The sequence below is a fragment of the Vigna unguiculata genome, chromosome 3, assembly GCF_037176805.1.
Source record: "Vigna unguiculata cultivar grain cowpea cultivar isolate G323 ecotype 2 chromosome 3, ASM3717680v1, whole genome shotgun sequence".
Lineage (NCBI taxonomy): Eukaryota > Viridiplantae > Streptophyta > Magnoliopsida > Fabales > Fabaceae > Vigna > Vigna unguiculata.
The window spans coordinates 42,386,849-42,531,027 of record NC_140794.1 but is presented as its reverse complement, the minus strand read 5'-3'; the positions used below and the strand labels follow the sequence as shown (position 1 = coordinate 42,531,027).

Sequence of the window (144,179 nt, the reverse complement as noted above, 5' to 3'; positions counted from 1 at the left end):
TAGACAAACACAATATTAATTGCTTCCTTTTAAGTAAAAAAGACACTTTCCAATCTCAATACACTCTATCTAATGAAACCAATATAGGAATTTTGTCGAAGATAATAAGAGTTGAAGAAATGTGATACAAATATTTTACATTTATCCTTTATAAGCACGGTATTTCCTATTCATTCCAGGGGTCATGCAGGAGAAGATTGATTGTTTTTGTTTCTTTGGTTTGACACCAAAGATAAATGACCTCAGAGGAACTGAGTTTGAATCTGGAGTTCTCTGGGCTTTCTTAGAACTTGAGAGTCCAAATTTCTCATTCATCTTTGCAAGAGCCTTCTCACCATCAAGTTGGAGAGTTGTTACTAGATCTAGACCTGCTTGAAGTTCATCAGCAACTTTGTTGTTCTCTTGTTTCATGTTCAAAACCTCACCTTGGAACTTGGCTGCTTGATAGCTGGTGAACTTGAAGTCGTCATCTTCAGCACTTGCTTTCAGTGCCGCGGTTATCTCTTCCTGGATTTCACACAGGGACGTGAATCTACATTGAAGTTCTTCCTTCAACAGTGCACTGTTTTCCAACCACACTGATAGTTCATTTAGAATCTCTGCAAGGTGTTTATAAAGCGGTTTTGCATCTGTTTTCAAAGAATATTTTGCACTACTACTTCCTTCTGATGATTTCCATTTGTCCTCAATTCTTGATACCTCGATCAGCAAATCTTTTATAGTGGTCTCAAATTTCTGAATCCCGGTAAAAGAAGTACTGAATTTTAACCAGAAGTCCAGGTTCTCCTCTAGAAGTTCGTCAATGCTCATCCGGAACTTCTCTTCAATGGCCGATATCGTAGTGTCAGGTTCTGCAGCTTTCAAATATTCCTCAATGTCATTTTTCTCTAGTACAGGCTGCACTGAAGTTAAATCTACCAAATCCTCCTTTCCATCCAGGCCTTTCTGCAGAACACCTAGTTTCTGACGTAGGAGTCTAATTTCTTCGTCTTTCAAGGCATTTGCAGTCTTCAGTTCTTTCAACTGCAAAGATGACTCAAATAGGGCATCTTGATTTTTCTTCTCTATTTCTGCTAGTTTCGTCTTCATCTCATCGTAATTTTGGAGAGCGTTAGAATATTCTGACAGCAAAGCTTGTTCCCTATCCCGCATTCCATTCAACATTTCCTGCCAATCAGGTTCATCTTCTTTTGATATTTTTTGCTCCTGGGAATGATGACCCTGGATGACCTGATTTTCAGCAGTAGTTTTCAAAGCATCTGTTGATTTTGCAATATCACTGTGGCTAGAATCTGGGGACTTCTCTCTTTCTTTCAACTCTCTTTGTGATTTGTCTTCCCCTGGTTTTTCCTCTTCCATTTCTACTGAATTGGTGACCTTAACATCATTTTCCTGTGAACTTGTGACCTTAGGCTTGTCATCTGGATCCTTGAACTCCTCGTCTGTATTTACAGTTTCACTGTCTTCTTCCCCTTCAGCATCCTTGAAATCCTCATCTGAATTTACAGTATGAATTACACTGTCTTTTACCCCTTCAGCAACCTTGAGCTCCTTGTCTGAATTTCCAGTATGAATTACACCGTCTTTTACCTCTTCAGCTTCAGCAACCTTGAGCTCTTTGTCTGAGTTTACAGTATGACTTACACTGTCTTCTAGTACTTCAGCACCTTCGAGCTCCTTATCTGAATTCACAGTATGAATTACATTGTCTTTTACCACTTCAGCAACCTTGAGCTCCTTATCTGAAGTTGCAGTATCATCTACCCCAGCAGTGGCCTGATTCGCCGTGTTGGACTTTTCATCATTCAACAACTCACTATCTTGATTCAATGCATCTTGTCCTTTAAGACCATGTTCAGATTCAGCTTCTGTTGATGAATTCCTTTCGGGTTGTGATATTTCACTGACCACATCTGGTTTCCCCTTTTGGACTTTCTCCGAGATTTGATCAAGATTACAATGTGCTTCAGTGAAATGGGTTCGGAGGTTGCTATTCTGGTCTGAAACAATTTGGTTTAGATCCTGTACCCCACGTAACTTATCATTCATTTCCCTTAGTTGCTCGTTCAATTTAGCTTTATCATTGATCAAACTTTCCTTATCACTTTCTAGAGTCCGAACTACGGAATTAAGTTCATCCGTTTCTACTTTTAACCTTTGTACGAGAGCTGTCTGGGAAGAAACTGCTGTTTCTAAACTGACAACTTTGTTAACAAGTGAATCAATCTTTTCTGCCATATCTTGCACGGTGAGAGTTGAATAAGATCCAGCCTCAAAATGCTCTTTTATTTTTTCCTGCAATACCTGCATCTCCTGTTTCTGCTGATTCAATTTTTCCACCTCTTCATCCAAGCCCATTGTTCCGACTATTTCTTTTACATCTCTTTTGGCCCTTGGCCCTTTGGAAGTGGTTTGATCGTAATTGCATTCGTTCATGATAGAACTTAACTTATCCCTCACTTCCTTTACCCTTTTAGACTCAACTTTGGCCTCATTAAGTGATATAGACTGTTTCACTTCCAAATTTGACAATGTGTCTTGGCAAGACTTAAGTGCTGCCGCAGCCATCAAACACCGGGCTTCCTCGTCGTCAATAGCAATACCTTCGCCAAGTTCATCTTGCAAACTGGACACTTTCTCTTGTAATGCCTTGATCTGGTTCTCAGTATCCCAGTACTTGGCAATGGCATTGTCATAAGTACTCTTCACAAACTCTTTCACAGTTTGTAACGCCAGAATCTCCTTCTGCAGCTTGTCCATCTCTTGAAGTGCCGCCTTTCTGCTCAATCCAGATTTTGGAACTTTCGAAACTTTTGGAGCTGCAGCTGCGGCGGCTGCCTTCTTTGTATTGAGTTTCTTCGTGGCTGTTGTTATGACAGTTTTAAAATCTCTAAGTGGAGGCTTTGGAACCTTTGGAACACTTGGGACATTTGGTTTGTACCCATCTCCCATTTTTCTCGGAGTTTTTGGTCTGGGTGAATCCTCATCGTCCTCATCCATATACGGGACTTGATCTGGGCACACAGAAGCAATGGTGTTGTTGGCATTTTGCAACTCTGTTGAAATGTGATCATACCTATCTGCTAAAGAACGGTATGCCCTGAATGATTCTTCCACAAAGCTTATCAGCTCTGGTCTCCTTTTGTAATACATTTCTGCTCTCTTTGCAAAGGAATCCCCTTCTTCCTCTAGGAGCTTCAACACAACGTGCACCTTTTCCTCCATATCTGCAGTTTTCTTGTAATTTTTATTTTCACAAGCAAATAGGATGTATAAATTTCTCTATAAGCCTTCTAAAAGAAAAAAAAAAAACAGAAGACATGCAATGGCATTTAAGCCCACGTGTTGCGAATTATGGAAAGAAAATCTAAATATAACTTTCTACAACACATCCATCATCAAGTTCTTAAATTGCAATGGCCGCTACATTGGTCACATTATAAATTGAATCTTCTGATATATATTTGCGCGTGAGCAAAACATAATTTGAATGTTGAAATCAATAATTAACTAACATCCAAATCTTACATGATCATTTGTTCATGACAAGTGAAAACAAAGCAGGCCATTTCAATCTCTCTCATATGAATTTGCCACAAAATTTCCATGCTCAAGGTATCAAACCATGTGGCACAAACTAGCAAATAATGTGGAATTAAGATCAAACCCAGCAATTAAATGATGTCATGAATTGAAAAGATTAAAAGCAATTCATTGTTGATCTGAATAGAAGGAAGATAATAAGAAAAATAATCTGACCGTGGAGGTTTTGCTCCATCCATTTTGATTGCTTTGTTCTGATGTGGCTAGCCCACCACCATGAATACGCGCTGCTTGCAGCTCTCTGCAACATGTTGATTGTTTCTTCTTTCTATTCCTATTATCCCTTCCCACTTATAGTTGTTGATGTTGGGATGAAAAAAATGAGAATAGAAAACATGCAAACTCTTTATGTCTATCCCTTTCTACTCTCTGTATGAGCCTAGAGAGGGAGAAGATATAAATTTCATGAGAAGACCAAGAGAAGAGAAAAAAAAAATGAAAAAAAAGTTTGATTCAGAAATGAGAAACAGATTTTATGTTGTGAGAGAAAAGAGAGAACGTGGAACTAATAAGTTCTAATTATGGGATCATGGATGGGAGAAAACTTCGGCCGAACTTAATGTCCCAACCCTCCTTTTTTTCAAAAAGCATGCCCAATGACCTGTGCCCACGTCTCACTCTCATGTTCATACAACGAAGCGATACCTACCATTTCTTTTGCTACCTTTTGTATAATCTTACTTTCTAAATTTTACTTTTCATTATTTTATCATACAAAATATTTTTTTTTATGAAAGATTAAAAAATATAAATCACATTAACTCACAATGCATGATTAATTTAGAAACAAAATATTTAAAAGAGGTAAGAATGATGCATGTCCCTTAGATTAGAATGACGTTCTAGAAAATCCATTTCAATTTTGATAAGAATTTTTTGTTCGATAGATATAAACATAAATAAGGATAATATTTAATTTTTTAAAAATTAAAAAATAAAGATGGATATGTAATTATTATCTCATACCTTTCTTTGTTCTAAATTACTAAAACACTAATAGTTTATTAAGTTAAGATTTTGTTCTCCTGATTAATTTTATTTTATTTAGAAAATCCTTTACCTCACAATTTTTCATTCTCTCTTAAATGTTAAATGTTATTTTTCTTGTTTAATATTCGTATAGTTCACTTAATTTCTTAAAGTTTTTTCTCTTTTATCACAACTTTGATTTTTCATTCCTTCGACTCATATATTATATTTTAAAAAAAAACACAATCCTCAATACTACTAAATAAAATAGTTTTAAGATACGTATTTAATTATTTTTACTCCTTTTAAATATCTTTATTTATTTATTATTTATTTTTGTTATGTAAAGATATTTTAATTTCAAGTGTTTAATTTTGTAAATTCATGGGTATATTTTTATGGACATCTTTTTGACATTAAATCATTGACAATATCATGATTTAGTTATTATGAGATGAGATAAGATAAAATTTTAAAATCTATTAAATATAGTAACAAATTTTTAATTTAAGGACGTAAATGAGATAAACTAATTTCTCACATAAATCAATAACTTTAATATATTTTAGATTTATAATGAATAGTTTTAAATGCCATAACATAAATGACTTGTTTTAATTATTGAGAGATTTATTTTAAAAATTACTAAAGTCCAATCATGTCTAAAGAAAAAATAAAGTAGATTGAATGAGACAAGCCCTTACAAGTATACGTGAAAATAGATTGGGTCATGCAAAAAGTTGTTTACATAGGTTTGATATTGTTCGATCAAAGATAGTGTTTAATCCTGAAGTTGATCCTTAATATATATTGCTTCTCAATTACAAGAAACAAATTATCTAATTTATTTGAAATTATGACTATAATTTCTTTATCTTATTTTTTAAAATAAAGTTTTGAATTACTTTGGAATTTAGAGTGATATAGATGTATTTTGTTTAGACCATAGTAACTCAATTTTAAAATTCTATTACTTTTATTTTAATTTTTATCTTTTATATTTAAAATCAAAATAAAATATTTCAAACGCATAACATAATTTAACACATGTTCTTTAAAATTATTTAAATAAATCAAATATAGAATAAAATTCTTATCTCTTCTTTTTTATTAAAAATGTAATGATACAGGATATTATTACGATATAACTTTCCATTCATAGAAAAGCATTATATCTAAATTATAACTTATTTTTTAAATCTTATTTTTGTATGACTAAGGATTATAACTTTCCCCTTATTTTGAAGATCTCACTCGTTACTTTCCAAATTAGAGTATTGGTTAGCATACTGGCCAACATATCCCAGTGCATCGGTATCCGGTAGAGATGACAAATAAACCCGTGCCCGTGGGTATCACCCGAACCCGTCCCCGTTTTGACGGGGAATCCCCGCTTTGACTGGGTATGGGTATGGGTATGGGTAATACCCGAAATTTTCAACTGGGGATGGGGATGGGGATGGGGATATATATATACCCGCCCAAATACCCGTCCCCGCTTAAATTACTAAACTATTTATAATTTATTAAATAATCTAAAAAATATATATAAATAAATAATATATTTACACATAAAATATAATATAATATAATATAATATAATATAATATAATATAGTATATATACATATAAATAAAATATACTTTTATATATATATATATATATATATATATATTTACACATATACATGTAATATAATATAATATAATATAATATAATATAATATACATATAATATATATACATAATAATATAATATAATATATATAATATATACGTATAAAACAAATTAATCATTTAACTAGTGAGATCTTTTATAAACAAATTTATAACATTACAAATTTATAAAAATTTAAAAGAAATATATATATATATATATATATATATATATATATATATATATATATATATATATATATATATATATATATATATATATATATAAAAGCATAAAATATCTACGTATATACATATAATATATATACATAATAATATAATATATATTATTATATTTATATTATTATATAATATAATATAATATATACTTAAAATAAATATATATCTATAAATATATATATATATATATATATATAAACATAAGATATCCACACATATAATATATATACATAGTAATAATAATATAATATATAATATAATATAATATATATAAATAATTATATATATATATATATATATATATATATATATAAACATAAGATATCCACACATATAATATATATATATACATAGTAATATAATATATAATATAATATAATATAATATAATATAATATATATATATATATATATATATATATATATATATATATATAACATATTTCTCATTCTCTTTGTTTTTTGTTATATAACATATTGGCAATTGCTTCAGTTTTAGATCCAAGGTACAAGATGGACATGTTAGAATATTATTTTTATAAATTGTATGGTAATGATTTTGATCTGAAACTTAGTAGGATTCGTCAAATGTGCTATGATTTGGTTTTGGAATATCAATCAAAAAAGAATGAAACTTCTTCTTATAAAGCTACATCATTGGAGTTGGGAAAGGATGTTGATAATGATGCGAATGAATTTTTAGAGTTTATGGCAAAAAAGAAAAAATCTAGAACTACAGTTATGAAAACAGAGTTGGATTATTACTTGGAAGAAGATAATTTGCCGGTTACACAAGAATTTGATATCCTATCATGGTGGAAAACAAATGGGTTAAAGTTTCCAACCCTTCAAGCAATTGCAAGGGATGTTTTAGCTATTCCAATAACAACTGTAGCTTCTGAATCTGCTTTTAGTACTGGTGGTCAGATATTAACTTCTCACCGTAGTGGACTTCATCATATTACTATAGAGGCTTTGATGTGTACAAGAAGTTGGATATGGAACTCAAACCATCTAGGTAAGTTACTCAAATTTATTAATATTTTTTGTTAGTATTTTTTGTGAATTCTCATCTAATATTCTACATTTGGTGTTTGTAGGTGTTAAAAAATTAAAAGGAAAAGATGTTTTCATGAGTGAAAATGAATCTGATGAAGAAGGTACATTATATTCTAGTAATTAAAATTTTCAATTTCAATTATTATATCATATCTAATTTTTCATTTTTTTTCTATGTGTAGGTGGATCGAATGCAAATGAAACCACTGATCATTTGTAAAATTAATAAATATTTTGGTTATTATAAAATTTTAGTAATGTGTAATTTTTTAGCTTTTATATAATTATTTGAATTTTATTTAGTTGTTATTTGATACTTTAATTTGAGATTTATACTATTATAATATTTTTCTTAATATTTGACATCATGAAAATCAAAAAGAGTATGTTATTTTAATATTGAATATTTTGATAGTATCATGATTCCGTTGTGTGATTTTTAAATTTTTTTTATAAAAAATATTTAATTGATATATGGAACAATAAAAAAATGGGTATGGGTATGGGTATAAGAAAATACCCGTTATCCGGTGGGGATGGGGATGGGTCAAAAGTTGTATACCCGTTGGGTTTGGGGATGGGGATGGGGATGAATTTTTATTATGGGGATGGGGATGGGATCATGATACCCGTACCCGTCCCGCCCCGTTGCCATCCCTAGTATCCGGTCATATTACTAGAAATTTTTATATTATATGAGATTTTTCTTAAAAACTTTTTAAAGAAATTTGTAAGAAAAGATTTTTTTTTTCTGTCATTTTTTTTAAGAATCTTAATTAGCATATAATTCCTTCATGGATAATTATTTTTTACAAAATTATAAAATTTGCAAGTATTTCCTACAAAATTTATTGCAAAAAGTATTTTATACAAAATACTGTTGCAAAAAAATTTGTAGCAATTTCTTGAAATTTTTTTTTGCAATTTTTTTTTACAACAAAATTTGTAAGTATTTCTTACAAAAAAAAATTCAAAACAAAATTGGCAAGAAATATGAGTTTTTTACTAGTGTCACAACATAGCAAATAATAAATATCATTATCTCTAGGAACTTGTGCAATACATTATTTACAATTCAATTAAATAAAAAAAAGTCACAAAAACACAAAGAAATTCTTGTATTTTTATCAAACTGTTGGTGTGCAACAGAAATTAACATAAAGTACTTACACATGTCAAGACTAGATTTCGTCCACTTCATTCTCATGCATTATCATCTCAATTCCAAGTTCATGTCAAATTCAACTCATAAGTTTACTCAAATCATATTCGTAGTAACTTTGAGCCTATGATAACTCATCAAAGTCTAATCCCTTGGATCATCAACAAGTAAAATCATGCATTAAGTTCAAGAGTCTAAGATTACTAATGAATCAAATTTAGTTATATCCTTATATACAAACTCCATTAGGTACTCAAATCCAGTTTTAGGTTCAAAAGACATTTTTCAATACCTCAAGAACCAACAATCAGACTATGAGTGATTAAGCCACAACAAACACTAAATACATAAATGAAATACTAATGTAGAAATGAAAAAACATATATATATAACATGAAAAAATAGATAATATACCAGTTTATTACATCTAATCTCAACAATAAGTTTAACTCTCTATGGTAGAGAACTTAGGGTTTACAAAATGAATCTATAGGAAAGAAATGGAAACCAAAGAGAAGATGCAAGTTCTCTCCTAAGGTTCTTAATGACTGGTTCACACTCCAATTGTACCTTTCATTCGCATCTCCATTCTCACTTCGTACCATCTTCCTTTTCAACCCACAAAGGGAAAAAATCACCATGGATTAGGGGGGCCCATGGAGTAGAAGGGAGAGCTTCCCAACACTCCTAGCAGCTTCCAAATGTATCTCCGAAGCACCATAACCCTCACAAGAAACATGAATAAATACCCTATTTTGACATGTCGGTGATGCCACCGCCCATCGCCATCTCAACCCTGCTAGGCACCATCAAGTCAAACGCAAAAAGGGACTTTTTGTCAAACCACCATTTAGCGCCAACTTAGCACTATCCAGCACCAGTCTGCAACACTAAGTGGCACCCAACAATGGCTCTCTAGTTTGTTATCTTCCACCATAATTGTTTCATATTCACTTATTTCAAACACTTAAAAGGAGATTAGAGGTAAAATAGCACAAAATAACTAAAACATAGCAAATTACAAAAAATCGAGACAAATGTGAGGATTAAACCAGATAAAAGTCAAGGAAGATAATTTTATTCACAAAACTTAACACAAATAAAATGTAAATATTAAGTTATGAGTCTTATAGTCTTATAACATATATTATAGTGCAAAATAACTAAAACATAGAAAATAATAATAAAACGATACAACCGTAAGAATTAAATAAGAAAAAAAGTTAAGGAAGAATTGATTTTATTCACAAAAACTTAATCCAAATAAAAGGTAAAAAATAAGTTATCAGTCTTATTGTCTTATAACTAGGGATGTCAACGAGACATGTAGGGTACTGGTAGTGGTTCCACCATACCCAACCCGCTAGATAAATATTTGTCATGTACCCATATTCATATCCGTGCGGGTATCCGTTATGTGGGTACCCGCATATTATTTTAATATCCATGGATGTCTACGGGTATCTACGGATATTTACAAAAGAAAAATTTAATATTTAACAACATCTTTTCACCATAAATTTAAATAAAAATACGCATAACATTCATAAATTTCAAACAAAGTGCAAATAACTCATTTAAATAGTCTTGAGTGACAGTTTACAAAAAAATGAAGATTTTTTTTGATAAAAATAACTCATTCAAAATCAATGTGATAATGTTTAATCATGTTTATTTTTGTAATTTTAGCGGATATGGGTATCTACGGGTATAGATACTACTGTACTCGTCCCATTAACATGTGAGTATTAAAAATGCACGTACACATTAGCCACGTGTATCCATTTATAATATCAATTTTCTACCCATTGCGAATTTTATTCACATATATCGGATATGAATTTTTTTCACATCCTTACTTATAATGTATATTATTCCTCTCACAAAAGAATTATATACTAAAATAAATTATACAATTCTATATTTAAAATATCTCAACTGAAAACAAATAAATTTATATTAATTTTATTCAGCTATTTTCTCTCTAAATTTCATATATAATCATATACTTTATAAACTATAAAACTGAAAATTATAACAAAACCAGAAAATTAAGTATAGCTAATAAAAAATCAAGAAATTACTATAAACATTTATGCCAATAAAGTTTTAGTTTGACAAAAATAATAATTTAATGTGACAAAAATTTTATTTCAGTAAAATAAAAAATCAACATTTATGACAATAATTTACATTAACAACCATATAGTAATTTACAGAAATAATAATATTTAATTTTATTAAAATATTAATAATAATTTACAGTAAAAAAACAATAACATTCAACCAGCATAAAAGTTAAATATAATAAATAAAATAAATTTTCTAATGTTAACAACACATTTTATTTTCTTAAAATACAACGTAACCAAATATACAATTCACTTAATTATTTTTTAAAATCAAATGCATTATAATCAACAAAACTGATTTATTTAAAAATTATGAAATTGATATATATATATATATATATATATATATATATATATATATATATATATATATATATATATATATATATATATATATATAAGACAAAATTTGTTATATGTTTGGATACAATAATAATAATAATTTATGACAAATTAATTGTTTCTTTTACATATTAAAATGTAAAACTCATTTCCTAACTTATTGGTAATATATGGAGTGATAGGTGTTCTAGTCTTTAAAAAAATGGAAAGGAAGAAAAAAAGGTGTGGGTTCAACTTTTATGATTAACAAAAACTAACAACAAAGTACATATTCCCTATATTTCCTTTTCTAACCCTAAGAATCTATTTAATTAAGGTGAATGGGACATTTTAACAGCTTTCAGAGGAGATGCATTCACGTCCTCCCATTCTTTGCTGTTCATTATATTTAATGTTGTATAAAATGTTGATTAGGTTGTCATTCACAAAACATGAAATTTCCATGGACAAGACTTCTCTTTTTTTTTTCTTTTTTTATTTGTCTAGTACCTCTCCATTCAGCTCATCCTTAAATAGATTCCAAGCACCACTGTAACATGAAGGCAAAAAAATTACTCAAACCCAATAAAAGGATGAGTGTGACACATTGTCTTCCTCATCACTCATTACAAAAATGATTAGCAAGAAAACCTAAAGCCAAAGATTGATGCTTAACATAATCCACATGATACATCACACGTAAATCCCTTTAAGAAAAAGTGTCTGTACTCATCACTAACATGTAATGAAGTGAATCAACCTATAAAATAAAAAAAAATAAATCATAATTATACTGTTGAAAGAGCATGTAAAAGGTCACCTGAAAAAAAAAATCTTTGTATATGTTCTTGAGGACACTTAAAAAAGGGTTTTCTTTGAGACCCCACCTCCTTGGAGCTAGCTGTATAATTAGGAATCAACACTGCAAAGCAAAGCCATTACCATTATCATTGCTCATAAAGTGAGAGCCAAGAGAGGCTCCAACCACCCGATGGACTAATCTAGATCATCATATTCTTAATCGCACCAATCAACACAATGATCATTATGAGATCACACCAACACAATATCATCATCACGCTCTTTGTGCACTCTCCTCACTTTAAACATTAAACAAAATCACACTCATAAATACAAAAATAAAAATACATCATACATTTTTAAAGTGATTCATACTTTAAGTTCTTTATTTACAAATTACAAATACTCAACAAAAATATTATCACATGTAACATCCCATTTTAGTAGTATAAAACTATTAAAATAAGATATTTTATATTATAATATAAATTAGAGCACGCGACTGATGTATATGAGAATCAACCTTCTACAGTTATCCAAAATATACCAAAGCAGTGGTACCATAGGTACAAAACAATGCCACAAGCAGAACTTAAACTTGAAATAGTTCTCCAAAAGGATTGCTCACAGAGTAAAGAATTACAAAATAAACAATTCCAAAAGGGGCTCAAAAGAGTGTTAACAAACATGTCTACACTAAACATCACCATCTCTGTCAGCCGCGCACGATCATCAGAAGTTTCCACATCTGCTCACACAAAGATTGGTGATCATTGCAAAAACAAAAGCCAAACAAGAAGCAAACATAGAGAGAAAGGGCAAGCTCGTTGCAAAAAAGAAAAAGAAATACACACACACACACACACACACACACACACACACATATATATATATATATATATATATATATATATATATATATATATATATATATATAACACTCAAAAGAATTGCAGAACAACGCACCAATTACACCAAACAAAGCAATATCAACTAACTCATCACACAAGATAACACTCTAGACTCAATTATTCGGATCTAGACATTGATGTATGATTCTTGGTGGTTTTTGCACTTGTGGTGACCTCTACTACCTGCAGAGTCATTGTCAATAGGTTTCACCCTACCACACAAGGTTAGTTCCTTTAACCGTCATAAGAACCCTTAGGTTGTTCTTAAAGACAGGACCTCCTGCCCCTCTCACCACATGACTCATTCCACTCTACATGAGTCTTGAATGAACATTAGAGTATCAGGATAAACCTCATGTATTGACTCCTTACATCAATGATCACACAACTAATTAAATCAAATAGGATTTCCCCCATGGAATCTCCTATATTCTCACACAAGCATTTGAAAACACATTAAAAACCATACAACATATGTCTCTCTTGGAAAATAACTAATTCTTATATTTTTTATCCAATCCAACTTAACAACACATTATGCAAACGATTTGAGATTTTAGAAATAAAATTGTAGCTTGTGTAAAGCTCCAAAATATTTTTATTTATATTCAAATTAAAGATGATTGAATCAAGAACCAAATGCAACAAGAACCAACTTAATTGAATAACTATAGAGAAAGTTATGCACCAAACAAGCAACAAAGGTCAATGTTGTCAACAACCAAACTACAAGGACCTTACGATAAAAACTTCTCTCACTACAGAGCTCCGATTCAAGATCCAACCAGTCAAAGTCAAGAACTATGTGTTAAGGATCAGCTGTTAAAATTTCAGTTTGATCCAACGGTTAACGAATTAGGAACCTTCATTTTACGAAAAATGTGCAGTGTAGGAAAACGAGTAGCGTCACACCCTATGCTTCTTTGTTGTGAGATTTTGACTTATTCCACTACACAATTTGGTATCTTGCACTTTTATCTTCTCAAACTCATTTCAAAGTGATTTATAGATGATACCAAACTGAACAACTGCAACAATCAATATCTCTCATTCCAATTGCATTCTAAACTACCTAAAATTCTCTAACCCATAGATACCCAAACATGAAATTCATCCCCATTCAATGCAATCATTAATCAAACATACTCAGCACATTCCAGAACAAAAATAAGTACACTCTATTTCAAAGAAAAAGAAGGAGTTCTAGTTTCCCTTACCTTGAAAGATGCTAACCCAACAACAGGCCCCAAAAGAAGAGCACCATGGCACAACTACAGCTTACGGAGGTGGAGGAAGAGCATTCAATAAGCTCGGAGGAGGAAAAAGCTTATGCCCTAGCAGAACTTTATGATTCAGAACTGTGAAGGAGAAGGGAACTGATTCTGGAGAGGAGACATAATGAGAGTGAGTGGCTGGGAGGGGGATTATGGGGGTAACAAGTGGACTGACCCTGGATTCTTTAATAAAACCAACCCAAACCTTTTTAAAACAAAAAGGGGGTCTTACATCACTCATTATGTAATTCTTTTTGGAAAAAATGACAACTATTTGTATCATTTTTGTACCAAAATATACAAATCTTCCATACAATTTTTATGGTGAAAATTGAAAATTGTCTTATATAATTTTTCTAACAAAAATTGCAAAATTCACTCAAGTCGTCTTTGACCAAATTCGCCCAAGTCAGCCACAACCGAATTTGCCTGAGTTGGCCACAACCGAATTTCAACCAATTCAAAATTTAGTCGAATAAAATTTAGTTGAATTCGGTTGAATTAGTCCCGACTGGGTCGATCTTGTGAAATTTCGGCGATTCGACCTAGATCGAATTTCGGCCAAGTCAGCCTCGACCAGATTCGGCTGGGGTGGTCTTGTCCGAAATTCGGCCGGACTTGGTCATATTTGGTAGAGTTGGCCCCTACCTAAATTCAGCTGATCGAATTAAGCCGACTCGAGCCCGACCACCGATCAAAATTTTGTTGAATTTAGCCAACCTCGACTAAAGGTTGCCTCAGGCCGACTTAGGTTGAAGTTTAAAATGAGTCGACCTTGGACAAAGGTCGAGATGAGTCAGTTTGGGTTGAAGGTCGACCCTGGTCGATTAGACTGAATGTCGAGACAAGCCTATTCAAACTAAAAGTCGAGAGAGATTGTTATAAACCAAAAGTCTAATAATATATTTTAAAAAATGCTTAAATACTAATTTAGTCTCTATTTTCGTTGAGCTTATTTAATTTGATCCTAATTATTTTTTTTGTTGAATTTAGTCCCAATTTTCGTCAATTTTGTTTAATTTGATCATTTTTTGCTAATGTCGTTTACATAAGTAACGGATAGTGAACAATGTCTATCACGTGTCAATTTGTGTTTTCAATTTTTTTTATTTTTTAAATTCAAAAAAAAATCCATGTGTTAAGCCAACACAATGTGAGGGTCAATGACACGTGTCAAAGTCAATATTTTATATTCAATTTGATCCTTGTATTCGTTATTTTCGTTAAATTTAGTACCATTTTTTTTAAATAGAGCAATTCTGTCATTGTCCAAATTGAGACAAAATTTAATTTTTATATAGGTATTATATACTTTTATTAAAATTAATATTTTTGTTAAATGTTTTAATTTAGGGATAGAATTGGTTTGAACTTCAAATGAAAATTTTTAAAGTGATAGTAAAATTATTGATTTAAAATTTTACGAGGTTAAAAATCACATAATTTTTAAAATTTAAGAGATGCAATAGTGGAGAGGTACGATGCACGGATACGATACTTGTATCGGACACAACACGTATCTGATACGTCGATACGTTTATTTTGAAGATAATAGAATATGATACGTGATAGATACGTGATATATGAATATTGAAAAATGTATGATAATTCTTAAAAACATAATTATATGATTATTATTGTGTGAATCAAAATTAAAACTATATGTACTAAAGTTGTCAACATAAAAAATATAAATTATTGTCATCATTAAAGTACCACTACAAGAAAACTCTTAAATAATGACCAATTTTATTAATCAAAAATAGGTTAGAGATCAATTTCCCAATTAGAAACCAATTTAGAGATAAATTATTTTGGTAGTCAAAATCTTGGTAGCTAATGTTATTGCCTAATTTAGAAACTAATTATTTTTGTAGTCGAAACCTTTGTAGCTAATGTTAATGACCAATTTAGAAACCAATTCATAATGAATACTATTTTAATTATCAATTTAGAGACCAATTATAATTTTGTGAAACTATTTTAGTTGCCAATAATATTTAGTTTTTAAATTGGTAATTAAATTGGTCACTATATAGTGACTAATTATATTTTTTTTCATAAAATTGGTCATTATTCAAATATTTTCTTGTAGTGTTTTATGACTTTACAAATTATATACTTCATTGATAAGTATTGATAAAGTATCCCAAAGTATCGAACACGGATACGTGTCGGACACGGATACGTGTTGGACACGAATACACGTTATCCAAGTTGAAGTATCGATGCATCATCATAGGTGGAGAGTATTAAAAAAGTTGGACTAAAATAAAAAAAAATGGAATTAAATTTAATATAAAATATTGATTCTAACATGTGTCACCTAATTCTAACACGTAACACAATATTGACTTAATATTTGAACACTTCTTAAAATCATCAAAATATTTACAAATTTTAAAATAATTAAAAGAAAAAACCAAAAAAATACACACTAATAATGAAAATAATTAAAAGAAAAAAAATCCAAAAATACACTAACGTGACAAAAAGTATTCATGTACATTCATTACTAGGGATGTCAAAAAAATTCGTACCCGCGAGTATCCGCAGATAAAACCCGCAACGGGTAGGAAACATATATTAAAAAATGGATACCTGCTACCTGCAGGTACGGGTATTTTTCATACCCGGATCTTAACGGGGCGGGTACGGCTATCATTATATCCATACCCGTGGATACTTGTACCCGCTAAACTTTAATTCACAAAAGTATCATCATATATATATATATATATATATATATATATATATATATATATATATATATATATATATATATATTAGTAAAAAATATTCTAGCCTAATTTTTTCTAAGTTGCACATCTTGTCTTTTGTCTTGATTCTTCAAACTCCAAGTATTGGTACGTTGTCTTCTTCCAAGTACACCCCTTGACATTCTTATCTTTCCTGTATTTGAAATTGGGCATATACATCAAATCTTATATAGACAATGACGTTTATCGTATGCTTGTTGTCAAGTGATGGAATCAAAATAAGAATACTTGGCACGTGACAATTGAGGTTTATTATTTGTTTATTTTGTTTATTTTTTAGGAATCAATTGGAAAAAGTGGACTTTTTGATAAAAAAATTACTTACAAAATTTTCATTGTGTTGAACGTCATTTTATATCTACTTTTATAATTATTTGGATTTTTATGAACTTGAGTTTATTTGAACTTTATTTAAAATTTATGACAGTGATATATTTTATTTTATTTAAATTTATGATTAAATATTTGTTTTTTAATTTGGTAAATATCCAAGGGTACCTGTGGATATCCGCGAATATGAAAAAATAAGCGGGTATCCACATAACGGATATCCGACGGATATGAGTATGAGTACGGGACGAATATTTATTCAGCGGGTAGGGTACGGGAGAGCTACTACCCGTATCCTACCCGCCCCGTTGACATCCCTATTCATTGTAACATCCCGTTTTCATAGTTTTTAAACTATTAAACAAAACATTTAAATTTTAATAGTTCAGAAGCAGATGATGACATAGACCAGTATAACATATAATACAGTCATCCTCAAAAATAACCATACATACGCTGATCAACATATACAGCCCATACACTACTAAAGGGTTACAAAACACCTTAAGCATCTACTAAATAAACATGTAACTACTACTGCTGGAAAACGTCTTGGAAACCCCTTCAACGCCTGTCTAGGAAGGGTGTACCTTCGCCTGCACTTTTATCTGCTCACGCCATTCAATAAGGACGATTATTGCAAAAGTAGAAGACACACAAAACACAATAGAAACTAGAAGGGTAAGCTAACTTGAACAAAGAGTAAATCATGAAATTTTCATACTAAGACAGAAAACAGACTTTTATTACACAATCTATTAAATCATCCAAATAATCCTGACCATAACACCACACCTCATTCTAGACTCGATATCCGGATTATGTAAGTGGCATTGGAGCTCTTGGTGACTTGCACTTGAGATGGTTCCTAAACTCTGCAGAGTTTTAGGCACAAGGGGTATTCACCCAACCATTCTCAAGGTAAATCCCATCACCTCTATGATGGATCGGAATCATAGACCAGGACCTCCTCCTACTCCCCTTGACGTAATCCATCATACTCTACTTGAGTCTTAATGGTTACTGGGAACGTCAGGATATCAGCAATCTGAGTCCTCATGCCCTTACATTTACTAAACCACATTCCTTAGGATTTCCCTTGAAATCCTAACTCCAACATATTCCCATTCACATCAAATTCATACTCAGTTCCATCACACAGTCTAACATACATAAGGATCACATACAATATCAACCAACATCATCTTAAAGCAATCAATCAAGCAATCAAGTAATCAAAACAGTGAGAAAACTAATCTTCTGCAGGGAATCTCGCTTAGGCTAGAGGGTCTCGCCTAAGCTAGAGAATTTATCTTGCTTAGGCGAGACCTCGTACAGTGGTGAATTAAAAGTCCTGGGCGAACTCTCGCTCAGGCTAAACTGGCTCGCCTAGACGAGAAGTCATCTCGCTCAGGCGAGTCCAGCTCGCCTAGGCGAGATTTCATGCAGTGACAGAGGTATTCATCTTGGTAGTTTCGCTCAGGCGAGAACTGCTCGCCTAGGCGAAAATACTAGAATTACTATGCTGTTCTACACATGCATTCTCGCCCAGAACCATCCACCATCCAAATTCGCATACAAACAGTTTCCAAAATACCAATTAAACACACAATCACATAATTGAATCATTCATAAACACAATTTACATGAAATCTAGTTGAAAATTCAGCTTCCCTTACCTATTTTCGATTTAAAGCTTGGAGGAAGACAATCTAGGAGAGGGGAGCAGAATTCCTCAGCCCAACCTAGGAGAATTCATCATCCAATCACACAGAAAGGATGAGCACTGGGTTAGACTCAGAATGGAAGCAAAATTTCGAGTTGAATTTCTAAATCAGACTTGAAGATGTAAGGGAAACTTACCTAGGTGATGAGAGGCTATGAGTGGAGGCAGGAGGAGGCTCAAGAGTGACTTCCTCTCCAGAATCTGATCAGAAGTAAGGAAGGTGAGACAGAGAGAAGAACTGAGTTTGCAGAGGAAAAATGAGAGGGGAGGGGGTTTTGGCTTCTGTGTTTGGAAAGAGGGGTGTTGCATTCTCCCCAACAACAAAAATTTTCGACTCGAAAATTGAGACTTACCAGAGAACAAGTGTGGATATGACTCTCTCACATCTCCTTTCAATTCCCAAGTGGAATCGCCTGTCCTCTTGTCCCAGATGACCTGGACTAGTTTGATGGACTTCCCTCTGAGCTGCCTCATCTGGATATCTCCTAAACCAACGGGTTGAACCTCTATCGTAAGATCTCCTCTAATCTGCAGATCTTCCATCTCAAGCACGTGAGAAGGGTCGGGCACATATTTCTTGAGCTGTGATACATGAAACACTGGGTGGAGATTGGCCAAGGGAGGAGGTAGAGCGATCTCATATGCCACTGGTCCAACTCTTCTCAGAATCTGGTATGGACCGACGAACCTAGGAGACAGCTTTTTCTGGCGGATGGCTCTTCCCACACTAGTAGTCGGGGTAATTCTCAAGAAAACATGGTCCCCTGGCTCAAACTCTAAAGGTCTTCTCCTCTGATTAGCATATGATTTCTGTCTACTTTGAGATGTTTTCATTCTTTCTTGTATGAGCTTGACCTTCTTAGTGGTCTGCCTCAGAAGCTCTGGTCCCACCACCACTGATTCCCCGTCCTGATACCAGCACAAAGGCGTTCTACATCTCCTGCCATAGAGGGCCTCATAAGGTGCCATGCCAATACTGGTGTGGAAGCTATTGTTGTATGTAAACTCCACCAACGGCAGGACCTCGTCCCACACACCCAGATGGTCCAGCACGCACGTCCGCAAGAGGTCCTCAAAGGACTGGATGGTTCTCTCGGACTGCCCATCGGTCTGAGGGTGATAAGCGGAGCTCATAGCCAACCTGCTACCAATGGCATCCTGTAGCATCTGCCAGAAGCGGGAGGTGAATCGTGGGTCTCTATCAGAGACTATACTCGATGGTACACCATGTAACCTCACGATCTCACCGATATACAACTGTGCTAGCTTCGCCATATACATCCTCAAGTTTACTACTAGGAAGTGGGCACTCTTGGTGAGACGGTCTACTATCACCCATATAGCATCGTGGTTCCTCACGGTCCGAGGTAAATGGGTGACAAAGTCCATAGCAATGCTATCCCATTTCCACTCGGGTATCTCAAGCTGCTGAAGCATCCCCCCTGGTCTCTGGTGCTCTGTCTTAGCCTTCTGACAAGTTAAACATGACGATACATATCGAGCGACATCTTGCTTCATGCCCGACCACCAGAACGATTCCTTCAGATCATGATACATTTTAGTCATGCCTGGGTGCATGCTAAAACGACTCTTGTGCCCTTCCTCCAGAATCATACCTTTCAGCTCTAAGTCTTCAGGTATGCAAACCCTGCCCCTGAATCTCAGCACCCCATCACCTCCCATCAAGAAATCCTTGGCCTTCTCAGTACCAAGTAACTCTATTGTCCTCTGTAGCTTGGGGTCCGATGGCTGCTTCTCCTTTATTAGATTAAGGAAATCATTAGACACAGTGAGATGGTTACATCTAATGACTCCCTCATCTAACACCACTTGCAACTGCATATCTCTAAATTGTTCCACCAAATCCAACTCCCTGACCATCATGTGAGGTGCGTGGACCGCCTTTCTGCTTAAGGCGTCAGCCACCACATTCGCCTTCCCCGGGTGGTACAACAACTCAAAATCAAAATCTTTTAGGAACTCCATCCATCTCCTCTGCCTCATGTTTAACTCTTTCTGGTCAAACAAATATTTCAAACTCTTATGGTCACTGAAAACCTGGAATTGTGCACCATACAGATAGTGTCTCCAGATTTTCAGTGCAAATAACACTGCTGCCAACTCCAAGTCATGCGTGGGGTAGTTCTTCTCATGATTCTTCAACTGCCGTGAGGCATAGGCCACCACTCTCCGTTCTTGCATCAGAACACATCCCAATCCCTGATGAGAAGCATCACAGTAAACCTCAAAGGGTTTACCGGTATCAGGAATCACCAACACTGGAGCGTTAGTCAACTTTTGCTTTAGCTTTAGAAAGCTCTGTTCACACCTGTCGGTCCAAGCAAAAGGTTGATCCTTGCGGGTTAACTGGGTCAAGGGTGCTGCTATCCTGGAGAATCCTTCAATGAATCTCCTATAGTAACCTGCCAGCCCCACGAAGCTCCTTATTTCAATCACTAACTTAGGGCGTTCCCAATTTAACACAGCTTCTACTTTAGACGGATCCACTGATATGCCCTGAGCCGAGATTATGTGCCCCAAGAACTGAACCGAAGTCATCCAAAACTCACATTTTGATCGCTTTGCATACAACTGCTTCTCCCTCAGTATGCTCAGAACTATCTTCAGATGCTCTGCATGTTCTTCAGGTGTCCGCGAGTAGATCAAGATATCATCTATGAAAACCACCACAAACTTGTCCAGGAATGGCCTGAAGATTCGGTTCATGTAGTCCATGAACAAAGCGGGGGCGTTAGTCACACCAAACGACATCACCACATACTCGTAGTGTCCGTACCTGGACCTAAAAGCGGTCTTCTGCACATCATCAGACTTGACTCGAATCTGATGGTATCCTGATCTCAGATCAATCTTGGAGAACACTGCAGCACCGTGCAACTGATCCATCAAGTTGTCAATTTTTGGTAGAGGGTACTTGTTCTTGATGGTTAGCTTATTCAGCTGCCTGTAATCCACACAAAGTCTGGAATTACCGTCCTTCTTTTTAACCAGTAACACTGGCGCTCCCCAAGGTGATACACTCGGCCTGATAAACTGTTTTTCTAGCAGCTCTTCAATCTGTTTCTTCAACTCCACTAGCTCAGCATGAGCCATTCTGTAGGATGCTATGGACACTGGCCCTGCTCCTGGCACCAGGTCAATGGAGAACTCTATCTCCCTAGTAGGGGGTAGGCCAGGCACATCCTCAGGAAACACATCTGAGAAATCCCCCACTACAGGCGCCTCCAAGGGTCCAGTCTCAGTCTCAACGAACAACTGAGTCAGAATCAGGAAGCATTGAGACCCTTCCTTCATTGCCTTGTTCACCTGCTGTGAGGACACCAACAGATCTTCATCTTCTAGGCTAGGAAACAACACTTTCCTTTCGTTGCAGTCAATGAGAATGTGATTGGCAGATAGCCAATCCATCCCCAAGATGACATCTAGTCCTACCAAGGGTAAACAAATGAGATTTACCCTGTACTCGTGCCCCTCAACCTCAATCTTGCACCTAGCACACACGGTCGAGGTTCTGACCAACCCAGAAGCAGGTGTGGACACCACCAGGTCATACTGGAGCTCTGTTAGGACTCTGGCAAGTGTACCAAGTCGCGCAAGTAGTAACCGGTAAGACCGGGATATCGTTTCCCAAGAGACTCGTGTATACTAAATATTTGCGTAATTAGTGACTAATTTAAACTAATGAATAAATTCATAATTTGGGTTTTTGTATGCAATAAAGTAAATGTTTCATAAACAAGTAAAATTGAACTTGGATATTTGAAGACTCTAGAAAATGGTAAAGACTAGAAATGCAATGGATTGATATTGTTGGAGTTAGACTTCACCTACTTTACTCTCATGTGTATTAAACAATAAAACTCTTCTCCATTAATTACTAATGTCAACCCACAAGTCTACTCAAACTCTAATCCCTTAGTTGAATGAGCCTAGGTTCCCTTATTTAGAGTCAATTCCTTGAATCCCTAAATAAACAAACCCGCTTTACAAATTAGGGTTTAAGACAACTAATGGGTCAAGTTCCATTCCTAGATACAAGTTCCATTAGGTATCTTGTTCAAATTCTATGTTTCAAGAGATATTTTCCAATACCTAATGACCCAAATATCATGCAATGAATGGGTAAAACAAAGCAAGCCTTAAATACATAAACAAAGATACTAGAAATCAATGGAAGAAGCATATATATATTCAAACCATTCGAAAATACATAAGAGTTCAGTGGCTACATCTAACCCCAACAAAAATGGGTTTAGCTCTCCATTGTCATGGAGAGCTCAAGCTTACAAAATGGAAATGGAAGAGGGAGGAGACACAAAGAGGTAGATGGAGCTGTTCCCACAAGCCCTAGCAGACCTCCAAGCGCTCCAAGACGTGTTGTTCGAGCTCCAAAATGTCCAAGATGAGATTCCCTCCGCGAAAACAAAAGAAAAAGGGGTCACTTGACACATCAGCGAAAAAGGGCGCCTGGCGGAAGGGTCTCACCGGCAGGCACAAGCCACTAAACAGGGGGCAAGTCTTGCCGCTACCGCCCGGCGGTGACTAAGTGCCGCCAGGCGGTGACTAACAGTAGCGCTTGTCTGGCGCTTGGTTGGCGCTTGACTGGCGGTCTGTTCCGCCTGGCGCTTGCTTCGTGTCGCCAGGCGCTTCCTGTTGACATTTTCCTTCTTCTCCTTGCTATTTCGGGTCACTCATTAATCTGGATTTTTGGACAAAGCTTCCCATCTACAAAAAGGACACAAAAAATGGGGATTAGTGGTATATTTAGATAAATGTAACCTAAAATGTATTTATTTACAAAAGTAAGGTAAAATTGAGGATTAAGTAGGTTAAAAGCTTTGGAAGAGATGATTTTGCTAATGAAATATAGCTTGGATAATGGTAAAAATTAACATTATCAAGCTCCTTCACCGGAAGACCCAACTCCACCACTCTAGATTCTGACACAAAAGAATGTGTCGCTCCCGAATCAAACAGAACATGCAAGCTCCTACTAGCTATCACACAAGACCCGATGATGAGGTTACCTGATCTAGCTGCCTCGGCACCAGTGACAACGTACACCCGACCCGCTGCCTGTGGCCTCGCACCTCCCCTCGACGGTTGTGACTGAGGTTGTGGTGAAGGCCTCGGCACTGTGCTCTTGTCAACTGGGCAATCCCTGATGAAGTGGCCCACCTGCCCGCATCTATGGCATGTCTTCCTATCAGAAAGCTAGGGGCAGGCACTCCTCATATGGGGCCCCCTACAGTGGAAGCACTGCGGCCTAGAAGGCTGGAACTGCTGGGGCTGATGTGAGAACCTCCTGGGCCCCTAGGGCTGAGGCCTATAGTATGGCTTCCTCCGGTCGTCGTGTCTGCTCGTGGACCCAGATGGCCCTCCCACCTTCAGCTGAGACTTTTGTTGAGTTTCAACTTCAGCCTTAAGCTTCTCCATCACTCTTGCCTTCTCTACCAAGGCAGTGAATTCCTTGATAGAGAGCGGAGCCACCATGAGCTTGAGGTCACCCCTCAACCCATTCTCAAACTTTCTACACTGCCAGTCCTCTACCATCTTCAGGGTGTGAAATCTGCCCAAGTGTTTAAACTTTTTAGCGTACTCAGACACTGACATGTCCCCTTGCATCAGCTGCAAGAACTCAACCTCCTTCGCATACCTCACACTATCTGGGAAGAACTCAGCATAAAACTTCTTCTTAAACAGTTCCCAGGTGATGGTCTCATGGCATCCTCCAACATCATCTTCATGCTGGACCACCAATGCACGACTTCTCCAGCAAGAAGATACTCGGTGTATGCAAGCCTGTTCTCTGCAGGACATCGCTTAGCATCATAGATTCGTCCCATGTCCCGCATCCACTAATCAGCTCCATCCGGGCTAACTTTGCCATCGAAGCGGGATGGGTGGTGTTGTAGAAAATCCTCTAAACTCCACTCTTGCACTCGTGGCAGTGAAGCTTGGGAAGAACCAGCGGCTGAACGGTTTTCCCCTATCTGATGTAGGGCTTCCAAGTGCCTTTGCTGAGTCGCTTCTGCTGCTAGTCTTGCAGACTCCATCTGTTGCAAGGCTAGATTCTGCTGATTCACCATGTTAGCATTCTGTTGCTGCATGGCTGCTATCATCGCCTCAATTGCTCCCACCAAATGAGGATTATCTGGGTTTGGAACAGGAGGTGGAGGAGGTCTAGGTGCCATAGCTCTGATCACACAAAGAAGGAACCATCAGATTAGTCGACAGGTACAACAACTTGTACCAAACACGCTACAAGGAACACACAACAGAAGCTAAGCAAGCTCACACCTACAGATCCTAAAGGAATCACTGCTCTGATACCAAATTGTAACATCCCGTTTTCATAGTTTTTAAACTATTAAACAAAACATTTAAATTTTAATAGTTTAGAAGCAAATGATGACATAGACCAGTATAACATATAATACAGTCATCCTAAAAAATAACCATACATACGCTGATCAACATATACAGCCCATACACTACTAAAGGGTTACAAAACACCCTAAGCATCTACTAAATAAACATGTAACTACTACTGCTGGAAAACGTCCTAGAAACCCCTTCAACGCCTGTCTAGGAAGGGTGTACCTTCGCCTGCACTTTTATCTGCTCACGCCATTCAATAAGGACGATTATTGCAAAAGTAGAAGACACACAAAACACAATAGAAACTAGAAGGGTAAGCTAACTTGAACAAAGAGTAAATCATGAAATTTTCATACTAAGACAGAAAACAGACTTTTATTACACAATCTATTAAATCATCCAAATAATCCTGACCATAACACCACACCTCATTCTAGACTCGATATCCGGATTATGTAAGTGGCATTGGAGCTCTTGGTGACTTGCACTTGAGATGGTTCCTAAACTCTGCAGAGTTTTAGGCACAAGGGGTATTCACCCAACCACTCTAAAGGTAAATCCCATCACCTCTATGATGGATCGGAATCATAGACCAGGACCTCCTACTACTCCCCCCGACGTAATCCATCATACTCTACTTGAGTCTTAATGGTTACTGGGAACGTCAAGATATCACCAATCTGAGTCCTCATGCCCTTACATTTACTAAACCACATTCCTTAGGATTTCCCTTGAAATCCTAACTCCAACATATTCCCATTCACATCAAATTCATACTCAGTTCCATCACACAGTCTAACATGCATAAGGATCACATACAATATCAACCAACATCATCTTAAAGCAATCAATCAAGCAATCAAGTAATCAAAACAGTGAGAAAACTAATCTTCTGTAGGGAATCTCGCTTAGGCTAGAGGGTCTCGCCTAAGCTAGAGAATTTATCTCGCTTAGGCGAGTTGCTCTCGCCTGGGCGAGACCTCGTACAATGGTGAATTAAAAGTCCTGGGCGAACTCTCGCTCAGGCTAAACTGGCTCGCCTAGACGAGAAGTCATCTCGCTCAGGCGAGTCCAGCTCGCCTAGGCAAGATTTCGTGCAGTGACAGAGGTATTCATCTTGGTAGTTTCGCTCAGGCGAGAGCTGCTCGCCTAGGCGAAAATACCAGAATTACTATGCTGTTCTACACATGCATTCTCGCCCAGAACCATCCACCATCCAAATTCGCATACAAACAGTTTCCAAAATACCAATTAAACACACAATCGCATAATTGAATCATTCATAAACACAATTTACATGAAATGTAGTTGAAAAGTCAGCTTCCCTTACCTATTTTCGATTTAAAGCTTGGAGGAAGACAATCTAGGAGAGGGGAGCAGAATTCCTCAGCCTAACCTAGGAGAATTCATCATCCAATCACACAGAAAGGATGAGCACTGGGTTAGACTCAGAATGGAAGCAGAATTTCGAGTTGAATTTCTAAATTAGACTTGAAGCTGTAAGGGAAACTTACCTAGGTGATGAGAGGCTATGAGTGTAGGCAGCAGGAGACTCAAGAGTGACTTCCTCTCCAGAATCTGATCAGAAGTAAGGAAGGTGAGACAGAGAGAAGAACTGAGTTTGCAAAGGAAAAATGAGAGGGGAGGGGGTTTTGGCTTCTATGTTTGGAAAGAGGGGTGTTGCATTCATTACTTAAACAAAGTTTACAAAAATAATCAAATTAAATAAAATGGACTGAAATTGAAACTAAACTAAAAAATATATATTATTTATAGATTAAATAAATTAAACGAAAATAGAGAAGAAATTAATGTTTTAGTCTAAAAAAACCTAATATTTTTCTCATATTACTTTTTCTTTTAAAAAAAAAACCCTGGGCCATTGTCTCAACAGCTCTGCTCTCAAAGGCAGCGCATTTTGTCTCACTCTCAAGACTGCATATTCATTCCACCTGAGTTTTGTGCATATCATCTGCGCGTCTCCTTCACGAGAGGTGAATAAAGGTTAGTTTCTCGTTTTCTCACCTACGAATTTCAGGGTTTTCCGGTTGTTTTCTGTCATCTGTTCGAATTGATTTTGGGGTTTAGGTTTGATTTTGTATAGGCTGCCCTATTCGGGTCTTAAGAAATTTTTTTCTCGCGTCTTTCTCTGATATTCAAGTTGTTTTTGTTAATTTGATTCACATTCTTATCATATTCTTGAGACGAGGTAGATGGTCGATGTTTTGCTGCTTAAACTTGATGCCTAGGTTTGTAATGTAAAAAACGAAAATCACATAAAAACAATTTACAGTCCTAAATCATGTTTGACTTTATCTTAAACAACTCAGAGCTGACGAGTGAAATTGTGAACAGTGTGACTTTTTGAACAAAACTTTTGAGAAACATTCGCCGTGGTTCTTAATTCGTGAATACTGAATAACTGTCATTAATGAGTGTATGTGACCATCACAGTTTTTTGTGCTCTGGATTTGTGTTCAAAATAAACAGGTGAAGGGTAGTTATCAGATTTAATTGATGATAAGCGAAATTGACGACTCTTCAAATGTGTTTGACTATGATTTTTGGGGCTTAGAATGATAAGGAATTGGTTTCCACTGAAATATGATGATATTAGTAATATTTTACTATCTTGAATATGAACGGAGAGATGAAAGAATTTGGTAAATTAAAATTGGAAGGATTTTATGTTTGTTTACTCTTCATGTCATCTCGTTCTTTTTGATTTGGCTCAATCATAAAACACCAAACAAAGGACTGGTTTTTAGTTTGTTTTGGTTGAAGGAAACATGTATAAACAATCTACTTCCTTTATTTTGCGAAATAAAGTATGTAGCCTTTTCTGTGCAGACTAAAGGTTGCAAACCTTGATGCTTGAAGTTATTTTCAACTATTCCTAGGAATAAAGTACTGTGTTTTTCTCCATGTTGAATCAAGATGTGAGTTATACATTAAGTGAAATCAAATTGGTCATTTCCCAATAAAAGGAACAGAGGAATATCATTTTACAGATGCAATATCTTAGAGGCTTCTGACGTTACTCTAATGATTACAACGAATGTTTTATCTATACTCTGCATAATGCTTATATAAATAGTCTGCATAAGTTTTAATTGTTATTGAACAATTACAAACAAAAAATACATAATAATTGTATCTAACCTTTTTTCTTTTACATTCCCAACAAAATTATCTTGGGTGAAATTTTACTATCATGAATATGACATCTGCTCCGTGTGTTTTTGATGCCTGTCTTCAATCATCTATCTATCTATCTATATGGTGCACATAGTCTAATATTATCTATTCTCTCTTATAGTATTATCTTATCTCTCTTTCTCCCTTCACCACCACCACCTTACCAAGCTTCTTTTCTGTCTTTATTTATTTATTTTTTTTGTGGTTACCATGTCTCTTTTTTCCTTGTAATTATCATCTTATACCTCTTTCTCTTTGCTTTTACCACCAACTATTTCTCTTACACTACCTTGTCCTATTGCTCATTGATATCATCAAATCTTAAATCATAACAACACCCTCTTCTCTTTTCTCTTTATTCATGCAATCTGGCCTCAAAAAGAGGGAAAAATTAGTGCCGCCACATTTGGCACTTCTGCTAGTTTTTAATATAGTCTCCATTTTATGCACACATGTAGAGATTAGAATTAATAATGTATTACCAAATCACAAAGCAACTAACTCTTGAAAAAAAATTAGCCCTAACACATTTAAATTTTACGTCTAATTAATATAGTCGTTTAAATAATAGTCAAATTGTCTACCGTAGCTCCAATGTGGTGAATGTGGGAGCAAGAAAACATGATTAATAATTAAACTAGTTGTCCTAGTATATAAAATTATTAACTAATATTTAATATTGTTTTCTTCCATTTCACTTCATGAGTGTTTAGGCTTTAAATATCTCAATTGTTGACTCTTGGATTGCTTTCTTTTACCTCTTTTAGATTGAATGCTACTATAAGGGATTTCATAACTATAGGTGTGTTGCACATTCCGTATTCTACTTGTTGAAGATTCCCACACTAAAAGAAAAAACTCCTTAAGATAATAGATAAATTTGATCAGGAGTTATAAGATGGTCTAGTGGTAAAAGTTGGAAAGGAGGGTGGGAAAGGTTGTGAGTTCAATTATCCCCTGTTAACATTTGGGAGACATTAGGTTAGCTTAGTGGGTTTGTTATCTTTTTAATTTTTTTGTTAATTAATTAATTAATTTAAATTTTATTGATAAAAATAATTTTAATTATAGGAGAACATTTATACAAATTTTCTTTCTTCTATAATAAGATTTTTATTATCAATGAATGATTTATTATTGAATTATGTAAAAATATTAATGTCTGCATGCATGAATTTGAAATTAATTTAATTTCTAAATAAATGTCGAAATCACTATTTGATATATTCAGATGTATCAAGCTTTTTATTCCATTTATTTATATTCAATTGGGACAAACGTAGAACACTAATGATTAATAATATTAAAAATTATAATAGTTTGGGGAAGGAGGGACTGGGCCAATTTTGGTGCTGGCCCAAGAGTGTTATCAGTTCTGTAAAAAAAATTATTGCTCTTTATATAGCTTCATGAGCATAAAAAATATGGAAACTAAGGTAAAAACCTAACCATCTCCTGCTTCTCCAACAAACCATTTCTGCAGGAAGACACAAAACATAGGGTTTGTTGTGTTGTTGTGAAATATGGAGGGTGCTCGACGGCTACAAGGACAGTCTATTGGAGTTTTCAATGAAGGAATTGGATTACTCCTTTTTCGCTGGTCGGCTCTTCGAACTGCTGTCGAGAACGAATGGGGTGGCCGTGAGTCCCGCGTCAAAGCTGATCAACTTGTCACCGATGTCCTTTCGTGGTTCACTCAATCCAAAGGTATATATTGATTGACGCAACATAAGACAATTTAATTGTGTGGATCGAAAACTCTGTTTTCATTTTGTTTTTTATATTGTGCTGGTTGATATGTCAGAGCCACTTTACATTGATGACTTAGAAGACATACTGGATCAAGGTATGCTTTCTCTCAATGTGGAGGTCGAAGATGGCAGCATTGAAGAGGTATACATTTTCTTTTTTTAATTTGTTTGTTCTGTTAACTTCACTTGTTCTTATCTTCTTTTTTTTATGATTATGTAGGTGGCTGAAAAATTAATGGTGATGCATGAAGAATTCTTGGATGGAAATTTTAGTTCTTTCGAAGATCTCAGGAAAGCCAATGTCGAGCATCGTCCTCACACAGCACAGGTACATAGTGACACAGTATATGCACAATCAATTTTACTATTTTTTAATATCATAATTACAGGGTTCTATGCTGGTTTATTTTGGGTGTTTCAATCTCTATATGATGGGTATTATTCACAAACATCAAGTCGTAACTGTAGTGTGCCTCAATGCAAAATGTCATCTAGTGCATCTATTCTTGCCTCTCAAACTACCTTTCAATTTCAAGTCTTGAAAACATTGCTATAGTTACTGGAGCAGAGCAGCTACTAATTGTTTGTATTTATATGGATAGTTCTTGTATTTTTGTTTCAATCCTTGTTTTCTTGGCTCATGACTTAGAAGTTGGAATAATGGGAAGTATTCAAAGAACGGAAATATGTCCTAAATAATTATTATATTACTCTATATTTGAAATATTTTGGAGTGTGAAGTTGATAAATCTGATGAAAGCTGTGATTTTCTTTTTATTCATCTTCCTTCTTTTTTTTTCTTCACAATTTTCTTCCCACCGTATACCAGTCCCGAACCTCCATTTTTAGGCTCCTCCAAAATAAATGGGAAAAGCTTTTTGTTGATCTCCCAAGGTAGACCGGGACTAAATTATGTAATTTTCAATTTGTTACATATGTTTACAGAGCATGTTTTCACTTGATTTTTGCATATTTTCCCTTGTTTATGTATGGCCACGATACAATTGTCTTATCTTCCTCTTTTCTCGAATTTGAATGCAATTGTCTTATCTTCCTCTTTTCTCGAATTTGGATGCAGTAATAATGTTAGGTGTTTTCATTTCCCCTTATATAGCCTAGAAACAATTGGATGATCTTCCACTCGTTGAATTTGAATGCAGTAATAATGGTAGACTTTTTTTATGTTTTAGATTGTAAACGATGGTGAAGATGACAGTGAGGAAGATGGTGATGATGAAACCATGATTGTAGATGGCAATTCTTCAAGCATGACTACGGAGATTCCCAGATCTTATTCAAACAATAATTCAGTTAATGAGTCCCGGCCGAATGTTTCAGGCGAAGCAGATGATGAATGGGTTGTAGTTTCGAACAGAAGAAATAAGGGTAGAAAAAATTAGATAAAAAAAATATTTAATTTGTTTTTTCAATTTTGTTTCAAGCGTGGTATTCCTTGTACTTTTTGAGGTTTTGCAAATGTTGAGGTGTGTATTGTGTATCCGGATTTTTTGTTGTACTCATTATTGAAAGTTGCATCATATCTTGCCGTTGGGTGATCCATTAATTCAGCAAAGTTGCCTCATTAACATATACTGAACAAGAGTATAAATGGTTGTCACACAAAATAGAAGAGTTGACAATGTAAAGAAAACTGAACGAGTGGTTAAGTTGTAGAGAAAAAAAAAACTATTATCATTATTTAGTTTGCAATGGGGAATAAATATTTATCACTTTATTTACAGAACCTCCTCCTAAAAGATGAAAAACCCTTCCTTGTAAAAGTAATGGGAAACGTAAGTTCAAATATTATAACTGTCAGTGGTTCGCTGGTATGAAAGGAAAATTTGAAATGAACAGTTAAAAGGACTAAATTGCACTTTCATTTTAGGCTTAATTACTGTTTTAGTCCTCTTATTTATTAGCAAATTTCAAAATGGTCCTTCTATTATTCAGAGTCTCAATTTAGTCCTCAAGTTTTCAAAAGTGACTCAATTTAGTCCTCACCGTTTAATTTGAACAAACGCCGTTCAAACAGTAGTGAGGTGGCACAATTGTACTGATACGTGTCAACGTTTTTAAAAGGCAAGAGTAATTGACGTGGCATATGTTGAATATGTTTAACTTTGATTAGAAATGGGAATCATGAAACCTTAAATTTTTACCAGCCACGGTGCATTCGTTCATCTCCTCCGCTACGGTGCTACAGAACATTGTTGTAATTAATTTCGCCCCAGATTTTGTTGTTAACAGAGATGTCCGAAGCCAACTCTTGTAAGTCTTGCTCATGTTCACACAATGAAATTTGTGGTGTGTCTTCTCTTGGTGGTGGGTGGAAGGGGTTGGGTGTGTCTCCCATTTGTCAATGTGGAGAGGTTGCTGTATTGAGAACTGCCAGAACAAGTAGGAATGCTGGGAAGAAATTCTGGGGTTGTCCAAATTTCAAGGTTAGCTTGTTGAGTTTTATTTTTCGATTATTTATAATTCGTGATTGTGAATAATGTAATTTTTGTTGTGCTTGATTTGATGAACAGAGAGGAAATGAAGGTTCTGTTGGCTGTAATTATTTCAAGTGGTGTGGAGAAGATGATGTTGATGATAGAGATGGTGTTATCATCAGACAGAGGAGAAAGATTGTTAGTTTAGAGAAAAGTAATAAGTTGTATGAGAAATGGATAAAGAGGTTAATAGGAATTGTTTGTGTTCTTGTTGTATTCAATGTATTCTTAGTTTCAGTAGTGATCAAAAGCCCCTAAATTGTTGTGAAGGGGTTGTTTGTAGTATGTTTTGTTTTGGTATGGTGCGATGTTGTATATTGCACCAAAGTTGTATTTGGTTTTGCTATGATATATAAAGTTCCAAAATTAGTGAATTCTTTGATTTGATTTGTACATGTTCATTTATATGTTTTGTTGGCTATTACACAGTGGAAAATAATCACACAGAAAAAGATTTGAATTAAACAAGGAAACTTAAGATATATTTATATCAACCACAATAAGTTTCTCCAAAATAGTACATCATAGTTTCTCCAAAATACATAGTGTTGTTTCATGATTCAGATTTGTCCAACATACATAAAACATCAAATTCAGCTTATCTGTTGTCCAGTAACAAAATACATATAACATCATATTTTCATGGTTTCCAAACACGGCCTCGCCTATGCTGAAGCTTTGGCCTTATATTGGGTCTGCCACATGATGGTGGAATTGGTGGAATTGGTGTTGCATTGGGATGTGTTGTAAGTGGTGCAGTTGAAGTTGCAGTTGAACCTTGTGTACAATTAACGGCTGGTGGCATATTTGCAAGGACAGATTGAGCAGAAATAGGTGGCTGGGTTGGAGGCACATATTGAGCAGAAGTAGAAGGCTGGGATGGAGTCACAAATTATTGACTGCAAATATTTTGCCCTTCATCAACAGGTTGTCCCTGGTTTGGAGGCACATCTTGTTGACTGGAAATGTTTTGGCCTTCATCAGCAGTTGGTCCCTGGTTTGGAGGCACAGATTGTTCATCAGAAGTAGCTGTTGGTGGTGGAGTTGGTGGAGATGGTGGAGCTTGTGGGCAAGTTGTCCTGTTGTATCCAAGTTTCTTACATGTTGAGCATTTCTTCCTTATCCCCCCTCTTCTAACTTGGGTGTCATCTTTCTTCATCTCAGATGCTTGTAATCTTCTTTTCTTCTTAGGTCGTCCAGACAGTATGCGCTTTAATGGAGGCAGCACATCAGGGAAGGGAGTGATTTCCAGACATCTTGGCCATTTACATGATATATGATTGAGCAGTATATTTCTTCATATGAAGACTTGGTAAACCAGTGTGCTACAAATGGATCTACACTCAGATTTAAGAATTTCATTGCAGCCAAAGAATGTGAGCATGGGATGCCAGTAATACCCCATTTCCTGTAGCTACAGTCCATGTTGTCCACATTAACCACAAACTTCTCACCAATAGTAGACACATGTCTAACCTCAAAAAGCTTGTCTGCTGACCAACTATATTCATTAAAAAAAGTACACAGATTATTAAACCAGTCACATTCTTGAATACATAAAACAATCCAATGAAATGTGAACAATACCTGGGAACCCAATATTTTGTTAACTGCAGCTCCTTCTCTAGTTTGTCACGAATCCTGGGGCATATTGAACCTTCGAAGGAACTAACCTTCAACCTATTACTTGCCCATCTATTCATCATGTACAACCTTATGTCTTCAAGCATGGTAATTATTGGCTTACTCCTTGCATCCACAATCACGCTGTTGAATGCCTCTGACATGTTGTTAACTAGTGTATCACACTTGACATTGGTATTGAACCTTGATCTTGACCAATACCTATTAAATTTGCAGCATGTCAACATATTGTGGTATATAAAAAACTAAGTAACCAGTGGAGGAACTTGCCTTGGAGGAATAGCTATTAAATGTTTGAATGCATCCTCGTTAACTTCTTTAAGCTCTAACATAACCTTTTCCCATGCTTATGGATATGTGCAGTAAGCAGCCCTCCACATTAAGCGTTTGAGCATTTTCCCTGAAAATTTCTTCCTGAAATTCTCATACAGGTGGCGTATACAAAACCTTTGATCAAAGCTGGCAGGAGACCCTATAAAAATAGATACATTAGATTCTGAAAAAAAGCTGGCAGTACATATATTTAACACAATGAATTACCTTTTGCTGGTCTGATATAAAGGTGCATGAGGCACAACATTCAACACCACCAAGATCATCAATTAGAAGGTCTAAGAACCATGACCACGTGTCCTTATTTTCAACCTCCACAACTGCGTATGCTAATGGCAACATCTGATCATTTGCATCTCGTGCCACAGCTGTCAATAACTCACCACCAAACCTCCCCTTTAAAAAATATCCATCTAATCCTATTATAGACCTACATGATACAAAGTTGTCCTTACATGCTTTTAAACAGACATAAAATCTTTGGAATATTCAGTGGAGGAACCATCTTCAATCTGAACCTCTTCCAAATTCTGTGTTTGAGGTAGCACCTGCGACACACCACTGTGAGGCTGTGCCTGTGATTCACCAACATTCTAAATTTCAACCTCAACCTCAACAGTTTCAGGCTGCACCTGTTCTGTTGCCTCACACTGCACCTGTTATGTTGCCTCACACAGCACCTGTGTTGTTGCCTCACAGGACCTCTGTTGTTGCCTCACACTACACCTCTTTTAAAACATCTGCCTCACACTGCATATCACCCTCATTTACTACTACTTGTGCCTCGCACTACACCTCAACCTCACCAATTGGGGGTTCAACTTGTTCTGCATCAGTACACTGCATTTCCTCTACGGGTTCAGCCACAGTGTCATTCTCCACACCAGTATGGTCTTCACCATTATCCCCACCTGGATAATATTCCAACATTTGTACCTCCTCTGCTACACATACTGAGTGAATGAAATACATGTGGACTTCACCACGCTGCTTCGCGATTTGGACCATATGCAGTGCACCAACATCATCAACAAATTGACACAACCTTTCCTCCAACACTGGACAACCTCCTACTGAATAACACAGATCCTTCACACTAATATAACCCATTTCTCTCAATATGGAAAGCACCTCGAAGTAAGACCACCTGTCTTCATCACACCATAATTCGCTTCTATGGCCATTGACGTACTTGATTCCACCCTCATTCACGAAATATCCTCCATGGTGAATAACCACTTTAAACTTGTCATCTTCCATCATAAACCTGTGAAATTACCAGATACCCATACCAATATCTTTTTAATCAAATTTTGTTAAATTTATCTTATGTTTTAAGTGTATTTCATGATAGTACTTGAATTGCTTATGGTGTTTGACACATTTTTGCTTCAACGTTAACTCAAACATTATCTTAAAATTTGGTTAAAATGACTAAATCTATATATTTCTAAAATTGAGAAATAAATTAGGCTAAAGTTTCGAAGAGAAACTAATTTCAATTTTTGCCAAAAGTTAGAAGACCAAAAATATATTTAATCCTAAAAAACAACTTGTGTTCATTAAATCAATAGAAAGATGTAATATTATAAAATTATAAAATATTAATATGTAAAATATGATTTTATTTATAAAATAATATTAATAATCAAAATTCTGAATTTCAACCTCAACCTCAACAGTTTCAGGCTGCACCTGTTCTGTTGCCTCACATTGCACCTGTGTTGTTGCCTCACAGCACCTGTGTTGTTGCCTCACACTACACCTCTTTTAAAACATCTGCCTCACACTGCATATCACCCTCATTTACTACTACTTGTGCCTCGCACTGCACCTCAGCCTCACCAATTACGAGTTCAACTTGTTCTGCATCAGTACACTGCATTTCCTCTACGGGTTCAGCCTAATGTCATTCTCCACACCAGTATGGTCTTCACCATTATCCCCACCTGGATAATATTCCAACATATGTACCTCCTCTGCTACACATACTGAGTGAATGACATACATGTGGACTTCACCACGCTGCTTCGCGATTTGGACCATATGTAGTGCACCAACATCATCAACAAATTGACGCAACCTTTCCTCCAACACTGGACAACCTCCTACAGAATAACACAGATCCTTCACATTAATATAACCCATTTCTCTCAATATGGAAAGCACCTCGAAGTAAGACCATCTGTCTTCATCACACCATAATTCGCTTCTATGGCCATTGACGTATTTGATTCCACCCTCATTCACGAAATATCCTCCATGGTGAATAACCACTTTAAACTTGTCATCTTCCATCATAAACCTGTGAAATTACCAGATACCCATACCAATATCTTTTTAATCAAATTTTGTTAAATTTATCTTATGTTTTAAGTGTATTTCATGATAGTACTTGAATTGCTTATGGTGTTTGACACATTTTTTCTTCAACGTTAACTCAAACATTATCTTAAAATTTGGTTAAAATGACTAAATCTATATATTTCTAAAATTGAGAAATAAATTAGGCTAAAGTTTCGAAGAGAAACTAATTTCAATTTTTGCCAAAAGTTAGAAGACCAAAAATATATTTAATCCTAAAAAACAACTTGTGTTCATTAAATCAATAGAAAGATGTAATATTATAAAATTATAAAATATTAATATGTAAAATATGATTTTATTTATAAAATAATATTAATAATCAAAATTCTGAATTTTAACCTCAACCTCAACAGTTTCAGGCTGCACCTGTTATGTTGCCTCACATTGCACCTGTGTTGTTGCCTCACAGCACCTGTGTTGTTGCCTCACACTACACCTCTTTCAAAACATCTGCCTCACACTGCATATCACCCTCATTTACTACTACTTGTGCCTCGCACTGCACCTCAGCCTCACCAATTGCGGGTTCAACTTGTTCTGCATCAGTACACTGCATTTCCTCTACGGGTTCAGCCTAGTGTCATTCTCCACACCAGTATGGTCTTCACCATTATCCCCACCTGGATAATATTCCAACATATGTACCTCCTCTGCTACACATACTGAGTGAATGACATACATATGGACTTCACCACGCTGCTTCGCGATTTGGACCATATGCAGTGCACCAACATCATCAACAAATTGACGCAACCTTTCCTCCAACACTGGACAACCTCCTACAGAATAACACAGATCCTTCACATTAATATAACCCATTTCTCTCAATATGGAAAGCACCTCGAAGTAAGACCATCTGTCTTCATCACACCATAATTCGCTTCTATGGCCATTGACGTACTTGATTCCACCCTCATTCACGAAATATCCTCCATGGTGAATAACCACTTTAAACTTGTCATCTTCCATCATAAACCTGTGAAATTACCAGATACCCATACCAATATCTTTTTAATCAAATTTTGTTAAATTTATCTTATGTTTTAAGTGTATTTCATGATAGTACTTGAATTGCTTACGGTGTTTGACACATTTTTTCTTCAACGTTAACTCAAACATTATCTTAAAATTTGGTTAAAATGACTAAATCTATATATTTCTAAAATTGAGAAATAAATTAGGCTAAAGTTTCGAAAAGAAACTAATTTCAATTTTTGCCAAAAGTTAGAAGACCAAAAATATATTTAATCCTAAAAAACAACTTGTGTTCATTAAATCAATAGAAAGATGTAATATTATAAAATTATAAAATATTAATATGTAAAATATGATTTTATTTATAAAATAATATTAATAATCAAAATTCTGAATTTCAACCTCAATCTCAACAGTTTCAGGCTGCACCTGTTCTGTTGCCTCACATTGCACCTGTGTTGTTGCCTCACAGCACCTGTGTTGTTGCCTCACACTACACCTCTTTCAAAACATCTGCCTCACACTGCATATCACCCTCATTTACTACTACTTGTGCCTCGCACTGCACCTCAGCCTCACCAATTGCGGGTTCAACTTGTTCTGCATCAGTACACTGCATTTCCTCTACGGGTTCAGCCTAGTGTCATTCTCCACACCAGTATGGTCTTCACCATTATCCCCACCTGGATAATATTCCAACATATGTACCTCCTCTGCTACACATACTGAGTGAATGACATACATGTGGACTTCACCACGCTGCTTCGCGATTTGGACCATATGCAGTGCACCAACATCATCAACAAATTGACGCAACCTTTCCTCCAATACTGGACAACCTCCTACTGAATAACACAGATCCTTCACATTAATATAACCCATTTCTCTCAATATGGAAAGCACCTCGAAGTAAGACCACCTGTCTTCATCACACCATAATTCACTTCTATGGCCATTGACGTACTTGATTCCACCCTCATTCACGAAATATCCTCCATGGTGAATAACCACTTTAAACTTGTCATCTTCCATCAAAAACTTGTGAAATTACCAGATACCCATACCAATATCTTTTTAATCAAATTTTGTTAAATTTATCTTATGTTTTAAGTGTATTTCATGATAGTACTTGAATTGCTTATGGTGTTTGACACATTTTTGCTTCAACGTTAACTCAAACATTATCTTAAAATTTGGTTAAAATGACTAAATCTATATATTTCTAAAATTGAGAAATAAATTAGGCTAAAGTTTCGAAGAGAAACTAATTTTAATTTTTGCCAAAAGTTAGAAGACCAAAAATATATTTAATCCTAAAAAACAACTTGTGTTCATTAAATCAATAGAAAGATGTAATATTATAAAATTATAAAATATTAATATGTAAAATATGATTTTATTTATAAAATAATATTAATAATCAAAATTCTGAATTTCAACCTCAACCTCAACAGTTTCAGGCTGCACCTGTTCTGTTGCCTCACATTGCACCTGTGTTGTTGCCTCACAGCACCTGTGTTGTTGCCTCACACTACACCTCTTTTAAAACATCTGCCTCACACTGCATATCACCCTCATTTACTACTACTTGTGCCTCGCACTGCACCTCAGCCTCACCAATTGCGGGTTCAACTTGTTCTGCATCAGTACACTGCATTTCCTCTACGGGTTCAGCCTAGTGTCATTCTCCACACCAGTATGGTCTTCACCATTATCCCCACCTGGATAATATTCCAACATATGTACCTCCTCTGCTACACATACTGAGTGAATGACATACATGTGGACTTCACCACGCTGCTTCGCGATTTGGACCATATGCAGTGCACCAACATCATCAACAAATTGACGTAACCTTTCCTCCAACACTGGACAACCTCCTACTGAATAACACAGATCCTTCACATTAATATAACCCATTTCTCTCAATATGGAAAGCACCTCCATAATTCGCTTCTATGGCCATTGACGTACTTGATTCCACCCTCATTCACGAAATATCCTCCATGGTGAATAACCACTTTAAACTTGTCATCTTCCATCATAAACCTGTGAAATTACCAGATACCCATACCAATATCTTTTTAATCAAATTTTGTTAAATTTATCTTATGTTTTAAGTGTATTTCATGATAGTACTTGAATTGCTTATGGTGTTTGACACATTTTTGCTTCAACGTTAACTCAAACATTATCTTAAAATTTGGTTAAAATGACTAAATCTATATATTTCTAAAATTGAGAAATAAATTAGGCTAAAGTTTCGAAGAGAAACTAATTTCAATTTTTGCCAAAAGTTAGAAGACCAAAAATATATTTAATCCTAAAAAACAACTTGTGTTCATTAAATCAATAGAAAGATGTAATATTATAAAATTATAAAATATTAATATGTAAAATATGATTTTATTTATAAAATAATATTAATAATCAAAATTCTGAATTTCAACCTCAACCTCAACAGTTTCAGGCTGCACCTGTTCTGTTGCCTCACATTGCACCTGTGTTGTTGCCTCACAGCACCTGTGTTGTTGCCTCACACTACACCTCTTTCAAAACATCTGCCTCACACTGCATATCACCCTCATTTACTACTACTTGTGCCTCGCACTGCACCTCAGCCTCACCAATTGCGGGTTCAACTTGTTCTGCATCAGTACACTGCATTTCCTCTACGGGTTCAGCCTAGTGTCATTCTCCACACCAGTATGGTCTTCACCATTATCCCCACCTGGATAATATTCCAACATATGTACCTCCTCTGCTACACATACTGAGTGAATGACATACATATGGACTTCACCACGCTGCTTCGCGATTTGGACCATATGCAGTGCACCAACATCATCAACAAATTGACGCAACCTTTCCTCCAACACTGGACAACCTCCTACTGAATAACACAGATCCTTCACATTAATATAACCCATTTCTCTCAATATGGAAAGCACCTCGAAGTAAGACCACCTGTCTTCATCACACCATAATTCACTTCTATGGCCATTGACGTACTTGATTCCACCCTCATTCACGAAATATCCTCCATGGTGAATAACCACTTTAAACTTGTCATCTTCCATCATAAACCTGTGAAATTACTAGATACTCATACCAATATACAATTATTACAACATATACCACCGACAAACCGACAGGATACACAAACCCCGTTAAAGGGGGACCACAAACCACACATTAATGTCAAAGTGGTGGGACAACACGGAAACATCGTAAAAATTAAACAAAGATTCACTAAAAACCGACAATCAAGTGTGCAAATCAAAACCCTACACCCAAACCCACCAACTGAAAACCCTATACCCAAAATACACAAAGTCCTAAAACGCAAGAACGAAATTTCGAAGAACAACTCACCTGGAATATGCTCCACGATGGCGATTACAGATGATAAACCCAAGAACGCAATTTCTGCTGCTCCCAATTCCTCACACCAATGCAAAGAAGCGACAGATTATTTAACCTCTAATCCCAATTCCAATATACTAACCCTAATTTCATTTCCCCCAATTCACCTTCCACATAATTCTAACGGGCCACGTAATTCTAAGTCAGCCAGAATAAAACAGTCATGTCACTGTTCCGTTATTGATTTTTGACGCTGTTAACTTTGAGGACTAAATTGAGTGACTTTTGAAAACTTGATAACTAAATTGAGACTCTGAATAATAGAAAGAACATTTTGAAATTTGCTAACAAATAAGAGGACTAAAACAGTAATTAAGCCTTCATTTTATTTTAAGTTAGCCATAATGTAGCACGTACCTCACGCTTCACTCTATAAAATATGAAAAAGAGATGACCTATTTTGTAAGTAATTGATGTTTTTCAACTTCCGAACTTAAATAAAAAGGATTAAATATGTTTTTGATTTCTCAAGTTTAAGTGAATTTTAGAATTAGTCTATTTTTAAAATTTGTAACTAATTTAGTCCTTCATTTTAAAAAATACGTAGATATCTTTAGAAATGTGTGAATTCAATCTTTTTAATCAAATTTTGTTAAATTTATCTTATGTTTTAAGTGTATTTCATGATAGTACTTGAATTGCTTATGGTGTTTGACACATTTTTGCTTCAACGTTAACTCAAACATTATCTTAAAATTTGGTTAAAATGACTAAATTCATATATTTCTAAAATTGAGAAATAAATTAGGCTAAAGTTTCGAAGAGAAACTAATTTCAATTTTTGCCAAAAGTTAAGAGACCAAAAATATATTTAATCTAAAAAACAACTTGCGTTCATTAAATCAATAGAAAGATGTAATATTATAAAATTATAAAATATTAATATGTAAAATATGATTTTATTTATAAAATAATATTAATAATCAACATTTCCAGTGACTACTGTAATCTTTTATTTTTCTTTTTATTTTTTTTTTTCTAATAAAATTTTCAGGTAAAAGTGATGTCTAACTTTTATTTGGACTGTTATAATCCTACCATACCTAGTTATTGAACTGAATTCTAATATATATAATTTTACCAATATTTTGTACACTCCTTACCATGGATATTATGTATTAATAATTATTTGGTATTAACAAAAATTAAGTTCAAAGGTTACTTAAAAAAAACTATTCAATTATTAATTTAAATTACATGATTACTTATGTAATTGATTTTGATTATAATATTATACAACCTATTTAGATGCATAATCAAATTTTCATAGCAACTAATGGTTGGCTTATTATTGTTAGGCCAAGACACCGCACATCATAGTAGGCACACACATAATGTCAACACAACATATGTACACAAGAAAAGATTACTGAGAGAAAACAAGAGGAAATTTTCTCATTAGCAATTATAACTAAAATGTACATAAAGGTTTATAAACTGTCCTCAATGAAAGTTAAGAAAACAGAAACAGTTTGATTATTTACAATAATTATAATCACTTTTTTACATTTAATTATTTTAATAATAATTCATAATTAACTGGTTAATTATAATCAATTAAACTTAATTAGAGTTATATATATTTTTTTATAATTGGACACTCTCCCTCCGTTTCTTTCTCTGACCTATTCTTATTTATGTCTCTTATCTTAATTCCTTTTAAAAACTACATTTTTTTTTACAGATATACGCAAACTAATTTATGTAAAATAAAAATTACATTACAAAACTAAAATCGTAATTTTAAATATAAGAATTTAGATTAGTGTATGTAAGTCATTTACCATAAAAACCATAAAAATGGACAAAATGAGACTAATTTCTTGAGTATTTCAAATAAAAGAAAATTAAATTAAAAGGAACTGTGAATAGTAGAAAGGGTGTGAATAGCAGTCCCCTTCATTTGACGCAATAAATGTGTCGAAAGCCCATCTACAGAAACCAAGTTTTAGCCCAAACAAAGTTAACATGACCAAACAAATTTTCAGTACTTTAATCTACTAACTTTCAGTTTCAACGGCTAGTTTCCTCATTTCGAAAGCAACGATAATATCTACCCATTGCATTATCTCCTTTTCTGGTTTCGTTTTTATCTCACATGAAAAGCAGTTAGTGCACAATAACGGTCACTTCTGATCAGCGTCTCTCTTTCTCTCCATTTTGCATTCTCCATCTTCACTCCAAAGCAATACTTTCTTCTGCTCTTCCATCAAGCCAGGTCAGTTTCTGGGTTTCTTACCTTTTATCTTGAAACCGTCCCAAAAAAGACTTGGAAATTCTGAGAATTTTTTTTTATGATTTTGAACTCCTTTGTCCGAAACCAGTGATTGCAAGTAACTTGATCATTTAAAAAAATGTACTAAATCAGATTATTTGTTAACGTTAGCGGGATACGAGGTTTGATTTTATGTAATGTACTGAAGTCTGTATGTTAAATGATTTTCAGGAATTTTACTGCTTTCATATGGCAAAGTGAACCATTTAGCCTTTGTGTAAGATTTGTAGTGTAATGTCTCTTAGTTAATGCTTCGAAGATAAGTGCTTGAATAATGTTACTTTTTTTTTTTTTTAATTTCTGATTGTTTGGGATATGCTTTTACGAAGAGGAGTGTCTCTTAGAGACGTAAAGTTAGATATTGTTCCGAATATGATTCTTATCATGATCCATAGTTACCCTAGGAATACTCCTGAATATTTTAGGAAACTTTATCTAGTAATGGTTCATTTTGGAGTTCATTCAGCAAATTCTTTTGTTAAAACGTTTTTTTTTAAGTTAATTTTGAACAAGTACAAGTTAAATGAAATGCCAAGTTTGAGTTTTTACTTTAATCAATACCTCTTTACTTTTCGTGTTTTTGGTGGGGATAAGAACACTTGATTTAATCTGAACAATGCTTGCAGACCAGGTTTGTCTTGAATGTCTTAAATGTGAAAAGAAATGGACAAGGTTTACGAAGAGCTCGATGAAGCAAAAGCAGAAATAGAAGAACTGAAGGCAGAACTTAGAACCAAGACAGATTTGCTTGAGAACTTGAAGAAATCCCATAATGCACAGATCAAACAGATACAGGAAGCAAAGTGCAAAGCTGAGAAGCTGGACCAAAAGCTGCTTCAACAGGAAGATGAGATCTCTGAGACAAAGCTAGAATGTGAAGATCTCAAAGGGAATTTGAATAGAAAGGAGACAATAATCAAACATCTCAGTGCTGCAAATGATAAACTTCGAGCGGATTGTGATGACAAGTTGAAAAAGTTGGAAGAAGAAAAAAGAGGGCTGGTGTTGGCCTTAGAGGAGGCAAATGAGAAGACACAGAACCAGGAACAACAGATTTATATGTGCAAACAAGATATTGAAAGACTGAAAGGTTGCCTTTTGGTTTCAAAGGAGAAGTGTTTGGAATCAGAGAAAAAAAACAGAGTATCCAAAGAACTAAGAGAAAGAGATGACATGCTCCAGAAATTAGAGGAGGAAAGCAGGAAGGTGGAAGATCAATTAAAATGGAAGAAGGAACAGTTTAAGCATCTAGAAGAAGCACATGATAGACTTCGACTGCAGTTTAAGTCTTGCAAGAAGGAGTGGGAGATGGAACAATGTACATTGATAGATGAGATTTCTTCACTTCAGACAAGGTTAGACTCTCAGACCAGAATATCAGAGGATTTACAACACCAGATACACACTTGCCACCAAGCTCTTGCTCATGTAGAAAGCCAGAAAAAGCGGCTGGAAGTTGAAGTTTCTAATCTTAAGGTGCAGCTTGACGATGCTAGTAATGAGTACCAGGATTCTAGGTTACAACTAGATTGCTTAAACACTGACCGTGACAAAGATATTGCGGATTTGAGATATTTGCTAAAAACAAAAGAGGCATATAATAAAGAGTCAAAATACAGAATTGATAAGCTAGAGCAAGAAAATCAAGAGCTGCGGATGTCCCTCAAAGAACTCCAGGAAGCTCAAATTCAAGAGGCAGGAGCTTCATATTCGCAGTCAAAGTTACGGTCCAGGCTCAGAAGTTTGGAACACACTCATAGAGAGTGTTCCTCTAATTTAAAGGCTAAAGAAGCTGAGTGGAACTTGATGCTAAAACAGTTGACAGAAGACCTGAATAGGTGTCAATCTGAGTTGGAAACGAAAATTGAAGCAGTTGAAGGCCTCCAGATGGAACTAGAAAGGTCTCATTCTTTATCCATTGAGATGAAGTTGTTGAATGAGGAGATGTCTGTGATGCTGTTAGTGTTGAAACAGGGAATTTCTGAGGCTCATTTGAAGCATGTTAGTGGTAAGGATGAGATGGACCTCATCAACGAAGCGAGAGAAGAGGAGATTTTTCAACTGATGAAACAGTTGGAGATGAAAGATGCTGCTTTGATGAGTGCCCAGAAAAGCCTAAATGAAGAACGTGAGATAGCAGCATGTTTTAGAGAGGGTGAGTGTAATGGATTCAACAATGAACTACTGCAAACTGAACTGGATAGGCACAAGGTTTTGCAAAATGAACTGCAAACTGAACTGGATAGGCACAAGGTCTTGCAAAATGAACTGCAAAATGAGCTGGAGGAATCAACCACGAGTCAGCTGATTCTCAAAGAGAAGGTTTTGCATATGGAATGTAACTTTAAAGAACAGCTTAAAGAGGTTCATGATGCTTTAGACAGTGTAATCATTGAATTGGATGAGACAATATGTGAAAGAAATGAAGTGGAATTTGAATTGCAAATATGGAAGCCAATTGTTGAGCGCTTGAAGAATGAACTAGAAGAAAATCATGTGGTGCGTAGAGAACTGGAAACTTCACTTCTTGTACAAGTAGACTTTGGCGAAAGCCTCAAGCAAGAGAAAGACAACTTGGTTTATATGTTAGAAGAGAAAGAGAGGAGCCTAAATTATCTGCAACAACAAGTTGAGCTATTGGAACATGAACTAAGAGCGAGGGAGGAATCAGCAGGGTCCTTTGAATCTGATAATGTCAGATATCTCCAGATGATAGCGGAAAAGGACAAGATTCTAGAAGAGCTCCAGAAAGAATTTGAAAAAACTGTGATTGAGAAAGGCACAATAGAAAGAACCTTTGAGGATGAGAAAAATAATCTTGTCCTGCTTATGAAAGGAAAAGACAAGAGAATGGATGAACTTATGCAGCAAGTGGAGCAATTGAGTGCTAAACAAGCCAAAGTAATGGAGTTGAATGATGAAATGGTGACTAAGCTAAGAAATTCAGATTCTTTGCTTCAGAAACTCAAGATGGAGAATGGAAAATTGCTTGAAAATGCTACGGGACTGTCATCAGAAAGGGAAAGCTTGTTAGCTTTTATTCAGGGATTCAGTGACAAAATCAATGAGTTATCTGCTGAAGACACTCTATTAATGGACATGTTGAGAAGCATGGTGCAGTCTTTTGAGAATGGTTGTCCAGTAATGAATTTGAAAACAGATGGTGCTTTTCACGTAAAGGAGAATATATTTATTCAGTCTCCCACGAGAATGAAGAAACTTGAAGCCAATTCTGATACTAGATCACCATTCAAGGAGCTAAATTTGTTAGAAGAATAGGAATGTGTTTGTATTTTCAGCAAAAAAAGGTCATCATGATCATTCTTTGTCTTGTATTTCCGACAAAAAGATCATGCAGTTACTTGACCATTCTTTGGATTGTATATGGCATTTATTTATTTGTATTTCCTTCTTTGTTTACCCTTTTTTTTTCTCAATACAGATGTTCGTTACATAAGCATCTCGAAATTAAAATAAACTATATAATGAAGAAGAGAAATGGATACTAAGGGGGAGAAACTCCATACAATAATACTAAAGATATTAGTTACAATTTATATTAGAAAAGGGTTTGTTGTATAATGGAGTTGGAAATCTAGAATTATGATTGACTACTTGTATATTCAAAAAGTTAACTAGGATGATGATTCTTATACATGAATTACTTCGTTCTTCTCATTTTATTTATTTTAAAGGCATTGGAGAAAGTTTTTCCGTATATGAAAACGATGTCATATATCACGGTTCATAAAAATTTAAATTTAATTAAATTTTAAGTTTTTGATCGATTTAAATATTTTTAATTAAGTTTTTCTTAAATTGTTTTGATATGTTGAGTACTCAAGATGATATTGTAATTACATTTTATTATTTTGGTTCAAAATATGTTGAATGGTCTCACCAACGACTTTTATATTATCTCATTTACATTATTATAAATTTATTAGCATTATTTTATAAGTACTGTGTTTCAGTTAAAACACTTGAACTAATCTTTAATATTTCTTGAAATTCTTGTATTTCTTTATGTCGAAACTTGTTATTATGATAGCAATAAACTTTAGTCTTACAGTAATAAATTACTTATAAATTATAAATTATAAATACTATTAATGTAAATAAAAGAATAACACTGTTAATCAAGTTTGGTTAAGATATTTAAAATATACCCAAAACAATATTTATGTGTTCAATTTTTGTATATTCTAATTACGATAAATCACAGTATATGATTCGAATTACAGATACATTCATATTTTGTACTTGGATCTTCCAACAGATAACTGTTCTCAGTCCCACTGGCATGTTATTACGATACAAAAGTAGTTGAGGAGTTGAGCTTCTCAACCAAACCATCTTAAAATCTGTTACCAGACACCTCATCCCACGTTAAATCTCCTACTCAGTAATTAACTAACACATCCTTAAAATATTCCTTTTCGATCTCTGAATTTTGCACTCTTGTTTCTTCGTCTAGTCCTAGATCTCTCTTCATGGCTGGGTTTTTCTCACTTCTAAGGCGCCTCTATCTCTCCCTTTACAATTGGACCGTTTTGTTTGGATGGTACACTTACTCACCCTTTCTCTTTATAACGTCATGATTCATTCATCTCTTGCCCTTTCTCAAATATCTCTAATAATTTGTTCAGGTGTCAAGTTCTGTATTTTGTTCTCAAAACGTTGAACGAATCGGGTCATGAGCATGTTTACGATGCAGCAGAAAAGCCTCTGCTTTTTTCTCAAACAGCTGCTGTGCTAGAGGTAATTGTTCCTAAAGGTTTTTGATTTTTCGGAACTACGGACACCCCCTTTTGATTTTTTCAAGCAATTTGTTCAAGTTTCTTGTTGGAATTATCTATCTCGAGTTTTTTCTAACTTTTTGTTTGGTGGGCTTTCTACTGAATGGTGAGCTAGATTCTTCATGGTTTAGTAGGTGAGTAATCTGTTCTCAATGTGTGGGGTTATGCTTAACGAAAATGAAAATTGAAGTTAGAGTTGGTTTGTTTATGAAATTCTGTGTTATTTTCTTTTGTGAAGGACTGGTGAGATCTCCAATAACAGCGACGTTGCCACAGATAAGTTCAAGGCTGTTCTTGACTTGGGGCATTTTATGGAGTTTTCCTGAGGTGAAGAAAAAATTGGATTATTTTATTTTTTGTTGAACGCATTTAATTTGTTTGTTCAGTATTCAATCATATTCTTCTACTGAAAAGTTGCCCCATCTTTTATCACCAGACTCAGTCTCATGTGCTTGTTACCTCCCTACTAATCAGCTGGTCCATCGCAGAGGTAAGTGTTTGTGATTGCTCTTTCATGTGATGTTCAAATTATTTGTTTGGCTTTTTGTTCTTTTTGTTTGATGTTAGCTAGCCATAACAAACTTCTGCAGAATGGTTATAAGTTATAGAGCACTTCCTGCATGAAGATGACATTACTTACTTCAAATAAATGCCACCTCTGTTATGCTAATGTTCAAATTTGATGTCTAAAACTTAGAAGAACCTAATAGTATGAAATTTGAAGCGTTGATTGGGGTGACAGCAATTTTTTTGGCTCGGTGACCTATTTTCTTCTGTAATTGGATTCCTCTGTTTGTTTCTGTAGTGAATTCATTGATTACAAAGGTAAGAGAAGTATTAATGAAGATAAATATTTATCTTCTTTGTTGTTGCAATTGTAGATCATTCGGTATTCTTTCTTTGGATTCAAAGAGACTTTTGGATTTACTCCATCATGGCTTTTGTGGCTTAGGTACGAAGTTTGATTGCTAAGCCTTGTTCATGGAGTATAGCAATTGGCAAATCAATTTTTTCTTACATCAATTACAAATTGTTTCTTTGCAGATACAGCAGCTTCATAGTTTTGTATCCAACAGGCATAAGCAGTGAAATTGGCCTAATATACATCGCACTACCGTTCATCAAGGTAAATTAATTTGGTTGCCAAATGTACACTTTAGAATCATTAGATCTAAAGCTGCAACATGTGTGTTGTCTTGTGTAATTTCGTAGCATTACTAGAATGATAAAATGGAAATGGAGGAGAATAGTCTATTACTTATGATACAATATGGTGAAAATATTTGATAGTTTCTCAGTAAGTTGGAGTTGAGTTAATCTGACAAGTATTTTCAGGCTTCTGAGAAGTATTGCATAAGGATGCCAAACAAATGGAACTCGTCATTTGATTACTTTTATGCTGCCATTGCTGCACTGGGAATCTACGTTCCAGGCATGAACAGAACATCTTTGCACTGTTATTGATATAACCTTAGGGTAATATTTATTTCGCTGACTGTATTTTAAGTGATCGATTTGGTATCATTATATGCAGGTACTCCTCACTTGTATACATACATGCTTGCACAGAGAAAGAGAGCTCTCTCCAAATCCAAGAGAGAGTAATGCAATATATGTAGTTTACATTGATTTGGGGTCAAACTTAGGACATACATAGGTCATGTCTTGGTTTGAATCCACATACAGAGGCACCTCGGAAACAATTGATTTTCTTGTTAATGTGTATCATTGAAAGGCAGCATGCCAGAGATAGATAAACTAATGTATTTGCTTTTCGGTAACATGGTGCAGTGTAGCTTCCTATAGTTGTCTGTTTCTCAATCATATGCTATAGATGTTTAACATCAAATAATAAATCAGTGAGGTTTTTCTTTAGGGGAGACATCATGGAGATTTGACCTCAATGAATTGTGAATAAGTCCATATGAGAGATCACGACGTCACTTTTAACCTTAAATTTTAAGGTAATTAGTTTATAGGTTATTTTACATATTGTTTATCTTACAAATTTTGATCCGATGTGAAATTTTCAATACATCTTAAATTTCTAACAATCTCTCTCGAGTGTGAGTGTGAGTATCTCCACATTGGAGCACCTTCCTCTCAAACATTGTATCTTAGTGATGATCATTCCTTTGTACCGTCATTTTATAGCAAGACACACTCTCCTGAAATAGAAGACTTTCTATATAAAGAACTCTTAAATTTTAAGATTCTTCATCTACTTTATATCATACTCATCCAAGTTACTACTAAGATGAACTATCGACTCTGATACCATTGTGATTCTTCACTTACGTTATACTCTATTTATCTGAATCGTCACCAAGATGAATCATCGACTCTCATATTATTACGAAGTTTTTTTAGAAGAGACATCTATAAGTTACAAACTCAAATTAAAAATCAAGGCATTACTACTAACACAAATTCTTAAAACAATAAATTTACAAATCTCTTTTCCTCTTATATATCGTTTATCTTACTCATTTTCCAACTCACCTTGAATTTATAACAATCATACTTTACCTTGTAACCTTCATACAACTTTGAGAGCATAGAGATTTATAAACACTAAAGATGTGAGAATTTCATGAGATGATGATATAGAATGAGTGATTTGGAATATGGGATGGTAACTGTTCTAGCACATTTAGAGTTGATTTAAATTAAAGTTCTGAATATAATCCTCTTTAATTCAAGAGGGAACACACTTGTGCACTTTTGAGGCTTTCTTACTCTAAGAGGAGTCTTTAAATTTTGGGTGATATGCTCTCCACCACTATATAATGATGGATCATGAAAGTTAGGGTTAGACTTTTAGATGCATGATACTTTTACACGGTTGTTGGACTAAATTCCATGTTCCTGCTGATATGATGCGAAGCAATGTCACATAGCTACAGGCCTAAACTCAAACTCGTAACTCATTTAAAGAACAAGTACGATATCTTAAAATTATATCGAGCCTGGACTTAACTAAAGGAAGTAGGAAGAAGAATGCTATGAACACTTTTCTTTTACACTTTCTTTATTACACTCTTTGTGATGGGGTGAGCTTTATTAGAATATTATTAATATAGGTGGATCTCACTTTTAAATCAGGAGAGTGGGACTCATCAAAATTGATGGTTTCAAATAAATTTTACCGATAGAAAACAAAATATAAGAAAAAAAGTTAATTAGTAATTTATTTCATATAATCTATGATTCCTTTTGATTTTTATATTTGTAAAATCATTTAATATGATCACTTATGTTATATTGATGTTAACACCATTTAAAAAGTGTTCCATATTAAAATCTAGATTTGTCACATGTCAAAATTTTGATATTTTTTATTTTAGAACTCTTCTAATTTTAACATGTGACACATTTTCAAATATTAAATTGTCCAAATTTTTATATACAAAAGATTCATATTTTGATCCGTGGAAGACATAAGTGACGATTCCAAACAACTGTCAATTCAACTAAAGAGATTACATCGAGTTTTTTTCTTAAAAGGATATTAAATTAAGTAAGTTTTAAAATATAAGAAACTCAATTAAATTAAAAGAATATCAAAAACATAAATATAAGTACAAATTACGAATTGAACTAATACTAATCAAAGATTTTGCGCGAAATGAAATGAATGTATTAGTTATGTATTCACTGTTTTTTTTAAATAATCTAATTTATAGATAAACTAATTTTAGAATACGATAAAAGTAACTTATATGTGAATGATACATTAACTTGTCTCGTGACAAATAATACTAAGAAGTTGGGGTACAGATGTGATCGACTTCATCAAGATTGGAGTATTATTGACTAAACATATTTTTTTTACTGATGCTGGTTGAGGTCTCAACATTAGAATTTATTTTTTCAAATGTCAAATGGGAAATTTTTTATTTATTGTTGACTCAAATTCTTTTAGTCAATGCTAATTCATGGGTTTTCTTTAGCTGATATTAGTAAACAAATAACTTTGACCAATATCAACTAAAATAACTATGATTTAATTAAGAAGAACTTTGTCGTAAAGTAAACAAATCTTATGGACTATGATCAAAACATTATTTTGACCATCATTAACTAAAAAAATATCACAAAAATAATAATTTTTGAATTATCAAAGGTTTTTACTATTAAAATATTTTTTAAAACTTAGTACCAATTGAAATACTTTGTTAAAAAATATATTGAATTTAAATTGAGTTATTTAAATAAAGTATTTAAAAATAAAAATAAAAATAAAAAAATTAATCAATGAATTTAAATAATTCATAAATTGTGAAATGGGTAGGTAGTCTATATACATCCTTAATGGATTTTATGAGGTATTGTGCGGAAGTTAGTGGGATGTAGCTGTTGGTTGCCATGCATTTATTTATTTGGCCTGCATTAATATTTGATAACTACACGACTGTGAAGTATGACTATATCGGGGTTAAATTTTTTTTTTCATAATTTGAAGTGAAAATTTAAATAAGTCAATTTTTAAAAATTTTGTTTAATTTAATTCTCTAACTTTAGAAATATTTAGGTTTAGTCATTTTAACCAAATTTTGTTAAGTTTATTTGACGTTTTAAATATGTTTCATGATAACATTTTAGTTGTTTACACCGCTTGATACATTTTTGTTTCAATGTTACTTGAAAAACTTGTTTGAAACGTCAAATAAATTTAACAAAATTATTTTATAAAAATTAAATTAACGCATTTCTAAAGTTGAGAACTAAATTGAGCAAAAGTTTGAAAAATAAACTAATTTTAATTTTCACTAAAAAATAATAATTTACTATGTATGACATTGGGATCGAATAAAAGGTCAATCTACAAAAGGTGTTAACTTTTTCGACCACTAAATTAAAGTATACTTCCGTGATAAATGCATTCAAGGAAGCCTTATGCTTACAATTGTAGCTAGATAATTGAAGATGCAAGACTAGGTTGTTAATGTTTACAATGACAACAAGAGGGCTACATTGTTATCCAATAATCAGTCTATAATGAAATAATGAAATACATTAACATCAAGCTACATATTTTAAGAAAGAAGATTGTTTAAGGGTTTGTCAAGATGATGAAGGTCTCGATATTTGATATGATTAAAAACGTTTTATTATGCAACAAATTATTTCATTGAATGGATTTGATTAATTGATTGATAATTAAGTTTGTGATGGACTCAGTAGTAGGTGGGGAGCCTCACTTAAAATATTTGTGTTAAGCCAAGATTGGTTCAATAAAATATTAGTTCTTAAACTATTTAACTTCATCAAACTATCCAATATACGATATGCATATTCCAACACATATAGTAGGTAGTCTTAGTAGAATGTCCAATCTCTTATCTTTTTATTGAAACTATTTAGAAAAGTTTCTCAAATGATGATTCAACTCAGTAACAATAAATACTATTCATTTCTATTCTCTGTAAGTTTTTCCATGTTTCACACAAGTTAGTTACTATATATATGTTGTTATATAAATGAACATACAATGACAATTAACGTTAACTAAAAGCTATAAGTTCAATTGTAGAAATAGAAAACTATGAGAGTTAAGTTAGAGTTTACTAAGAGAGAAACTTTGTGTTCTAATGTTTAAGTATAGCTAATTTTGTCACGAACATAAATTGAAGTTTATTAACACTTTAGTCAGCATGTACCTTTTTCCATGTATGACTTTTTGTTATTTTTTATTTATCTTTTATCCTTAACATTTGTGGTGTCATTTTTATCAAATTATCATTTATGAATGTGTTTGGGTTGTTTAACAACAATATTTAATATAATTAGCCTCTATTAATCTAACAACTAATTATTGTGTATTATTCTAGTAAATTGCTTTTGACTTTACTAAAATGACAAAAAATTTATACAACATTTTCTATTATATCCTTTAGTTTTTCTATATTTTATATAGGAAAAATTTAATTATACTAAAAGTTAATGTTCCATTCTCTTTTTTTTCAAACTCATTCATCCAAACACGAGTAAAGGAACCTTTCAAGATAACACTAATAACAAATGTAACAAAAAAAATGGCATGGTTAATAAACCTCTTAATCCTAACAAAGTTGTGGCCACACTTAACACAAATTGTACAACTTTTAGTTCAATGCATGATAATAAGAAGTCCTCAAACTCATACTTCAATGTTGGATGGCTTTAGAATTGTTGATTAGAAATTTATAAGAAGGAAAAAGAAGTAAATGTCACTAAAGGGAATGATGAACAATTTACCTAAACTATATTGTGATGTCTTGCCAAAATGCATTTGGTTACAAACACAAACTAATGAAAAATCATATAAAGAGGGTATGAAGCATTGAAGTGATGATGCAGCATGAAATTCTAGAACTTGCGTGACAACGCAACTATGTATCAATTCTCAAATGACAATATGGTCACTTAGGAATTGACAAAAAAATGAGATTGGTGATTTTAAAGCTTTTTTGGTGATACAATAAATATTGTCACTTAAAAATTGGGATGACACTCAAGCATTGAATGAACTTTTGAGCAAATGAGAGATAAAACCAACTATTCTTTTTGGAACTATTGCTTAAGCAACATAATATTGCTAAAGCAAAAAAATCTTACTTAGTTTCAAGAAGTAAGGTCACTCAAATGATATCTATACAATGGTGATGATGATGTTGATGATGAACATATGATGTTATATATTTATATATGTGATTGTTGTGTTGAGATGAATGCCTGATATGTTTATTGATGATGATAAAGTGAATGCATTAATATGGTATAGCTTGTGTTGTAAATTACAAGGAATATTTATAAGATATGTTGCTCTTCATGTGTCCCTTTACGAGTGTGTTGCCCTTTATATGTGAGAATACATGGGATACTATTATGACACCAATGGTCAAAGTATTAAACAAAAAATTCATTTAGAAAAAAAGAAATATCTTATATTTCAGTGTGGATCTAATCATGCATATAATATTTTAGATGACGACTAAAAGAGATTATTGTATAAAGGCTTTTTAAGCACAGGTTAGTAATAATTCAATGTAAGAAACTGAGGTTTAATTTTTATCTAAGATTTATGACGAATTGAGTGCTAGTTTATGTTAGAACATGTTAGTACAAGTCTTCTAGAGAACGCTAGGGCATCAAATTACACCATTGATTGATATACATTTAATGATTCCTCTAATTTTGTATACAAGTAGTTCAATTATGATATTTTGTGAGTTCTCTTTAACAAAAGTGTGTGTTATTATTGTAAAATTAATTAAGGATCTTTAAGAGTTATGATTCTCACCCGATAAAACATAATAGAGCACTAACCTTGATCCATGAGAGATCCTGTGAATATGCGTTCTTCAAATTTGTAATCTTGTGTGCTCTTCAACCACTGTTTCCCAATCTATCTCTTTGCCTTTCTTTCTCTTCTCACACGTTCTTGATGGGTTACTGTGAGAATAACCTTATGGCCAGAGACAGAACCCCTATTCCTTTTATAAACCAACGTCCATCAAGTTGGTTTTTATTTTATCTTTATTTTATTTTATTATCACTTCTCATAATAATAATCAATAAGTCTTTATATTTTATTAAATCACAATTGGGCCCATCATAATATTTCAAATGAGTCACTAATAGAATTAATTCGTCAATTAATTCTAACATTCTCCCACTTGACTCATATGATGTCATAACATTATGTGATTTAATACATAAACGTAATGTGCATTAAAAGACCTTGCATAAATTGGTTCCATCATTATTCATAATTAAAGATACATAAATAATAAGAGTCATGGCGGTCACACATCATTTGATCGACATGATCCCTTCCATGTACTACTATATCATCTATTTCTCCTTAATATGACCTTAAAACGAGAAGTCCATAATGGGTTCAAACATAATGTCATTTTACAAAGCAATAACATAATATAATTTGTTTTCTTCATCATAATTTGCATGCATAAACATAAAGAAGAAAACACAGATTTCAGAAATTTATACATTAGGGAGCTCAAAGTGTCACATAAACATTCAAAACATTAACATTCAACATTCACTAGTAGACATAATGCCCATATTCTTTACATGACCAGCATACAATTTGGGCGATAATCCTTTTGTTAAAGGGTCAGCAATCATAAGATCTGTGCTAATATGTTCTATTGACACTTTACGTTTCTGAACTTCTTATTTAACGACAAAGTATTTCAACTCCATATGTTTAGCACCTTTAGAATACTTGTCGTTTTTAGAAAAGAAGACTACTGTGAAATTATCACAATAAATTTTCAGTGGCTTGGAAATACTGTCGACTACTCCAAGTCCTGAAATAAAGTTCCACAACCAATTAGCCTGAACTGTGGCCTCAAAGCATGCCACAAATTCAGCTTCCATGGTGGATGCAACAATGACAGACTGCTTCGCACTTTTCCATGAAATCGCTCCTCCGGCTAAAAGATACATATAACCAAATGTAGACTTTCTTGTATCCACACAGTTGGCAAAGTCTGAATCTGTATAACCTATCACCTCAAGGTGATCAGATTTTCTATAAGTAAGCATGTGATTCTTTGTTCCTTGTAGGTATCGTAAAACTTTCTTTGCAGCTTTCCAATGCTCCAGACCTGGATTACTTTGGTATCTACCAAGCATACCAACTGCAAAGCTAATATCTGGCCTCGTACAGGTTTGAGCATACATCAAACTCCCAACAACAGATGCATAAGGGATATTTTCCATCTATTTCCGTTCCAAATCATTCTTTGGACATTGCATGAGACTAAACTTGTCTCCTTTCTGTATTGGAACAAGAGATGCTGAACATTTATCCATTCTAAATCTCTATAAAACTTTATTAATATATGCATTCTGAGACAAACCTAACAATCCTTGTGATCTGTCACGAAATATTTCTATTCCTATCACATAGTATGCCTCACCCATATTTTTCATTTCAAAGTTATTAGAGAGAAACCTCTTAGTCTCACTTAATAGACCAAGATCATTAGTCGCAAGCAAGATATCATCAACATACAGAATCAGAAATATAAACTTACTCCCACTGACCTTCAGATATATATATACACCGATCAACAGTGTTTTCCTTAAATCCAAAGGACACAATAGTATCATTGAACTTAAGATACCATTGCTGAGAAGCTTGTTTAAGTCCATATATCGATCTCTTAAGTTTACACACCATGTGCTTCTTTCCTTCTTCAGCGAACCCCACCGGTTGGTCCATATATACATCTTCTTCTAAATCCCCATTCAGAAAAGCAGTTTTAACATCCATTTGATGCAACTCAAGATCATAATGAGCTATTAATGCCATGATAATTCTAAAAGAATCTTTCTTAGAAACAGGCGAAAATGTTTTCTTATAGTCAATGTCATCCTTCTGAGTAAAACCTTTGGCAACAAGACGGACCTTGTAACGTTCAATATTGCCTTGAGAGTCACGCTTAGTCTTAAAGACTCATTTACACCCAACTCTCTTGCATCCTTCTGGCAATTCCACAAGGTCTCATACGTCATTATGTGCCATTGATTTAAGCTCATCTTTCATGGCATCTAACCAATTATCAGAATTATCACCATTAATGGCTTCTGAAAAAGAAATTGGATCATTATCAATGCTTAAGTCATTTTCTGACTCTTGTAGATAAACCACATAATCATTTGAAATAACATACTTTTTATCTTTGTGAGATCTTCTTAATACTATTTTTTGTGGTTGTTCTACTATCGGTTCATTATTAACCTCGGGATCATTAATTTGTTGTTCTTCTTGATTGTTGTGAGTTTCTACAACATGTGGAACAACAACTCTTGATAAATAAGTACTAGTTATAGGAACTTGTACTCTAACTTCCTTAATCTCCACATTTCGTGAAGTTTCACTCCCACTGGTTTCACCATTTTTAATGAACCGAGCATTTCCAGTTTCAACGATTCTTGTACTATGGGTAGGACAGTAAAACATATATCCCTTTGATTTTTCTGGATAACCAATGAAAAATCCATTGATTGTTCTTTCATCCAGTTTCTTTTCTTGTGGATTGTATATTCTTACTTCTGCCTGAAAACTCCAAACATACAGGTGTCTCAAACTGGGTTTCCTATTCGTCCATAACTCAAAAGGAGTCTTTTGAACAGCTTTACTAGGAACCATGTTCAACAAATACATGACAGTCTTTAAAGCATACATCCACAATGATACAGGTAAACATGAATTACTTAACATACTCCTAACCATATCCATTAAGGTTCAATTACGCCTTTCTGATACACCATTTTGTTGTGGTGTTCCTGGCATTGTGTATTGAGCACAAATACCACGTTTCTCAAGGAACTTAGCGAACGAACCAGGGTGTTGTCCACTTTTATCATATCTTCCATAATACTCACCACCTCTATCAGACCTTACGATTTTCACCTTTCTGTCTAATTGCCTTTCCACTTCATTTATATAAACTTCCAAGGCATTTACTGACTGAGATTTCTCATGCAGTAGATAGACATGTCCATAACGCAAAAAATCATCAATAAAGGTGATGAAGTACTTCTCTTTAGTTTGTTTGCCTTTAATACAATCCACACACACATTCAGATCAGTAAAATCTAAATCCAGAAGGATTTCATTCTTTACTAATCTTTGCATTCTTTCTTTGGAAATATGTTCCAAACATTTATGCCACAAGTAAGCAGATCGTTCATCCACTAAACTACGTTTAGTGCCAACATTGTGATGCAAAGTCATAAGAGTTTCAGCATATAAATTATCTAAATTCAATTTATATAAACCATCATAAAGTGTACCAGATCCAATCAATAAAGTACGCTTAAACAAACTGAAACAACCATTCCCAAACTTAAAAGAGTATCCAGCAATATCAAGTTTAGACAAAGAAATTAAATTCCTAGTGATATCTAGTGTCGATGATTAGACGATAAGTCCCGACCGCTTCCACTAGAACTTTCTCTTTATTGCCCATGAAGACAAACTTCTCATTTGGGTTTATGGTTCGGGTTGTAAGAAATCCCTGCATCACATTAGAAACATGAGTCGTACATCCAAAATCAATCCACCACGTATTATGGGGAACTTCAGTTAAGTTTGATTCAAAACATACGTAAGCATTATGCTCACCTTTCTTTTCGAACCAAGCCTTACGCTTTATGCAATTCTTCTGGAAATGTCCAGACTTCCCGCAGAAATGACATTTGTCATTTTTCTTCTAGATTTTGGTTGAGGACTCGTCAATCTTTAGTGGTCCTTTACCCTTTCCATGTTTCTTAGCAACTTTCTTTCCAACAGCTCCTTGATTCTTCACATATTGAATAGAGTGGCTTCCTAAGTTCTTCAGTCGGGTCTCCTCCTGAACTAGCATACTATGCAATTCATGCACATTCCACTTGTCTTTTATGGTGTTGTAGTTCATTTGGAGCGGACCATGCTCAGACGGTAATGAGTTCAGAATGAACTGCACGAGAAAACCTTCATCCACTCTGCCATTCCTAAAGTCTTAAGTCTTGCTGCGATATTTGTCATCTCGATCACATGCTCATGCATGGTACGCGAACCGTCAAACTTCATAGTGGTCAACGTACTCATCAGTGTCCCAGCGAGAGACTTATCAGCAGTTTGGGAGCGCTCTTCCACAAATTTCATAAATTCTTTTGCGTCATCAGTTTTGGGAAGAGCTGACTTTATATTGTTTGCTATGCTCATTCTCATAAACATTAAGTTAAGTCTGTTTGATCTTGCCCAAGCTTTGTAATGGGCTTTCTCTTTATTGCTACTAGCATCCGTGATAGCAGCTGGCTTTTCAACTAGAAGAGCTAGATCAAGATCCAACACACCTAAGTGAAATTGGACTTGCTCACTCCAGTCAGGGAAATTCAACCCATTAAAGACTGGAACAGACGAAGCATGCGCGTGTAAAGATACCGGAACAGAGACTGCAATTAACACATGCCTAACATTAATGCTTTGAGTCATAAAACTAAACGTAAAAACAGATTCAGATATAAACAATCATTCTATGCATACTAATGTTCTCCTTTGGGAGATCCACTAATACACAAACATAAACATAATGATGCTAATCACATTATAACATTATTGATAATTAAAATATGCATCAACTAGAATCACCTACTACCTTTGGGTATATAAATAAAACTAGTGACGCATACAAAATTATCTACAATCATGTTCATTAATTATGAGAACAATTAATCAACCTTTGGGCGATCCTTAAATGTCTTATAATTAATGAATTTTAATTAACCCATAAATTTAATTATTCATAATTTAGCATCCATACTATGGGTAATTAAAATAAAAAACATTAATAATTTGAAATCATATAAACTTTAAAATTTTGGCCACTTTGGTGACTAACAAAATTTATCATAGTTAATTTCAAATAAATAAATACACATTTAATTGCTATAGACTTTATATAGCATCCTCATTAATTTTAATGTAACAATAACAAACATAAATATTATTGCAAATTAAAATAAAATTATTAATTATTTATATAATAAAATAATTAATATTAATTTTATTAGTGACATCAACTAATAAAAGCATTACACTTTAATTTTAATAAATAAATTAACAGTAGCGGAATGTAACTTCACATGGTGCACGTTCACACAATATGAAATTGGAAAACTTCCAATTTTTCACACGTTCACTCACAGCACACGTTCATTCAACTTTCATTCCATGCCATTCACTTTGCAATTATTCCAAATCCATATGCACATCGTTTTTTTTTTCTTTTAATTTTCATTCAATGCCAAATGCAATCACGCATGCATTGTACTGTTCATTCATTGATTCAAATTCAGATTTCACACACACGTAGATTGAATTGATGCATGTATTGTTCATTCATATTCAATAATCCTTCAAACTTTAATTAGGATTCATACAAATTTGGAAACAAACATCATAAAAGGAGAATCATAAATCCTACAACTTGGCTCTGATAACACATGTAAAATTAATTAAGGATCTTTAAGAGTTATGATTCTCACTCGATAAAACATAATAGAGCACTAACCTTGATCTATGAGAGATCCTGTGAATATGCGTTCTTCAAATTTGTAATCTTGTGTGTCCTTCAACCACCTTTTCCCAATCTATCTCTTTGCCTTTCTTTCTCTTCTCATACATTCTTGATGAGTTACTGTGAGAAGAACCTTATGGCCAGAGACAAAACCCCTATTCCTTTTATAAACCAACGTCCATCAAGTTGGTTTTTATTTTATCTTTATCTTTATTTTATTTTATTATCATTTCCCATAATAATAACCAATAAGTCTTTATATTTTATTAAATCACAATTGGGCCCATCATAATATTTCAAATGAGTCACTGATAGAATTAATTCTAACAATTATGTGATTTTATATGCATGTTATGTAATTATAAAATAATTAACTTATCTCTATCATTTGAAAGTGTAATGATACATTACATGACACTACAAGAAAATGTCTCTTTATCAACCAATTTTAGTGACCAAAACCTATAGTAATAACTTTAGATACCAATTTATAAAATTAAAAATTATTAATTACTAAAATAGTTACTAGATGAATAAAAAATTATAATCGATTACTAATTAATTAGAAATTAATTTACAAATCAATTCCTTTAGTAGCTAATGTTTAGTGACCAATTTTCTTTGGTAGCTAAAACTTTGGTAACTACATTTTAAAAATCAATTTAAAGACCAATTATATTTTTTTATTAATAATAATGACTTTTAATAGCCAATAATTTTTATTTTTGTAAATTGTTATCTAAATTAGTCACTATAATTTATAACAACTTTTGGTCACTAAAATAGGTTATTAATGAGACATTTTCTTTAGTGCTAGGAAATATATTTAGAAATAAAGATGGAAAATCTAGACATGATAGGAAGTGTTTTAATTTCCTAAGGTGTGATAAAATATAGTATGAAAATATATCTATATGACTTTAATATTTTTTTATGGTTTTTAATAAATATATATTATGAGATAATATAAACGTATATAATTTATATATATATATATATATATATATATATATATATATATATATATATATACTTTATGATAATAAAAAATAAATTTATTATTATTATTATAAAATAAAATAAAATAATTTTATAATTTTGTTGTATTTTATTTATTTACTTTATAGCTAGTTTAATAATTAAAAAAATAATTACATTTAAAAAATTGAGGAAATAAAAAAATAATAAATTTAAAGAAACAGTCATTTAAAAAGCAAAATTAATAAAATAATTATTTTAATCTAAAAAAACTTTTATTTAAAAATAAAATAAAAAAATAAATGTCCACACAGAATTTCTCTCTCTCTCTATATATATATATATATATATATATAATATTATAAATTTAATTAGACATTCAATAGTATATTTTTTCGTTGATAAAATAAGGTTCATTAATTCTTCTAACGAAGTATTATTACTTTAGTTTATTCACATTTATAATGCTGTTATTGAAACATTAATTTCTTTTGTTCGCCAACAATGAATGATTTTTAATCTCACAATAATATAATTATTAACTGAAAAAAATAGCATAGTTTTTTGCTAACAAGTCAACAAATTGGATATAAATAAGAATAAAATGTCATAACCTTTTAACTTAAATTAACAATAAGTAGTTTTCAAGAATATATATAATTATATATTTTTTATGTAAATATTTATGGGAGCTTAAATAAAAGATGTCCTTTGGTGAAGATTTAAGACTGGTTTTATATATTTTAAAGGAGAAATACAGTAATTTAGAAAAGTAGAAAAAAATAGACAGAAACTTTGGGAAGAAGAATTGTACGTGAAGGCGAAGCCAAGAGGAACTACCCTTCACGTGCTTTGGCTTATCCTATAAAAAACCAAACTTTGAAGACAGAGAGAGCATTAAGTAAGGTGAGAGCGAAGGTTAAACAAACAAGAGGCACAAAATATTATGTGAGCGAGAAAAGCCCAACAACACAGTGTCTCACTCTTGCGCACTCAAAACGACGCCGTCCACACTCTCCCAACCAAAATCACCTTCTCCCTCCATTCATTATCACACCCAAAAACCAAACCAAATTGTATCATAAAAACCATAAAGCTCCTCCTATTTATTATTTATTTATATTTAATTATATTTGTATTCCCTTCCTCATCCTCTTTTCATTTCAAATTCGAACCCACGAAATCGCAAGTTTGATTCAAAATGGCGGAGCAGGGGAACCGTTGGAGCTGGGACGTCGCCGGCTTCGACCCGTGGAAGTCATCTCCGTCGTCGCAATCTCCGCCGACTCCCCTGGAGCACGCTGATCGGAAACCTACTGCGCCATTGGTGCGTCGCTATTCCATTTCTGCTACGTCGGTCCTTCCGCAACCCAGGCAGTCTGTGGCCTTGAAGCTTCAACGGTTGAAGGACAAAGTCAAGGTAATGCGTTTTCGTCTCCACTTCTGACTGTGCTGCTACTTTCTCTTCTTCTCCTTCTTCTTCTTCGCAACGGCGACGTTTTGGCCCCTTCCTTTTTCTTCTCGATTCGGAAACTATTCCACTGGTTTTACCTTCTGCCTTGTAGCTAGTGCTTTCAACGACGACGTTTTAGCTTGTGTTTCCACTTTTACGAGCTGCGTTGTGGTTTCTACGAGTAGTTTCAGCTTGCGAAGAAAGGGGAGGTGCAATGCATGCGGAGTTTGAAGGCTCTGTAAAATTTCGACGTAGTAAGCTGGAGTGACATCGGAGACTGTATAGGGTTTGTTTCGGGGTTGTGTGTTGAAGGATTTTTTTCACCTAACATGAGCGTGTTGATTTTTTTGAATGGATGACTGAAGCTTTTGTGTTCAACATTGTCCTTTTATAGTACTTATTGATTCTGTGATGACGACGACAAAGGGGCTTCTCCTGCGGTGTCAATATTTTGAATTCAAGCTTAGGGTGTTTTAGAAGAGGCTGTTCAGAATATTATGATATGAGCAAGAAGAATTCGGCGTAGGAAGAGTTTTGGATCAAAGCATGGATGCTAGAAATGTGATGGTGTATGCTTATAATTTGAATTCTAGTTGTAAAAAAGAACAGAGTACCGATTGTACCCGTTTTTAAAAATCGTAGAGTGGACTACTTTTTTTTGTTTATGTATGCTATGTGACAAGTATAAGCTAAATGATTAGTTTCATATGTTATCAAGTGATTATACTGTTCTAGTATATAACGTTCCGTATTGAAAATTACTTTCTGTAATGGAATGTGCTGATAAGGGATTTTTGGGTAGTTTGGGTTTAGTTGAAACCTCCATGCAACCATTTATCAAGAAAAAATAAGAGGGCTGGAAGATGTAATGCTTTTAATACTATTTAAACTTTTTTAAAGTACTAATAATTTTACTGGTCCGTCTTCTATCTGGTTTGGGTTATTGTTTTTCATGTGGCATCCTTGCCAATTGTTTTGGATAATGTGATTTTGGGTTTAGTCATGTGTTAACAATCACATCAGATATTTTACACAGCTTGCTAGAGAAGACTATGTGCAATTAAGACAAGAGGCAAATGAACTTCAAGAATATTCAAATGCAAAACTTGATCGAGTTACACGGTATCTAGGTGTTCTTGCAGAGAAAACCCGCAAGCTAGGTAAGCAATTAATTTATCTTGACTCTTGGCTCATGCTTAAATGGACCAAAGGTTTTGAAATATCCACATTTCTCCTGTAAATTCTTTTGCTTTTTGAATGAAATACTTAATTTCAGGACAACGTGAGATTCATTCTTTAAACTCGTGTAGGGAAATGAGAGTCTTGGTTTTTCACACAGTTACAAGGTCTGATCTATGCTACCATAGTAATAATAGATTTAACATTTTTAGCATTTAGTTTCTTGAAATAAATGAAGTTAAGCAAGTTTTTATCTTTTGTTTCTAGTACCCAAGAAACATTGGGGGAAGGGAAGTTTTTCTGTTTAAAACTTTGGTACATTTCTTTTTCTTCTTTTGTGTGTGAGATTGTACTGTTGGTTTTCTGTCACTAAATTTTGAAAATTTCTACTTTGAATTTCAGATCAAGTAGCCCATGAAACTGAAGCAAAAATAGCTCCGCTGATCAATGAGAAAAGAAGACTATTCAATGATTTATTAACATCTAAAGGTAGCTTATGCCTAAATTTTCATTAAGTGTAGGGCAGTTTCTTTACATTTACTCTTTTTTGGTCTTTTGTTTTCTCGTTTTATAGTATCCGGAAGTGAAGTGCGTTAAATACTCAATGTTCCTCTTATTTAAGCATACAAGCTTTTTTGAGCTAAAAAATGCTGCAATTAATATTATTTTCAGGAAACATACGAGTATTCTGCCGAGCAAGGCCATTATTTGAAGATGAAGGTGCTTCAGTCGTTGAATTTCCAAATGACTATACCATTAGTGTAAATACTGGTGATGAATCCTTGTCTAATGCCAAGAAAGACTTTGAATTTGACCGAGTTTATGGACCTCATGTGGGTCAAGGTAAAAGGATTTTATGCTTTCTTACCATCTTTTTTAGTTTAGGCACCGTCTTTGATATGTACATTTTAGATCACTTCTCACCTTTGATTTTCTGTTTGCAGCCGAGTTATTTAGTGATGTTCAACCACTGGTACAATCAGCTTTAGATGGATATAATGTTTCCATATTTGCATATGGACAAACCCATTCTGGAAAGACACACACTATGGTTGCTTTCTTTCGCTTGCTGTTTATGTGTGTGCATTCACAAAACAATTCCTCTCAAATAAATTACAATAAAATAAAAGGAGTTTTAAATTCAATGTTGTCTAATATTGAAAATGAAATGGCTGTCCTATGGGTGAATTACTTTAACGTGTTCTTTTGTATCGAGACAATGACGATTGGCCTAATCAATTGCTTCTTTGATGTTCATTTGTTACTCCCAGGAAGGATCAAGCTATGATCGAGGTTTATGTGCTCGTTGTTTTGAGGAGTTGTTTGATTTATCCAATTTAGATTCAACTTCTACTTCTCAATATAAATTCTGTGTTACAGTCTGTGAGCTATATAATGAACAGGTCTCTTTCTATTTTCACTTATTGCATGCACCCTTCCTATTGTGTTTCTGGTGTACTTCCTGATTTTATGTTCATTTAAGGTGATTAATTTTTTTTATATTCTTTTATGTGTTTTCAGACTAGGGATCTACTTTTGGAGGCAGGGAAGAGCACTCCTAAACTCAGCTTGGGATCACCTGAATGTTTTGTGGAACTGGCGCAGGAAAAAGTTGACAATCCTGTTGAGTTCTCTGCAGTAGTAAAAGCTGCATTGCAGACTCGGGAAAATGATTTAGCAAAGAATAATGTTTCTCATTTGTACGGTCTAAATTCTCTGCCTACATTATATTGTGTTGAAACTGTGGTCATTTATGTCATTTTGAGTTGCACGATACCTTTTTGATAGCATACTTTTATCAATGTAACTAACTGTTGAAATCAATGTAAATGGAAAATTGTTTTCTGGATATAATCTACCATGATATACATGTGTGTGCATGTTGGGTATGCCATTTTAAGTGGCATGATAGACTTCTTTAGCTAGCATACATTTACTAATTTATCTGTTGAGATCAAATGCATAAATTGGATATTGCTCCTTGGGATGTGAGTGTGTGTAGGAAACATATCAAGATAGGTGAGAGTGTAAAAGAAGCAAATCTCAACAATGAATGTTTAGATTAAAAATAATTAAACTAATCTTGATGTGATCCTAAAAGAGGAATATTAATAACATGTACTCATATTTTTAGCATAGCTTCAATTTGAGTATCTTTGTTTGGAGATAGGAATAAGCTACCTACCTTTGGAATAACATGTCTCTCGTGACCATCCTCGTTTGGTCAAAGATAATACACGGCCTTAGTTTCTATATAGGGAGCGAATCGCCTTCGTGTAATATAACTTGAATCATAATACTTTTGGGTGTTCTAGTGAAATTCCTTGCTTTTTTCTAGTGGTGTTTGATCCATAGCTTATCTCTTCAATGCCAAAATGGTGTGACTCAAAGTTCATTATTGAAGGAAGTAGAGTTTCTCTCTTAGGGTTCTCTCAAATGGTGAATCACCATTCTTGCTTATCTCATTAAGTTTGAGTGGTGTAAGGTTCTTCATAATTCCTTGTATTTTTTTGAATTATAATCTTGAATTCTCTTCCTTTTTCATGGCTTCAACAAAATCAAGATCACAACTCATCTAAGATTCCTTCCAAGATTTTATCCAAGACCCAACCAGGATTTCTTCCTTGAAGCTTGAGTGGAAAGATTTACGCATCCAACAAGCCTAGCTTAGGTTTCCATCAAGCCTTGACCATTAGTATATGGTTGTGTGATCAGGATTTACACCTCTCACCCTCTCACTAGAAATGTCCCATAAAATACACATACACACACACACGCATAAATAACATTTTTTATTAAATAAGTAACATTTTTTATTAAATGTATCATTTTGTGATATTGTATTATCAGATAGAAGATTTTCAAAGGTTCTTCTTTTGTAGTTGTTACTATTTTTATATTTCTGTGGATTTGTTGCCATATTTTCTGACTGCTGTAGACTAATTCACCTCCGGATTTCATGTTTTTTTTTGTCAGGATTGTCACCATACACATATTTTATAAGAATTTGATCACCGGTGAAAACTCATATAGTAAGCTCTATATGGTTGATTTAGCTGGAAGTGAAGGTTTAATAACAGAAGATGATAGTGGGGACCGTGTCACAGATTTGCTGCATGTTATGAAGTCTCTTTCAGTGTATGTAACTTAAATGCATTATTTTTCTCCATTAGTAAATTTACCAGTATTTGCTTATTAGTTGGTCTTTAGGTGGCAATGCACTTAGAGTATTTTCTGTTGTCCTATATGTGTGTTAATTTATCAGCTTTCATTACCTGTTGCAAATGTTACCCCGTAGGCTAACCAGATTTTTAGTTCTGCTTCTGCTTAGGGAACAAAAGTTTCAATATTTAATCTCCTAATAATTGATTCGGGTTTGCATTTTACTTATAGTGTTTGGCACTATACTTACAATTTGGCTATATGTTACATTTACTTAATTCCTTAAGTCTCCTATCAAACCTGGTCCTTATTTGTGTACTGTATTGAACCATGCTTGGATAACAATTCTTTGTATCTACAAAAATGAAATATAATTTGATTCTTTGTAACTCCTAATATGTGCCAGCTATTTTCTTGTTTTGTATATAGAATTTATTTTCTATTTATATAGAAATTTGGGCAAGTTTAGTTGAAAGAATGTGGTGCGGTGAAGAAAATTAAATTTCTGATTTGTTACATTTTTAAAATGAATATGCAGGTTGGGAGATGTTTTGTCTTCTTTAACATCAAAGAAGGATATAATACCTTATGAAAATTCAGTGCTAACAAAACTGCTTGCAGATTCACTTGGTATTGATTTTTTCTTCCCTCTTATTATCTTTGATGTGTCTGCTTATTAAAATGCCAATGAGCTTTTGCAACTTGGTTGTGGTTTTTTCATCGTTAGAAGTCTGTGGTCATATATTGCATGCTACCGAATTTTGTTTATGTGTATTATTGTTTGGGAAACATCAATTGTTATTATTCTAGGGAACATTCTCCACTAAGTGTATCTAGAATCTTTATATCTGGATGACATGCTCAACCTTTGTACTACATTTTAAAAGAATAAAAAGCTCTTCATTCTCTAATTATCTCCAAATAGACTCTGCTCTGTTTCTCTCTCAATCTCCCCCTCTAACTTTGACGTGGAAACAAACTGATATCAGCTGCTGTTACCTGCCCTGCACAATAGTCACATCACATATGCTGCTGTCTGGGTATCATGAAGCTGTTGTCTGATTTTGTCTTCATTTGATATTCTTATGGTCTTGTTGCTTATTCAGAAATATATTGCTGCATATGTATGTTTCTGTTGCTATGACTGTTTTCTATTATTTCTGTTAGTACATGTTTATTCCAATTAGTTCCTCTATCAGTGCTTCAAAGGACCCTTGTCTTTGTCTTTGGAATAATTTGGTTCTTTTACAGAAATTTTGGACATCCCCTTTCTTTAATTGCCCGTCTTTGAAAGAGTAGCAAACATTATTTCTCTTCCTCACAAATAAAGCATTTTATGAAAGATAGAAGGAAATAGTACATAAGACAATAAACGATGCTCTACTCAATTTCAGAAAGAGAGCACATTCAAAAGCTAATTTTAAGGTGATAATGGCCATGAAGCTTCTTTCAACTTATTATAAAAAGTTTAGGTCCTTGCCATTAGGAAGAACAGTGGCTTCTCTGTGAATTTTTCAAGATAATATAATTGTCCCTGTATTCATTGCCTATTTTTCTTTTGTTGAGGGTTTGGGTGGCTTTGCTACATTGATGTCTTGTATTCCACCAAAGGTTACCTTATCCCATGATGGATAGACAAAGACACTGGTAAATGAAGCAACATTTACAAATTACCTGCATTTTCTGTATAAGAAAGGATATACCTTCATTTATAAGTATAGTCATTCTTGCTTTTCACTCTTTGTTCTGTAAATTGATTTCCCATGCAAGACTTTTTTCATGATTCATCCATATTTGGATCAGTTCTTTCTGACCGATTTCAGGTACATGATCTAATTTTTGCAGTTAGTGCTATTTAATATTGTGCAGGTGGGAGTTCAAAAACTCTGATGATTGTGAATGTGTGTCCAAGTGTTTCAAATTTATCTGAGACATTGTCGTCTCTCAATTTCTCTGCTAGAGCTCGAAATTCTATGTTAAGCCTGGGAAATCGAGACACAATTAAAAAGTGGAGAGATGTTGTAAGTTCCCATTCTCATTCCACCTTTTTGATCATTTTACTCATTAGTATGATTTTCTTTTAGAATATTTTTAAAGTCATTAGTACATATTACATCTGATAAGATTGTATGTGGATTGAATGATGTTGAGTGCAAACTAGGGAGTTAATGGTTACAAATTTTCTATTTATACCATGTATTGTATTTTCCATATTTTTTTATTAGGCAAATGATGCACGAAAGGAGCTCTATGAGAAAGAAAAAGAAATCAATGATCTAAAGCAAGAGGGTTTGGAGCTCAAGCAGGCGCTTAAAGATGCAAATGATCAATGCGTTTTACTCTTCAATGAAGTGCAGAAGGCATGGAAAGTTTCTTCTGCATTGCAGACTGATTTAAAGGTTTGGTATTTGAATTAGCTTTTAATAGTTTTCCATTTCTTTATGCAGTGAGTGGTTATTTGGCAACTTGTGAAAATGTGACATGCTTGGGTTATGTCAATTCATTAAGCAATTCTTTATTATTTGTGCTGCAACATGTTAAAGAACATGTATGTATTTAAAGTTTTAAATCAGACTTTCAACTGCATACTCACAGTCAGTATTCTATCAAATCCAACATTGTGCATCTACTGATGTCATATTGATTTTGGTTTGCTGAGGTGGGTGTTCTGTTAAATGTTTTAAACATTTTGTGTTGAGTTCTGATCCATGAAATTACAACAACTATTTGACAATTTGTATCTTATCCCAACTTATATTTTACAATGTTTTTATGCTTTTTCTAATTTCATGAATTGTTCTTTAACAACATATTACTTTATTTAGTTAACACGATTAAATATTTTGGGCTGCAAAAATATGCCCTAATTCCGCGAGAACATCTATCCTTTATTATCAACTCTAAGTTGATATGTTTTTAACATAAAGTCATCTGCCTTGCCTGTGACATGCATTATTGTTTTTATTTATTGTAGTCGGAGCATGTTTTGCTGTCAGACAAACATAATATAGAAAAAGAACAAAATACTCAGCTTAGAAATCAAGTTGCTCAACTTCTACGTTTAGAGCAAGATCAAAAATTGCAGATTCAAGAGCAAGATTCAACCATCCAAAGTTTGCAGGTTGGTCCTATGTTATACTAGCTTGCATTACTTATTTATGGGAACTTCTTGAATGATATACAAGTCCAATTTCTAAGTGCTTTAACAACAGTTTCTCGATAAAAGGTTACAATGGTCTAACATAACTTTTCTAATGAATGGATGTTTATCAGTTTTGTTCGCCAGGAAGCTTTATGTTACTTGTATACATAACTTATAATTGAACTTTAAATTCTTTGTAATTGCTTCTTTGCCTAAATTCTTATTTCCTTTTTTTTTTTCTCTTTCACTCCCCCTTTTGAGTTTTGGACTTTATGCATCTTGTTCAATGCTCTGTTTGTGCTGTCCTTTCTTTTACATGCTAACAACTGCTATTTATATTATCAAATTTATGTGTGTACAGGTGACATTTCTATCACAAAGCTGTAGCAACGATAATTTGTCATGATTGAGTAATTTGAACCAATGTTTTTGAAACCAAATAAGTCATTTAATCGGTGAAAACACTGATTCAAGGTTTCGAGGTTCAAATAAGTTTGAAACAGAATTAATAAAATAGTTATAACTAGATGATATTAATTTCTAATAATTATATAACAATGAAAATAAAAACAAAGCACCATATTTTAGGTTCTTAACACTTAAAGAAAACATGAAAAGAACCCTAAACAAATATAACTTAATACTTTATGGTTTTTACAAAACAAAATAATGTCCATCAACAATACAAGTTCATGTGTAGAAGAGAAAAAATGACAAATTGATATAATATAAAATATAATAAATCAAGATAAACAAATTTTAAACTACTATAAGTGTCCAAATTATGTTTTTTGTAAGATAAAAAACTAATAATAATTTCTAAATTAATCTGTTTGTATGTTCTATACTTATTATATGTGTTTTAATTTACCTTAAAGATCTTTTATATTATTTTTTTTAATAATAATAATAATAATAATAATAATAATACTGGCTTCAAACTGGTTTGACCAGTTTTGGATAGAGTTGAGTTTTTGTGTAGCTGAACCAGTAACTGGATTGGTCGAACTAGCCAGTCTGATTTTAGAAGCGCTGGTTTAACAGTATCAATATACCCTTTCCTGAATTCTTTTATTAAAATACAGATAACTGAAGTTAATACTTATTTCGGTGTAATGATGTGTGTTGTCTTCATGCTTGCAAGATAATTCACGTGTTTCATTTTTCTTTCTATCTGATGCAGGCTAAAATTAGGACCTTCGAAACTCAACTCAATGAAACTATTAAAGGTCAATCTAGTTCAATATCTGTATCAGAGCCAGAGCCTGCTGATCTATCCAATTCAAAATTAACCGGAGATGGCATAGACTCTTCTGCAGTAACCAGAAAACTAGAAGAGGAACTCAAGAAACGTGATGCGCTGATTGAGGTCTGTTATGGTTGGCAATTGTGTCTGATTGTCAGTCTTTTATTTATTTTTTCCTATTATTAAATGGTTTTTGCTTTCAACTTAAACCAAACTTTTCATAAGAAATATTGCTGGCCACAGCACTCCGTACATCTTATAGATGCTAAACGGTATACATACAAGTACATGGTATGGTTGAACCATCATGTTTGAAAGCAACAATTTAGTCTAAAACTGAAACGGTGATATGGTTAATATGGCGGCACTTTTAATATATATGATAAAAGGAAAAAAAGGCAAAAACTAAACCTGCAGCCTAGAAAACAGCCTAAAATTTTGGTTTGTATTTTCTGATGACCTTCTAGATGCTAAATGGTATACATACGAGAGCATTGTGTGGGTGGATGACCTTGTTTAAGTGATAATTTATTCTAGAACTTAAATGGGGATATAGTTAGTTTGGCATTGTTAATATATATGATGAAAGGGCAAAAAATATAAAAGCTAAACCTGCAACCTAGAAAACACAGCTTAAAATTTTGTTTTGTACTTTCTGACCTTCTAGTTTTTAGGATATATACTCCGTCTAAAAAGTTCTGAATATTTCTTTTGTTTAACTCTTCAGCTGTATTGAATTTTGATATGCCTATAGTTGTATATCAGTCTGGTGAAAGGCTAAATTTGATATTTGATGGTCTGCAGAGGTTGCATGAAGAAAATGAGAAATTGTTTGATAGACTAACTCAGAAAGCATCTACGGCTGGATCACCCAAGGTAGGAAAGTTTCACAACTCTCTAGAATAACTGTATACAATCACTATCTGTGTTGTGTAAAAAGGAGGTATTCTTATCAACACTTTAAAATTTGAGACTAACTATTTTAATGGTGTATATCAAATTATGGTCATTTTTTGAATAAATTACACTGTATAATATGGCCCTCTTTCTTCTGATTAATGGTTGTGTCTCAAAGAACTAAGTGCTTTCTATCTTGCACATAAGTAATGTTTGAGTGTGAAGAACTTTTAATTCAAAAACTGGCTTGTATTCTATGGGGGCAACCATAGATGTCATTTTTCCTACCATTGTTTTATTTTGATAAATCAGGATTTCAGCAACACATGGTAATGTATACATACGTGTCCCAAATAGCATCCAAAGAGTAATGTAACAATTATTTTATATCAATGTCATGCCTTTTTTTTCCCTTTGTGTGGGGTACTTCGGGCTCCCTAAAATTCATGCCTTATCTTCAGTTGTCAAGTCCATCAGCTCTTGGGCCAGCTAATGTTCAGCCTCGAGATATGGGAAGGTACAATTTATTCTATTCCTTGTAAGTTTTGTTTTGTTTCCTAGCATATGATTATCGACCATATTCTGGTTGGCTTGATACAGAAATAGCTCTGGCATCAATACAAGTTCTCGTTCTGTGGATGTTCTTCCTTCACCTTCGGCCACTGATAAAAGTGATGGCACGGTTGCTATAGTTAAAACTGGCTCTGAAATAGTTAAGAGTACCCCTGCAGGTGAATATCTTACTGCTGCTTTGAATGACTTTGATCCAGACCAATATGAAGGGCATGCTGCCATTTCTGACGGTGCAAACAAGCTTTTGATGCTGGTATGCATAAATGATCTATTTATGATTCAGTTTGCTGAGAACAGATTTATTGTAATATGTGCAGATTTTGTTATTTTCAGTTATGTTAAACTGAGTCTGGGAGGAATGTCCAAATCCCTATTTTACATGTTATTTTGAACATTTTGGTATGCATATAAGACTCTGTTCACTCACTGGACAACACTAACTTTGATTACATCCCAAGGGATCTCATTACACTATGTCACTTCTCTTTTCTAGGCTACAATGCCAGTCTTTGTTGATTGTAAGGTGTCAGCTGAAGTATAATTTAACGGTAAAATGTCTAAACTTCCTGTTCAGGCTTGCCTTCCTTGTGATTGAAATCACAAATTTCCGTCTTCACCCTCACATTTAGACATGGCATGATACCAGAACCAAATACATAATCCTCGCTAACCCATGGTCTAGTGTATTTGTTCATCCAAATCATTAAAAAATTGGTAACATTCTTAAACCTTTAAGCACCCTACACAAATAATTTTTCCATTATTTATTATGACAAAAAATAGAAGTGATGGATACCAAATGATTTGCCAATTGATAACAATTTATAGGAGCCCTAAACATTGTGTTTTAATATATGTCTTTGCTGCACCCACCTAAATCAACATCATTAGTGTTTCTTTTCATTCTGCCACTAGGGAGGCAAGCAACCAGAAAAATACACTGGACATAGCAAGTCTTTGCCAGTGAAAGAAACCAAAGGACAACTGACTCCTTGCGCTGTCACATGCTGACGAGTAAGAGAGGACTGAAACCTGGAGACAAGCCTGTTATAGCAGAATGCATCACTGCCAGAGTTTTAGGATAGGCCAATTGGAGGACTCTGAATCTCATATACTGGGGTAGTGAGACCTTAGTTCTCTAAAAAAATCAAGGAAAATTTTGACAAACACTTGATGCCATGTTAACATATGTTGTTAGCAATGGCAGAGAACATAGTGTACTGGAAAACGAATTTGTTCTATTCATAAGCTCTGTACATAATATATAACTTGTGTGTTTTAATACTTACTGCCAATTCTTATATTTTGCTATTTTAATTTGTACATTTACTACGAGAATATGTACAGCTGGAATTGCTCCATACTGTAGCAACTTGAAATGAAAATGTATTGAACATCAAAAAGAGGTTGTGGATACAATTTTATCAATAACAAATGAGGTTGATTGCACCAATTCCAGGCTAATTTTTGTGAGGATATCTCAAAATGATTGCAGGTTCTGGCTGCTGTCATCAAAGCTGGTGCCTCTAGGGAACATGAAATTCTTGCTGAGATTAAGGATTCTGTTTTCTCTTTTATCAGAAAGATGGAACCTAAACGTGTGATGGACACCATGCTTGTTTCCCGTGTTAGAATTCTGTATATAAGATCTTTGCTTGCAAGATCGCCAGAGTTGCAATCAATTAAGGTAATAGCAGTAGAGGCTACGGAATTTCTCTTTCAAAAGAAAAAAATGTTTCCAATGAGGCTGTGCTTTGCATTTTGTGATATTTTACTGAGTCTAGTGGCATGCGATTTGTTAATTTTGTTTGTCTTGCACATTGAATTGGAAGGTTTTGCCAGTGGATTGCTTTCTTGAGAAGACTAATACTGGGCGCAGTAGAAGTTCCAGCAGAGGAAGTAGTCCTGGTAGGTCTGCTGTGCTATATGTTGACGAGCAGATCCAGGGATTTAAAGTGAATCTAAAGCCAGAAAGGAAATCAAAATTTTCATCTGTTGTGTTGAAAATACGTGGGATCGATGAGGTAGCTGCCAATACCTATTAATTTTGTATTACTGCTGCTCACACTAATTAGCATAAAAGCTCAGTTAAGGTGTGGAAACTGTTGAGGAAGGAAATTGTAGTTTCTCCTGAAATTTCTTTTACATTTTTTATCATTATAAATGTCTTTATCGGTGTCCTATCTTATGTTATCTGCTAAATTGTTGATAACTGGTTGAGGGGTGACGGCTGCCACTTGTTCTTTTAGTTTGTGTTGGTTTTTTTTTTTGTTCTCTACTCTGGTCCATACCTGAAAAAAAAGCTTATTTTGTTTGAACCTATGTTACATGATTCTGTTTTCATTTTGAAATAAACTGCACAGGATATCTGGAGACAGCAGGTAACTGGTGGAAAGCTTAGGGAAATTACCGAGGAGGCCAAAAGTTTTGCAATGGGGAACAAAGCTCTTGCTGCACTCTTTGTACATACACCTGCTGGTGAGTTGCAGCGCCAAATTAGATCCTGGCTTGCCGAGAGTTTTGAATTTCTATCAGTCACTGGGGATGATGCATCGGGGGGCTCAACTGGTCAGTTGGAACTTCTTTCAACTGCAATTATGGATGGTTGGATGGCTGGCCTTGGTGCGGCTCTTCCTCCCCATACAGATGCCCTTGGCCAGCTATTGTTTGAATATTCAAAACGGGTCTATACTTCTCAACTACAACACTTGAAGGTATGGCACATGTTAGTTCTGTGTGTAGAATGAATTCTAAATGCACCCGTCATAAGTTCTTCATTATTGGAAGAAGCTTGTTTGTTTTAGGACATTGTTGGGAGAGATGACACTCATCCAGCTGTCACATTCAAATATAACAATTGTTCTAAACATAGTAGACCAAGTCCCAGCTCTACTTGTTTTGGCATGTTTTACTGAATGGAGTATTTTTATAGCTTCTATCAATCCAGTTTAAACTTTAGTCTTCTTTTCTTTTTAACTGTCATACTAAATTCAAGATCTAAGTCCAGTGTTAGTTTGACAAAAGAGAAAGGATTTCTGCTTAGAATTTCACCATATCATTTTCCCAAGTTTTTTACATGCATTTTGAATCCATACATGCAACTTGCATAATGACCATATATTTAGATGCAGACGTCCATTTCCTTCCATGGGATGTTCCATTTATGTGATTTGTTTGATTACATTTTGTGCTGTGGATGTATACTTTAGATCAAAAGAAATGAATGAATTATTTTTTCATTATGTTGGATTCTGTTTTCTGACATTTGATTGACAGGATATTGCTGGTACCTTGGCGACAGAGGAGGCTGAAGATGCAGCACAAGTAGCTAAACTACGTTCAGCTCTAGAATCAGTTGATCATAAAAGAAGAAAGGTGTGTGTGTATTTTTTTTTTTCAAATAGTTAAATCTTATGCATGCCAAAAGTGTGTTATCAATATATATGTCTTTAGTTGCTGCATGAGTTCATGTTTGTCATTGTGTTAGTGTTGCTAGATAAAAATTGCACGGTAAATGCTATATATAGCCCCTAATTATAAGGCAACACCATTTTTAATTTTACACTAGAGGCTGAGTGTTGATGTAATGATGAGGTTGGTGCCTTTTAACAAAGTATCTGTAACAAATTCTAGTTGTATAAATAGCTCCTTTCAACCTATACGGGCCAAATGGGTATAGAACAAAGAAATTAAATCAGGTGCGGTTGATATTGTGGAGGAAAAAAACAGGGCTCACGACTGTACTAATATTAGCCACTATCAGTTGAACTGTTGGACTAATGCTTAGTTAACATTTTAAATTCATCATTCTTGCTCTGGCCATCAACACTGGGAAGAGAGCAAAGACAATGACAATCATTGAAAATTATTATAAAATTAAAAAAAAAAATCAAACGTTTAGAAAATTGGCTGTATTGTAGTGATTCGATTGGTTTTCCAAGGATGGTGAAGCTTGGATATTATAAATGTTGAAGTTATGGGAATTTAGGTAAGAAAAAACACTTGGATTGTATTAATAAAATATGGTATTGGTATATTATGTATAATGATGTATTGCACGAGGCAAAGTACTAACCCTTGTTCGTAGCATTCTTTGACTCCTCGTGATAATCAAATTCAAAAGGAAACAAATAAAACAATGAAATTTAAACTACTCCAAAGTGATCATCCTGGATTGCAATTTTGGGGTTTTAGATAACATAGGGAGAGAGTAGAGACAAAACCGGGTCTAAATAATATTCACTTGTAAAAGATAGAATGTGATGGTAAAACATAAAGCACTTACATCTATTTTGTTCATTTGCTTATATGGAAATTTCAGAGCCTCAAATATTTTTTTAATTTATTTTCCATTTATTTTCCTTGGAGGAAACTCTTCTAATTTCAACTTAGAAGACATTTTTTTGTATGTTTTGGAAAATAAATTTTAGTATTTTAGAAGAAAAAGAAATCAATATTTTAGTATTTTTTTTCATGATTTATAATGTTATTTCTGGTAAAGATAAGTCGGGGAATATGGCGTTCCCATATTTCACTGATTTCCGTTCCCATGTCAAGCGACAAGTATTTTTATTTCCAATGGCATTTTTATGTTGTTTTATTACCAAAATGTTAATATCCATTCCATTTCCATTACAAAACTATATATGTTGAATTCTAACCAAACATATGTTTTCACTTACCTTGAAATAACGTTCTCCCCGTCCTAGTATTTTTGAAAGTGTAATACACAATTTGAAACATAGCCTTGATGGTATTCTTCATAAAAATTCTCATTTATTGTCCATCAGAGAAATTCTATTCAATGAAATGAATCGTGTTGGTGGAATAATACATTATTGCTGTCCAACTCAATATAAAATGCATTTTTGTTATGCTTCTAGGTCTAAAGAGACTTTAGCCATCTTATCGTCTGTAGTTTCAATTTAGTTTAAATGAGGTCTTTCTATATTTAGTATCCTGTTATCATGAATAGATGATTTTTTTTTTTGTTTATTTCATTCGTATTCTTGTTCATATATTGTCAATTCAGTCGTATAGGTTAGGTAATTGTATTGGCTTTGGTGAAGGATCTTACTTTTCTGTTGTCTGAAATGAATTTGTTCATCAATTTCCTTTTATCAGATTCTGCAACAAATGAAAAGTGATATAGCTTTGTTAACATTAGAAAATGGTGGCTCCCCTATTCAAAATCCTTCTACTGCAGCTGAAGATGCACGATTAGCATCTCTTATTTCGCTTGATAGCATATTAAAGCAAATCAAGGTTCTTACATTATTAGTCAAATCTAATTTCAAAAGTTAGTGTACTGATTGGATAGTTATTAATAATTCAAGGCATTATTAAACAGGATATAACAAGACTTTCTTCTGTGAACATCTTGAGCAAAAGTAAGAAAAGGAGTACGCTTGCTTCTCTAGATGAATTAGCAGAACAGATGCCTTCACTTCTCCAAATTGATCATCCATGTGCTCAGAGGCATATTGCAGATGCCCGCTACATGGTTGAGGTATGCAAAATGTTGTGTATTGTATACCTACCTACTCCTCTCTTCTGTCTTAGTTACTGTTTTCAAATTATAATCAATACTGAAAAAGAACAAAGTTGTTTACTGTGTTTGGGTCCATAGCATAGTTATATGCTAAAGGGCTGAACTAATGAAAGTTAAGTTGGATTGATTTATTTATTTATTTTAATGTTTGAATCCTTTATTTTTCTTATGATACAGTCAATTCCTGAAGAAGATGACCCCATTCCAGATACATCTCATGGTCGCAAGCCATCAACAGATCTGAGCTCTGGATCTGAAACCGACGTGGCACAATGGAATGTACTCCAATTTAATACTGGCTCGACACTACCCTTTATAATAAAATGTGGTGCAAACTCTAATTCGGAACTGGTCATTAAAGCTGATGCACGAGTTCAGGAACCTAAAGGTGGTGAAATTGTGAGGGTGGCCCCTAGACCCTCCGTTTTGGAAAATATGAACTTGGAGGAAATGAAACAAGTTTTTAATGAACTACCGGAGGCTCTAAGCTTGCTCGCTCTAGCTAGGACTGCAGATGGCACACGGGCACGTTATTCTAGATTATATAGGACCTTGGCTACAAAGGTTCCATCGCTTAAGGATTTGGTCAGCGAGCTCGAAAAAGGGGGTGCACTAAAAGATGTTAGAACGTGACCTTTCGATGCCAACATTATTCTTTACTTCATGTCCTGAGGCGCCTGTGCTAAGTTCGCTAATGCTCTTAGGAAGGGTTTACACTGGTATTGCATTTCTCAGTTTGCTTGCACGTTATGTTTGTATGTAGCAGTAATTATTTTAGTATTCTTAGCCTGCAGTTTTGATTCGGGCAGTTAATGCAAGTAGCTTAAAATGCAGTTTCTGGTTCAGTTGAAACTGTTGTACACGCTGCAGCATCAGATTCGATTGACATTATCCGGTTTTAAAATATAATAGTCATTGTCTAGCCCCTGCCATCTTTTACTCGTTTTCCAACCATTGTACTTGTAATGAACTTCTGGCAGTAAATATTAGAAGTCGTTATGGTTCTCTCTGCATCTATGTCTATGTAAAGTTGTTTGTGTTGGAGCACATTAAAAAAAAATCCATGCTTATCCTATTTTATTACAACGTGCTAAATTCAAATATTATTTTTTTCAGAAAGAGAGAGAACATAGGAGTGCTAAAACATCATTCGTCTCTTGGATGAAAGAAAATTGAGACGGATTTAGACATACTATCTAAATAATGAGCTGGGAAACTCTTTCTGCACCCCCATGCTTTCTTGCTGTCAAATTTATCCTTCTCTTCTTCCCTCCTCCTACCCAACATCACCTTCTACTTTTCTCTACATCCACCTCATTTTCTTCTTCCACCTCCACCCTATCTTCTTCCACATCCAACTCCACCCCATTTTTCCCACCCCCATCTTCCTCTCTATCTTCACCTCCACCCCGATTCCCATCTTCTTCCACCTCCACCTCCATCCCATCATTTGCTTTCACCTCCATCCTAAAAAACATTCACATTTATAAGTGTCCATTAAGACAAATGGATAGATCATAATAATATGAAATGTAAGAAAGAAGAGAATTCACAATGAAAGAAGTAAAATGTAGATTTCAAATCTCACAATCTGTGTGCAAAATTGTATAACATTAAAAATTGTATAATCAATAATAACACAAATTTAAATTTCAAATCGTAATACAATTATATTCTAGATTATATCCGTAAATTTACATTATATATTATATGATCCATAATGTAATTTTGCATTACATATTGTGCAACAAGACAAGAATATAATTGAAATTTTAAAAAATACTGGGGGTGTAAGGAGAAAATATGGGGTGCAGAAAAGGAATTCCCTAGTGAGCTTTGGACGCGTGTAAGTCCAATTTTGGGTGTTGAACATCTAAGGTAAGAAAGATAATATCTATGGTAACATAAACCCACGTGCATCTTGTACGTGAACTTCACTACTTTATCAAAGCTTATATTCTTTTTATATTATAAAAATTATGAGATTCTTGAGCATGAGACATCTTTCATGTTTCTACGATTCTGACATTTATAAACACACTTCAACAACTTCTTTTGTTTCTGGTGCCTTTTACATAAAAAAAAAAAAAACTCAATATGTGAAAAGACGTACATATAACAATTCAACTCAAACGCGTGCTATCTTACAAAAAAAATTGAGTACAAGGTCATCGGACGCACAAAAAAATAAAACCCAAAAAAGTTGTGATAGTAAATTTATTATTTGAGTTAGTAGTATTTGAAAAATAGGAATTTAAAAGTTTTCACTTTTTTTTTCTTACCTAGCATATGTATATATAATATATATATACGGAAAAAATTTAGAAAAAATTAAAAAATGAAAGTAAATGATTAAATTTGCTGAAATTGTGAAAGTGGTGGTGTAATATTTGAGACGAGAGAATTTAGCGGATGTAAACTTCGGCAAAATGAGAATATAAAAGGCGGAGTTTTGTCACAAAAATTTTGGCTCCGTTCTTCTACCCTGCCGGTGTGGGGCGTGTCAAATTATGAAAGACAGAATGGAGGAAAAACAAAACACAGACAACGACGGAACATCGGAGGGAACCGCCGACTCCGACACCCTCTCCATGCTTCGCCCTGCGCTTTCCCTACTCAAGCGTCGCAGCTTCAACGCCTGTCGCGATTTCACTCGAAAGATCGCCAGATCCGACCCCAACGTCTCTCTGCAAATCGACCAAATCCTTGCGGTTGCCGACGTTCTCGCCGCCGCTGAGCGCCGCCACGACCCGCTCGACTGGTACTCCATCCTGCGCCTCAGTCCTGGCGACGCAGCCGCGGACCGCGATTTCGTACGACAACAGTTCAAAATCCTAGTTCGTCTCCTGGACCCTAACAAGAACAAGTTTCCCTTCGCCGACGAGGCCCTCATGCGCGTGCGCGAAGCCTGGTGTGTTCTCTCTGACCCCACACTCAAGGCAAGTTTTGACAGAAAGGTTCAAGACGAGACTTCTTCGTTTTGGACAATGTGCCCCTACTGCTGGTACCTCCACGAGTACCAGAGGTGCTACGAGGATTGCACGCTGAGGTGTGCCAATTGCCAGAAGACGTTTCACGGCGCCGCGGTGAAGCCCCCTCCGCCGGAGTCGGTGGTAGCAGGAAAGGAGGAGTACTACTGTTACCACGTGAGTTTGCCGCTCAGGTATCCCGTTGGTGATCGGCGTGGTTTTGGTGATGAGGAAAATGGGATGCGGAAGAGGTTAAGGGTTAAAACAGTGGCTAATAGGACTAGAACTAAAGGGTTTGTTCATGCCCTTGCTGACTCCGATTCAGATTCAGACGGGGAGGAGAATGAGGGAAGATAGTGTGTGGTTTTTAGCCACAAATTTTGGGAAATCCTCAAAAGGGAAATCTTGGTTGGGTTGGTAGTGGTTGGTGTTTAGTGTATGTATGGTTGTTGTCACAGATTTTGGAAAAACCTGAAAGGGGAATCTTTTTGTAGGACGTCCATCATGTAGTCTTGGTTTTGTAGGAAAAGGGGCATCATCATGCATTGCTTCTATCTTGCTGTCTTGAAATGCTGCTTCTGCCAGATACATGATGAATTCTTCATTTTGGGTGTAACAGTTTGTCTGTGAAAGAAAATCTTCTTAGTATTTAGAAAGAGATATCTTGGTGTTACTAATAGCTGGCTAGAAAGGAGTATGATTCTCTTGCTGAAGAAAAGATAATTTTGATAGTTTTAGCATAGGTTGTATACTATCCAAAAAGCATAGTTTAAGAGAGAATTCGAAGGTACTTTTGTTTCATAAAGTAAACATTATATTTCCTTTTAACTCATTTCATGTTTAGAGTTTGTATTAGATTTCTTAAAAGTAATTCTGAAACTTGAAATGGTGGAACATGTATCCTGTCTTTATGGATGGGAGACTATTTTGCTTTTTTGGAAGGAATGTGATTCTGTTCACTGTGGTGGAATGTGTCTTTGACTCATGGAGGAGACCCAAAGTTCTTGGGACCATAGTGACTTGAATCAGAATAGCCATATGAACATTTTGAGTTTTATTCATTTATGTTTTTCTTGGTTAATCAATAGACTATTATCTGAGACCATGAGAATGGAGGAAGATGGGTCTTTTGTTTTATTGATAACCACTTCAAATAATTTGGCCATTGTCATGTTGCTTTGGTTTGTAGAATGAAAAATGTGATTGAGATCAATCAAAGGTGACTAAAACTGAAGCACAGTAAATAATGGGGTATCTAATGTGAAGTCGCCAAATAATTTCAGAGGTAATCTACCTATTTAAATAAAGTAAAATTAATTAACCTACTAGCTATAAAACTAGTCAATGTAATTTTATTTAAAAATTTTATTTTTCCCCTGGAATGTATTTCACTGAAACGTGATAACAATAATACATTTGAATCTCTAAGTATAAAACTCCCAATTAAGATTAATTCGAGAGTACTTTTAAAATAGGATTCTTAAGTAGAATGAATGTAATTAAAATTTATTCATATTTGAGTCCACAATTATTTTTTGTTACTTTTAAATTATAAGTCCAGAAAGAGTAAAATTTTGTGCAGTCTCTCTACATAAAATTATTTTGCAAGTATAAATTATATCCTAGATAACTTGTTAAAATTTCTACTGAATTTACAAATTATGTAACATTATGAGTACATCACAAACAAATGTCTTTTAGTTTTTAAACTATTATATAAACAAGTTTCTCCATTTTCAAATTAGTCAAGGCCCTGGAGATGTCCCATACATCCAATCTTCAGGTGAAGAAGTATCTTCCATATATAAGAAAAATATAATCAAAATCCTAAGACTGATCCCATGTAATCATGTTTCACCGCTTATAAAACTTCAATTCTCTGCTACAATTGGCTTTCAGTGCATCCTCCAATTTCTCAGCTTGGTCAAAATCAACTTTAAAAGTAACCATAGATATGCCATCTTTACCGGTATCATAATCCTGCTTGATGTCTTCCACATGAAAAGATTGCACCTGAAAAAAGAATAAAAAAAAATGAACACATGAAAAGATTGCACCTGGAAAAACAATAAAAAGAAAATGAGCAACAGATGCGGAAACATTTAGACTCAGAACACAGTCCTATATATAGTTCTTGCAATAAGAAAAATCTACCAGTGGTAATTGCAAGGGTCCAGTTTTTTTTTTTTTAATATACACTTCTTACCATCTCAAGCACAAGTACCAGCAGTGAGATTGATATCATTGCATTAACAACATTAAATCAAAGAGAACCTATGATTTCTGAACCAGTAATTTTCTTTTCCAGCAAAAACGTTAAAATGGAGAGGTTAAAAATGCAGTGGATACATATAATGTGATTGTATTGGCAGGCTGTAGAAATCCACGATGGGGATGGGGATAAATTCACGGTGAAGTCACCACGAAAGTAACTAGTTGTTTTAGAAAATCACAGTGACTTCAACTCACCATGTTACCAAACATGTCATAATAGGAGGACATCAAGGGGGTGAATAAGTAGAAATTGAAACGTGTTGCTCAAATTTATGTAAATTCATTCATTCACAGGACTTGTTGCAACAAAAAACATGAATATCTAACTCTTGTTCCTTACTTATCAGTTTTTTAGTCAAATCCAAGTCTAACTTAAGAACTCTTCAATATCAGGAAATCATCAATATAAATCTGCCAGAACTAACCTGATGGTAGAGAACTCCAAGTAGGTCAAAGGGAACCTCTACACCCATTGGCACCTACATTTTTCACAAGATTATTCATGAATAAATACACAATAAGCAAGCTTAATGTGTTCTGAAAACCTTAAAGAAAGTGAAATGCTGAGACCTGGGTACAGCTAAAACTAAAGATGCATTGCGGACAAAGAAAAAAACCACCTTTGTTTTAACAAGGCAAGTTGGGGCATTCCTCAAGCATTCTGATGCAACTCCTCCATAAGCCCTGACCAATCCCCCAGTTCCTAATTTGATACCCCCAAAATGCCTGAAGTTTACATAGATCACAACACAAATTATATTCCAAATTCATCATCAAAACAAAACAGCTTAGTGCTTACTACACATGCTTATGTACAAATCCATCAAAAAGGACATGCCAATGATAGTCTTAAAGTTTTTGGTTAATGTAGAAGACTTACAGTTAGCTTTCTGTTTTAAGTTTTTTAATAGTTTTTATAGTTGTTATATGTGTGTGTGTGTGTGTGTATTTGCTTTTATCTTGTAACCAAAACTTTATACTTGTCCCTTTACTTTTGAATGCAATTCAGTTTTTCTTTTGGAGAGATCCTCTAATACTAATAGAGTCTCGTATAAGCTTCTTTTTTACCCTTCTTCATTTTCCCGTCATCTCCTTCTCCTTATTGGCTGTTCTGCAACATGACAGCCACCGCTGCCTCTCTTAATGCTGCCATCCACAACTACATACATCCTGATGAAAACTCATCCCACATTCTTGTTTCCCTTTTCCCTGACGGAACCAATTATCATAGCTGGTCCTATTAATGGCGACAGCACTGGAGATGAAGAACAAATTCTCTTTTGTAGGTGGAACTTTCAAGAAACCCACTTCAAATGATTCCCAGTTTGCATTGTGGAAACCTTGCAACCCTTTCTTGGCTCCTCCGTTCAGTTTCCCCAAAAATTGCGCACAGTGTATCTACATTGATATCGCCTCTAATACAAAGCAAGAACCCGTACAATGTTTCTCTCATGATGGCAATGCTTGAGTCTCCCATTTCATTTGATATAATTTCTCTTAAACAAATGCAAGATCCTTCTCGAAGAATATCGCAACTTTCGCATTCACTCCCTATGTGACTAAGTCTTGCCCAACAAATATATGGAGTCAAAGAATACAGGGACAATGATTGTGTTTTGTACTTTCTTCAAGAGTTTGATAACAACTACTCTACAGTCCAATCTCAAATCTTGCCTCTTGATCCCTTCTGCTACTAATGTTTTTTCTATGGTGGTCCAACAAGAATGTCAACTGTATATTGAGATTTTACATGAAACTTTAGCTTTGGCAACCCTAACTCAGCCTTCATCAAACTTTCTAGGAAGGGATTGATCCAATGCCAAGAAAAAATCAAATACGCAACCCATTCACTGCAAAAAGACCAATCATATTGTGAAAACATGCTTCTTTAAGCATGGTTTTCCCCAAGGTTAATGAACCACAAAATCTGCCTCTAACATGATTACATCTTCTCCTGATGACCGCACCAAGTCTTAGTGATGAACAAATTCAAGCATCGGTTGACCTTCCGCTGCCCCTACAGCTACAACATATACTACCAACTTGTTCAGCTGCCATGGTGTTAACACTTCACCTCAACCTTCAGGTACCACTCCTAGCCCAGCGAACTTTCGACTCGGGATACACTAATCATATATCATCCTCTTTATGTTTCTTTTCCTTTAAAAATAAATTCAACCTATACATGTTTCTCTTCCAAATGGTCAACATTCTATGGCTAATTTTTCTGGTAATGAGATTTTATCCCCTCATTTCTCTCTTCATGATGTTCTTTGTATTTTTAACTTATTCCATTTTAATCTGTTAACAAACTCACTTCCTCTCTACCTTGCACTTTGTTTTTTTCTCCTAATGATTATGTCATCATTAACACAACTATGAGGAAGACTGGGACGGCTAAAGCACAAGATGAATTCTATATTTTGAACTTACCTTTATACACAGATTACCTCACAAGTATATAAGAACTTCGTAAAGGGAAAAAAAAAATCCTTATTTTAATCACCTGAAGGTTGTATACATTTCATCAAGGTGTCAAAAAGATAATTTTCTTTTGCTTTTTCTTCACGTAAGGGGGTGGGGGAGATGGTAGACATCAAACATGTAAACCCAAACATTTCACTGATTCAAAGTTGTGGACATTAATATGCAAATGCGAATTATAAGGTAAAGATTAACCTGATCACCACCACCATTACTCTGTCTATTCCTGAAGAATCAATAGCAGTTTGTATTGGTTTCCCAGCTGTTCCTGATGGCTCACCGTCATCATTGGACCGGTATTGATCTCCCACCTGTCATACAAAAAAAAAAAATACACATGAGCAAAAGATAGTAAAGTGTAGACGAGTAGCAACACATTACCTACTTTATCAATATGTGTGATTTTGGTTTCTATCTTCACTTATGATCTTCCTTTTTATGTTTTCAAAGTCCAATCAACACCCTTAATTTGTATGTAAATCAATTAGAAAATGAGCAAAGTATGATGACACCTTTAGGTTGAAACTGATGACTGAACTATAACTGGCACAACGAGAACTGAAAACTCAATGCATGCTGTAAGGACCAGAAAGTAGAAATCTCCAACTACGAGTCGGGCAACAGAGAAATCATTTCCCACCCATACCATACCTTTTGAGTGAAATATTCACATAAATGGAAGGCACTAAAAAAAGCTAAATATTCAGAGACCCCCAAAACATAATGCAGTGGCAAAAATACAAGCAAACATTATTGATTGTTTTATCAAAGTAGAACAGCAATCCTTTACTGTACCTTGTAAGCCCAGCAATTGTGAGTGGCACGTGGATCCCGGACCTAATAATAAACGAAGCCAAAAAAAACTTAAAAGCAATGTGAAAGAAAAAAGAGAGTAAAATAAGCGGAAAAAAAATGAAGGTAAATGAACCTGAGAAAGGAAAGACATGGCGGATTTTTCATTGGCGATGGGGCCAGCAATGGCAATGAACTTGCTTTTCTTGATCTCTTTCTCGAAAGTGACCCTCTCTTGAATTGTGGTGAAGGCCCCACCGGAATTGCTGGTGCTGGCCATGGTGGTTTTGTTGGCCTTGGCGATGGCAAAGAGTGAAGCGCAGAAGCGGTGCTGAGTAGTGGGTAGCGTTACCGACACAGGCATCTATCTGACTGCAAAAGATTCCTCCTTTGGCGTCTCTCAAAGCTATAAGCAATGAATCAATCGTCGGAAGCCATGGCCTTTTCTTTCTCCTACTCCTTCCTTCAACCTCTTTCTTTTGTTTTGTGATATTTTTGAGACAGCACGTAATTATAATAAATAATTTAGGATGGATGTATAAAAATATAAATAGTTATATATTTAATAAAAGTATGTAAAATAACAAGATTATATTGTATTTTTACTTTTCTTGATATGTTTTTAATTTTAGTTCTTAGAAAAATATATCTGTTAAATATTGTTTACATATTTTTTATTTTTGTTAATTTTTAATGTACCACACATTTCTTTTTCATTTTTAAACATTACATTGTTACCAAACATTTCAACATCATTACAATATATATATATATATATATATATATATATATATATATATATATATATATTTAAAAAATTTAAAAACAAAACTTTTATTAAGAAATAAAAATAAATGTCTTAATGAATACGTGTTTGAAAAATAAATAATAATTATAAAATGTAATCCTCCTTTATCTTCTATTAATTTTAGTTAATATTGTCTTCCTTCGACATTAATGGATTTTTTAATATCAAAGTTGATAAATAACATAATGGTACAATGGTACAAATAAGTAACCTAAAGTTGCGAAAAAGTTAAAACTTGGAGGGTTAAATATATTTTAGTTCTTCTTAAAAAATGAATTAATTTAGTTCTTCAACTATGTAAATATGTGAGTTTAGTCCTTTTAATCAAATTTTATTAAGTTTATTTGACGTTTCAAACACATTTCATTATAGTATTTTAGTTTATTTACACTGTTTGACACATGTTCGCTTCAATGTTAGCCGAGAAATGTGTTTGAAAAGTTAAATAAACTTAAAAAAAATGGTTTAAGGAATTAAATCTACACATTTTTAAAAATAAGGGACTAAATTGGTTATGAACTAATTTTAATTTTGACTAAAAGTTGAAGGACAAAAATATATTTAATCCAAACTTTTACATGTGCATATATTAAATTATAAATTATACACATATTACATTCACATCCCATTGGGATTTATTAATGGATATAACCTTAGTTATTAATTTTCTCAAAATTAAATATCTAATTATCAGTCCATTAACAAAATCTCATGTCAAAATATTATTGACATCAACTACCACAAACACTTGACTTTATGTCAAAGAGATTAATCCATTAAATTAAACTCAGATAATTATTTTCACTAAGCCATCACTACAAAGTTATATAATAAGAACTCACTAAACTTATATAACAAGTTAAATTCTTGTGACCAACTTAATAAAAAAAATTTATACCACTAATTAAGCCATAGAAAGCACATTTGACTCTCACCACCTAATATGCATCCAACTCAATTTAAACAAATTACAATTAATTATCCATTATATTATGTTAATATTCAAATACAACATATTTATCAAATATAACAATAGCATTTAGAAATATTTAATATTTTTTTTCAAAGTTTAAAAAACACTCTCTCATTCAACCAAAATTTAGCTCATCCAACGAATTAAACATATGTTGTGATTCATCCAATCACCATTATGCTCATCCAACTTAAGGTTCCTAATGAATTTTAGTTGTCTAAGAGAAATCTTGCTTGCCTAATAACCAAAGTATTCGTCAGATAACTAAATTACTTGAAGTTTTCATAAAACCAACTCGTTGAATGAGAATTTACTTGTCTAGTGACCAAAACTCTTTGGTTTTATATTAAATGAATTTCGTCCAGCGATATTTGGCTCATCCAACGACTAAATCATTGGGAGTTTTTATTTAAATAACTTGTCCAACAACCAAAACTTTCAGGTTTTCAATTAATTGAGTTTTGTCTAGCAAGAGTTTTATTTGTTCATCAACTCTAGAAATATAATAAGTGATCCAATCGGTGCAAATTGATATTTTTATTCATTTGTTGTGAGAACCTAGAAAAGAGCCTAAGAGTAGTGTTGGCTTTAAAAAGATGACACTATAATATTTTAATAATAAAAGGTTCAAACTATAAAACAAACTTCTAATAACTGATTCTCATTTATATAATCTTGATTGCATGCTTAGATCTCTAATTGAGGTCTTTGTTGTCAAGTTAAGTTTTCCTATGTTAGATAGAGCTCTAGGGAGCATCTTATAGAGTAAGATCTATTTAACTAAGGTAAAGGAAGCTAATTTTAATCTATGCACATTTTTTTATTTGTATGGTATGAATTGATTATTTGTTACTTTGTGAATTGAATGTTGATTTGATGTGTGGCATTTTTTGAATTGATTGATTTAGGGAAAATTTGATAAATGAGTAAACCTATGTTTTAAATTGTTGATTTGGTCTTTGAGTTGTGAATTTTGGGTTGGATATGTGGAGTGGCATTCTTGGCTTCTAATGAGTCATTTTAACTAAATTGGTATTGCTTTTGATTTGGATAAAGGATAAAAACACTCATTAGAGCCAAGGGAACCCTCTTTAATGTAGTTTAGCGAGTGCCAAAATTGAGTCTGACAGAGAGGCAAGGGAGGCTTGCTCGTTTGGGGAGACAACCTTTCCTTGAGGGAGTTGGGTTTGAAATACAAAGAATACATATAACAATGAGGATTTGTGGATATTTGATATGAATGAGGAGGAAATGATGATGAGTATCAATGATAAGAAATGATATGAGAGGAATGGAATGGAAAGATGAAAATTATTGAATTGTTTGTTGTTTGAGGGTTGTACTTCTAAGGAAGAAGTGCAAATCCTTGTTAGTTTAGTGTTATGCATTGACTAAAGATATATGTTGGTAACAAGTTATCGTATACTTTGCTAGACTTACAATCTCACATAGACATAGAATGTCGTAGTTTGGGTGGTGAGTTGAATGTAGTTCTTATGGCGTGATTTGGGGTGGGACCTCTTTTTTGGCAAAGTCATAGGTTAACTCATATGGATCATGGGGGTTTGAGACCGTGCAGTTTGATATGGTTGGTCTTGTACTTTATTTCATTATTATATGAGAGACACATGACTTCTTCTATCCAAGTGAATGCCTAAATCCAAATTATTGAGTTTAGAATAACATATTATGTATGTGGCTTTTGTGTTCTAGGAAAATGTTGGTTTTGGTTACAAGTAGGACAAACTATAATATTTTAGATATTTAGAATATATGTATTATTGAAATTAAAATTATTTTACCCTTTTCCTTCTTATTGTGTTTTTTCTTTTGTTTTTCTTTTGCAATAGTTACTACAATGGTATGAGCAAACGAGTCTACAAGTGATAATGATGATAAATTGTAAGGGAAGATCAAGAGAAAAAGTTGGAGTTTCATATGATGTATAAGAACATTTTCTATTGTGTAGTCTTGTCCATTTATAATAGCATTGAATTACATAATGAGCTGCTTCTTTTTGGAAAAACTTGGATGTGGCCTATAACTACGCATTATGAATTTGTTATGTAAGTCTTTTGTATTCACATGTTAAGGTTTGCCCAAATACAATGTATGTATAATTTTCTATATTTTTGGGGTGTTACATTTCTTATGTCTATCATGGAATATTTTATTACAAAATCATGTCAACTTTAACCATTTTGACTCAATTGAAATATTTTATAGCTTTTCACTACTAGAATTTGCAATATAACTCATTTAAAATCTATTTACTCAAAAAATACAATTTTAATTCAAGCATTTATTCATATTGCACTATAAACATCTTCAACATATCACCAAACATTCATCTCAAGATTTAAACCATTTGAATATATTCAAACCACACACAATCCTTACATAAAAATTAACTATTGGGACCATATATTAATTTTACATCTAAGTTATCTATCCTAAGATACTATCAAAACTTAACTAACTTCTCTTACTTGTTAAAGCTTGTTTATTTAAAGTCAAACTTCCAAGTTATCCTATTACGTAAGAAAATTAAATATGTACATAAAGATTTCGGACAATGATCTCAATATACCTTTATGATTAACATAGATTCACTATTTCCCTTAAAGAATCACATGGAAGACCCATAGTCCAATGCATGCAAAATTTCCAAAATCAACTAATGAAAATGGACAAAGAGAACTTACACTAAAAAAAAATTGGTCTAGCTAATTTGCTATGTTTTCCACCAAGATCCCTGGTACGCTTTGATCTATGAAAAGATTAACATATCTTTCAAGAATTTAGTGAGAAGGTATGGAAGGTAGAGGGAAAATAGTTTAGAGAAATTTTTTCTAGAACAAAATTTGAATAGTTAACTTTTTTTTTCTATTCATAAAATTTTTACTTAAATAATAAAATTGTATGCTTTAAGATCTTAAAAAAAATTTGACTAAATTCTAACATATGAGCCAACATGTAAATTAAATATCGTATGAATAATCAATAATATTAATTAATATTAACACTTATCGTCAAAATAAAATATTAAGGTAACTATTTAAAAGAAGTTTTAAGATGATTGATATAAAAAAATGTATGGAAAAAAAAAAGAGGAAAACCATATTTTAGCTAGAGGAATATTTGGTTTGGTTTGGGAATACAATGGAAAGGAAAATGAAAGAGAAGAAAAATGAGGCAAAGGAAGATTCTTTATATGAAAAGTTTGTGATAGATGTGATCAATGTAAAAAGAAAAAAAAATAGTTATGTTATATAATCATTTATCAATTTATCTTTGGTTGTAAATTGAGGAGTACAAATTGAATTTAGAAATGATTAATTATAAAATAATTAATGTATGAGATGAAACAAATTGTAAAAAGTAATATTTATTTTAAGTTAAATATATAAATATAATATTTCGAAAATGAGGTTGAAATGTTTTTTCACTTTGAAATTTAGAAAGATAAAAGTGTATTAAGAAATTTGTAATATTTATTATTGGATCTCCAAATAAAATTTGAACACATGTTTAAAAAAATCGTAATAAAAGAATGGAATCAATATGCAATGAAACTAATAAAATTTAAAAATCAATAACTTATGATTATTTCACATTGCCTTCAAGTTCTATTGAATTTTGTTTCCAATTCTATTAATGCATTGATGGACATGTTTAAGATCCTGATGAAGATTTGGGACAGGGTATTCAAATTAAATATTGGAGTCCCTCATTTTTTATTGTAATAATTGAATACCATGTACTTGCCTTAACATGTTACCATCATGAGAAAATGAAGTTGATGTTCTTGAACTCTAACATATTCATCTAGGCTTTCAGGGATTTTTTCATCAAAGACATGTTATTGGTTATATGGTAACTTCTATTATGTTGCCATGACCATGATGGCATTATTATTTTGGAAGATTTACTATCTAGAAAATTTGATTAGCCTAGTTTAGGGTCTCTTCTAAAGTCAAATAAAATTTCATATGCAAAAGAATATGAGGTATAAAAGAACTTTATAGCACGGGTATGTTATTGTTATGTTATTGTTCTTGCATTTTCGCATACGTTGAATGAAAATGACAATTTATTGTTAGAGATCACATAGATTATATTTATGACTAAGTTATAATATGTAAATTAGTATAAACCTCATATTTTATGTTGGTTTTGTAGGACTAGATTAGACTTAAAGTGTACTTATAATGGTATAAGAATTTGTTGTAAAACAATTAAGGATCTTTAAGATTTAGGATTCTCACACAATAAAACATAATAGAGCACTAACCTTTCCATAAGAGATCCTATGAGTATGCGTTCTTCAATTTGTAATTTTTGTGTGCTCTTCAACCACCATTCCTCAATCTATGTATTTGCCTTTCTTTTCTCTTCTCACACGTTTTTGATGAGTTATTGTGAATAGAACGTTATGGTAAGAGACAGAACCTCAACCCCTTTTATAAACCAACGTCCATCAAGTTGGTTTTTATTTTATCTTTATTTTATTTTATTATCACTTCCCATAATAATAACCAATAGGTCTTTAAATTTAAATTTTTTATTAAATCACAATTGGGTTCATCATAATATTTCAAGTGAGTCACATAATAGAATTAATTATAACATTTATCCTAATCAAGTTTGTTTGGTATCATGTCAATTACTATTAGTCTTCCCTTGGTTCCATGTTCGAGATATTCAATTATCAGCGATCAAACTTCTAGTATTCTTGCAAGAACGTTTGTGACTATTCTTGCAAGAATGTGGTGAAGTTCTCCTCTTATCATTTCAACCAAAGAAACATCCCTGACATAACATTCTTGAAAGGACATAAGTAGATATTTAAACCTAAAAACATCCCCGACATAATTGAGTTATTCAATGATGTATGTTTGATCAAACTTTACTCCTCATATTTTAAGTTTCCTTAACTTAATCTCAGGTTTAATTTTGATGTTCTTCTTCAAGACCTCTATGTCAGAAATCCAACCATATTATCCAACCATAATAAAGAATATAATTCATTACCTTAAATTGAACAATGAGTTTTCTATCATGATCACTATAATATTTTTAGTTGTTTTTTAGTTGTGAAATATAATGTGTAATCAATAAATGTGAGAAAGGAGACCTTTCAAGTAAGGCTTGGATTATAATCATGTAGTGGTTTTTTTATGCACTTCTTGTTACTTTGATTTTGAAAAAGATGGAGACGTCACTTAAAAACCTACAAATATTATTCACAATTACATTTTCCTTTAATAAATTAAGTATTAACAAAATAACAAAAATATAATTAAATCTTTTATTTGATCAAATATTCTATAATTAAGTTTTGGTTTTTATATGCCTACAAAAACAAATATAATAACACATTTCTTTTACATAGTTTTTGTAATATTATTAGTTTTATCGCCTCTTAGTTCAACAAAAGAAATATTTTTGTTTTGTAACCAAAGTCATGATTAACTAAATCTACAAAGCATGTAAGCAAAGAATCAATAATACTAACTAACATCACAAAATGAAAGTTAGAAAATAATAAATGAGGAGCATAAATATTGGAAGAGTAAATGATGGAACTCTATAATCAATTATAGGTAAAGATGACAAATGAACTCATTTATAGATATTATCTGAACCTGTCTCGATAAATACGGGTAAAAGTTAAATTTTTAAATTGGGTATGACAATTAAGATCAGTATCTACATATTCACTCATTCCATTTTAAATTACTAAAGTACCTTTAGTTTATTATATAATCTAAAAAAGATATATGAACTTTTTTTCTATCCTTAGTTTTGTGACTTATTTTTAAGATACACATTAATCGTTTTTACTTTTTTCTATAATTAATTAACCTTTATTCAATTATTATTTGACACTCTTATTTAATATTTATTTTCTTATTTAATATTTATACAATTATAATTCTTATTTAATATTTATACAATTATAATTTTTTTCTTGATACTTGAAATTGAAGAAAAAAGTATGTATTCTTTTGATATCTAGTACTTGATCATACAATATTTTTTAATAAAATAATTATTTAATTAATATTTATAACAAGAAAGAAAAGGAATGGATAGAAGAGCAAGTAGAAGTTGCTTGTTCTTATATGAAAGATAGCATTAGAACATAAACCTACATGTATGTAATGTTTGACCAACTCCATGTGACCAATATTTATTGGAATGTGAATGGAAGAGCCTGCCTTGGTTATTACATGCTATGTGGATTTTAAACCAATAATTCATAATTTTATACTTAGTTTACATAAATATTATTTTATGTTGTTGATAACTCATACTATATGTTATTCTAAATTTAAAATCTTCAAAGTAATATCTTATCATGAGCGGAACCAACACCCCATATATATTAAAAATTACATGCTTCATTCATTGCCACTTAGTTTATCCAAATGTCACCTCTTCAATTCATAACTTCACCTCTGCAGGTATGTGACTCACTCTTCCTTTCTTTCCTCTCATTTGCATGGATTACTATAACACATACCGATGGGCTAAGTTGGATGTACTTAGGGAAACCAACATGTTTCTTTACATATATATATATATATATATATATATATATATATATATATATATTTAAAAGAGGATATATAACTTAAAATAATAATAAAAATTATACACATATAAATAAATAAATAAATAACCATGACTTATAAGTTATCATATCCATTTTAAAAATAAAGAAATCCATAAGTTACTAAGTATATCTTCATTTAAAAACTTATGAAATGAAAAATCATAAGTTATTCTTCTTACACAATAATTTTATTTGCACTTCTACACATTATTTAAGCCTTTGATCATAGCAGTAAAAAGGGTTATATCTTTAATTTATTTAGTTAGCTATAAAAAATGTTGAATGAGGACCGTAAGTTTGTTCATGATTATCAGGAAAGTTTAAAGCATATAGATCTTTTTAACTTGTTAACTGGGATTCTTTTTAATATCCAATGTCGCTTTGGCCGAGTGGTTAAGGCGTGTGCCTGCTAAGTACATGGGGTTTCCCCGCGAGAGTTCGAATCTCTCAGGCGACGTTGTTCTTTTACTTTTTTCTCTAAACTTTACATCAGTGTGGAAAAAATTGCCTTGGTGGGGCCCAGAGGATGAAGATAGATGCAGTTAAAGAATTGCGCAAGTATTTCGGAATTGTTGAGTACTAGTTTTTATTTCCCTGCAACGCACGGGCATTTCAAAATGTATTTTTTTATTATAAATATAAAATTTAAATAAATGATAAAATAAAAATACTAAAAATTAGAATTTTAAGATTTTAATTATGTTTAATATTATTACATGTGTAACCCGTATGTATATTAAAAGAATTAAATAATACTATATAATTTGATTTTTTAAAAATTTATACCTTTCAATTTATATTTTTAGTAAAAAAAAAATAATTTAATTATATAAAAATGATGATTTCTTTTTCAAATATCTAAAGTTTTTAAAATAAAAGTTATAAATGAGATAGCAATGTAAATGTTTGTATCCAAAAATTAAATTTAATAAACACTTAATTATATTACATTTTTAACTAATATTCTATAATTAATGTTAATATTTATCCTTTTTATAATTAAAATATATTAATTGTATAAACATTCGTGTAACTTTAACTCACAAAAATATTTAACAATTAAATGTTGTTATGAAAATAATTATGATATTTGTGTTTAAGTGATGTATTTCGTTTGTTAAACTAAATCTAAATTTTGCTTTTTACTTTCATAAATTCATTTATCGATTTAAAAAAGATACCGTAAAAAATATATAAGTTAATTAATAACTACTAATTTTAATAAAATACTAATAATAATACAAATAATTATTATTATTTCAATATAATTAATTTCTTTATATAATTTTATTTAAATATGTAATTATGTATAGTTATAAATATAATATTTAATAAAAAGTTTAATAATATGAAAAAAAGTAAATAATTAAACATACATTATATTGAAATCGTTTAAAGTTACATTTAATATAATTATTACTATATTTGGAAAAAAATTTGTTTCGTACCTTTTTTTTCTTCTAGAAGTTTTTTTTTTTATAAAATTTATTAGTTTGATGTTTTGATTTCTTTGAGGAAGAAGTTTTCATCCACGTGTTATAAAAAAATTCAAAATTTTGTCTTCTTACTAATACGGATAAGATAAGTCGATTTTTATCTAGGTTCCATGGTTTGATAAATTGAGTTTCCAGTAACCCATTTGTAGTATTTTTTTATTTTATAATTATTTTTTTAATCGATTTTGGATCTCTTGGTTTATTTCATGAATGTTGATAGTGGTAGAAGGATTAGTCTTATTATAAATAGAACGATTGTTGACAGAATAGTAAGAATGTTTGTAAATCTAATTTTTTTAAATTTAATAATGTTTAGATGAATTGTTTTACATGTTCAAGTATGTATTTGATTTGAGTATTAAAAAGTCATTATACATAGGGTATGTCAAATGAAACAATTAATTCGGTCTTCTTAGAAAAACTCAATACATAAAACATGTTTTCAATATAAAGTTCTCGTGTTTACAAAAAGTAAAAGTGAAAATTTGAATGCAAATTACTTAAATCATGATAGTTTTGTACCCAGAAGTTTTTAAAAGATTTTTTTTTGTTATTATAAACAATAGTAATACTAAAAATTAGAAAATTTTTTTGCAATAAGATAGTACTTAAACACATAAAACTTTAATGTTTTGATTATATCTAATATCATTACATTCAAATACTATTTAACAACTTTCTTCCAATAATTAGAAATACATAAGTTCTTCACTCATCTCCAATCTTGGTACTTTTTGTTGGAGAATTTTCAATTAAGATTTTAGATTTGATTGGTCCATGTACACCATGAAAAAAAAAAATATTTGAATCTCCCTAAATGAACAATTTTTTTCAAAATGTAAGGTGCATAAAAATTTGTAGTCTAGAATAAGACATTTCATCAATTATAGTTTATAATTATGTCATTTAAACATGAATTTGGATTCATGACACTATTTACAACCAATTAAAATAATTTAAAATAGGTATTTCGATGAAATACTTTGAAAAAAAATAACAAAATAACTTTGGTTACGACCTAAATAAAAAAAGAATTAATCTAATAAAAATGATATTATTTTTTACTATAAAAACAATCATGTATAGAGAAATATGGTGTTGTATTTGAAACTTATGAAATGATATTAAAAAAAATTAATCTATTTTTGGTAAAATAATACATGAAAGATTGAAATTTTCTTAGGGTATGATATTTTCACAAATAAAATTTTAACAATTTTGACAAACTACTTTATTTTTAAAAAGATAAAAAAAAGTACTATTTTATTATATTATTTTGATTAAAAAATAAAAAAAATAATTAATTTAATTTTACATATAAAAACTTTGTCAAGTTTGTAAAAAACAAAATTGTCAAAAATTTATTTTTCATTTTCTTAAAAGGTGTAAAACAAAATTGAAAGACAATAAAACTTTATTTTATACACATATTTATTTTGAATAATGGATATGAAAATAAATTGTTTTTGTCTCATTGTTACCAAAATCATATAAGTCATGACTTTTAGAGACTTAGGAAGAACTAGTGGAACTATGAATAATACAAAGAGGAAAAAATTATGGGTGACAACACGGGTTTGTCTAGCCTGTTTTGACTGTCCAAACCAATTTAATTCGTTTCATTCTTCACTTGCCAAAAATTTATTGGACCAAGCTAGTTTGCCAGTGTAGAATCTGCAGCTTACCGCGCCATATGACGGGCTAGTGGAGTGACCCGCCATTTTTGTAAATTTTTTATTTTTTTTAGATTACTTTCAAATTTTTATATATATTATGTTTATAATATATATATATATATATACTAATAAATAAATATTTAGAGCTTATTTAATTGTCTAATTATTTTTTAAGTTTCTAATTTATCAATTAATATCTTTAATTGGATAAATTAAAATAATTATTAAATATTATTGTTATTATTATGTGTTATAGCATATTATTATATTATTAAGAATCACCAAAACTTTTGAATTTATATATTTTTTATCAGAAACACTAAAAATATTTATTTGAAAAAATAAATTTTTGTATATTTATTTTATTTTAAATGTTATATGTAATTTTTTTCTTACATTTTTTACTGTCTTCTAAGATTTCAAATTTAAATCCAATTTTTTATTATTATTATTATATATATATATATATATATATATATATTATGAGATTTTTTTCACAATTTAAAACCACATATACCATTTTAATTTCCATTCAATTAATTTTGAAATCTATTGTATAGAATGAATATATTATCTAATATTATCTATTGTCTGATGTTTGAAAAAATGTTGTGACATGAAAAAATTGTCTTCCAAATACATTAAATGAAAAAAGAAAATTTTCAATGTAAATTCAAAATAATGTAATATTATATAAAAAATATAATATTATAATATTACATTAATTCTACATAAATTTAAATTGATATTTAAATTTAATTGTAATTGATATAAATTTAAGAATATAATTATAATAATTAATATTACATTAGTCAATTTTCAAAGACATTAATGAAAGAAGATTTTGATTTTCAATAATGTAATATTTTTAAACTGTTCTTTTAGTTTCATTGAATCTTATTAATAATATATAATAACCTCATGACATATAATTTGTATATTTTATATATGTTTGAAGTTGGTAAATGATACTTTTTGAATGTCTTAAATCTTAATTATATATTAATTTATTTTTTAAGAATACTTATACAGATATCTTAAACGTCATCTCCTATAATATATATATATATATATATATATATATATATATATATATATAACTTAATATAAATATAAATATAGATTATATATTAATATGAATAATATAAGGATATATATGAAAATAATAAAATATATCTTCTTTGACATTTAAAAGAATACACATTGAAAGGAAATTAATGTTGAAACCTTCTATTTTCAAGAATATTAATCGAAAAAAAAATGTTTTAAATACAATATTCCTAAATTATCATTTCAGTTTTATTTGTATTCATAAATATTATATAAAAATAATAAAATGTAAACTTTAAAACGGTTAAAGGAAAACAAAATTAAAATTTGAAATGTATTGTATATTAGATTCATATCTTATGGATTTTCTTCACGGTGTATTATATATTATCTACATTTTCTTCATCTTTGTAGATTTGCTTTATTGTATGTTGGCAATGTATTGAAATAGAAAAATATTGAATTGTTTTTGTTCATAATTAATGTTATGTGAAGTCCAATGATGCAAAATTCTTGAAAGATGAAAATTTATTGATATTAACAACATAAATGTTGGAAGACAAAAAGAATGAGAAGTTTTTCATTGGTAGTGTGACCAAATTTTTTTCATTTATTTTTGTATATTATGGACATTTATATTGTAAGATGTAAGTGTTGATTTTTGAAAGTTTATTTTAAGAAGCTACGTCTAAATCTAAGAAAAAGAAAATTATGTATGAATTAACTATTGTTAGAAATTAAAGATTGAAAAAATTTCCAAAACTTCAATTCTTGATATATTAAGAAAATAAAATATTTTACAAATTAACTATTAAGAAACCAAGATACTTTACACATAAAAGGTCTCTACATTTATAAATTAAAGGAATATTGAAAATTGAGGTCAACAAATGTGACCTTTGGTAACTCACAAATTCTTAAAGTTTAACTTACAAATATTTAAACTCAAATTTAAAATTGTAAGTAACTCGAAATATTGTACTTTTCTGATCAATAAAGTTATCTTCTTTATGGAGTTTTTTTTCATCTCTGATTCTATGACATGCTGATATGCAGTGGTGGATCTTGACCAATAGTTTTGGAGGGGTCAAAATAATATATTTCTTTGATTATTTGATTGGACCATTAGTATAACACTTTAAAAAATGACTCTTTTATAAAACAATTGGATTGTTAGATTGTATTATTACTATAATATTTTAAATACTTTAAAAAAAAGATGTGAAGAAGTATAATTTAACTTTTCATCTTCATGTAGCTTCCCTTTTATCACTTCTACAAAATGAATCCATTATTCTATTATTCATCGATATGTTTTTTTAAAATATATTAAAAAATAATTTATCATAATATAATAAAATATTGAGAGACATAAGTATTAAAAGAAAAATATATTATAATCAAGTCACAATTAAAAATCGGTTATAAAAATACAAAATACATTATTTTTTTCTTCTATAATCATAAAAAATAAGTATACAAAAGGCTCATGAGATAAAAAATAATTTTAATAACTATTAAACTAATATTTCATCATCAAGTAAGACAAGAGAAAGTTACATTTTTTTCTTTGAGAAATGAAGGAAACAGATGAGAAATGAGATCAAACATAATGAGTATGTGTCTAACTTCATTTTTCTTATAAAAGAAACATATGATAGTGAGAGATGAGTACAATTTTGTCAAAAATTAAAAAGACAATGACAGAAGAAAATAAAAAATATTTTAGTAAATGTTAGGTTTAATTACTTTTTTTGTTATTGTTTCCAAAAATGTAAGTTGGTCTTTCAGTTTTTTTAGTTTCAATTTAGTTACAATTTTTTAGTCACAATTTGGTATTTTTAGACGAAAACAAATACTAGAAAACTAATTAAACTAAATATTTTATTTTTTATTATATTAGATTTTATGTTTTATTATTTATTAACATTAAATATTGTATTTTACAAAAAAAAAAATAAAAAGATACAATTTAATTATCATCAATTTCTAAAATATACTATTTATAATTTTCAAATTTTCAAATTTTCAAATTTTCAAAAATAGATATATAATTTTGAAAAAAAATCAAAAATATTTGGGGGGGCCTAGGCCCCTCCCTGCACCTGTAATGCTCCGCCTCTGCTGATATGGTATTAGGAGGATAGATGTTTTCTTCTGCAGCTTGTTTAAATATTTCTCCCCTTGTTTGGTCATTTACATCATTTGATTGTTCTAGCTTTGCTTTTTCATATGACCACTTCATCAAATAACCTTCCTCCAAACAAAGATAAAATAAACAAACCATAAAAAGAGATAGAGACAATATAGTGAAAAATGTCTTAAACCCCTAAATTTAAAGAAAGAATTTACAATTCTAAAATCAAGAACATAAAAATACCCTTTCCAACATAATGTATCCTCAAATTACTAAGTGGCATGGCAAGAAAATTATAAAATAACCTCCTCAATAAAGAGTTATGCATCAGAAATTCATTTTGCAGTCATGGTCTAATCAGGATAAGAAAAAGAAAGTGAACTTTGTTTCACAAAATCAAAGAATAATCACAAAAGAACTTGAGACTTGAAAAAAAAAATCAAAAAAATATACCTGAAAATCCTTGAGTGAGCAAACTATTCAATAGTTGGTAAACATTCTTCTTCGGGTGAGAAACATTCTTCTTCGAGTGAGTTTATATATTTTTTAAAAGGAGGTTCCAACCGTCAGAACTGTTTCTCATGATAGTTCAAAGTTAATGCATGTCATTGGAAAATCAATAATTTCATTTAATATTGTAATGAATACTTATATGAGAGCAAAATATCATCCAACAGATAGATATAAATATAACAAAAGAAGAGTTTACCTTTTTGATAAGTAAACAAAATAGAGTAAAATAAGAACAAAATTGAAAAAGAACAAAATAAGTTGTTACCTTTCTGACATCGACACAACAGAGAATTTCAACAAAGAAAATCTGAGAGAAAGAAAACCATCAAACACAAAAATAATACAAAAAATATCTGAGAACATGGTAGAAGAACGAAAAAAAATAGAACAATATGCAATCAATCGATCGAACATTATACAATCAATCAACCAAGAGAAATCAATAGAACAATATACAACAAAAAGCTAATCTGAGAGCAAGATTAACCATCCAAAAGAGAAATAGAACCAAAATAAGTAGTTACATATGTAGAAGAAGGAAAATACGAACAACACAGTAAATCTGAGAAAAAAACACTAATCAAATAAATAAATGCAACAAAGTAAAGTAGATCTGAAAACAAAACATTTATCCAACAAAAAATAGAACAAAAAAAAGTAGATCTCAGAAAAAAATATCCATAAAAAAGAAAAATAATAGAAAAAATATTAGATCTGAGTAGATGGTAGAAGAACGAAAAAAAATCAGAAGTTGTTACATTTTTTTAGTAAGGTGAAGGTCCTCAAGAATCTCAGAGAAAAACATCAACCCAAAGAAAAATATATATGAGAAGAACAAACTCATCCAACAGTAGATCTGAAAAAATACACTGAACAAAAATAAGTAGATGTTAGAGAAAAATTACCATGAAAAACAAAAATAATAAAAAACAAAGTAGATCTGAGAAGATGGTAGAAGAACAAAAAAAATAGAATTCTTGTTACCTTTTTTGTATTCGTCAAGTTGCTCAAGGCTCTCAGAGCAAAACATCAACTAAAAGAAAGGTAGATCTGAGAAGAAAAAATAAATCGAACATTATACATCGAAAAAAAAATCTGAGAGCAAAGAAACCATTCAAAAGAGGAGTAGATCTGAGAGAAAAACCTAAATCCAACAAATCTCGTACCAAAAGAAAAGTAGATCTGAAAAAAAATATGTAGATATCAGAGAAAAATATGCATCAAACAAAAAACTAATAGAAAGAAAAAATATCTGAGAAGATGGTAGAACAACAACAAAAATGAAGAGTGGTTACCTTTTTTGAAGTCTCGTGAAGGTGCTTAAGAATATCAGAGGAAAAAATCAACCAAAACAAAAGTAGATCCGAGAAGAACAAATCCATACAACAGTCGATCTGAGACAAAAACTTTGACCCAACACATTTGGTCAACAAAGAAAAGTAGATCTGAGAACATTCATCCAACCAAAATAAGTAGATCTAAAAGAAAAACAATACTCGAAAATCATCAAGAACAAAGAAAGAACCCAGAAAAGTTGTTACCTTTTTGTTGTTGGTAACGGTGGTCATGAATCTGAGAGTAAAAATTTAAGAGTAAAAGATGAATACTGAAGATTATCTGCAAGCCATGGTGTTCTGTGCGACTGAGAAAGAGAGAGAGAAAAAGTTGAAGAGGTTTGAATGTATGAGTGGGAAAGAGAGAGAGAGAGAAGAAGGAGAGAAGAAGCTGAAAAAGGTTTGAAAGAGGATAAGAAAGAGGATTTGTGTGTGGGAGACGGAGGGTTAGAAAAAAATAGTGAGAGACTGATTGGTTTTTGATTTAATTTTTAATGTTCAAAATTCAGAGAGATTGACACGTAACCATATTTCCTGTTGTAGAAAGTAAATTTTGAATAGAAGTGGTTCAGATATATTATAATATTGAAGAAGTTGCCATTTGTTAGTTCAAAATTGTATATAGTATTAGATACTAACTTCAACAGAGTCTTTGTATCTATAAACGAATTCATCATCATCTAATCAAATGTTTCAATATATATTTAACTTTCAATACTAAATTTGTGACCGTGGGTAGGTTAAAGATAACATAGATAAAACATAAAAGAAAAATGAAGTCTGTGTATAAACTTGAAGTTCAATTAGATTATAATTAAGTTATGATTTGATGAGTCATGTTAACGTTCTTCCGTGTTTGCATATGGTTCTAAAGGATTCAAAATGAATCTTTATATATTTGTGATCATTATAATGTATTTATATTATTGATATGAGTTTTTTGTGTACAGATATTTTTTGATGTGTGATTCAAGCCTTTTAAAATTATGATAGGATCATGAGATTTCTAACAAGGGAAGTTAGTCTATTTTCTATTGGTATCTTTGATTTAAATGAATTGATATTGGAAAGAATGATGGTCTTTTCCTTTGAGTTGATATACTTTGCTCTTGGTTGGTAGATTTTGAATGTGATTGAAATTTGTTGAGAACTATGATATTTTGGTTGTTAGTCAATTTGTGTGATTACTAATCAATTTAGATATATCCTTTTAGTTAATTTGTTCTAACTGAAGGCACTTTTGAACTAAATGGTGGCTTCTTTAACTAAAAAATGAGTGAAATTTTCTAAATAGTCCAAATTGATGATATGTTATATCTGTGAAGTTTCTAAAATTATGTAAACTCGTTGATCGAGCTAGCCAACAACTGAACAAAAATAAAGTTTTAAAAATCTAAAGAGCTCAAGTAATTTTACTCGTTGGGTGAGCCAATACTCGCTAGACGAGCCTTGTGAAAAAGGGTTCCTAAGGGTTTGGTCATTGGGTAAGTAAAATACTCAATAAGTGAAAATATTTTAATACACTTCCAAAGAGCTCAGGGTGGTTGAGTCACTAGATGATTTTGGTCTCCCTAGGTATGTTTATGTGCTTTTACTCCTAGTACCTAGTTGTTGGGAAAAAGTAAATTGATGAAAATCCAATGAGCTTAGAAGGAACTAGTTGTTAGGAAAGTCCGGACTCGATGAGCGAGTATACCTCTAGTAGTGTCTTGTTAAGCAAGCCAAAGGTTTTGAAAACTCTCTTCTTTGTATCATTGGGTGAGCTTTTTCTGCTCGTTGAGCGAAAGGGAAAACCTTATACATTAAGTCAAATGTGTTAATATGTTACGCTAGATGGATTGTTATTACAAACATTTGATTTTGATGTTTGTGAATGATACTTCCAAATGAACACTTAGTGATGATAAATGAGTGTACAATGTTTCATATATTAATAGCTTACCCTATTTTGTGTACGTGATCTTGTATGATACATGAGAAAGTTGGCAATTTTCCAAATATATGGTGAGATGATATGAGTTATTCACATTGAATTGGTTATTTCATGCATTTTGATATCCTGCTCTCATAACATTTGCAACAATTTATGATAGTGATAGTAATTACTCTATGATGGTTAGAGTTAGTTTTATAAATTTCACATGTTTTTTAGGTCATCAAATATACTCTTTTATAATATATTATTTTATGAAAGTTGATGAGGGTGAGAATTTGAAGCTGAAAGCACAATAGAAGATTTTTGTGTTAGTCTTTATTTCTTTTCGATTTTATCTTTTTAAATAATAGATAATATTGTATGTCAAAGTGCTTAATAAGATAATAAAAAGGTGTGAGTATATTCATATATATAATATAATTATTAAATAGAACCATTATAATGATAATATTTAGATATTAATAACTTAATAGAATTATTAGATAGGGTAACAATTGATAATAAAATTTTATCTAGATAAAATTTATAGATGGATTTTGTGAGAACCTGGAAACAAATTATAAAAAGAATATAAATATAGGTATATATTTTATTATAATAATCATTTTCTTTCTATTAAAATATATTATAAAAATATATGTGGTTTTAAGAGAGTTTTTCAAAAGCAGAGGTTAATTTCAGAAAGCCCTTGGTTCTCAATTCTGGGATGCTAAGTGTACCTGATCGGTACTATTTTAGTACGGAACCAGACGATCTCAAGAACCCTCTATGTTGAACCTCCTTCTGTTCCTCTCTGGACTCCTCTTGGATCTCCCTGCCGAATGCACTCTGAGGGTGGGGGGTACCTGCAGGCACTTCGACGCTCAAGTCAAACAGTGATTCGATATTAGGTGTATGTGGTTAAGTGAGAAAAGCATACATTTATGTGTTCACTAGGTCTTAATTTATACTAGTCTTTTAACGAACCTACTATTGTTATTTGCGGTCTGGTTTGTATTCAAGGATCCATTCTTTCCTTTCTGACTAAGTTTATATGCGTCGGTTCTTTCCTTATTGATTGAGATTGCATGTTGCCACTTCGTAAAAGATCAGCTCTTTCCTTTTTTGTTTGGGATTTGTTCGCATGTACTTCTCTGAATATCAACTCTTTCCTTCTTGGCTGAGATTTGTTCGTCTGTACGCCTCCAAATATAAACTTTTTCCTTCTTGGCTGAGGTTTGTTCGTTTGTACTCCTCCAAACATCAACTCCTTCCTTTTTTGGTTGAGATTGCGCGCTTCTCCTCTGTACCTCTATGCCATAATCTTATTTCCCATATGTCACATCATTGGGCCAGGATATACACGGACAAAAGGGTCGGAATATACTCGGTCGTCACACTTATTGTGCCCTATGTGTTGTGTTGGAGAAGTACCCCAACAACTGGGCCAGAGCGCGAGAGCACCCCATACTCGGGTCGGGGTGATCCCGACCATTTGTTCCTTATTGGGTCGGGACGTACCCGACTATACACCAACACTAGGTTTTTCTTCAATCTCCTCCCTTCCTCTCTTAGTAAATTGATCTTCTTCATTATTCTCTTAAAGCAATAGAAGCAATAGAAGCAATCAGTGCAAAGAATCCTACCATACAATTCAATCAATTTCATCTTACAGTAAGTTCAAATTCTTCTTAGAGAGCAAATATGGTTCTTATTGCATGCAATTTTCCTTAGTTGCATATAGCTTTTTTGTCATCTAGATATGTCTTCCTCTAGCCTTCATCCTAGAACTATGTTTTGATCGTTGACTTAGCTTTTGGGTTGTGTAAATAGGACGTTGTAAGTGGTGAAATAGTGTAAGGGGAGAGTTGTTATGGGAGTTTTCCTTAAGGTAAGGGAAGCTAATAAATTATTTCTAATTTTATTAAATTATAGTTTCATGAATTGAAATGATCATGAATGCTAATTGAATCTTGAGATGAGATCGAATTGTGTTATGAGTGATGAAACAAAGATACTATTTTAGAAGTATGATTTAATAGAGAGAAATTATTTTGGTCATTAATGAAATTGTTGGATGAAAAAGGGAAATTGATTGTGTTTTGAGTTATGGATGTATTTAAATTGTAATGTGATATCTGAATTGAATATATTGTAGAAATAGACTTGGCATTAAGAAGGTTGGGTTATGGTTGAATCTATTTTTTCATAAAGGTTGGGTTTTTAGTTTCTAGTATTTGAATTGGTAAGTAATATCTGAATTGATTTGAGATTTACTAGTTATATATATATATATATATATATATATATATATATATATATATATATATATATATATATATTAATGTTTGAACTATGAAAAGGAGAAGAAATATTGTTTTCGGAAAAGCTACTATAATAATGTTTAAACTATGAAAAAGAGAAGAAACTATTGTTATGATTTTCATTGATCAATGTGTTAAAGTTTAATATGGATGGTATTTGGGTTATGGGTTGATTGTTGTATCTATAAAGTTTGAGAGATTAATAAATAAGATGTAAGTGAAGTTTTATGTGGTATATGCATGATTCTATGAGCTCAATTAATGTGTTTTTATGTGCTAACTCAGTGTCTGATTGTATATAGGATATTAGAATATATAATTTCGTGAACTTTGTTTGGATTGATATTTAAGATCTGAGTCAAGGTAGTATTTACAAGGGAAAATTACTACTATTGTATGTATGTCAAAGTGTATTGAAAGGTAATTCTGTAAGTGAGACTATCCTGACTCTATTAGTATATAACTCACATAGAGAATGATATCTAGGTGGTGAAAGTAGAAGGATGTTTCACAAAGCAGACGATATGATATGAAAGAGGATCATACTTAAGGAGCCAGTGAAGTTAACCATGTCATGACTTGTGAAGCAGGATGTGATTATAATTTAAATAATTGGTGATAAGTAAGTATGATAGGTGTAGAGTCTTCCGGAAGCAATGTCTAGTTGTGGTTCATTGATTTGAGATGTTTTGGTGAATGAAATGGCGTGAAAAATTGTTTGAAACCTTAAAAGTAGTAGTGTGATAGTTGATATGAGAAAATATCGAAGTTTAAGACTGGTTTGTTAGGAATACAAGTGTGAGTCTAAGTCCCACATTGACCAGAAATGAGAAAGTAGAGCACTATATAAGAATAAAGACCCATAAACCCATTGCCTTAAGGTTTTGGGTTGAGAGTGGTGTCAGTGTCTTATGTGGTTAGGCTCAGATCTCATTGATGTTGTTCTCCCCAGTGAAACCCCCTCTGTAAAACCTGACAAGTGGTATCAGAGCCGATGGTTAATACCGGCTCAGACGAGTGCAGTACCAGTATGGTCCTAGTATCGAAAGTCTTCCTGGCAAGGGTCCCAGATAAGGGTTCCAGGTAAGCGTGTCCCGTTAAGAAGAACGACGGTACAGAAAAAGGCAGAAAAGGAGTACTCGTGGTTGGGCAGCTTCCGCGGGAGGGGGAGTGTACCAATGTGGTTGAAGGGACTCACCCTTGAGGGGGAGATTGTTAGGAATACAAGTGTGAGTCTAAGTCCCACATTGACCAGAAATGAGAAAGTAGAGCACTATATAAGAATAAAGACCCATAAACCCATTGCCTTAAGGTTTTGGGTTGAGAGTGGTGTCAGTGTCTTATGTGGTTAGGCTCAGATCTCATTGGTGTTGTTCTCCCCAGTGAAACCCCCTCTGTAAAACCTGACATGGTTGTGATAAATAAAGAATGTGTATTACACATGTAGGATGATGGCAATAAGGGAGACCTAGGAAAGTTTTGGGAAAGAGTAAGCTAAGAAATTATTCTTATGTTAGAAATATGTTTTATTAAATTTTTTTATAATAAGTTATTATTTCTTTTACTTTAAGTTTCTTATTTTTTTAAATGTATTAGCTTATCCTTGGGCTCCTTTTTTTTATGTTTGTTTAGTTTTCTTTTCTGCAATGATAGTATATTAATGTTGGGAATAGTACAAGTGTGAGTCAAAAGTATCACATTGGATAGAAAAGACAAAGTTAAATACTATATAAGATAAAAGACTCATAACCACATTGTCTTTAGGTTTTGGAGTTAAAGTGGTGTCAAATGTCTTATGTGTATAAGACTAATATATATATATATATATATATATAACCACAATCTCTCAATAACTATAATCATTACCCATATGAAAAAATATATAAACCCAACAATTAATACGTGAGTATAGATAGACACAAATGGTAGTAATAGCACATGAGCTAAAGAAGGTCATTGAAGGCCTAGGGTAATAGTTAGTTTAGGTGATAATGTATATCATCTCTTAAAAAATTGTATTAACTATAATCAATTTATTTTTAAATATTCATCTAAATGTCATTTTGAACCACAATTTTTTAAATTGATGGTAACTATATTTAAACGTTATTATATGCATCTGTCAATAACTTACCATGAAGTATTGACCTAAAAGCTTATATTTTATTATGAAATTTTGGGATGTTACAAATTTTTCTTCATTTATTTTTTTATCTAATCCGTATGTTAAATAATGAAAGAGATAACTATGAAAGTAATGTATAAAGGAAAATTAAAATAAGATAAAGTTAGGCATATTTAAAATAATTAAAATTAAATTAATTAAATATATATCGAAAGAAAGATGTTTTCAAAATAACTGTATATGAAATTTTTAAATTGAGTTACTAAAAAAGTGTTCAAGTATTTAAGAATTAAAATTATATTGCGTTTGATACATTTGTATTATTTGGTTGTAGTAGAGATTTAGAGATTTCATGGTGTATTTGTTGAATTGATTTTCCATTAAAATTATATATTATTAATAAAACACATTACGTATATGTGTTATACTTTTATATGATAATAAAATTTTATTATAATCATAAAATTACAATAATTTTACTCTAGATAGATTTTATTTATTTTGTAATAAAATAATTAAATTTAATAAAACGGTCAAATAAAAATGTTAAATAAAAATAAAAATCGCTTAAAATATAAATTAATAAAATAATTATTTTAATTTAAAAAAGTATTTATTCAAAAAAATCAAATTAAAAATCAAATTTGAAAAAAAAAATCTACTAAACATTATTACATTCATATATTACTATATACGCTTATTTTTTAATTAATTTTGTTATTAAGCTTACAAAAATAAGAAGACTGTTATCTTTGAAAATTTAAACAAATAGGTGTGTTCAGAATTTGATTTTAGGTTACTATACGTTGAGGTTTTTTTAAACCCATTAAGTAATTGGAAAACTGTAACATATTGTAATTTTATAATTGAATAAATAGATAAATATATCGAATGTGATGTAAGATTATATAATTAAAAGAATGGTTGTTTTGAAAATTTTTTTCACAAATATTAATTTTTAGTATAGATAGATTAAAGATTAAGAAATATTTAAATTTTAAAACATTTTATAAATATTAAGGAAGATAAAAGTATCAGAAGTATCTTTTATTTATTTTATAAATAAAAAATGATTAAGTTTGAAAAAAAATACATAAAATTAAATGGTTTAATTTAAACATGGTTATTTGAAAAGTAATGTTAATAAAATAATTATTTTAATTTAAAAAATATTTAAAGGAGGAAATTAGAAAATAAATATAGACAAAAAAGAAATCTCTTCGTATATACATATAAATTAAAAAATTTATTGCATATTTAAGTATTAATAATATAATATTAAATGCAAATACACGAAAATAATCTATATATTTTAATTCCAATTAAGTATTTAAAATTTAAAAGATATTATAATTATTAAATTTCTATTTGTGGATTTACAGAAAAGTTAATTTTAAATTTTTTTAATTTATACATTAAATTAATATTCTATAAAAATAAAATATATTACAAAATTAAACTGTATTATACTTACTAACATTTCAATAGCATTGACATACATATATGACAAATTTTAAACGTTTAAAATTCAATTTAACAATTACAGATTTTACATTGGCAATCAAATACCCAAGTTTTTTTCTTCTACATTGCTCGACTATGCTAATGTTAAACATATGAAGGTTATGACAAAATATGTTTTACATAGACTATCATATTATACTAGCATTAATATATCAGTTTCACCGTTTGGAAAGTTTAAATTTATCTTATTTATTAATAATAATTACCTAAAACTTAGTAATTAATATTAGAGATTAAACTTTAATTTACAAAATTAATTGCAATTTTTTATTAATGATAAAAATTATTTTAAATTTAATAATATTTAATTTATAAAATAATGTTTAATTTAGATAATATAATAATTAATTATTATAATCTTCAAAATTTAATGATTTTTTTTAATTATATATATATATATATATATATATATATATATTTATTGAACTCTAAGTTTAAATAAATTTAAATACTTTTAATTTATTTATTTTTTATTGAACGCATAAATTTTTTATATTTCTCAATTTATATCGCCTAATTTCTTTATTACAAGTTAATATAAAATATAAATGATGAATAATTTTTAATATATTTAATAGAAAATTTAGGTAATAAAATTATTATTTAATATTATTACAATAATATTATTTTATATTAAATATATTTCATAAAAAAGAAAAAAATAAACACATGTAAAATGTAGAAACGACTCAGCGGAAGCCTAAAGTAAACTTATAAAATGAAGCCTTTAATCTAAAATTTATTTTTTGAGTTGTTTTTTTTATGCTAAATTATTTATTAAATTGTTATAATTAAATTCATTTAACATTTCTTTTTTAATAGATAATGAGATTAATATGTTTAATCTTTCTTTGACATATTATTGATCTTAAATAGATTTTTATTATCTTTAACTTTGAGAAATTTATTTCGGTTGAAACAACTCACACTAAAATTGTTACTAAAATTGTTAATATTATTCTATAAGTTATATGTGCATTTGGAAAAGAATGTATTTTTTTTATATAATTAAGAATGTCAATTAATTTATCATTTTTAAAACCTATAATTTCCCTTAGTGTATTTATTTTTGAAATTAAATCAAATCCATCAATATCTAACGAATTATAATGTTTTAAATATTTTTCAATATTTAATCATTTTTCTTTCAAAAATGAAATATCTATCCACCGTAATACACATGACATTTGTTCTTTTTTGTTCATAGTTCTTTTTGTTATGTAATTAAAGTCTCAATTCTTATTTTCTTTTGAATTTTTGAATAGACTGATTAATATTTTATAGTTGACATATCTATATATTATTATATGAAATAAAAATGATAATATATAAAACACTACTAAAGATAAATATATAAAATTAATGAATTAAAATAATAAAATATGGTTTTGACTGTCAAAAAAATAAACTCGATAGTAGACTTGTAGTATCTTGAAGTCTTCATTTTTGTTCGTTCTTAAATCTCAACTTTTTTACAAACTTGCAAAGTTGTTTATTTTAATATTAATCATTAATAAAAATAATTAAAAATAAATATTGCTCTTCTAAACTCGATAGTAAGCCTTTTTTTCCTAAACTCGATTATATGCTCCAATTAATTTATTATCCACTAAAATACTAAACCATAATCTAATTAATAGTTTTCTAAGAAGATTCAGTTTCTCCAAAAGATATATGCAAAAAAAAAAAAACTCTCGAAACTCGTAAATTTAGAAGTACCGAAAAAATAAAACCAAGTAAAAGAAACATATTTCTAATCTTAATACAAATCCAAAAACAGAATAAAAATAACAACACAAATACAAAGAAAAAACATACTGACCAAAACTGACGATGAAAAAATCGGAACACATGAGCAACATGAGATTAAAGAGATTTAAAGGATGTAATATGTGAAAACACTAGAAAAACGAGTATTATAAATAAGAAAATAAAGTAAGGAGAGGTAAGAGAAATCATAGAGAGATAAAAGAAGAAAATATAATCCAGATTGATTATAAGTGAATAAAGATAGTTAATCATTATCTTTCTTATATACAAAATTATAATTTACTAAAAAATGTTTTAATTCATTAATCATTATTTTTACTACCGATAAAAATTAACATACACTAATAATAATTTAATTAAATTTTATTCCCAAACATAAACTTATAATTAATTTAATAGATTTATATTAGTAATAAAAAAAATTTTGAGGCCTTTTTTATCTTAAACATAATTTTATAATTACTTTAATAAGATATATTAATTAGTGCTAAATTTTTTTTTAGCCGTTTCTTTCTTAAACATAATTTTATAATTAATTTAATAGAGAAATATTAGTAATAAAATTTTTTTTTGAAGTCTTCTTGTCCTTAAGGTCTAAAATGAATGTTTTACCCACTTTACTCTTGAGCGAGACTTGGTAACATGACAAACAAATGAATTGTAATAACAAAAACATTTAATTAAAACATAGACTCAATAAAAACTTATAAAAATTTTAAACATTTAGTAAAGTAAAAATTTAATAATAAAATCATTTAAAAAATTCAATTTATGAGCAACTTAAAGACTAAAGACTAATCAATTTTTATTTATTTATTTATGAGTATTTCAATTTCAATGAAAAGTATTTACACTGTTTTAACTGAAATTAAATAATTAATTTTTTATCTAATGTAAATGATTCTATTTTAGGTATATAAATGTTAATGTAAATCACATTATTCGATGTGAAACATTTTTATTATTATTTGTGACTTTTCTTTGTCTATGATTTCAAGTCCCAACGAAAAGCATTAAAAACTATTTAAAGTTAAATTAATTAATTGTTTTTTTTACTTACATAAATTATTTATTTTAATAATATAAACGTTAATTAATTAATGCAAATTACTTATTTTAGTTTTAAATGTTGATTAATTAACGTAAATCACATTAAACATTTTTTATTATTTTTGAATTTTCTTTATCAGTGATTTCAAGTTCCAATGAGAAGTATTTAAAAACTATATTAATTGAAATTAGCTAATTGATTAATTTATTTATCGTAAATCATTTATTTTAGTTATATAAATGTTAATTAATTAATGTAAATCACATTTTGTAAATCACATCAATTACAAAATTGATTATTTATTAATTATTCATTATAATGAAATAGACTTAAATACTTTTTGGTCCTCATTCTCGTAGTGTTTGTTGCGGATGGTCCTCAGTTTGACAGAATGTTTAAAATGGTCCTCATTTTTACGAAAATTTTAAAATGATCCTCATTTTCGCATTTCGTGTTTTATTTGGTCCTTTTCTGTAACGCAGTTTAAATTATTAACGGAGCATTGTACACGTGGCACGGTTTGTATTAGGGTGTGTTACGTGTACTGTACATATGGCTAATTAACGTTAATTTTTCAATTTAGGAAAATTTTGCAATTAGGGAAATTTCTTCATCTTCGTCTTTCTTGAGCTTGGATTTGCAGAGGAAGCAGTTAATACTTTCCATTTCATCATTGGATTGTAGTTGCAGCTAATATTTTGCTTGAGGCATCTGTATGCAAATTTTAGAAAAAGATTCTTTGGCAAAAAAAATTAAAAATACTCATGTGGAAGGCTGCTAGGAGCACACACCCAGCAGTTTGGGATGGGAAAGAGTGATGTTAACAATTAAAGAGTTAAATATTCATGCTTACATATACCTTATCATTATACCTCTGCAATCCAATGATGAAATGACAACTATTAGTTGTTTCCCCTGCAAATGCGAGTTCAAATAAGACGAAGATGAAGAAATTTCCCTAATTGCAAATTTTCCCCTAAATTGAAAAATTAACGTTAATTAGCATATGTACAGTACACGTAACACACCCTAATACAAACCGTGTCACTTGTACAATGCTCCGTTAATAATTTAAACGGCGTTACAGAAAAGGACCAAATAAAACATGAATTGCAAAAAAGAGGATCATTTTAAACATTCGGTAAAAATGAGGATCATTTTAAACATTCTGTCAAAATAAGGACCATCTGCAACAAACACTACGAAAATGAGGACCAAAAATGTATTTAAGCCAATGAAATAAATAGAAATTATAAGTTTTAAAATTTGTTCAGATATGTACACTTAGAGATCACAAATAAACCTGCCTTGGGGGTATTGCCCGAACTTGTTTCTATTCTGGTGGAAAATTTCTGCATTAACTGCGTATGGGTATCGGTATAGGAAATCTTCGACTTTTTTAATGTGGTACGGAGATGGGTATGAGGACGTACATATCTCCGCCATAATACTCGTTCCTGCTATATTTGCGTTCTCGTTTAAATTATTAAAATGTTCACAATTAATTAAGTTACCATATATATATATATATATATATATATATACTTTTTATTTTTTATTTCTTCTAATGATTTGATTTGTCATGAAACTCATTCGCATCTTTAGTATATTTTCATCTTACCATAACATTTATGTAATTATGTTAAAATGATGTATGTCAATTAAAAAAATTATATCTCAAATTTGAATATTTCTATTATTTTTTAATATTTTTATTTATTGTATATTTTTCTTTCACATGAGAATGTTTAATACTATCAATTTAAATGTTTAATAGCATAAATCTTTCATTTACTAGGTAATATAAAAAAAATTCTTTACTTATTATTATTCATTTTTGTTTCATTTGAAGAACTATTTTGTTTCGCTAGGTCCACTCATGACTTATTTTTAAAAATTAAAAAATATTAACTTTTTTAAATATCTTATTAAACATTTGGTCCAAATGAGTTTGTTTGAATCTTTTGTCTAGGCATACCACGACAGTAAGGCCTTCAGCTCCTTTCAACCTTTGCCCTTCTTGACCTTCGGTCCAAGCTAGCCTATCAGGACCTTCGGTTTTTACCGACTCTCTTAACCTTGAACCTGAGTCGGCTTAGGTTAGCCCGTCTTGACCTTTGGCTTAGGCTGGTTTATCTCAACCTTAAACCCTAGGACTTGTCTCAGTCTTTAGTCCAGGTTGGTCTGTCTCGACCTTTGACTCGGCTTAACCCTTCTTGACATTTGATTCAGAATGACACATTTTGACCTTCAGCTTAAGTCAACCTGTGTAGACCTTCTGGCGAGAATGGTCCATCTAGGCCTTCGACTTTAGCTGACTTGTCTCGACCTTCGCTTTGAGTCAACCCGTCTATTATGAATAATTGGTGTCTAAATTGATAACTAAAATAATTTATATTATGAATTGGTCTCTAAAGTAGTCATTAACATTAACTATGAGTGTATTGACTACCAAATGAATTGATATCTAAATTGGTCTTCAAATGACCAATTTAGAAACTAATTATTTTTGTTGTCAAAACCTTGGTATTGGAGATGGCAACGGGGCGGGGCGGGGACAGGTTTTACTATCCCATGCCCATCCCCGTCAAAAAAATTCATCCCCATCCCCATACCCAAACCCAACGGATATCAAACTTTTGTCCCATCCTCATTCCCACCGGGTAACGGGTGTAATCTCGTACCCATACCCATACCTGTTTTCTTACTACTTTAATATTAATTTTAATTAATTTTTATAAAAAATTACGGTAAAGGAAACATAATATTATTAAATATTCAATATTAGGAGTATGGTTGTTTCTTCGATATCAAATACTTTGAAATAAATTATAACTGTTTACATTTTAGATTATAATACCAAATAAAATTTGATGAGAACCAAAACATTTATTAAATTTGCAAACATTAATGAAACCTAGTTGATAAATTTTAAGAATATTTTTTAAAAAATATAAAAGCAAAAAAATATTTAAATTAAAAAATATTTTAAATGTTTGTTTACTTCAATTTTTTTAATTATAATGAATCTATTTTTTATACACTAATAAAAGTTATAATACACCACTTGATCAAAATGACGCAAAGAAAAAATAATAAACATAATAATAAAATGTTAACATAGATCTTGTATATTTTGAACCACAATATATGTTGGATGGTGGTAAGAAAATATTCATGGTAATTACATTAAATTTTTATATTATAGTAAATAAAAATTGTTTATACAACTATAGTGAAAAAATTAAAGTATGAATGTAATGAGTTAGAAAATAAAAAAATAATTAGATAAAATTTATCGAAATAGTATTCTACATGATGAAAATAAACAAAAAATACAAATATTAAAAAATTAACAAATGTGTGTCTTATAAACAATTTGGAGACTATTGGAAGGAATCACACAAAGGAAAACAAATATATAATTAATGGTATGATAAGATGAAAAATATCTTAGAGATCTAAGAAAACTTTTTAAATATCAACATATATACTCAATGGTTGATAAAAAATGACGCAAAAAAAATAATAATAAACATAATAAAATTTTATCATAGATCTTGTATCTTTTAAACTCCAATATATGTTGGATGGTGATAAAAGAATATTCATGGCAATTACATTAAATTTTTATATTGCAGTAAATAAAAATTATTTGTACAATTATAGTGAAAAAAATTAAAGTATGATTGTAGTGAGTTAGAAAATAAAAAATAATTAGATAAAATTTATCGAAATAATATTCTACATGATGAAAATACACAAAAATAAAAATATTAAAAAATTAACAAATGTGTGTCTTATAAACAATTTGAAGACTATTGGAAGGAATTGCACAAAGAAAAACAAATGTATAATTAAGGGTATGATAAGACGAAAAATATCTTAGAGATCTAAGAAAACTTTTCAAATATCAACATATATACTCAATAGTTGAAAAATAAAAAAAATTGTTTTAGCGAAATAAAAGAGTTCAAATAAAACAAAAATTAATAATAATAAGTAAAGAATTATTTTTATATTACCTAGTAAATGAAATGTTTATTCTATTAAACACTTAAATTGAGAGTATTAAACATTTTCATGTGAAAGGAAAATATACAATAAATAAAATATTAAAAAATAATAGAAATATTCAAATGTTAGACATAACTTTTTTTTAATTTACATACATCATTTTAACATAATTACATAAAGGTTATGATAAGATAAAAAATATATTGGAGATGTGAATGAGTTTCATGACAAACCAAATATTTAGAAGAAATAAAAAATAGAAAAAAAAAAAAAAATATATATATATATATATATGTATATATATATATATAGGGTTACTTAATTAATTGTGAATATTTTAATAATTTAAAAGAGGATGGAAATATGGCGGGGACGGGTATTATGGCGGGGATATATTCATCCCCATCCACATCCTCATACCCAATAAAAAAATCGGGGATTCCCCATACCCATACCCATACACAATCAATGCGGGGATTCTCCGTTAAAACGGGGACGGGTTCGGACAATACCCACATGGATGGGTTTATTTGCCATCTCTACTTGGTATCTAATGTTAGTGAGCAATTTAGAGGATAATTCTTAATCGAAACTATTTTAGTTACTAATTTTGAGAAAAATAATATTTAAATTGGTCACTATAATAATAAAATTTTTTTGTTACTAAAATTAATTATTATATTGGGATTTTTGTTGGTTTATGACAACGGTTGTGGTGGTATATGGTCTTCCAATTGTACCCTAAGTTTTCTCTTGATTTTCTCTTTTGATGGGGAGGTTTATGTAACCTATGCCTGTTACTATTTTCTAAGATATTTCTAATTTGTCCCCTTTATCAAATTAGAATATCATGAATATCTACACAGTTAATCTTTTCATGATAGATATGTATACTCTTAATCATAGATATATTTAATCATATCACTTTAATAAATTGACTAATAAAATATAATGACCCTAACATATCTAATTATTTATCGAATATATACATGACCTAAATTGCTAATAATTTTGTTGTAATGAATGTATATATAAAAGTCACGTAAGCATTATTTGTGGTACTCATCGATGAAAATTCGTCTTAAATAAATAGTTAAATTTAGAATTACAATAGAATGATATTACATTACATTCAAACAATGCTAAACAGAAGTGATTCAAGCCCTCACCTTGATTGCAAAAACCAAATTGTGGCTGGTTTTTTCAAACTTGAAACCATACAACGTGTGAGAAGTGTTTGCTGCTGGAGTCACCCATGATGACTCACGAAAAAGGTCAAATTCAAAAGTCAAAAAGCCCTATTTTTCTTCTCCTATATTTTTGGACACTGCTGCCAACATCAACTCTCCGGTTAAACTAAGAGAAGTCAAATTCTATATTTAAACTGTTCAAATAAAAAACATTAATTAATAAAAAAGAGTCTATTAATTCATTTTCAGATTTTGCTGCGTCAAGTCCTAGCTTCCTTCTTCCTTCCTTTCATATACCTATAAATTCCCTTCCCCTGCAACGCAAACCATCGTTTTTTTCACAGACCCAAAGCTTCGGTATCTAGCGAGATAGCCCAAACCCCAACTTCTTCTCTTCAACCCAAACCCTTTACTTCATTCTTCTATATATACATATACTTCCATTCTTTTCTTCCTTCAAGCTTTTCCCGGAAAATTCTCTGACAAAATCAACCCCACACACCTCCCCAATTCCACTGATTCTTACAAAGCAGTAAACGTTTTCATCTAACTCGAAATGGGCGTGAAAGGTTTTGTGGAAGGAGGCATCGCTTCCGTGATTGCAGGGTCTTCCACCCATCCTCTTGATCTCATCAAGGTCCGAATGCAGCTCCAAGGAGAGTCAGCCTTCAATCCTGGCTCCGTCCATGCACCGCCACCCAAGGTGGGTCCCATTTCCGTCGGCGTCAAATTAGTCCAACAGGAAGGTGTCACCGCGCTTTTCTCCGGCGTCTCCGCCACCATTCTCCGCCAGCTTCTCTATTCCACCACCCGCATGGGACTCTACGACGTGCTAAAACATAAATGGTCTGATCCCAATTCTGCCAGTAACACCATGCCCCTGACCTACAAGATCACGGCAGGGCTAATCGCCGGTGGAATAGGCGCAGCCGTCGGAAACCCCGCCGACGTGGCGATGGTCCGCATGCAAGCCGACGGGAGACTCCCTCCATCTCAACGACGAAACTATAAGTCCGTCGTTGATGCCATCACGAGAATGACAAAAGACGAAGGTGTCACTATTCTATGGCGTGGCTCGTCACTCACGGTGAACCGCGCTATGATAGTCACGGCCTCACAACTTGCGTCTTACGACCAGTTCAAGGAGATGATTTTGGAAAAGGGTGTAATGCGCGACGGGCTCGGGACCCATGTAACGGCGAGTTTCGCGGCGGGGTTTGTGGCTGCGGTTATGTCCAACCCCGTCGATGTGATCAAGACTAGGGTGATGAACATGAAGGTGGAGCACGGGGCGCCGCCGCCGTACTCCGGTGCACTTGACTGTGTCTTGAAGACTGTGCGTGCGGAGGGTCCCATGGCTCTTTACAAAGGTTTTGTCCCCACGATTTCGAGACAGGGACCCTTCACGGTTGTGCTGTTCGTCACGTTAGAACAAGTTCGCAACTTGCTTAAGGATTTCTGATTACGAGGATGATGACGACGAAAGAAAAAACCATAGGTTTCATAATTATAGAGTTTAGAAGAAAAAATTGTCGTGGAGCTTTTGTTTAGTTCTTAAATTTATCTTGGTAGGTACTTTTGTTTCAGTTTTAAGATTTGTGCTACACAGTTCAAAAGTACAGATTTAATTGGTAATATATTAACTGTTACCTTTATAATCGGGGAACAGATATAATTTTCCTATACTTTTTTCCTTTTCCATTACAATCGTTTTTGAAATGCGTCTAATTTGATTTGTGGCTCATATTTGATGGGAAAAAACGTTTTAAGTAAAAGTATCGGGAATGCAATGTTGTTACATTGACCGTAAGTATTATTTTTTATACGGGGGAAAGAATCAAGAATCAAAATAGGCTTATTTATATATATATATATATATATATATATATATATATATATATATATATACGTGATCACAATTTTCGTAAACTTGGTTAATTTTATTTTCACTTTTTTCAAATATTCAAAAAATCACAATTCTTGTAAATTGTGATTAATTTTATCTTTTTTTTCTAGCTATAAGTTTAAATTGTTAACACAGGTGAACAATAATGTTTCTTGGTGTTTTTTTTTTGTTTTTTTTTAATTTTAAAAAAAAGTTGTCCACCTGTGAAATTAGTATTGTGTATGTGGTAGTGTCAGTGTCACATGTTAAGCTAGTATTACTGTTGTTACATGTCAAGTCAATATCATTGCCACATGTTAGTATCTTGTGACTTATATTCAATTCAGTCTCAATTTTTATTAATTTTGTTTAATTTAGTCACAATTTTCATTATTTTTATTTAATTCAATCCCAATTTTATCCCTCTTCAAATTGATCAAATTTAATCTTTATATAAATGTTATACTGAAGTTTTTACTTTTATTAAAATTTAAATTTACATTAGATATTTCTTGCATTATTTTTAAACCAACTACAACTATATTATTGGAAAGAAATTATTAGATTTATGTTTGATGTTATTACATGTGAAATATAGGTTTATAGTTGGTTTTAAAATAATGACACATGGTCATTACTATTCATTCTACATTAACAATTTAAATGATGTATATGAAAATAACCAAATTGACCACAATTTACAAAAATTAGGACATTTTTTAACATTTCAAAAAAGTGAGGACCAAAGTGAACAAAGTTTAAAAAATTGGAATCAATGATATATTTAAACCTAAATTAAATAAAACTTGAGTGCTCTCAAGAGAAATTTTAATATGCACAAAAAATTACATAACTAAAGTTCTTCTAATTAATTATTCAACAATGATCAAATTTAGAAATAAAAAATAATTAATTATTATATTGATTACATTATACATTATTTTATAAATTAAAATTAATGATATTTTAATTAGTCTTTATTATTAATACAAAATTATAATTAATTTGTAAATTAAAGTTTAAATTGACTATTAACATTAACCAGTATTTGCACACCCGTGTAATATAGGGCGTCTTTTTTAATTATATTTAATATTTAAAAATAAAAATAAATTTTATAAAATGGATTAATTTTATATATTATATTTTAAATTAGATTAATAATAATAATTAAAGTAATAAATAATAATAAATTAATAAAATATTGAGTATATATTAATTTTAATTATTATTAAATATTTTTTATAATGATTAGATATAATATAATGTGTTAATTTAAAATAGATTAAATAAATAAATAGAGGTTAAATAAGTTTTTAGTCACTAAATTTTGATATGAAATTAAAATTCATTCTTGTTCGAAACTTTGATATATTTTGGTTTTCAAACTTTAAAAATAAATGAATATAGTTTTTTAAATCAAATCATGTAAAATTGTTTTGACACATCTCACGTTAGTATTTGTGTTGTTTTTTACTTTAATGTCATTTGAGAAATGCGTTTAACATGTAAAAAAAAAAAAAAATTAAGTTAAAAGAATTTTCATTCATTTCTAAAGTTTGAGTATCAAAATTTAGGATACGGACGAATTTCATTATCGCGCCAAAGTTCAGAGGCTAAAAACATATTTAACCTGATAAATAATTTTGTGTAAAAAAAATCATAATATATTATCTATAATAAATAATTCATATTTTATTTCTAATAAATGATTTAACTTTTTAAATTAATTTAATAATAAGAAATAACATAAATAATCTATAAAAATTATTGTAATAAGTGGTAATTTTAAATATTTTACTTGAACTGTATAACCGAGACTTAAATCAATTATGGATAATTTGCGGCAAATTTATTTTCTTTTCATTTTTGAATTTTTTTCCCAAATTTTTTTATTTGTACACGTTGTAACAGGGTAGATTATAGATTCGTTAATTACTTATTTTTAGTTAGAAATTTTTTCATTAATATTATATTTTCATTCCCTCGTGTCAAATAATTTGAATATATAACATCAAATTAGTAATTTAGATTATATATACTAGCGTATGTGTGTTTAGAGTTTAGGATTTAGGAAAGAATAATCATTGATAATTAAAAAAGAAGAGAAGAAGCAGAAACATCCGATTTTAAAAAAAATTTGTAGAAGTAACGGTAAATTTTTAAAAATTTAATAAATTATTACATTTAAATGATAAAATTAGTATTTTGAAATGTGGACAGAGAATCTCCTTTATATATTGTTATAGATAACATTAAATAAATGACTAAATATTTTTAATCAGTTTTTAAAACCTTGACTTAGTTTTTTAGTTAACTATTCTATTTTAATTATATTTACGATTTTTATTTTATTTTCTTATAAAAAGATATTAAAAAACAAAGTAAAATGATAAAAAGATATAAAACAATATTAAAATTTATGAGAGAGAAGTTTGAGAGATGCGTTTGGGAAGTTTAACCAGAGAAGACTAAACTTGTTTGAAAAGCTTAATAAGAGAGAGAAAAAAAATTGAAATCTTTTTGACAAATGTGTGTTTTTTATGACAAAGTTTATTTTCTTTTCCTTTTGAAATTCTTTTCTAAAACTGACATGTGAAAAAAGTTTTTTATTTGTGCGCCTTGCAACTACTGTATATATTATAAACTGTAAATTATTAAAAAAATTATTTATTTATTGTTATTGTTTCTAAATGAATCTAATTTAAAAATAGATATAAAAATAAATCAGTCTCTAATTTTTCTTCTAGCAAGAAAATAATATTTGTTTAAAACCAATTTATTTAATAAAACTCTTCAGACTTGGTGAAGAAAAACTTCACCCAATTCATGTTAAATAAATTAGCATTAACTACACAACACATATCATCATTCTCAACTCTAAGCAATTTATTTACATGTGCTTCCATGGTCAAATCTTTCTGTAACAATATAGCTTACCATTAAGAAATCACATTCCATCTTATCTCCAATTTAACACCATAGCATTTTGATCCAACCATAGAAAAAAATATATTTAGTCACCAAAATGACAAATCCCTAGTAAATTTACCTTTCTTACTTTACTGATTCTTAATTTAAATTTTTATTTTAAAAAAATTCTTTAGTTCTTTTCCTTGCCGTACTCATTCAACCTCTATTATAATAGTAAGTTTTAAATAAACTAAAACGAAGAATAATTTTGAACTTCATTGTTTTTAATCCACATTCGTAACATGTATGAACATAACCGGCTAGTTATTTTCAACTGTCAAAAATCTAATATAACATTGATACAATTAAATAACCATGTATGACCATCAATTATTTATCTTCTACTAAATATGAAATTAAAGTTAGTCAGTGTTGTCTCTCCTAACCATTTAAACAAGCAAGTCAATGAATCAAACTAGTAATTATGAATCAAATATAAAATTATTCTATTATAATCTCTCCTAAATTTGCATCCAATTTAAGAAGGAACTTTTTTTATTTCCCCATCTCTAATTATCTATTACCTCGATGACCAATTTCTTTTCTTTTACATCATGTATTTGTCTGACCTAATAAATGATCTTAAATAATATGACTTAATAAGGTTCAATTAGCTTAATCTCTAAAAAAATTACAAAATACTCTAAGCTATGTCTATTGTGGCAAATATTCACATATTAACGATAATCATGACAAATCTTGGTAGTTTGATCACGTCTTGATATTCCTTGATACCAGATATTTAAGGGAAGATAGTTGGTATACAAGTAAGATGTCACATTATTATTATTGTTATTATTTATTCAAGATAAGCTGTCATTTTATTGATATTTGTTAATATTACATTACCTGTTTTATCATATGGATTCAAGGCCCAACAGACCCTATAAATACACATGGAAAAAAAAATACACACTCTCATGTACTCATACTCACACTTATCAAAGATCCTAGTTTTGACTTGAACGTAAGAGAATATTTTGTGGGTGGTTATTCTCCTGTGTCTCAACCCTTAGAAACATCTCATCAAGGTATTTCAAAGTCACTCAGATCTTGCCATCTATCTGAAGGTTCACCTCAAGATTCGATAAGAACACATACATTGAAATCATAACAGGAATCATGAAAAATCAGGTTAGGTAAAATAATAAGGTTTCTAAATTCCTCGAACTCCGAATTGATCCCCTTTTCTTCCTTTATGTTCTTAAACTTCATCACATCCTTTACAAATCAATTAAATTTTCTAAGAATTCTTGGAGTGACTTATATCCACAACTTTGCATTGACTGTTTCTATGGAATGAACCTTGATCTCAATGGCTTAAAGATCCAGCACACGAAAAAAAAATTATAAAAGTTATAACTTGTTATATTTTTCTTTTGTAAGTAAGTGGATGTATGTTAATTACAAAGATGTGGATCTTTTAGCATTGAATCTTGATAATATCAAGTCTTCTTTGTTAAGATTTTTAATTTTTGTAAAAGAAAGCATTTAATTGTGTATATTAATTTCTTAATTCATTTCTTAGTAGAAATGGAGATGAAACAAGATTGTAATGTATGTTCTCAGGTCCCGATTTAGAATCGACCTATAAGAATCGATCAGTCATAAAATGACTCATATAGATGATCAAAGATATTCATATCGACCGACAATGTTGTCGACATGGGAGACTTTGATCGAAGAAGAAGTATCAATTAAGCTTAGAGCATAATCCTTTGATTACATGCATAAACATTATTACCTCATCATTTAGTCTTGATTAGGTTTCCAAAAAGGTAAAAACCCATCAAAGACACTATAAATAAAGGTGTAGGTAAAGTAGTTGAAACTTTTGATGTATGTATTTATTAAACTTAACTAAGATTGATTACTTACTCGAGTGTTAAAGTGTCTTTTTACAAGTAATCAAACAACTCAACTGATATTGACAACAAGAAAAAAAGCTTAGTTAAACAACGAGAAGGATCAAGAGTCCGACATAAACAAAAACTTTTATTCTTATTAAATATTTGGATAAAAATAAGATATATATTTATTTTGGACATAAGATCATATACTCAATCTCATCTAAGCGTCTCCTCATCCTCTTGTCATCCTTACACACGAACAACTTATTATAACATATTTAGTATCCTCTACGAGAATTTTGTTACTCTCGTAAATAAATAAATAAATAAATAAATAAATAAATAAATAAATAGTTATACGGTTTGTTGGTGGAAATGGTAATTTGGAATCGGAAGTGAGATAAAAATATGTATTATTTTATGTTGAAGTGGAGTTCACAAGGACGACAAATGGAGGCAGGCACCATGAGTCTGCTCTGCGTACACAGAGATTCTGCTTTTATTCCAAAATCTCTGTTTGTGAAATTGCTTGCAGCAGCTATGTTATTTCAGAACCCTTCATTTATGTAATCTTATAGCTATCAACCACTCTCATCTCACTCTGCATTTATTAAAGCCTACTTTTGGACTAACCAAATTTATACTATAAAACCCTACTTTTGGACCACCTTAAGCAAAACACATGAAATAAACCACATTTTTATGTCTCTAACAACCAAAAGGGTCTCATATCAAGATTAACAATACACGTGATTCTGGCTATTGTATAAAGTCTCCCACATATATGAAGAGTTTTTTTGGAAAGATAAAGAGGAAAAGGACTCCGAATATTTCTTCCTAAAGCTTTACAAACAGAGCATGCGTTTCATTTTAAAGCCATCTTCTTCAACGGCTTTTCAATAAACAAGTAGAATCAGTTTCATGGTATAACTAGTTTTCCATGGGAATATTATATCACAAAACGTTCCTTCTATTTTTTTTTTTTTTTTACGCAATTGCTTTTCTTTTAAAGTTATAGCGTTTTCTGTAATTGCAGGTTTGCTATACTTTTGTATGCAGGCGGGGCTTGCAAAAGCACATGGCAAATATTATTTTAATTTAAATCCCACGACCACAAAATTTTTTAAATTGAATTCTCTCTATTTTAAATCACTTGTGTTTTTTATGTTTATGATACTCTTACAAAGAATTTACTATTTTCAATTCTAATATGTACTTTTGTGCTTTATTTGTCTTATAATAATAGATGTACAAATCATATCTCATTTATTTATTTTCTAGAATAAGATCTGTAAGGATTTTTTTTTGAATCTTCTAATTATTTTACAAGGATGCATTCTTTATTTAAAAAAACCTCATCAATGGATAAGAAATAGAAAGTTTATGTGACTTTTCCTAATTTTCTTTACAAATATTTTATAGTATATTAATTATGACTTCACAAAATAGCCCTACATGTTTTTGGTAATTTTGTAGATTCTAAAAATTTATATTTGTTGGTTAATTAAATTAAAAAAAATAGATATTCATCCTTTTACCAGATTTATATATATATATATATATATATATATATATATATATAATTATTCTAATTTTACGTTAATATCCTAGCTATTTAGAATAACGTCAAAATTCATATTCAATATTATTTAAATTCATATTCATTTTCTTTTCCATCTGCTCTCACACACACATATACACGCATATATATATATATATATATATATATATATATATATATATATATATATATATATATATATATTAATTAAATTATTTTATTATAAAAAATAAAAAACACATCAAATAAAACATGATACTATAATTATTTAAGGTCAAAAGAACACACATTTTATTTTGCAATATCAAATTTTAAAAAAGAAATTATAGCTACATAAATTTAAAAATGAGTAAACCATAATTAAAATTTACAACAACTACAAATGTATATATTATTTTTGCACACATTAAGGTGTGCGGTTTGAGTGAATTTGGTAGATGATGCATGAGTTGAATTATTGAAAAAGAGAATAAAACATGTGTATAATAATAAAAGAGTTCTTTAAATGAAACGAAACTAAAAACTAAAAAGAGAAGAGGAGATAACATTTTAAAGTTATTTAATAAAGAAAGAATATTTAAATTAAGCAATGAAAATTGATAGTCACACATTTTAATATGGCAAGAAGTAAAAAGTAAAAATATGAAGAGAAACATATATAATCAAATATGTGTCCTGAAACAATTTAATTCAATAAAATTAAGGTTTATGTTTCATGAATTGTAATACATCATTTGAAGGAGATCACTAAAAGAAAAAAGCAAGTGTATAATTGAAGTTGTGATGAGAGATAAAAGACTTTTATCTCTTTTAATCAATATCAAACATTTGAATCAACATAGTTGTGGACAACTAATTTTAATAATCTAAAACATAATGAACACTCAAGGTTCTTTCAATGTAGCTAAGGATAATCTTAATACTACTTTAATGCTCTCAACTAGGATATGTCACAAACCTACTAATCGCTTTCGCTACTTGTGCAATGTTTAGTCTTTACAAATCATGACATGCATAAGTCTTTTTATCACTGATGTTTATAGGACTTTAAACATTTTCATCTTCTCTAATTCATTCCTAAGACTACTTACAATTGACAGGAAATGGGGTAAAAATTTTCTTATAATTTTGTGTGTTAAAGTGTTGCAAGACTTTTGATAAGTAATTCTTCTAAAGGAAATAAACCTTTATATCTTTTTTTATCCCTAAGTTTGCATTTCAAAAATATATTATTTAGTTTTTAGTTTCAAAATTTTTCTCTTAATTTCCTTTTCTCTCGATCTTCGAATTTCTCTTTTCTTCTTCTTTCATTTGCATTATTTGTTCTTCACTCATGGAAAACTAATTGTTGAGGATCAATTAATAAAATCAAGATTAAACAATCCAAATTGTGTTTTACATCGATCATTTAATACTTTAAACTTCTTCTCTCTAATATCATATTTTCATTTTATGATTTCCATTTTTAGAATTCAAATTAGGAATCAAATGAAAATTTTGATTAGATAAACAAATTAAATGATACTTTGATTTGATTCATATACGTATTTTAATTGATTTGGTTAATTGTTCAAACTTGTATTTGATTTTTTTAGAGAACTAAGATAAGAGGAATGGTTTGGTTCTTGAATCTTTGTTTTTATTCTTGCGAGTCAACCTAAGTTATGCTCTATATTACTAAATTTTATAGAAACTTATAGTATTTATTTTAAGAACGACATTGAATATCAACCTATGCAACTGCAACCATGATAGGAAACTATTTTTTGAACCTTTATTGTTATTGACAAAAATAGGGGAATTATGTTTTGAATTCCAACATATAAGATGACATAACATTTTGTTATATTTTATACCATAAGTCTTTTATGTATATGTTGTGCATTTTCTTGTCTAATCTCTTACTCTAATTTGCGAGCTACTAGTATATGTATTGATCTAATTCCATTTTGTGTTTATCTATGTATTATTCTATAAAAAAAGGGAAGTTATTAAGACCTAGACAATCTAATAATTGCCTAAATATACATTAGATTATCTCTCAATGGAAAGTTTCAATATTCAATATGAATGAGTAATTAAAGTAATCTTTAGTCTAGTTATAAACCTTCTAACATGTATTTTATTTAATAGAGTTACGGTTAGCAAAACCTTCCATACGTGCTCTTCATGTTAGACGATCCATCAATGATATGAGTAATTGACTTTAAACAAAACATGTGATCAAAGTTGAATCACAATTAATCTTAATGTAGATATGGTAAGATGTATATTCTTAGAAATCAAATTAACCTTGAGAAACAATGTCCAAACCTATGGTTTTTAATTAGGAAATACATGATTCCAACATGGTTAGAATTGTTTTCTTTTCCTATTATGGACCACTTCTTAAATTTATTGACTTAAATAGACCTCCACAAACATTAATTCCCAAAATAGACCTTATTACTATGATGTGGAAAAATCGTTTTCCTAGAAAAAGAAATCACATGGTGTTTATTTTGATTGGTGAAATATTTATGAATAGATTGATCTGTTCTACGTCCCCAAATTTGAAAAAACATTGAATTTTTCATCCAAATAAGAAATATACACTCATCAACACCTGCCGAACAATGTGAAGATATCACACTTAGAAGTTATATGAACAAAAAAAAAAGAATAAAATTTAGAAAAAAAATATTATTTATTTTTTAATTTCATTTTTAATTATGTCAACTCTATTATATCTATTTACTTTATGAATTATTATCAATTTTCATTGCGATCTTAAATATATTTCCATTTAGTTTTCAAGTTATTTCACTACAAATTATTCTTTAAACGTATAATATACATTTTCAACTTTAATTAAAATCAATTATCTTAAATAAATTTACAATTTACAATTTTTTAATTAAACAACATTTTCTCTCTCTATTATTTTTTATTTATTTTTAAACTATAATTTTAATAACCTATAAATTAAATAAATTACTAACTTAATAAATTACAACAATTTAAATTCATATTAGTAAATTACATTACACTTATGCATTTTCCATTTCTTATTTTTTTTCCATATCCTATACTTCAATAATTCAAAAACAAAATAAAAACATTTCAAAAATTTAATTTTACAAATTCCAACAATAAATATAAAATGGGTTAAGTATGTTTTTAGTCCCTGAACTTTGACCAAAAATTGAAATTCGTTCTTGGTCGAAACTTTGATAAATTTTGGTCCCTAAACTTTAAAAATGAATGAATATAGTTCTTTTATCTCAATTACATTGACTTTTTTCAACATGTGAAATGTGTTTCATGTTAATATTGGAGTTGTTTACACAGTTTGACACATTCTCGACTCAATATTACTAAAAAATGCGTTCGAAACCTAAAAAGAAAGTTAACAAAATTGGGTTAAAAGGACTATATTAATTCATTTTTAAAGTTTAGGGACCAAAATTTATCAAAGTTTCAAACAGGGACGAATTCCAATTTTTGAGCAAAGTTCAGGGACTAAAAACATGCTTAACCCATATAAAAATTATTTCATCTTACATACATATAACTATTTTTTACTTTTTCTACTCTTTTTTTTTTAATTTCAAAATTTTAAAAAAACAATATACAATTTTTAATAAATCGATCTATATAAAAATTTTAATAAAGAAACATTTAAAAAAAACTATTTAACTTTTTAAATTAAAAAAAAACAAACTTGCTACCAATTTCCAGCAATATTTTGGCAATCAAAATCCAAAAGCACCATGCAATTTCGTTTGTTAGGAAAACACTTTTTTCCTATGGTCTACTTTTGGGAATTAATATTTGTGAATGCATATTGAAGTAAATAAATTTAAGAAGTGGTCCACAACCATAAAAAAGATAAGTTAGAATAATTTTTTTGAAAGAATCATTTAATATTGAAATAAATAAAGAAGTGTTAAATAATAAAGGATATTTAAATGCAATCAATGATATATTTTTGTCAAATATCCTTATATGTTTTTATATTGTCATATAAGTACCTTCAATTGAGTTTTTATTGATTATATATATATATATATATATATATATATATATATATATATATATATATATTATTATTATTTTGAGTTATCTTTTTAATCATTTTCCTTACTTATCTCCATGTGTTGAATAATATAATATTTTTGTGTTTAATATAAAATAATTGAGTTTTATTATTTTTATTAAATACATGTTAAATAATAAGGGATTAATAAGGGATTATCATCCTCACCTACATCAATAGTGGTGATAACAACAATCCTCTATTTATTGTTGTAGGTGATAACAACATGATAATCTTATTATTCAACAGATTTTCAATCAAGCAACAAAATCATTTGTAGTTTTATATTAATGAAAATATTATTTTATATTAATCATTTCATATTTTTTAATACAAGAAAACAAATAAGATGACATAACAAAATAACAATTACATCATCCACTTAAAATATAAAAAAGAAATATCAATTTAGTATTAACAATAGATCAAAACATTATTAAAAATTCAATTAACAATATCCAAATTTATAAGAAAATTAAAATTTAATTAAATCTTTTATATTTACCATTTGTACATTGAATAAAGAAGTTCCACCTTCTATAAATGGATATTAGTCCATGAACAATGCAATATATCAAACATTTATTTTTGCAAAATTCAAATGAACATGTTACCAATCACAAAGACAAAGTTTGAGTCTTTAATATAAAACAAGGCATAACGTATACAATGTATTCAATTCTTTAACCACAATATTTGTGAGTAATGTTTTCTTAGTGGGAGTCAGTAGTTGAGAAATATACGAACGTTATTTATTTATTTATTTTTTGATAGGACCATAAGGTTAACGTTCAAATCAAAGACAGCCAAAAATCCAAACCACACATAAGCTTTTAAAATGAAAATCCTAACCATGCAATTAGAGGCTCAAGTGTAAAGAGAAAAGAGATACTAAGAAGGCGTTCAACAGAAATAATAATAGTAATAAAATAATATAACATCAATTAAATTACACAAAATCTTCTATTTAATAAAAGAAATATAATTATTATAAATATAAAGTATGGGCATGCAAAATTATATATTTTTGTAATAAAAAAAATATAAAAATGCTATAGCTTTGTCAGGAAAGCCCATGCAAATCCTATATATTTAGTAATAATAGAAGACAAGAAAAACTCTATATATATATATATATATATATATATATATATATATTTTATAATAACACATGGTATACAGTGTTAATAAAGTCCAAAAAAAACTGTATATACTTAATAATAAATAAAAAATTATATAGTGCCAGTAAAATTGATAGATCACTATATATTTTATTAATAAAAGTAATACTATGGTGTTTGAATAGTCAACAAAATACTATTTATTTTGTACTAATGTTTTTAATAGATTGGGTCGACTTAAAAAGTCTTAATATTAATAATAAAAAAATAAACTTCAATTAGTCGAATTCATTTTTTTTTCACGAACACTATATTCTTTTGTAGGTAACTCAACGTTGCAAGACCCATTGGATTGATAGGAGAAGACATTTTAGCTATCTGAAAATCAACTAGTCTACTTTGTCATATTTTGTTTGGAGAATTCCTATAATCCAACCTATTTCATCATCTTATTTTAGAGTGTTTCTATTGCATGTATCAATAAGCAAATATTTTAAATAATATATATATATATATATATATATATATATATGTGTATGTATGTATGTAGTTGCATTATATTAATACGATGAAGAAATGTGGTAAAAAAAAAAATCATCAAACTAAACATGAGCCGTTCATCAAAATAATTTTAGAATTTAATAATGTAAACAAAAGAGTTTCTTTCAATCATTGGGTTAAACTATCTGCATATGAATACATGTTTGAGTAATGAAAATACAAGTATGAGAGTACATCATGGTTTCTCTCTCTCCCTCTTCTATTCTGTAAAAAAAATTTATTCCATCACCTTTAATATATATATATATTAATATATATATATATATATATATATATATATATATATATATATATATATATATATATATATATATATTTCAGTGATGTTACACTGGTCAAAAGTTATAAAGACAAGAACATAGCAAACCAAACACATTAAATTTGATATAAAAATTTATCATTTTTACATGTAGGGTCAAAACAATAAAGTATAGAGATGTATAATATAAGAACAAAATAATAATTAGTTATTTTATTTTTCAAAATATAAAGTCAATACTTCATTTAAGAATATTAAAATTAATTTGTTTTATCACTTATTTTCAACATACTCATAATTTGTTTAGCCAAATTATTGAGTCAAAAAGAAGTACCCAGATAAATAAAGAAAATAATTGTGTTTTTTTACACAAAAGAGAAACCTTGTTTGATATTTTGTATTATGGAAGTAGAAAAATGAAACAATTTTGGTAATGGTTTAAGATTTTGATATTGTTTACTTATTTATTTTGTTTTACTTGACCAGACCAGATCAGACCCACAATTACACGTATGGACCAATAGAATCTGGCGGCTTCACAAATATTACTCTTCTATACCCTTTTAAGTCTTTAACCTAAGCCACATGCCCAGTTTCCTACAAAAACGTTGTCCCCTTCCCCACCCTCCTCTTACATCCTCCACTTTACACTACTCTCAATCCTCAACTCTCTGCACTGTTCTTTCCTACCGATTTCTCGCTCTTAACAAAATGCTGCATAAACCTTTCTTCATTTAATCCAGCTAGTGAAACACTAGTTTTTCTTGGTTTTTTTTTTATACCATTTTTGAGGTCTATCAATGGAAGAGACCATTGACCCTGCAACCTCAAGCCTTCTGTGTCTGGAAAACAATGACATGTGCTTTGATGATTTTGAATGTAATGTTGCAGATGAGTCTCCTTCCTGGGACCACAAAAATCCTAACTTTAACAATCAATGTCTGATTGAGGACAATCTTGGATCGGAACATGTGTTGGATTCTCCTGTACTGAGTGATGAAATTGTTTTGGGTTTGATTGGGAAGGAGAGGGAACATTTGCCCCGGGATGATTACCTCGAGAGGCTGCTCGGTGGGGACTTGGACTTGAGTGTTAGGAGCCAGGCTCTTGATTGGATTTGGAAGGTTGGTTCATTGATTTTCTCCAAATGGGGGTTCTTGATTCTTGATTCTTGATTCTTTGATTCATGGAGAATAATTGCTTTAAACCTAGCCGCTTTTCTTTTCATTCAATGAAAGATAAAACTGAATCCCCTGTAATTTTTTTGGTTTACTTGGATCGTTTACCTTGGTGGTTCAAGTGTATTTAATGGGGTTTTAGCATCTAAAGATTAAATTTTGCATTCTAGTATAAATTTCTTTGCAATTTATGGCTATCTTGTTGGATTTCAATCTGCTCTTGTATTGGAATTTTCTTTATTTTCACAAGTTCCATGACATTCCAAGTGGGTATTAGTAGCTGTACCACTTATCCCTACACTGGTTTTGCAAGGCCAAATTCATTTCAAAATTCCTTATATTTGCATCTCTGTTCTTCTCATTCTATTGAGATTTTGATCATGTTCGACTCATTACAAGTTGAAGCTGTGTGATCTGCTTTTAGATTTATAACTATGTTAACCCTGGAGCTTATTTTTATGTGTGAACCATTCAGATTGGTAACTCTCACTAAACTTTACTTTGTCCAATGTTAACAGGCTCATGCACACTATGATTTTGGACCCTCTAGCTTATGTCTATCTGTGAATTACTTGGATCGGTTCCTATCGCTGTATGAATTACCAGTAAGATCAAATACTATAATCATACTAGTGTAATTTTGCGTTTATGTTTTCTGATCTTTTTTGACACTCTAAGTTCTCTTTGCTGATCAGGGAGACAGCAATTGGAGTGCACAATTGTTAGCTGTGGCATGTCTGTCAATTGCTGCTAAAATCGATGAGATTAAAGTGCCTTCCTGTATAGATATACAGGTACAGAAGAATTTTACACAAAGATTGTAAAATATACTTTTGTTATGTACATTTTTCTCTGATTTTATCACTTTTGTTTGGGATTGGTAGGTTGGAGAACCTAAGTTTCTATTTGAAGCTAAAACCATTCAAAGAATGGAACTACTGGTATTAAGCACATTGAAATGGAAAATGCAAGCTTTAACTCCGTTTTCCTTCGTAGACTACTTCATCAAGAAGATCACCTGTGACCAACTTCTAGTAAAGTCATCCATTCTGAGATCAGTTGGGCTCATTCTTGACATAATTAGATGTATATATTCTCTCCACTCTGTTAGTATGTTTAGTTTTTATTGCATGCACTTGAGGAACAATGCAGTGATTGTTGGGAAAAATCTTTGTAGGTATCAATTTCTTGGAATTCAAGCCTTCTGAAATTGCTGCAGCAGTGGCAATTTCTGTGTCAAGAAAACTGCAAGCAGAAGAGATTGATGAAGCCTTAACATGTTTTGTCAGTGTAGGAAAGGTAATAATATGATCATTGGTGTTTGATATCTATCATCTTCATTTACAAATTATTTATGCCGAGTTATGAACTTATGAGGTTTTCATTTTGCAGGAAAGAATTTTGAAGTGTCTTGAATTGATTAGAGACTTGCCCTTGATCCAAGCTTCTACTAATTTGGGCAACAACTTGGCACCATTGGTACCTCAAAGCCCTATTGGTGTGCTGGATGCTGCATGCTTCATCTCTATATGTGATGAGTTAACAGTTGGATTATCTACAGATTATTGGGTTGATACTCCAAATTCTAAGAGGATGAAAATTTCTGACCCTCTTGATGGGATTTTCAAGTCATGAAATTTCAATTTATTATCCCTTTCACCAAAGTTGATTTGGTTTGGTTGAATAAGAGTTTAGTGTGGTCTTGTAGGCAGTTGGTAACACACTCAATGAGAGTGCGTCTTGGATGAATAAGACAGAGATTTAAGCAGTTTCATGCTTAAAGCATGAAAAGTAGGCCATGCTAGCAGGTTATAATCAAGTTATAAAAACACTTGCTATTGCTGTGGATTACAGAAAATTTTGATGATACATTGTGTTGCTAGGCAAATTTGTCCGGAGACAAGAATTTAGTATTTGGACAGACTAGTTTTTTCTTTAAATGTCCAAACTTTTCATTGTTTCGGGAATAGAATGAAATACAAATTGGAATTTTTTTCAGTTTCTTTTATCCACAAATTCTGGTGGAAAAGCCTGAATTTCTTATTATCCTGTTTTCTTTTTTAGGACTTGTTGGACATGAACAAATGAGAGAAGAGTATGTATCACTAATGTTTATCCATGACGTAATATCAATGATTTGATTAAGGGAGAATGATTACTATATCCAACATTTTTAATCAATGTTTTACTCTTAATAATGAGTGAAAAAAAATATTTCAATGTAATTTTATCACAATTTTTAATTAAAAAACTCTTGTATTAATTCTTTAAGTGGTTCATAGTTTTTTTTTAATTTATCTTAATAGGTATTTTTTTTTTCCTGTAAGAACTTAAAAGAAAAAAAATCAAATGAGTTAGTTGATCTGAGGATTTGTCTCTAGGTTTAGGTAATATGGTAAATGTGGTTTGGACCGACTTGGGTCGTTGTCAGTATTTGCGACCAAGATTTAGTTACTAATGAAGCGGAGATTTGTCTTTGTTGGAATATCGGGATTGGAGAGAGAGATGACTCTATCTAACAGTAGGCCCACTAGCTTTTGTTTTAGTTACCCACCAGTCAAAAAAGTATTAACTTCAGACAACAATAGTATTAACTTCAGACAACAATGCTAGATTTTATTTTAGAAGTATCTAAAAGGTTGTAATTTTTACAAGTTCTTTTTTTTTTTAATTTAAAAAATTATTATTATCTAAGGTCTACGACCGGACTAAAAATTTAGAGTTAGAGATATTTAATAATATATTAAACAGTCAGTTGGGGTCTTGTTTATTTACTTAAAAAAGTTAGACTTAGATTTTTTTTCAATAATTTAATAAAAAAATTATCATATTTTAGATTTAGAAAATGCTAAATTTGACCAACATGTTTACATAATAACTTGAAATACATATATATAATACATGATTATTTAAATATAATATATGATTTCTAATATTAATAATAAACTTTATATTAAAAAATAATGTAATTTTAAGTTTATAAGATTGGACATTATGATTTATGAGTAAGTGGTATATTGTTATTGAGTCATATTCATTCTTGTTTATGAGTGATAAAAATGTATTACTTGACTCAATAAGAAAAGTTATAGTTATATAGCTTTAAGAGAAGAAAAAAAAGAGATTACAAGAATAAAGAATGAAGTGAAAAAAAAATCAAAATATAAGTTGAACAAGTGCGCACAATTTATTTATGATTTATGCATAAATTATTCTTAACATAATTTTAAAATAATTATAATAAAAAATAATAAATTCATCATATGTAATAATTTGTAGCTTAGTAAAAATAATTGCTACATAATTTACTATTTTTGATGAAATATTTTAAAATATATATTATGTTATTATGAAACTCAAATTTACATTAGGTAAAAAAAAAATCATCAGCACCTTTTTATGATAAAAAAAACTGGCGTGTCAAAGTTGAAAAATTTACATTATAAAAAAATAGTAACATATAAAAAAAAAAAATCTACGAATACATAGTCTTGTGGGTTAAGATGTTGTCACAGTCTTTTAATCGAGGTTAAATTTCTTCCATAAGGTTAAATATGAATTTGATTTCTAAAATTTTAGTGAAAATTAGAATTAATTTTTTTTTTAAATTCGGACCAATTTAGTCATTCATTTCTATAAATGTGTAGATTTAATCTTTTTAATTAAATTTTGTTAAGTTTATTTGATGTTTTAAACACGTTTCTTAACTAATATTAAAGCGGAAATGTATCAAACAGTCTAAACAACTCAAATGCTATCATGATACATGTTTTAAATGTCAAATAAACTTAACAAAATTTTGTTAAAAGAACTAAATTCATGCATTTTGTAATTTTGGAGACTAAATTGGACTATAGTTTCAAAGAGAGACAACTTTCAATTTTTACCAAAAGTTAAGGGACCAAAAACATATTTAACCATTTTTTAATGCATCTCCTTAAAAAATCCCAAAATAAAGTGTCAAATGATAATTTTTAATTAAGTTTAATCTTTCAATGATGGTTCTGACCATCATTGTATATATTTCAAATGTTGCAAATTTCTCACACCCTCGTAATTCTTGTGAATCTATTAGTCACCTTGCTATTCTCCATGCATCATTCTTCAAGCTTGTAAAAAATAGGAAAAACATAAAAAGGAGAGTCTAATTATGTCTTAATTTTTTTTAGTCTTTCGTAGTATAATTAGAATATATGTAGTTAATAGGTTTATATAAGTCAAATGGTTTGTAAAAGATTTTCACAAACTAAGTTTTAAAGAGCTCGCCTTCTTTTACTTAGTTTAACATGTATAATAGATAATATGATAGACTAAGGGAGGAAGAGTAACTCAATATAATTGTATTGATTTGTCTGATAGTGCAGATTGACCAAGTACTTGAGTTTCACTAAGTAGTCTACTATTATGAAATATAGACGAGTATTCTTTCAGGTTATAGCCACTCTCGACTGACTCTGTAAGAGTATTATTTCGGATCGCACCCTCCTAGCTCACCCCGCCAAGTATTCTTTAACAATTAACCACTCTTGGATAAAAAGCATGAATATTATTTTGAATCATAGTCAGTCCTAGTATTCTTTCCACAACAAGCCACTCTTAGCTTAATCCAAGTATTCTTTCAATAAGTCATTTATACCTTAACCAATTATTCTTTCAACAAGTCACTTATGAGTTAATCAAGTATTCTTCCAACAAGCCATTTTTTACTTATCCAAGTATTCTTTAAATAAACCATTTCTGGCTTGAGATAAATAAAATGTCTTTGTGCTCAACAACTCATAAGCTTTGCTCACTAAAAAGGGTAGTGTTTTTTGACTATACAAGGTTAATCACTCTCTACTAATTAACTATATGAACACAAAAAATGTTTATACAAAACTATTTAGGCACAAAAATGTTTTGTTAGTATTTTGGCACATATGCAATTCAAGCTCTCTCTTTCTTCTACTTCTTAGATGTCTTTATATAGACACGAGAAGAAAAAAGTTGTTGCAAATCCTTTTCTAGTTCTTGAGTCAACTTTAGACTCACTTGAGTGTCCTTCTTTCTTGCGATGAGCTTTGTAGTGAAAAATGTATTAAATGTGCTCATGCATACATTAAATGCATTTCTCTTCTTCAAGCAATGACAGAACTTAACATGTCTTAATTAGAGAACCTATACTTGAAATCATGTAAAGGATAGATCGTACTAAGCAAATAGTTCTTTTAGTGTTGACAAAGCAAGTGTTAGGATGTTGATGAAGTAAAGTAGTTGTAACTTAAGTTCTAAGATATTGCTTATGTGACATAATACTTAAAATGAATCCTCTTTGCTCATAAGAAAAAGAAGATTCCTACAACATAAAATGAACATATAGATATTCATATATGATACAATGTTTACTTAATCTATGCGTATATCGTTTGATCATGTAAATGCTTATCAGACTCAAAGCGAGACTGTATAGTGAAATATTGTTTGACAAACACGTACATCTTCATTATCTATTGTTTATCAAAGCTTCAGTGTTACAAACAAAGTAAGATCATGATTTATGCTTTGTTATTTTCGGCACTCAATTAAAATCATATTATTGAGTGCTTTTATCCTCCAAGTATATCCTACAAACAAAGTTCATCCTTCAATGTTGCTTTTATCCTCGATTAACACTTCTTGTTTAGATTAATTGTATTTCACCTTCAAGTATATAGAAGATTATGAAAGTGTGAACTTTAACATTTATTGTTGTGACATACAATATTATTTAAATTAATGTGTCAAATATGTTTTCTATCCAAACTATTGACTAAAATTGTATTCCGTGTCTGCTTCAAAGTATGTACCAATTTTGTCCTTACACTTTATAAAATAATGTAAAGTATCTCTGACAACAAATGACAATTAATGGTTTTAGAGTCTATGTCTCTTTAATGCAACTCTATCGCTCTCCTTGCTATAAGTCTCTCTAAGTTGATGGTGACATACCTAGAATTAGGCTTAGAGGTGATGTGCTTAGTGGTGCTGGATACGAAGGTGGTCCTGATGGTGGTTACAAAGGCTGGCGGAGGTTGATATGGAGGTGGTGCAAATGGACATGGAGGGTGGGGCAAGGGTAAGGGATCAGGTGTGGGTTGGACACTTAGATGACGGTGTGGTTTGCAATAGGAGAGTGTTGTGAAGGAATTTAATAATTGGAAGAATGTTCATGATTAAGATTTTATTGGAGGATGCAAGAACATCTTTACCAACGACAATACAGATCACGATAGTTTTCTGGAGGAAGGGGAGGGTGTTTTTTAAGACCCACGCTTGCACAAGAGGGAACATCGAAAGGAAAGGAGTGGCAACATCTTCCACCATAACGTTTATTGAGATTCCAGTATCGACAATCATTTATTATTGAGGACATTTTACATACTTTTATAAAGTGTAAAGACAAAATTAATACATAAAGTATGTATGAAATACAATTTTGGTAAATAGTTTAGAAAAAAAAAACATATTCGATCCTAAATTAATATTCTTATAATTTATTATTCTATTAAAAAGATATGTAAAATAGTTATGTATATTTTGTGAGTTTATTTATTTTTGATATATGACTTATGATTTACTATTTTTTATTTTCTTTAATATTAATCTTTAAGAAATAATTTGTTTAGAAAATTAGATTCAGTGACATTGACCTAATTAAATTCATTATAACTTATTCACAGGTCTTTTGTAAAATATATGATGTAAATAAGACTTTTCAACACGTTATACTAGTATTAAAAATTATATATAATAAGTAGGAGTACTCATAATAAGCTAATGTGACTGCTCTAAACTTCAAATACTTTGATTTGGCACATTGCATAACCACAACCGCATAATGCCATAAGTTGGAATCTCTTATAGTTCTTATACAAAGTAACCATTTTTCTTTTTCCCTTTAAAAAAGACATGTCAAAGATGATGGTAAAAAATAAACACTTTTATAAAAAAGCACAAAGAAAGTGATGGAAAATCAACACTAGAACTTTTAACATCCAAAATGCAAAGCCTCCTTTTCGTGTCTCGTCACAATCCTCTTCCTCAAGTGAGGAGCTTAATGTGGTAAATATTGGAAATATATGTGAATAATGTGCATATGCCATAAGAGTGCCACCAATAACTATTACTCACAAATGATGTAAATTGTAAGACAGTAGATAACATTAGATGATATAACATTGAATTGAAAATGTATCTATGCATTTGTAATGAAAATCTATGCATTACAACATTTGATAAATTTGTAATGAAAATGCAACGACCCAATCAGACTTGAACTTCTTTTTGAGTAATTGGTTGGTAGCACAGCCATTCATGGCAAATGGGTGATACAAATAAAGCTTTATGACAAGAAAATAGGTAAAGCAAGAGGTGATTTTATGGGACCAAATAATTGTGGATTTAACTTTTAAACTAAACCTGTTAAGTACAACAATTAATGACAACTATGAAGCATAATTATGCATCATAAGACATCAAACACGGGGATAATTGAATAGAACACACTAGGATAAGTTTCATCACCACCATCATGGATGTGCAATTGTCAAAAGTTGCACGTCTCTTCACCTAATAATCTAACTAAACAACCTCCAATCAATATAGTTAAATTTTATTTAGACAGACTTTTATAAAAATTTATAAAAGCAAATTAAATTACTTTCTTTCTAAATTAAATAAATCTATGTATATTTTAAATAATTACAAAATATATGAGAAATATATTTATAAATTAATTCATGTTAACATAACAAAATTTAT

The 144,179-nt window shown here is 31.2% G+C and overlaps 8 protein-coding genes, 1 long non-coding RNA gene, 1 other non-coding gene and 1 pseudogene across 12 annotated transcripts in view; 9 read left to right on the top strand and 2 right to left on the bottom strand.

Moving 5' to 3' along the window:
* Nucleotides 1–4,119, bottom strand: part of LOC114179419 (protein NETWORKED 2D-like) — a 4,142-nt gene extending 23 nt beyond the window's left edge. Inside the window, exons 1-2 of the mRNA XM_028065759.2 lie at nucleotides 3,760–4,119; nucleotides 1–3,227 (exon numbers count right to left, since the gene is read on the bottom strand). The exon at nucleotides 1–3,227 is cut by the window's left edge and continues 23 nt beyond it. Of these exons, the coding sequence (XP_027921560.1) occupies nucleotides 142–3,227; nucleotides 3,760–3,853 (3,180 nt within the window). The 5' untranslated portion in view covers nucleotides 3,854–4,119 and the 3' untranslated portion in view covers nucleotides 1–141. The remainder of the gene's footprint in view (nucleotides 3,228–3,759) is intronic.
* Nucleotides 4,120–27,226: 23,107 nt separating this feature from the next.
* Nucleotides 27,227–31,886, top strand: LOC114176732 (Pre-rRNA-processing protein TSR2, conserved region). The gene is made up of 5 exons (XM_028061866.2): nucleotides 27,227–27,368; nucleotides 30,046–30,269; nucleotides 30,367–30,455; nucleotides 30,534–30,641; nucleotides 31,504–31,886. Exons 2-5 carry the CDS (start codon nucleotides 30,086–30,088, stop codon nucleotides 31,711–31,713), a joined length of 591 nt encoding a protein of 196 aa, XP_027917667.1. The 5' UTR covers nucleotides 27,227–27,368; nucleotides 30,046–30,085; the 3' UTR covers nucleotides 31,714–31,886.
* Nucleotides 31,887–43,596: 11,710 nt separating this feature from the next.
* On the top strand, nucleotides 43,597–47,286 carry LOC114176766 (basic helix loop helix (bHLH) DNA-binding superfamily protein). Its single transcript, XM_028061917.2, has 2 exons — nucleotides 43,597–43,771; nucleotides 44,455–47,286. Exon 2 carries the CDS (start codon nucleotides 44,492–44,494, stop codon nucleotides 47,105–47,107), a length of 2,616 nt encoding a protein of 871 aa, XP_027917718.1. The 5' UTR covers nucleotides 43,597–43,771; nucleotides 44,455–44,491; the 3' UTR covers nucleotides 47,108–47,286.
* Nucleotides 47,287–48,117: 831 nt separating this feature from the next.
* Nucleotides 48,118–50,502, top strand: PAS2 (Protein-tyrosine phosphatase-like, PTPLA). The gene is made up of 9 exons (XM_028061888.2): nucleotides 48,118–48,392; nucleotides 48,478–48,589; nucleotides 48,743–48,761; nucleotides 48,866–48,954; nucleotides 49,064–49,117; nucleotides 49,509–49,579; nucleotides 49,672–49,753; nucleotides 49,963–50,059; nucleotides 50,162–50,502. The coding sequence occupies exons 1-9, from the start codon at nucleotides 48,322–48,324 to the stop codon at nucleotides 50,230–50,232; spliced, it is 666 nt and encodes a 221-aa protein (XP_027917689.1). The 5' UTR covers nucleotides 48,118–48,321; the 3' UTR covers nucleotides 50,233–50,502.
* Nucleotides 50,503–63,704: 13,202 nt separating this feature from the next.
* Nucleotides 63,705–80,903, top strand: LOC114177655 (kinesin-like protein KIN-14B). 2 transcript variants are annotated; one of them, XM_028063092.2, is made up of 23 exons: nucleotides 63,705–64,107; nucleotides 65,177–65,300; nucleotides 65,722–65,808; nucleotides 65,992–66,162; nucleotides 66,264–66,370; nucleotides 66,591–66,722; nucleotides 66,841–67,019; nucleotides 68,296–68,457; nucleotides 69,020–69,111; nucleotides 70,351–70,502; nucleotides 70,707–70,880; nucleotides 71,456–71,602; nucleotides 72,807–72,992; nucleotides 73,674–73,745; nucleotides 74,228–74,283; nucleotides 74,367–74,592; nucleotides 75,835–76,026; nucleotides 76,172–76,363; nucleotides 76,703–77,053; nucleotides 77,616–77,714; nucleotides 79,464–79,604; nucleotides 79,690–79,848; nucleotides 80,068–80,903. In XM_028063092.2, exons 1-23 carry the CDS (start codon nucleotides 63,889–63,891, stop codon nucleotides 80,521–80,523), a joined length of 3,876 nt encoding a protein of 1,291 aa, XP_027918893.1. In that variant the 5' UTR covers nucleotides 63,705–63,888; the 3' UTR covers nucleotides 80,524–80,903. The 2 variants fall into 2 exon arrangements, with proteins under 2 accessions (XP_027918893.1, XP_027918894.1); XM_028063093.2 differs by lacking the exon at nucleotides 63,705–64,107 and adding an exon at nucleotides 65,417–65,486 and having other exon boundaries at nucleotides 65,169–65,300.
* On the top strand, nucleotides 74,602–75,742 carry LOC146887874 (uncharacterized). Its single transcript, XR_014993451.1, has 2 exons — nucleotides 74,602–74,887; nucleotides 75,255–75,742. It is a non-coding gene; the product is annotated as an uncharacterized LOC146887874 (long non-coding RNA).
* A 1,398-nt stretch (nucleotides 80,904–82,301) lies between the features above and the next one.
* Nucleotides 82,302–83,691, top strand: LOC114176430 (uncharacterized). The gene has a single exon (XM_028061473.2). It carries the CDS (start codon nucleotides 82,401–82,403, stop codon nucleotides 83,214–83,216), a length of 816 nt encoding a protein of 271 aa, XP_027917274.1. The 5' UTR covers nucleotides 82,302–82,400; the 3' UTR covers nucleotides 83,217–83,691.
* Nucleotides 83,692–84,535: 844 nt separating this feature from the next.
* LOC114176509 (ribosomal protein S5 domain protein) lies at nucleotides 84,536–88,914 on the bottom strand. 2 transcript variants are annotated; one of them, XM_085670684.1, is made up of 6 exons: nucleotides 88,546–88,914; nucleotides 88,413–88,454; nucleotides 87,813–87,928; nucleotides 85,754–85,859; nucleotides 85,559–85,612; nucleotides 84,536–84,916 (listed from the first exon to the last, which is right to left on the bottom strand). In XM_085670684.1, the coding sequence occupies exons 1-6, from the start codon at nucleotides 88,771–88,773 to the stop codon at nucleotides 84,755–84,757; spliced, it is 708 nt and encodes a 235-aa protein (XP_085526810.1). In that variant the 5' UTR covers nucleotides 88,774–88,914; the 3' UTR covers nucleotides 84,536–84,754. The 2 variants fall into 2 exon arrangements, with proteins under 2 accessions (XP_085526810.1, XP_027917373.1); XM_028061572.2 differs by having other exon boundaries at nucleotides 84,536–84,872; nucleotides 88,546–88,912.
* An 8,273-nt stretch (nucleotides 88,915–97,187) lies between these two features.
* TRNAS-GCU (transfer RNA serine (anticodon GCU)) lies at nucleotides 97,188–97,269 on the top strand. The gene has a single exon. It is a non-coding gene; the product is annotated as a tRNA-Ser (tRNA).
* A 24,039-nt stretch (nucleotides 97,270–121,308) lies between these two features.
* LOC114176381 (mitochondrial uncoupling protein 5 pseudogene) lies at nucleotides 121,309–122,396 on the top strand (annotated as a pseudogene).
* A 13,413-nt stretch (nucleotides 122,397–135,809) lies between these two features.
* Nucleotides 135,810–138,398, top strand: LOC114176838 (cyclin-D4-1-like). The gene is made up of 6 exons (XM_028062019.2): nucleotides 135,810–136,346; nucleotides 136,919–137,005; nucleotides 137,096–137,194; nucleotides 137,285–137,486; nucleotides 137,578–137,699; nucleotides 137,793–138,398. The coding sequence occupies exons 1-6, from the start codon at nucleotides 136,023–136,025 to the stop codon at nucleotides 138,033–138,035; spliced, it is 1,077 nt and encodes a 358-aa protein (XP_027917820.1). The 5' UTR covers nucleotides 135,810–136,022; the 3' UTR covers nucleotides 138,036–138,398.
* The last annotated feature ends 5,781 nt before the right edge of the window (nucleotides 138,399–144,179 follow it).

Bases quoted from the DNA above. Each gene is read 5' to 3' on its own strand.
- LOC114176430 (XM_028061473.2), top strand. From the start codon at position 82,401: ATGAAAGACAGAATGGAGGAAAAACAAAACACAGACAACGACGGAACA.
- PAS2 (XM_028061888.2), top strand. From the start codon at position 48,322: ATGGCTGGGTTTTTCTCACTTCTAAGGCGCCTCTATCTCTCCCTTTAC. The intron at 48,393-48,477 runs GTACACTTACTC...TAATTTGTTCAG, and splicing joins TGGACCGTTTTGTTTGGATG to GTGTCAAGTTCTGTATTTTG. The intron at 49,754-49,962 runs GTAAATTAATTT...AAGTATTTTCAG, and splicing joins TCGCACTACCGTTCATCAAG to GCTTCTGAGAAGTATTGCAT.
- LOC114177655 (XM_028063092.2), top strand. From the start codon at position 63,889: ATGGCGGAGCAGGGGAACCGTTGGAGCTGGGACGTCGCCGGCTTCGAC. The intron at 74,284-74,366 runs GTACAATTTATT...GGCTTGATACAG, and splicing joins CAGCCTCGAGATATGGGAAG to AAATAGCTCTGGCATCAATA. The intron at 77,054-77,615 runs GTATGGCACATG...TTTGATTGACAG, and splicing joins CTCAACTACAACACTTGAAG to GATATTGCTGGTACCTTGGC.
- LOC114176766 (XM_028061917.2), top strand. From the start codon at position 44,492: ATGGACAAGGTTTACGAAGAGCTCGATGAAGCAAAAGCAGAAATAGAA.
- LOC114176838 (XM_028062019.2), top strand. From the start codon at position 136,023: ATGGAAGAGACCATTGACCCTGCAACCTCAAGCCTTCTGTGTCTGGAA. The intron at 137,006-137,095 runs GTAAGATCAAAT...TTTGCTGATCAG, and splicing joins TATCGCTGTATGAATTACCA to GGAGACAGCAATTGGAGTGC. The intron at 137,487-137,577 runs GTATATATTCTC...AAATCTTTGTAG, and splicing joins CATTCTTGACATAATTAGAT to GTATCAATTTCTTGGAATTC.
- LOC114176509 (XM_085670684.1), bottom strand. From the start codon at position 88,773: ATGCCTGTGTCGGTAACGCTACCCACTACTCAGCACCGCTTCTGCGCT. The intron at 88,455-88,545 runs GTTCATTTACCT...GTTTATTATTAG, and splicing joins CCATGTCTTTCCTTTCTCAG to GTCCGGGATCCACGTGCCAC. The intron at 85,860-87,812 runs GTTAATCTTTAC...TGTAAACTTCAG, and splicing joins GTAATGGTGGTGGTGATCAG to GCATTTTGGGGGTATCAAAT.
- LOC114176732 (XM_028061866.2), top strand. From the start codon at position 30,086: ATGGAGGGTGCTCGACGGCTACAAGGACAGTCTATTGGAGTTTTCAAT. The intron at 30,270-30,366 runs GTATATATTGAT...TTGATATGTCAG, and splicing joins GTGGTTCACTCAATCCAAAG to AGCCACTTTACATTGATGAC. The intron at 30,642-31,503 runs GTACATAGTGAC...TTTATGTTTTAG, and splicing joins ATCGTCCTCACACAGCACAG to ATTGTAAACGATGGTGAAGA.